This window comes from Suncus etruscus, chromosome 4 (genome assembly GCF_024139225.1).
Source record: "Suncus etruscus isolate mSunEtr1 chromosome 4, mSunEtr1.pri.cur, whole genome shotgun sequence".
NCBI classification, from domain to species: domain Eukaryota; kingdom Metazoa; phylum Chordata; class Mammalia; order Eulipotyphla; family Soricidae; genus Suncus; species Suncus etruscus.
Window position 1 is genome coordinate 45,001,067 of NC_064851.1, and position 131,326 is coordinate 45,132,392.

At 37.6% G+C, this 131,326-nt stretch overlaps 1 protein-coding gene and 1 non-coding gene across 2 annotated transcripts; both read left to right on the forward strand.

Moving 5' to 3' along the window:
* The first annotated feature begins 789 nt into the window (after positions 1 to 789).
* Positions 790 to 100,731, forward strand: BTBD8 (BTB domain containing 8). Its single transcript, XM_049772306.1, has 18 exons — positions 790 to 1,052; positions 6,851 to 7,048; positions 23,997 to 24,202; positions 41,518 to 41,632; positions 54,552 to 54,641; positions 66,229 to 66,309; positions 70,480 to 70,576; positions 75,282 to 75,367; positions 75,791 to 75,893; positions 79,801 to 79,983; positions 80,556 to 80,693; positions 81,692 to 81,821; positions 85,362 to 85,423; positions 92,440 to 93,151; positions 93,375 to 93,462; positions 94,357 to 94,493; positions 96,364 to 98,670; positions 99,891 to 100,731. The coding sequence occupies exons 1-18, from the start codon at positions 904 to 906 to the stop codon at positions 100,358 to 100,360; spliced, it is 5,352 nt and encodes a 1,783-aa protein (XP_049628263.1). The 5' UTR covers positions 790 to 903; the 3' UTR covers positions 100,361 to 100,731.
* LOC126008312 (U6 spliceosomal RNA) lies at positions 23,198 to 23,304 on the forward strand. The gene has a single exon (XR_007495649.1). It is a non-coding gene; the product is annotated as a U6 spliceosomal RNA (small nuclear RNA).
* Positions 100,732 to 131,326: the final 30,595 nt, after the last annotated feature.

The window sequence follows — 131,326 nt, forward strand, 5'->3', positions numbered from 1 at the left end:
GAACTTCTCACAGACCAACCAGTTCCCCTTCAATGGCCTAGCAGACAATGTGGGATGCTCAGGGCCTCAGATAGGGGCCCAACCCAGGCTCTTGAAACTCTCTATGAATGTCCTCAACATTAATGTTAGTTTTGTTTGCAAAGTGTTGGAATACTCTTGGGATAGAAGGGCACGGGTTCTTTTTAAATACCTCTCACACCCTTCCTAGGGAACTTCGGAGGGTTCAGAGATCAGCCAATATTTCAGATTTTCTATTATTTCCATGCCACACCTTAATCACAGGCGTGGTGCTCAAGGTGGGGTCAACCAGGGGAACCCAATCCCATGTTCCTGCAGGCTACAGGCCTTGGTACCTTCTCTCCAACCTTAATACTTGCTGATTTTTAACATCACACCACCACCATTTCTAATCCAAAGCATTTACCATCACACCACCAATATTTCTAACCCAAAGCATTTATCCAAAAACGGCGCCTTTTAATAATAAAAAAAAAATAACAGAGTGTGTGTGTGTGTGTGTGTGTGTGTGTGTGTGTGTGTGTGTGTGTGTGTGTGTGTGTGTGTGTGTGTGTGTGACTGGAACAAACCTAAGTAAAGAAATAAATGAGAGGCCAAGGCAAGGAGAGCTCTAGGCAGCGGCCGCTCCCTGGGGGCACCTGATGCTCCGCAGGCAGAGGCGGGGCTGGGTACCCGCGGCGTTGTCAACAGCGCTCCTGCGCCTGCGCACATCCTCCCGAGTCACGTGGCCGTCTCCGGGCGCGCCGTTAGGGACCGTCTGCAAAGAGACTGACACCGGTCGCCCGGCCCCACGGGGCGGTGTCGGCGGGAACGCCCCCTTCCTGGGCGCGCGGGGAGGCCGAGCCCCGGGCCTGCAGCCGGGGTTGCAGCCGACCCTGGTGGGACATGGCCCGCTGCGGGGAGGGCGGCGCGGACTCCGGGGCACTCCTGGAGCCCCCAGGAGCCGGCACTAAGGGTTTGCACAGGAAGGGGCCCTGTGAGCGGCGCCGGCTGAAGGCTCTGCTGTCGGAGCAGCTGCGCCAGGATCTCCTCAGGTAGGAGGCGGCGGCACCCCGGCCGCTTCTGGTCACCTGGGACCCCGGATCTGGGGCGATCTGGGGCTTCCCGCCGCCGTCTGCTCCCTGCTCCGGGTGCTCTTCGCCCGGCGCCTCCTTCCAGCAGAGCCGGAGCAGGTTCACAAGTAACCCCCACCCCCCAATCCGTAGTTGCATCGTTGAGTGGAGTGTCTGCCAGTGGTGACCCCAATGCTCCAGGTGCACAGGCTTTGTGCTGAGGGGCTTTAGACGGGGTAAATCCAGAATCATTGGCCCTGGCACACATTTTTTTATTTCTAAATACGCTTTCAGAGCAATCATACACACGAAGATTCTGAATTAGGAAAAAGAAGAAAAAAAGGACAAGTGACTGGAGAGCTAGGGTGTCTTCTGAGTTCTCTTTCAAGATGTGCCAGAAGATTTTTCTGGCTCTCCCCCCACCACCACTACCACCACCTAACTCCCCTAGAAAACTTGAAGGTTCCCAGAGATTGTTCAGCAAGGATTGCTGCTTGCTCTGCAGCTTGACTCCAGGCTCTGGGGAATATAGCTGACTTCAATCTCAATTTATACTGAAAAGTGAAGCTTAGAGATAGACTCTAGGTAATTGTTATTGGCACAAAAGGTCTTTTTGTTTATATAAACATATACATATGTATGTATATGTATATATTGGTGGTGGCATAGAGGAGCTAAGGGCTTCTTCACCCTTGAAAGGCAAGTGCTGTACTGCTGTCCTACATCCCAGATCCCCAAACATTCATCCCCAAACTAGTGAAGATTCGTTAGAACCACTTACAGATCCTGTTAAATTAGATTTGCCCTGTCTCAGGCCACGGTTTGAGCTCACCTATTTTGGAATGGGTCATGTTAAGTTTCCAGGTTTAACAAAGTTGCCTGGTGATGTTGGTTGAGTCTCCCACCAAGAGGTGAAATAGGTTAAACATAGTTACTAACATTTGTTCAGCATTCTACATTAAAAAGCTTTGTGTCCCACAAAGCAATTAATTTTATAAATAAAAAAAAAGCCACCACCCAAATCTTTCCTGTTTTGAGTCTATCAGAAATACTACTTTGTTTTAGTAGGGGAGGTGGGTTTCATGAAGAAAGGTGAAAAACTGACTGTTTTGTTCCTAGGAGAGTTGTTAAGGGTGAAATGTTCTCTTTTGTGAACTTTAAAGCGAATTTACATAAACTACAAATTTAAGGAAGATAGCACAAACACACACACACACACACACACACATATATAATGAGGTTAAATGATTTATTCATCCTACCAATAATTAAGGCTAGGGGTCTTGAACTCTTGAGTTCTTATTTAGGGACTTAAGTCCTCATTATTCTGAACAAACAAAAAATAAGCATAACAAACTTTAAAAATATGCTAAATTAATACCCTTAAATATATCAATTATCTTTTACTTATTCTACAAGTGCCTGTAAAGTATGTAGTACTTACCATGTACCTGTATTCACTTATCACTTGGTCCCTGTTTATCACAGAACATTTCTTCAAGAACTCACTTGGTTTTGTTTTGGGGATGGTGGTACTGAGTTACTTTGGAGTCTTTGAACAAACAATGCAAGGGCCTGAGGGCATGGTGATATTTGAGAGGGTTGAATGGGATTCCTTGGGTTACCCCCACTGATAGTGCTACAGAGTGGGAGAAAGCAGCTTCAAAGACAGCGCCAAGTAGTGTTCCTGGGGCCATGTGGTACTTGGGGATTGGGATTATATCCTGGTGGGCCACATGCAGAGCAAGGGGCCTTATCCCCTGTACTGTTTCTTCTGAATTCACTTACTTTAACTGCCATGTTGTCAAGTTACTACGCTTGGCTCAGTCCATTTTACCTTCAGATGCCAAAAAGGGGATTAAAGAAATAATAAATGAATTTGATAGATTATTTTGGGAGGGGATTTTGAGTTTGGCAAGCAATCAAAGTGAAAGCAGATAAGGATGAACATGTCATCTAACACTAAATCATGAAGGATGTCTGCAGCGAATAGTTAGTGAGTGTTCTGCAGACAGTGAAGGGGGCACCCATGATCTAGTCAGGATGAATGAACATATATGGATCTTAATTTGAGGAGCAAGAAATTAGAAATAAGGAAACCAATTAGGAGATTTTATAACAGTCAGGGAACACATGATGACATTGAAAGTTTAAAGGTTAAAGGAATTCACAGAATTTATAGGCCTGATGATTACGTGCATATGAAGAACAGGGAAAGGGAAGTATAAAAATGGTGTCAAATTCTGTGGTGAATGTTTGAAAGCTATTGCCAGGAAGCAACTGGACATTTGAATTTGAGGGGAGAAATCATGGTAGTAAATTCAAGGTAGGCAACATTTCAGCATCCAGTTGTGTGTATGAGAATGATTGTAGGTTGTTTCCTTCCTGTAGTCTTAATTATTAAGACCATGACTCCTGCCAGTTTTATTATCTGAATATATTTTATCTATTTTTTTGGTTTGGGGGCACTTAGGTTATGCATGACTCTGATCTCAGAAATCCCTCCTGGCAGGCTCATATGGGATGTTGGATCCAACCAAACCAGGGCCAGTTTTGAGTTGACGCACGCAAGGCAAATTCCCTACCCACTGTGCTATTGCTCTGGTTCCATTATCTGAATATATTTTAATTCTTTCTTCTCTTTTTTTGTCATCACCCTCTTCTCTCATACCTGCTTTTCGCCACTCATCTGTGCTGGTGCAATAGTTTTCTCATCTTCATTCTCTGATATACAATTTTCAGATGATATTTTAGACATTAAACTCAAACTGTCTTTTTTTGTTTTTGTTTGTTTTTTTGTTTTGTTTTGTTTTGGGTCACACCCGGTGGTGCTCAGGGGTCACTCCTGGCTGTTTGCTCAGAAATAGCTCCTGGCAGGCACGGGGGACCATATGGGACCCCGGGATTCGAACCAACCACCTTTGGTCCTGGATCGGCTGCTTGCAAGCCAAATGCCGCTGTGCTATCTCTCCGGGCCCAAACTGTCTTAAACTGGTGTAATTTACATTTCAACTAACTAGAATATAGTCTACATTTCTTACGTCTTTTATCATCTTTATCTCTGCTATTTTTCACTTTTTACTCAGAAACCCATTTGTATGTTTATACTCACACATACTTTTGTCCTACTTTGCTTTACTTCTCTAACCAACTCATATTAATTTGTTAAAATTCCATTTTATTTCCACCTTCTCTGTAAGATTATTTTCTTGTGTTTACTTTCCACTACAATAAAAATTATGCAAGAACTTATTCTATTGCCTATATCACATTCCTGGCTATGTACAATTTTTTATGCTTGAACTTCCTGCTATACTGTAACTTTTTAAGGAAGATACTGTCTTCATGTCACCAATGATTAATATATGGTAGGTGCTCAAATTTTTTATAACTGGGTTTTGTCATTAGTCCCAAGTGCTTTAGATAGTTTAATATGGTAGTTGGTAGATATATAAGCTGAAATGACCTGGGGCTTGATATTATTAAACCTTTGTTCCAAACTGTCTTCTCTGGACATTAGATGAGGTAACAAATCCTACTTAAGGTTTAAGCTAAAGTCAGACATTCTTTTACTGGTAATGAATAAAGTCACTTGTAATTACAAGTGGATTTATCAATTTAAAATTTTCAGTGTTGGGGGCCGGAGAGATAGCATGGAGGTGGAGCGTTAGCCTTGCATGCAGAAGGACGGTGGTTCGAATCCTGGCATCCCATATAGTCCCCTGAGCTTGCCAGGAGCAATTTCTGAGCACAGAGCCAGGAGTAACCCCTGAGCGCTGCCGGGTGTGACCCAAAAACTAAAAAAAAAAAAAAAAAATTTTCAGTGTTAACAATTTTTTGTTTTTGTTTTTGGGTCACACCCGGCATTGCTCAGGGGTTACTCCTGGCTGTCTGCTCAGAAATAGCTCCTGGCAGGCACAGGGGACCATATGGGACACCGGGATTCAAACCAACCACCTTTGGTCCTGGATCGGCTGCTTGCAAGGCAAACACCGCTGTTCTATCTCTCCGGGCCCAATACAACAGTGTTAACAATTTTTAAACAATAACTTAAAAATATTTAACTCCTGAGTATCTCTGATAAACCAGGTGGATTCCCTAGTGATGGTTGTCAGATATAAGACTTCCTTAGTCACTAGGGAGGTGTGAGGGACAGGGAAAAGATAGGTAGGAGGAATAAATACATTAAGTATTTATATAGATTGAGTTTCTGTAACACACGGGAGCCCAAGGATCTGAAAGCTTTGTGCTCTTAAACATTTCTGTTTGGGGTAAAACACAACAGAACTCGCCAGATATTGAAGTCTTGATGAACACAGGAGAAGCAGTTTTTACCTTTGGGAGAGAATTCATTGGCAAAAGATGCTATCATAGTAATGATACAATGACAGAAGTTTTGTAAGAGAGCTATGTACTGAGTATGATGGAATCAGAGAAAGGAGCCATTAACTTGGTCTTGGGGGAATGTTTGTGTCAGTGGCAACATTCTATGGTTTCACTGTAATGGATATCTTTATCCATTACTTGTACCTCCTGCAAGGTTGCCAATTATATCCTGAAAATGCACAAGTCCTCTGAGAATACATAGCTTGCTGAAAATGTTATATGAAATGAAGTATTATTTGGGGAATAGAAAGAATTTTATTCACCCTGTTTTGATAAATACAAAGGATATAACAATTTCTAATATGACTTTGTTCTTTCATCACTTTCCTTGTAATCAATGGTTTTACCACAACTGTATATTTGTAAAGAGATTGGAATGGATAGGTCCACGAATCTTTAGTTTTTATAATAGAGTGTGGCTCTGTTTGTGAAGAAAACAATGTAAAAGGGCTTAAAAGTCACATTCTTGACAACCAAGTCTAGTTTTCAGACTTGACATTTACCAAGTCAGCACAAAGCATACCAGTTTCCAATCTCAATTGTGCATTGTTTATGTCCAGTTTGGTGTTGTTGATGATTTACTTTTTGTTTTAATTCTAAGTCAGTACTTTAAAATTGACATTTTAGTATTCAGTGGTCATTACTTTGTGCTCCTATCCCCATTAAATAAAAAGTAGATACATTGATTTATTTTTTAAAGTTTTTTTAAAATTGCCATTCATCATTCCAATAATGTTAATGTTCATGATTTTGATGAACAAAGGTACTGCACTGCACTTTACCACCAAGTGCCTCAAACCCCCCCCCCCTTTGGATATACTCTGTATATCCAAAGTAGCCAATTTTTTTTTCCAGGAGGTGTGACATGTCCACTGGTGAAAGCCAACTGCCAGTGTAGTGTAAGAGCCTCAGGATGCCACACTGCTTAAAACCTGTAGTTCCAAGCTAGGGATACCAGAGTTACCCCTGGCAGTACTTGGGGCCCTTCAGATCCACACCTAGGAGTGCTCCTGGGACCTTGTGGTGGCTATAATTGAACCCAGGTCTGGCTCCTGTTCCTTCACCAACTATATCTTCCAGCTCCATTAGATACTTTTAAAAGGAAATAAGTATTAGTAGTAAATAAATTTTATTTTTGGAATTAAAACAAACTAAAAAACATACTTTGTACTTTTTTAATGAAATCACTACTTTCATTATGACATTTAGAAAATTGAATTCTAAGTATAAAATGGTGTTCTTTGAAATAAACTCATTTTTTTTGCATGATTTTATTTTGGTTTATTATCTGGTTTTAAGTTTGGGTTATTTTGAAAATATGTTTTATAAAAATGGGTATGTTATGTTTCTAAGCATCCCTAAATTATGATTTCTTTTCTATTTATCTCTTACAGGCTTCTAAGAGAAGAAATTCATACAGATACTACGTTCTCTATAGGTTGTACTTTGTTCAAAGCACACAAAGCAGTCCTTTTAGCAAGGATTCCTGACTTCTATTTTTATACAGTTGAACAGATATCAAATAATCAAGCAAATCATGATCCTGTTGTTATAGAGAATTTTGAAGTTTCAGAATTTAGAACATTTTTACAGTAAGTGTTTTGTACTCATATGTGTTTCTCTTCATCTTAAATGTATTTAATTTTAAAACATTTTAATTTATAACTTCTAAGATTTTGTTTATTTCAAATTCCAAACTATTATATAACTAGAATTAATAGAGGCTAATTTAATTGGTCTAGAGCAGTGGTCCTCAAACTATGGCTTGCGGGCCACATATTGTATTTGTATCTGTTTTGTTTCTTCATTGTAAAATAAGATATATGCAGTGTGCATAAGAATTCGTTCGTAAGTTTTGTTTTTACTATAGTCAGACCCTCCAAAGGTCTGAGGAACAGTGAACTGGCCCCCTGTTTAAAAAGTTTGAGGAGCCCTGGTCTAGAGCTTGATCTGAAAGAAGAGAAATGAGTAGTGTGATTGGGTGAATTGTTCTATGCCATGATTTCTCAAAAATGACATTATTATTTTGGGTTATCTAATTAAAAAAATTAGGGATGGGGTCTTATTAGGCTACACCTGGCAGTATTGGGGCCTACTTCCAGCTTAGTGCTTAATAGTTGCTCCCTGTGATACTCTGGGAAATATGTGGTACAAGAGACTGAAGGTTATTTAGCTATATCCACACCCCACACACACACACTTACACATGTCTCAGTATCCAAACAGTTGTAGTCATCAGAACACTCTGCCAAATATCCTCTGGGATGTACAGTTATCCTTTATTGAGAACAGTTACTCTATACTGACCTCTATATCATAGCAATGAAGAGCTTTAAATATTTGAACTATTTATTTTTTTGGTTTATTGGGTCACACCAATTTGACGCTCAGGGGTTACTCCTGGCTATGCGCTCAGAAATCACTCCTGGCTTGGGGGGACCATGTAGGATGCCGGGGATCGAACCGCGGTCCGTCCTATGCTAGCGCTTGCAAGGCAAACACCTTACCTCTAGCACCACCTCTCCGGCTCCAACTATTTATGTTTATAAGATATAAGATCTTATATTCATTATGATCTTCTATTCCTTTTTTTTTTTTTTTTTTTGGTTTTTGGGCCACACCCGGCGATGCTCAGGGGTTACTCCTGGCTGTCTGCTCAGAAATAGCTCCTGGCAGGCACGGGGGACCATATGGGACACTGGGATTTGAACCAACCACCTTTGGTCCTGGATCGGCTGCTTGCAAGGCAAACGCCGCTGTGCTATCTCTCCGGCCCCAATCTTCTATTCTTGTGGCTTATATGTGGTCAAATATTGAAACTAGAACATTTGTTGAAATGATAATTGAGGTGTTTATTTCATAGACTTACAAAGTTGTCATCAGATAAATAAGAGAAATTAAGTTAACCATTTAAATTGAATTGAGTTCCATTTCTTTTATTACTATTTGGGCTTTGTGAATAATTATTTGATACTTTTTGATAAATGCATGCAGGAAGTACTTTTTAGTACATTTCTTCAAAATTATATATACATTTTTTTAAATAAATTGGGGCCAAATGATAACTTACTGATAGAGTGACATGCTAAAGCATCAGGCCTTGAGTTTGAGCTTTTTATTTTTTCTTTACCCCTTGAGTTTAAGCTTTGCTAGCCCCTACTGGGTCTGTTTTTATGGCTCTGCTATTTGGAATCCCTTGCACTATAGTGAAAGTATGTGACCTCTGGAGAAGACCACAACCAGATCTGTGAGTGCTAAAAGCAAGCTTGTGATCTAGGAACTGATGGAGCGATTGGTATATTGTTCTCTATCCTTTTTATCCAGGTCCCTTCTCATCTATCTCCTTTCCTCTCTCCTTTCTACACCCACTTGGTAAACTTAATTCTGTGATCAAAGTCTAAGAGTTAAGTTTTTATTAGCCACTGCCTATTTCTCTTTATTTCTTTATATCCCACTATGAATAATATCATTGGGAATTTTTTTTTTCTGATTTATTTTCTAAAAGTGACATTCTGTGTCAGGAGGTCCAGCCCAGGTAGGGAGCTCACCACAAAGAACGGTGAGTGCAGTTAGAATAGAGAAGGGTCTGCTAGGGTCTGCTTAAACTGCTCTGGACAAAAATTCACTGCTGAAATGGGAAAAAGTGACACGCAAGGCACCCTTCCATTGACAGTAGTGCAGACCACAGTGTCAAAAGTCGGGGGGAGGGGGCTGGGCAGTGGCGCTAGAGGTAAGGTGCCTGCCTTGCCTGCGCTAGCCTTGGATGGACCGCGGTTCGATCCCCCGGTGTCCCATATGGTCCCCCAAGCCAGGAGCGACTTCTGAGTGCATAGCCAGGAGTAACCCCTGAGCATCACCGGGTGTGGCCCAAAAACCTATTAAAAAAAAAGTCGGGGGAGACAGAGAGAGGGAGAGGGAGAGATAAAGAAGCAAACAGGCAAGGGGACGTAGGGAATAGAATAAAAACAGGACATCGGTGGCAGGATGAAGGATGGTAAAGGATGTACATTGTATGTTTGAAAGCCAACAATGAACAATTTTGTACATTTTCTAGTTCCATCCAAATTGTAACAAAAGGCAAGGTTTTATCTTTCCTTATGACTGAACAGATATGTTGTGTTATGTGTTTGCATGTATATATGTGTGTGTGTGTGTTTATATACACACATCCTAAGTGTGTGTGTTGTGCCAGATATCAAAACCAAGGTCTCGGGGTCAGAGAGATAGCATGGAGGTAAGGCATTTGCGTTTCGTGCAGAAGGTCATTGGTTCGAATGCCGGCATCCCATATGGTCCCCCGAGCCTGTCAGGAGTAACCCCTGAGCGCTGCCGGGTGTGAAGTAAATATTTAAAAAAAAAAAACCAGGGTCTCACACACACAAGGGAAGAACTTTACTGCTGAACTGCATGTGTGAAGTAGCTTTGCATGTGCAAACATAAATGTTCATTGTTATTAACTATGTTAATTAAAAGGAAAACTGGAAATTGACAAATTTGTAGTATTACTCAATGGTATAATTGCCAGTATTAGCTTCAAAATTTTATTATATATTTACTTTTATGAAGAAATTCAAGAATTACTAAACAATCTAAATCCTTAACACGGGACTTTCCTATAATAAGGCCCCCAAAATATTCAAAGTTGTGAAATGTTATCTTCTGTGGTTCTCATTTGCATTTATTGATGACTAATGGTGTTGACATACTTAAAGTGCATTTTTTGTGTTTTGGGGCCACACCTGTTGGTGTTGAAGGCTTGGTCTTGGTTCTATACTTAGTAATCACTTTTGGTGGGGGTTCCAGGGACTATATGAGGTGCTAGGGATTGAATATGGGTCAGCTGTGTGCAAGTCTAGTTCCCTATTCATCTTACTATCTTACTAGCCCCCATGTGCCTATTTAATCAATATATCTTTTTTTAAAAGATAGTGTTATTATTTTCTGTTTTCATATTTCAATTATTTAGCTTGATATTATAATAAGATCTCATTATATATTTTTAATACTGGATTCTTATGAGACATAGCAAATAAACACTCTGAGGTTTTCGGTTTTTCAATTAAAATAACATTGATGTACTATATAGATTTGATATTATAACCTTCTAGTTCAATAACTTTATGCTATGTTGTGTTCACTTTCATTGTTTTTCACCACATCATCTTTTTCTAGTCATATGTTCCAACTTAGGAACAGTGACTAATGCTGCAGTGAACAGTGAATATAGGTTTGCTTGTTAACTTTCTAATTTAGTCTTGATATTTCTTACATAAATATTGAGAAGGGGAATAGTTAGATGTAATTATGCATTTTTATTTTGGGGGCCTACCAAATGATACTCAATAGCCTTAAACGTCTTTTTCTGGGGCCTCCCAAATGCTACTCAATAGCATTAAACCTCTTTCCTATCAATCTTGGTCCACTGGGTGGTGGATCAATGCAAGGGCCATAGGATGTCATACTATTTGCGCTGCTGGGCATTACCCTGCCACTAGGTAGTTGCTAAGGTCTCTAGGGCTGTACCTGATGATTCTTGAGGGACCCATGTACTAGGGGATAAAACCAGGGCATGTACCTTAATTAAACTCCTATCTCTTCAGTCCTTTCTGTTCTTTTATTTAAAAGGAAGCTACATATAGTTTTCACAGTAGTTTCATCAGTTTACAGCCCCACCAACAGTAAGGCAGGATTGCCTTTTTTCCACATTCTCAACAACACTTGTCTTTGTGGTAGTAGTCTTTCTCAGGGTATGAGGCAAAGTAGGCGCTTTGGAATGCAGCAAAGGTATTATTAAGAGGGAAGTTTATCACAATACAGGAAGCAGATCATTAAAGAAGGAAAATCTCCTAACCTTACACTTAAGGAAAATAGAAAAGGAAAAACAAAAATAAAGTAAGTAACCTGAGAAAAAGGAATACTAAAAATTAGAGAAAAGAGAGAGAAAATCCAAAAAGACAATATCAAAACTTAGTGAAACTAAGAGCTGGTTCTTTGAAGGTTTTCATAAAAATTGCTAAGTACCTCACTAGGGACAGAGGGAGGGAAGAAAAGAGGAGAGGGGGGGAGGGAGAGAGAGAGAGAGAGGGGACAGAGAGGGGAGAGAGAGAGAGAGAGAGAGAGAGAGGGGACAGAGAGGGGAGAGAGAGAGAGAGAGAGAGAGAGAGAGAGAGAGAGAGAGAGAGAGAGAGAGAGAGAGAGAGAGAGAGAGAGAAAGAAACTGATTAAAAGAATAAAAAATAAGGGCATGGATGATAGTACAGCACGTGAGGTGATTACCTGGCATGTGGCTTCCAGGGTTTGATCTCCGGCACATCTTCTGGTCTTCTGAGCCCCACTAGGAATGATTCTTGAGCAATGTTGGGTGTGGTCTCAAAACCAAAAAATAAAAAATGAAAGTTACAACTGACAATAAAGTGATGCAGGGGATTGTAAGAAACTACTAAGAGCAAGCAATAGGACAATTTGAAAGAAAGAGACAGATTTTAGAATTTTACATCCTCTTAAGACTGAACCATGAATAAATAGAAAGCTTAAACAGACCAATCAGAAATATTGAAATTGAAAGAGTAATCAACATTTTTCTAGCCCCTTCCTTTCTTCTTTCCTCCCCTATGGAAAGAACAGTGTAAACTATGAAGAGCGTTCTCTTGAGAATGAAAACATAGTGACACCCAGATCTTTGATTTGTAGGTTCTAGAACTAGTAGAAGTACATTTCTGTTGTTGAAATCACCAGTCTAACTTTGTATGGCTGCCCTAGCTAATACACACATAATTGTTGGATTTATTTTTCTATCTCCCTCCTCCCTCACCCCCAGCCTGTATTTACGACAGGCATTCTATTTCTTCACTCACTATCATTGTCATGATAGTTGTTAGTGTACTTATTTCTCTAACTGCACTCCCCACTCTTTGTGGTAAGCTAAACAGAAACATTAAATGGCATTTAAAAATATTATCATTATCATTAAGTTCTTGCTATCAATTAAATGTATACTTTCTCCCCTAGTGATTGGTATTGTGAGAGTAGCCTCGATAGTCAAGCTAGAATCACCACTTTGAACCCTGTAGTATTGGTCTAGCAACTCACCATTAATTTCCTTATCTGAGGGGGCCGGAGCGGTGGCGCTAGAGGTAAGGTGTCTGCCTTGTCAGCGCTAGCTTAGGATGGGCCACGGTTCGATCCCCCGGCGTCCCATGTGGTCCCCCAAGCTGGAGGGACTTCAGAGCACATAGCCAAGAGTAACTCCTGGCATCACCAGGTGTGGCCCAAAACAAACAAACAAAAATTCCTTATCTGAAAAATAGAAATAATAACATTTTGCCTCATAGTGTTGCTTATGGGCTATTTAAAAAAGCACTTAACAAAGTGACCTGGCATATAGTAAACCTCAGATAAATTTTTAATAAAATTATATTTATTATATGTTATATAATAACATTATATAATAAAATTATACTTGAGGGATAGTTTAGTAAAAAGATGCTTGGGGAGCTAAGCGATAGCACAGCGGTAGGGTGTTTGCTTTGCACACAGCTGATCCAGGTTTGACCTTGATTCGATCCCCAGCATCCCTTATGGTTCTCCAAGTCAGGAGTGATTTCTGAGCACATAGCCAGGAGTAACCCCTGAGCGTCACTGGGTGTGGCCCCCCTAAAAAAGAACAAAAAAAAAAAGATGCTTGGGATAGATACAGTTATGACTAAATCCGTTATATCTATTTTATTGAGATAGTATTGCATTAAGCAGGTTTGTGGCACATATTTTAATAAACTTATGTAAATTCTATATTAAATTAACTCCTAAAGTCCAGTTTTGGTTACCATATAATTGAGAATTAGTCAAATTTTCATACTTCAGAATAAAGACAACATTGCATCAATGTTATCCTTTATCATCATTAAGAATGATAGAAGAATACTTCAAGGGTGGAGAAACCCTGTATCTCTTAGGCAAAGGAAATTCCTTTCGAATGACCCCAATATTTACTGTGCATCAGCAGGAGGGGAAAAAAAAAGCACAAAAAAATTTTTATTATTATTTACTTATCTATTTTTTGTTGATTTTATTGTTGTGGTTTGGCTATTGAAGTGGATGTCTCCATTTATATTTATTTATTTATTTTCTTCTTCTTTTTTTTTTTTTTTTGGTTTTGGTTTTTGGTTTTTGGGCCACACCCGGCGATGCTCAGGGGTTACTCCTGGCTGTCTGCTCAGAAATAGCTCCTGGCAGGCACGGGGGACCATATGGGACACCGGGATTAGAACCAACCACCTTTGGTCCTGGATCGCCGGCTTGCAAGGCAAACGCCGCTGAGCAATCTCTCCGGGCCCTTATTTTCTTCTTTTCTTTTCTTATGTGCTCTGCCACATTTTTTATCTCAATACCATGTCTTTTATATGGTGCTTACCCTTTTTATTTTGTTTGTTTGGTTTGGTTTGGTTTTTTTGGAATGCTCACTGGATATTTTTTTTGACCGTTCTTTATGTACTGTTTTGGTGTTTCACCTTCTTTTTCCCCTTCGTCTCTCAAACCAAGGATGAAAGCCTCCAGAAGGACTCTGCCCATTTCCGGAGTATCTGATTCTTTTTTTCTTTTTTTTTTTTTCCTCCAGGTTATTACTTTTCTCTTCTTCAAACAAAACCGCATAACTTGAACTATCTAGTCCCGCCTCCCAATTGTGTGGGGGAATAAGGGAGGTACCAAGACCAAATAGGTGTAAGGCCACTAAGTAGTAAGCTAGGCACAGAGGGGACCACTTGTTCTAGCAGCCCCGGGGGTAAGGGAAGAGGATATGGGAAGAAGGACGCGAACGGAGGTGGAGGGAGGACAATTTGGTGATGGGAATTCCCCTGATTTTATGTGAATATGTGCCTAAAATATTATTGTCAACGATATGTAAACCACTATGATTAAAATAAAAATTATATTTAAAAAAAGAATGATAGAAGAAAAGAATGAATTAGAGACACAGTGTAGGAATCACTGGGTTTAACAGCGAGGTATATTTACCTTTTTGTTGTATATTATTTTGTTTTATGTTTTGCCTGGGTTTTCTTAAGTTTAGAACAAGGGAGTTCAAGTTTTTGACTTTGTGCTTCATAGCACTTCAGTCTTTTATTGTAAGCACTAATCATGTTGTATTTTGTAATAGGTTAGTCGTGTATGTCTATTATATAAGCCCTTTGAGATTAGACCATTTCATCAACGTGAACATTGGTATCTAATAAAAAGTCTTGAAATGGTGTTTGTGGTTATACCCCTCCTGTTTTTGGTGCAAGTGGAATTAAAATATCTCTATTAAAAGATAAGGGGCCCGAGCGGTGGTTCAAGTAGTAAGGTGTTTGCCTTGTGCATGCTAGCCTAGGATGGACCACGGTTCTAATCCCCATATGGTCCCCCAAACCAGGAACAATTTCTTTTTTTTTTTTTTTTTATTTAAACACCTTGATTACATACATGATTGTGTTTGGGTTTCAGTCATAAAAGGAACACCACCCATCACCAGTGCAACATTCCCATCACCCAAGTCCCAAATCTCCCTCCTCCCCACCCAACCCCCGCCTGTACCCTAAACAGGCTCTACATTTCCCTCATACATTCTCAATATTAGGACAGTTCAAAATGTAGTTATTTCTCTAACTAAACTCATCACTCTTTGTGGTGAGCTTCCTGAGGTGAGCTGGAACTTCCAGCTCTTTTCTCTTTTGTGTCTGAAATTTATTATTGCAAGAATGTCTTTCATTTTTCTTAAAACCCATAGATGAGTGAGACCATTCTGCGTTTTTCTCTCTCTCTCTGACTTATTTCACTCAGCATAATAGATTCTGTGTACATCCATGTATAGGAAAATTTCATGACTTCATCCCTCCTGACAGCTGCATAATATTCCATTGTGTATATGTACCACAGTTTCTGGGACAGGGTATCAGAAGCTGAGCATAGACTTGGTGCTGTGGAAGATGAGATACATAACAATTCCATACAACAGGAGAGATTGGAAAAAAAAACTTAAAACAAATGAACAGACAATGGAAAAATTAGTCAAAGAATGGGAACAGATGAAAATAGAGGTCTATGATAAGATCAACAGAAACAACTTAAGAATCATTGGAGTCCCAGAGACCCAGGAAGAAAATTTCCAGGAAGAATCAACGGTCAAGAACATCATTAAAGAGAAACTCCCAGAGCTAAAGAATATATGTGATCAAATCCTGCATGCTCGAAGAGTACCAACCAAAAGAGACCCAAGAAAAACCACCCCAAGACACATCCTAGTCACAATGACAAATCCCACAGATAGAGACAGAATTCTGAAAACAGCAAGATCAAAAGGGGAAATTACATTCAAGCAAGCATCCTTGAGATTTACAGCAGACCTGTCACCAGAAACACTAAATGCCAGAAAGCAGTGGTGGGATATTTTGACAAGACTGAATGAAATGAATGCTTCACCTAGAATACTGTACCCAGCAAAACTCACTTTCCGGTTTGACGGAAGAATACATGGTTTCACAGACAAAAAACAGCTCAGAAACTTTACAGACTCAAAACCAGTCTTAAGAGAAAAACTGAAAGACCTAATCTAAGACAAGACTGACCAAAAGACACAACAAATTTCGATATAAAGATGGCATTAAATCCCAGGACAATTCTTTCTCTCAATGTCAATGGACTAAATGCACCAGTTAAGAGACACAGAGTGGCTAAATGGATCAAAAAACTCAATCCAACCTTCTGCTGCCTACAAGAAACGCACCTGAATAGTCAGAACAAACATAGACTCAAAATAAAAGGCTGGAGAAAAGTTATCCAAGCAAACAACACCCATAAAAAAGCTGGAGTGGCCATACTAATATCAGATAATGCAAACTTTATACTCAGGAAGGTTGTAAGGGACAAAGATGGACATTTTATATTAATCAAGGGGTATGTAGAGCAGGAAGAAATAACTCTCCTAAACATATATGCACCAAATGAGGGGCCAGCAAAATATTTAAAACAACTGTTGACAAATCTGAAAAACAATATCAATAACAACACAATAATTGTGGGGGACCTCAACACTGCTTTGTCAACACTGGATAGGTCAACCAGACTGAAACCCAACAAGAATATACTAGACCTGAGGAGAGAAATGGAAGAAAGAGGCCTAGTGGATATATATAGGACACTCCATCCCCAGAAACCTGGATACACATTCTTCTCCAATGTACATGGGACATTCTCCAGGATAGACTACATGCTGGCACCTAAAACATACCTCCATAATATCAAGAGGATAGAAATTTTGCAGACTACCTTCGCTGACCACAAAGCTCTGAAATTATTTGTGAATTCCAAAGGGACTCAGAAGAAAAACTTTAACACCTGGAAGTTAAACAGCCTCATACTCAATAACCAGTGGGTCCGAGATGAAATCAAGAAGGAAATCAAAAGGTTCCTGGAAACAAATGACAATAAAGACACAAACTATCAGGAACAATTTCTGAGCGCATAGCCAGGAGTGTCACTGGGTGTGGCCAAAAAAAAAAGATGCACTTAAATGTGGATTATGGTGTAAAACTACTGTACTTTTAAAATTTTTAACAAAATCTGATCAAATAGATTAAAAAATTGTCTATACGAAACTCAGTTCTTATAAAGTATTTCAAGGCACATATTTTTATTTTTATTTTAACCAGTAAAGATTTTTAAATATTACTTTTTTGTTGATTTTTGTAATATAAGTGCACTTCCTTGGTTTACACTTGTATTAGAGTAAGAAATATAGTCTTTAAAATATTTGAGTAGGAAGTAGTCTCTGAAAATTTTATTTTATGTAGAGTCTTAAATTGTGGCTCAGATTATTGGCAGTAGAAAGTTGTGCTTATATTATGACTCATAATTAAAATTTAACTCAAGACCATAAAAATCTTTAGTGGGCAAACAGTGCAGCAGATAAGGTGCTTGCATTTCACATGTTTCACACAGGTTCTATCCCTAGGATATATTCCATATGGTCCCCTGCACCCTAGAGTAATCCCTGATCACTACCAGTTGCAGTTTCCAAAACAACAACAAAAAGTCTAGGCTTTTCCTGGTACCTGGGAGAGGCTGTATATATAAATATATGTATATATATTTATTTATGAAGGGAGCTTTAAATTTTCAACTATTTAAAAATGAATATTCTAGGATAAAGTCAATAAGCAAAATACAGAATAGCACAGAATAAAGGTGTCTATTACCTGCAACTCTGCAGCTTTCTCGGATGGTGGATTTTTTTTTCACATCCCTGCTAGTGATGCTTAAAGAGTGGAATAATATTACATTAATGTTATTTAAATATATTACTTACATTTTATTTCTTATTTTCTTATCCTTGGTGTGCTATTTGATTTCTCACTAACAGAGATTGCCTTCCCATTTACCTAGGATCATGCTGTTCATATGTAGATAAATCTCCATTTTATGCTCATACCTTCTCTAGCTGATACTTATCAATTATTTATTAAACTTATCAAGTACCAAACAATTGGAAGACTTCTCTCATGCACCTAAAAATTATTCATATTATCCCATTCTAAGAATCTTCAGCTCTTTATCTTGCTGTACCCATTTCCTCATATAAGGACCACTGTAAAGCTGGTGTACTTGAAGTTTGATCAGATTGGTGTCCCTGAAGAGAATCATAGACAGGTGGTGAGTCAGAGCCATTGGCAAAAAATGGTGATTTTGGGGGATGGATGCAGCAGGCATGGCTTCACCAGGATGTGTATTTGGCCCACCCCCAACTCCCAAGATTTCCAGCACTCTGCTGTGTGGCATGTATACCTATGATTTGTCTAAATTGGTTTAAATCACTTTTGAGAAAAGAGTCTGTGGAGTTGGTAGGATGCAACATGGTGACTGTGTATATCTTAGTCTATACTTTTTCTTGAAAAAAAAATTCTTTGTGTTGTTTCTGGACCATTCTTGGTGCATTTAGGTTATTTCTAGTTTTGCTCAGAAGTCACTCCTGGTAGACTCAGGTAACCATATGGGGTACTGGAGATAAACTTGGGTTGGCTGCTGTAAGATAACACCCAAACGAAGGTGTTTCCATTCTTCCTCCTTCCTTAAACTTAAAAGTCCACTAGATAGGTACTTTTGTCTCAATCTAGACCTTCCCTCTTCTAGTGCATAGGTATTGGTATAATAAAGAAAAGTCAGTTCTGGCTTGGCATTCGGAGATATACCAACCAGGCGCAGACTGGTTTCATGGCTCTCTCCTGACTGGCTTAGCTTATTATTTCTTCCCCACTACCCTGCTTCTTTAGACCCATATGCCTAAGGGGTTAGAAACATAGCATATGGGATGATCTCACAACTATAGGTTTTATTATACAGATCGCATGCAAGGTAAACATCCTACCTACTGTGATATTGCTTCCAGGGCCTTTGAAAATATATTTAAACATTGTGGTTTACTAGATGTTCATAATACCATCATCGTTTTTTGAACATTTAGTGTTACAACATCAATCCCACCAGTGTATCTTTCCCTCCACCATTGCCCCCAGTTTCTTACCCATCCACTAAAGCCTGTCCTCATAGCAAGCACAACATAATTTATTTTATGTTGCTTGTTATAACAAAATGGCTAACAAATTATTGATAAATAATTTGTGAAAATTGTTATATCTCACAATGGGGTCATTAAGCATTGAGGGTTTACTAAGCTGTTTGCTGTTAGTTGAGCATTCTCTGGGGTGTGGGAGGGTTGCTTATTTTGACTAGTTGGCATCTATGCTACTTTTCCCATCTACTATCATGTGCTCCTACTGAGCTGTCAGTATTGGAGGTGTTGCATGGTGTGTAAATGACTGCATACTACAAAACTCTAGACTTTGTATAATTGAATATATGAGTTTTGTATAAACTCATTATACAGTGAGTTTTAGTAGCTTGTCTTATAATCTCTTCCAAGATTAGTCATTAAGCTGAAAAGCTGAGCCACTGTTTACATGGTGGTGGCTATAAGATGTGGGTAAAGCTGCTAGGGCTTCCAACAGTGGGAGATAGTTGGTGGGTATAGGGTTCTGCCTGATTCTACTCCAGGAGTTTTAGTCTGAAGACTGGGGTACCTGGTTGGCTTGGTGTCTCTATGGAGGTTAGTTGGGAAACAGTGATATTGGGCCATTTACATGGCTGGCTGTGGGGTGTGGGTGTGCTGCCTACTCTGGAGAGTTCCCTGGAATTTTCAGCCCAAAGACTGGTATACCCCTGAGTTTTAGCAGCTTGGCTTGCATCTCTTCTGAGATTAGTCATGAAACTGTAGAGGTGGGCCATTGTTCACATGGTGGCAGCTGTGGGATGTCCTTTATAAGTTTTGCATTTTTGTATTCAATATCTTTCTAAGTACTACTGATCTTGTAAATTAAATCTTTAAATCTCATTATATATTATACTTGCTGGTATCTAGAAATGCAATTAATTTTTCTTACATTGATTTTATATTTGCAACATTGCAGAGCTTATTTAACAGATGAATAATTTTGGGTAGATTTTCAAGGAATTTCTGTATATACGTTTGTCATTTGTATATAGAGACTACTACTTTTTCCAGTTCAGATGCCTTTTTGTTATTGTTGTTGTCTACTTGTATATTGCTTCCAGTTTTGTGTTGGTGTGTAGGCAACCTTCTGATCCTTAGAGGAAAGCTTTCAGCATTTTAAAATATGAGGTTTGCTATGGGGTGCTAGAAAAATTTTTTTCCTTTCTTGTTTGTCGAATGTTTATCATAGCAATGTGTAGGACTTTGTCAAATTCTTTTTATGATATTTTTTGTTATGTTGATATTGAGTCTTAGTAAAGTAACATAGTTTGAGTTACTTATAAAGAATAGTGATTATGTCTTACAATTTTGGAGGCTCGAAGTCCAGGATTAGTGTACCAGCCAGTAAAGTTTCTGATGATGACACTATTTAGAGTTTTATACTGCTGATTTTTTTTTGTTTGTTTTGTTTTTAGGGCCACACCCAGCAGTGCTCAGGGGTTACTCCTGGCTGTCTGCTCAGAAATAGTTCCTGGCAGGCACAGGGGACCATATGGGACGCCGGGATTCTAACCAACCACCTTAGGTCCTGGGTCGGCTGCTTGCAAGGCAAACTTTGTTGTGCTATCTCTCCGGTCCCTATACTACTGATTCTTTTTTTTTTTTTAATATATTTTTTATTTAAGTAACCTGATCATATTTGGGTTACAGTCATAACCAGAACACCCCTTCACCAGTGTAACATTATCTCCTCCCCCCTTCCCATCCCCTGCCTGTATTCGAGACAGGCATTCTACTACAGTTATTTGTTTTTAAGTTCAGTAAGTTGTATTTTTTTTTTCTTAAAGGGTAAGAGTAAAAAAATATAGTAAAGGTGTGATAGTGGCAATCTTCGTTGTTATAGGTCCAGAAAAATGGAAAAATGGAGAAAAACTCCTTGACCTGATTACAAAAAGGCCTCACCCTAGAAGTTTATTGGCATAAGACAGACTCTGGGTTCCAGGCATACCAGTCCATCCAACTCCAGTCATTCTCAAGGTCCTGGTGAAACTTTCTCACACTTTAGCTATTGTTGGTATCAGATTCTTATATTTAAAGACTCTGGATTCTGTGCATTTCTTTCATCGATGTCAGGCTGATGTGGAGCATCCTCTAGTTCAATGGTCCTCAAACTACGGCCCGCGGGCCACATATTGTATTTATTCCCATTTTATTTCTTCACTTCTAAATAAGATATATGCAGTGTGCACAGAAATTTGTTCATAATCTTTGTTTTTTTACTATCATCTGGCCTTCCAACAGTCTGAAGGATAGTGAACTGGCCCCCTGTTTAAAAAGTTTGTAGTTTCAGCATACCATTAAATGTGGAGTGATCTGCCCTGCATGCAGACTGTTGCTGAGTCGTCTGGGTGTTGGGAGCACTCTTTGGAGTAAGTCAATGCCAAAGCAGTGGTAGGTCTTCCCTGGTAGAAGCTTGGATCCTGGTAATGTTAAAGACAATTGTGGTTGTTTCCATAGATGGTATCCATTGTTCAGGTGTGTGTGGGCGATGCCCATTCTTCTGAGGCCTGAGCCAAATCATTATGCCAATGTTCAGGGTAAAAGGCCTAATTACATTACCAAATTTGTGTTCCCATCTCTATTAGATAAGAACTTGTTTTCATATGTATTATTTTCCCATTTTAATGTGCCTATGCAAAAGGGAAGCAATGCTACATGATATTGTTGGTGCATCTGGGGGCCGACGAATAAAGTCCAACACTCCCCATTACTTGGTACAAACATGAAATCTATACAGAGATACTCTTCTACCAGTATTGCTTATAAAACAGATATCAAAGGGGGAAAATCAAACAATCAAATAACAAATCCAGTGGGCAAAATTGTCACTATATGAGGATATTTGAAAAGAGTAATATGTTAAGGAAATACATCTGAGATATACAAAGGAGATATACGTGACCCTTTTATGTTTCAGAAATAGTCAAGAGGGAGGGGGGTGTTTCCAAGACACTACTTTGGTCTGTGATTGGACAAGCAAAGAGAGCATGGAGCCATGTCCTCCCCTTGTTGCCTGCTAAAGCTTCCGACTCCCCAAGAGGCTTTTGCTTCCTAATTGCTGGAAGTTGGAAGTTTACCAGTCCCCTCCCAGCCCCTTGCAGGAACAAGGAAGCCTGGAGTCTCTTTTAAATTGTACTTCACTGGAACCCACTTGCTGGGACCCTGAGCAGGTGTCCAGGAATAACCCTGGGGACCAGGAGGAAGGAGAGAGAAGGCTGTGGGGGGCAGCCGAGGCTGCATCTTCCCCTTATCTTGGCCAAAAAGCCTACAGCATGGAACCTTGCTGTGATGAGTTGCCTGCTAAAGCTTCAGACTCCACCCAAAAATTACTCTGAAAGATATGTAATCCACCTTGGCCAAAACAAAAATCATTAGTACAGAAAATGGTTAAATGTGGGGTAACAAGAGATGGGAATGAGGGAGTAAAGGAATAAAACAAGCGCCTGGACAGCGTTCAGATAATGACAAGCAGATGAAACACAATGATATCCATATATTTCTTATAATGTTCTGTGGTTTCACAATGGACAGGTTAAATAAGGAAACTTCCCTGATTAGTCCTAATGCCAGAACCTATTGTGACCCATGTCCTGCACCCCTTCCTATGCCTGGTTAAAGCAGCCTTTGGCTTGGCGGAGGGCTGCCAAACGCCATGCTGGCAGGAAAGAGATCCTTCCCAAGCCAGAAGGTCGGAAGGTCATAGCCCCCACCCCCAGACCCTCCCTTTGGAGCCGGGAGGGAAATGGGGAAAGCCTAGGAAAACCAATAAACTCTAAGGGACCCTATACTACTGATTCTTACTGTCTCTTCTTGCATGGTGGAAAGAAGGAAAGGATTTCTTTGAAATCTCTTATTATTTTATTGTTTTTGGTGTTTAGGCCACACCCAGCTATGATCAGGCCTATGCCTGACTCTGCTCAGGGATCACTCCTAGCAGTGCTTATTGGAATACATGTGATGCTGGGAATCGTGCCCAGGTCAGCTGTGTGCAAGGCATGCACCCTATTCCGCTTTACTGTAGCTCTTGTCCCTGATCACTAATACCATTTATGAGAAAAAAGCTTCTTGAAGGTCTCATCTTTCTAATACCATCACATTGGATATTTGATTCCATAGATTATGATGTGATGCATTGATTTTTTGTTAAAATATTTTTGAATTGGTGCTTGCTTCGGCAGCACATATACTAAAATTGGAACGATACAGAGAAGATTAGCATGGCCCCTGCGCAAGGATGACATGCAAATTCGTGAAGCGTTCCATATTTAAAAAAAATATTCTTTAAAATTGCTGAGAAATATCCCAGTTATTCATAGAATATGATCTTACATATTACTAGATATACTTTGCTATTAATTTTTTTAGGAATTAAACATAGATTCAATAAGGAATATTGATATATGCCTTGTTTGTTGTGGTGCTTTTGTCTGCTTTTATATTAGGATAAATACTGGTCTTACAGTTGGGATGTGTTCTTATATTTTTTTGGCAAATATATTATGAAAGGTTGGTGTTAAATATTTAAACATTTGGTATAGTTTAGCACTAAATTTATCTGGCCCAGACTTTTCCTTTGTGTGAAGTTTGTTGTTAATACAGTATCACTAAGGTCTTAGATATTATATTTTTCATAGCAGGCGTGGTGGTGTAAGTTTTTCTAGAAATTGTTCACCTATCTTATCTAATTTGGTGTTATTATTCCTTTTTGGGGTGAGTGTGGGGCTGTGACATTGATTAAACCCAGGCAGGGCTTCAAACATACAAAACTACATCCCTGGTTTGTGTCCCTGGTTTGTTCTATATTGTCCTCTAACAATTGAAACTTTTATAGATGAAATTTTTACTATTTTAGATGGAATTTTCTCTTGTTAATCCAGATTTAGGTTTTAAAATGAAAGTAGCACACTGAAATTAATTTTTCATAATCACATGTGTTATTTTCTTTTATATTTGTCTTTCAGGGTTGTATATTCATCAAACAGAAGCATAAAGAGCTATGAAGAGGAAATTCTTAGGAAAAAGATTTTAGATAGTGGGGAACCACAAAAGAAACCAGAATTCAGTTTTCAAAAGTTTATGGATAATAATGAAAGATCATCATTAGAGTTCTTAGATAAACAATCACCTGACGATATCAGCGATAGTGAGAACAGTGTAATTTCCACTGGTAAGATAATTTTTGTGTTTTTATAAAATATTTGAGTCATGAAAATAATTATATTCTAGTACAGTTGGAGAGAAGCACAATTTGAAATTTAGATCTACTGACACTTTAAAATAAATAAAAGTAAATGTAATAAGTAAAATAATTTTTAGGGCAAATGAAAATATTAGTATGGTTAATTCTTTTCTCAAATGGAGATGGGTTATTATGCATATACATAATTCACAATTCTCCTTTAATGCTTCTACAGCATATTTTAAAAATAATTTTAAGTTAATGTTCTCAGCTGTATGCAGGGCTATACCATAATGAAAATTCACAAACTAAAGTCAGTTTTGTTATACAACACTTGTGTTCATTTCTTTAAAAAGGCCACATGATATGGAGATTGCTATTACAAGAAAACTTTGTCATTGTATATTTAAAAATATAGGACTAATAAAAATGACAGTATATGTGCTAATGGTTGAGATATATAAATATCATAACAAATATGATTATGATCTTGGAAAAAAATACCTGAAAAGTTTTCACAAGTGTTGTCAGAATGGTTACAGATATTTGAATGAGAAGGATGTTAAAGATACAGATTGAATGAAAGCAAATATTCTGGCAATGTCTAGTCAGAGAGCAGTGTTTGTTTGCCCATAGGGCATTGTAGCAACAGTTTCCAACCCCCATATTTGTAAGAAGGGCTTAAGGTTACCTGCTTGTGCTAATGTAGTGGAATTGTACCAAAGGAGAGGAACACAGGAATGAGACTATCAGAGGCAGATCTGTCTCTCTTCTTCTGAGGAGAATAGAGAGAACACTGGGGTGGGAGAACAGGCTACCTTCACTATTCTGGAGTGTAAGAAAATGGTTTAGAGGAGGAAAATCTCTATGGGTTTTTTTTTTTTTTTGGGTGGGGGGGACCACACCCAGTGACGTTAAGGGGTTACTCCTGGCTATGCGCTCAGAAATCGCTCCTGGCTTAGGGGATCATATGGGACATGGGACGCCAGGGGATCGAACTGTGTCTGTCCTATATTAGCGCATGCAAGACAAAAGCCCTACCACTTGCACCACCATTCTAACCCTTAGAAGGCTCTACATTTGCTTATCTCTAGATTCTAAGCTTATTTGCTGTTTAATCAGCCTCTGTAAAGATTGGCCAAATTCTTTCCTCAGAAATGTCAGACTATACAGAAAGTTTAAAACATTCCTAGAAAGAGGTCTCCCAACATTTATACTAAATGAGATGGAAACTAGTAACACCATCTTCCATATCTCAAAATGTAACTGTCCTAAGTATTCACCTGCTTTCTTTCTTTTTTTGTTTTTGTTTTTGTTTTTTGATTTTTGGGTCACACCCGGCAGTGCTCAGGGGTTACTCCTGGCTGTCTGCTCAGAAATAGCTCCTGGCAGGCATGGGGGACCATATGGGACACCGGGATTCGAACCAACCACCTTTGGTCCTGGATCGGCTGCTTGCAAGGCAAATGCCGCTGTGCTATCTCTCTGGGCTCTGCTTTCTTTAATATTATTCTTTTTTCCTTTTTTCCTTAAAGTTAACACTTCATATCAGCCTCTTTGTTTACTAAATTATAAATTCTTTATCAGTGTAAAGTATGTCATTGTCTTCATTTCACTCTCTTACCCTTCATTAAGTTTATGGTCATGTCTGTTGGTATATATCCTAAATCTTCTCTAGTACTTTTTTTTTTTTTTTTACTATATCCACTTTCCATTTTTTTATTTGAGGGCCTTGCTATTTTCCTTGAAAATTTGCTTCCTAGCCAATTCCTAGGGTCTAATGTGCCACCCTACATTTTTATCTATAAGACAGTATTAATTGCAAGTTATAGTACTTATTAAAATTAATTTCCCAGGGCCTTAATAAAAATCTCATATTCTTTGCTGTGGCATAGGGGATTTTGTGGACTGTCTCCTTCACAAAACTGCAAAATTCTCTTTTTAATATGTCTCAGACCTCCAGAGCTGTAATTTTACTAAAATGCTTTGATATTTCCTCTATCCTCCCCAGAGAGCTATATTTTTTTAACTCTGTATTTTCACACTTGCCATTTGTTCCTGAATGCCATTTTAATCACCACATTTTTAATTGAGTATCGATTTTGTGCTAGGGAGATCTCAGAGTAAATAATAGAGATAGTATTCTTGTCCCCAGGTTACTAGGAGATAAAGTCAGGAGTTATGTACAAAGCATTTTTTTTTTTTTTGGTTTTTGAGCCACACCCAGCAGTGTTCAGGGGTTATTCCTGACTCTGCTCAGAAATCACTCCAGGCAGGTTCGAGGAACTATATGGGATACCAGGGATCAAAACCATCCCTGGTTGGCCAGGTGCAAGACAAATGCCCTGTCGCTGTGCTGTCACACTGGCCTACATCCTGTGTAGTTTCCTCTGGAAAACCAAGCTATATGGGGATAGTGAATCTAAGTTGAATATGAAGGAAAATTGGGAGATAAACAGGTAAAAAGACTTTAGGAGAAAAAAGTATTTCATGTAAAAAAATATATATTCCAATTCCTGGAAGCAAAGAGAAACAGGCACACATCAAAATGGAAAAAAGTGGGGAAAATGGGTTATTATGGTAGTGGGGTAGATCAGGGGATATGAATGGTCAGAATAAAACCTGAATCTGAGGTAAAAGTAGAAACATCATGAAATAGGAGCCTTATATAAATAAGCTAATTGTGTTTAGTGATCCAAACTAGAATTTTTTTTTATAATTTTTATTGAGACCACTTTGAATTACAATTCTTTCACAGTTATATTTAAGGAACATAGTGACGGCGCATTAAACGGTGCATTAGGGGAATTCCCACCACCAGTGTTGACCTCCCTCCACCACTGTTCCCAGCATGCATCCTATCCTCCCTCTTAGCCCCCTGGAATGCTGCTGTAACAGTCCCTTTTGTGTATAGCTTGTTGTAGTTTGGGTCTCTTGATTATATTGTCGTTGACTTCAGGTTAAGTATGTAGGTCTGATCATTTTTTATTTCCACTCAGTGTTCATGAGACTGCTTTGTCCCTGGGACTATCCACTTTTTTTTCTCAATTTATAGGAAGACATAGAAATCTGAGGCAGTACAAGATAATTCCTGTTCTATGGTTCTGTTTAAAAAAAAAAAAGTGGGCAGGAGTTCCTTTATAACCTCTAGGAGCTATAAATATTAATTTAGGAGAAGAAAAAAGAAAAATAAAGAAAAATAAAATAAAAGGGAGAGAGGGTGCTGGTATGGCAAGGTTTTTTTGTTTTGTTTTGCATAGGCACAGTAAGTATTGGGGAAATTAGAAAGGAAATTCTCTTAGCTTAAGAGATACAGAGTGTCTCTATCCTTGAAGCATACTATCACGGGGTCAGCTACAGGCTCTGGATAATGTCGAACCGCAAGGTTGTGTTTTTGTTGGCAGGAAATGTTCTGTTCAGTTGTGGTTGTCAAAGTCAGTCCTCTGTAATTAGAGATCTTGGGTTTTGCACAGATCCTAGGACAAAGCCTAGAATAGAGTCTTTCTTTATGGTTCTAGAAGTTCTGCTCAATCAAGGTTGTTATAGTCAGTCTTTTGTAATTAGTGATTTTGGTTTTTGCACAGATCAAAGGACAGTGTCTTCTGATTTCATCTCACTGTTAGGTGGTGAGATAGGACAACCTGCCCTTAGATCTTTTTGTTGCTGTTTCCTTATCATCAGGATGTCGTAGGAACCTACTCTGGCACAAGTTGGTACCAGAGCAGTATTGGGGATTCCCTTAGGCGAGGGTTTGATTTCTGGTACTGTTGCAGGGAACTGTGTCAGTTCTAGGTTGGGATCCGGGGTTCAGGGTTGGACAGTTGATATCCAATCACATGAGTTCTAAGTTGAGTCCCCATAACAAATGTTCAGGGTGGGAGGTGTCCCTGTATTAAAAAATTTATGCTTTCTTATCCCTAGTAGATAAGAACTTGTTTTCTACATATGATTTCCTCATTTTAGTGTGCCTTTTGCAAAAAGGAATGATGCCATATTGTTGGTGCATTTGGGAGTAAAAATGACAGGCTATACAATCTCTATGTCCTGGTTTTGACATGAACTTTTATCCCAAGCAAGACTTTTCTACTATAATTTCTTACTAAGCAGAACCAAAACAAGCACAAAAAAAATTGGAGGAGGCTATCTTTATATTTGGAACTAAACACACTAAGAAGTATAACTATTAAGGAATTAAACATACAAAGAAAATATAGATACCCCAGGGGTCTGAGCAATAATACAGCAGTAGGGCATTTACCTTGCACACAGCCAACCCCAACAGACTCCGGTTCTGTTTCCCAGCATCCTATATGGTTCCCCCAAAGACTGTCTTTGTTCCATTTCAAATTTTTGGCTCCTTTGTCACATATTAGTTGACAGTATATTTGGGGGTATGTCACTGGATATTCTATTCTGATACTTTGCTACTCTGTCTTTGTTCCAGTACCAAGTTGTTTTGATCTCCATAGCTTTATAGTAAATCTTCAAGTTAGGTAAAGAAATGCCACCCAGTTTCTTGTTTTTCAATATGGATTTGGCTAACCTAGGTCTTTTGTGGTTCCACACAAACTTTATAATTGATTGTTCTAAGTCCTTAAAAATTATGTCTGTGGGCCTGGAGAGATAGCACAGCGGCGTTTGCCTTGCAAGTAGCCGATCCAGGACCAAAGGTGATTGGTTCGAATCCCGGTGTCCCATATGGTCCCTCGTGCCTGCCAGGAGCTGTTTCTGAGCAAACAGCCAGAAGTAACCCCTGAGCACCGCCGGGTGTGACCCAAAAACCAAAAAAAAAAAAAAAATTATGTCTGAATTTGGATAGGGATTGCATTTAATATATATAGTAGTTTAGGTAAAATGGTCATTTTGATGATGTTGATTCTTCCTACCTATGAGCATGGAATATTCTTTCAGTTCCTTAGGTCCTCTTCAATCTCTTACTGAAGCATTTTGAGGTTTTCATGGTATAGGTCTTTCTACTCTTTTGTTAGATTGATTCCTAGGTACTTGACATTTTTAGGTACTATTTAGAGGAAAATAATATATAATTATTAGTTTTAGGTTTTTTTTTTGCCATTTGGATTACTATATGTCTTAGTGTTGATATATTAGGGTCTATATTATTCGAAACTCTTTTAACTTCTCAGATTTGTATAGGTGTCTCTTTCTAGAGTGGGAAAATTCTCTGCTATTATTTCCCTCACTACTTGTTTTTCCCCATTTCCCTTTTTCCTCTCCTTCTGGTCTATAAATCGTAGATTATTTCTTTTGTCTTTGTTCATAAGTACTTTACATTTTCTTCCAGTGTTTTGTCTCTCATTTCCTTATTGACTCCTAGGTTGTTGCTGGCTTGGATTTTGTCTTCAAGTTCATCCATGCGATTCTTTGTAGTTCTGCCACTGTGGTTTGCTAGCATATATTTTAGTTTCCTTAGTTCCATTTGTATGGACTCTCTCATCTGATAGAATTCTTTTTTGAAGTGGATGAATTATTCATCTATGGATTTCTTAATTGCTTTGGTTAGTGACTCTTTGAATTCCATTGCTAAGACATTAAATGCTGATTTTATTTTTAGTTCCTCATCTATGAAGTTTGTGCATTTTGGAGGACTTGGAAATCTGCTAGGATTTCTCTTCATATCTCCAGCTGCTGGTGTTTTCTTTAGTTTCCCCATTGTTCTTTGCATAGGTTAGATTGGGGTGCTGGAGTTTCAGGGTTTGTTTGCTTTTTAAAAGTGGTCTGGGGTGCAGAGTAGTAGGGCATTTGCCTTGCAAGTGACCGACCCAGGACCAATATTGATTCGAATACCATATGGTCCTCTGTGCCTCTCAGGAGCGATCTCTGAGCGTAGATCCAGGAGTAACCCCTGAGCACTGTCGAGTGTGGCCCAAAAACAAAAACAAAACAAAACAAAACAAAAAGTGGTCTGTTTAATTGTGGAGGATGTAGTTGGAGGTAGATTTGTTTTAAGGTTTATTCTAGGTAGGTGAGGTTACACAAGTATGGTAGAGATGTTGCAGTTTAGTTTGTTGGGTTTTTCCTTTGGTTTAGGGGCTATATATTTTCAAAGAAGTTGGAATTGATTTGCCTAGAACTGTCTGGTGCAGTCTGAACTGTCAGCAGGGTTTGTGGGACAGCACAACTGTGGCCAGAGTTTGTATGTACAGATCCCACTGAACTCTCCTGATCAGGATGGGCTTCTGACTGCAGAGGCTGGAGGCTCCGTGGGGGAGGCACTGTTTACATATGGTCCGGTTTTAAAATCTGTTTTTTGGTTCCCTGTGTCTCAATCCCACTAAAAAATAGGGTCTGTAAAGTTGGGGGTGATGAGGGCTTATGGGGGGTCTTTTCTGGCTTACTCTTGCCAGAGGGGAAAGGGCTTCTGATAACTAGGGCTTGCTCTTTTTTCTCTCCCCAAACTAGAACATTTTTAAGGGAGTTCAAGATGAAGATTTATTATTTCTATTAAAAGTAATGCTACAGGCATTAATTGGGACTGTCCCAGACAAATACATGGGTCACTTTATTCAATCAATTTTAAGGAGTTTAATAACTATTTTGCAGAAATAGAGAATATAAGCAGAACAATATCATGATACAGTGAAATGATTCCTTTGGTTGAGAAACACTGAGATTTGGATTTTTTTTTTTATTTGCTGCATTTATTGACTAGCACTACTTCTGAATCCAGTTATATGTTCTCTCTTTTTTTTTAATTGAATCTATTTTATTTTTTGGTTTTGGGTCACACCCAGGGCTTACTCCTGGCTCTGCACTCAGAAATCGCTTCTGGCAGGCTCAGGGAACATTTGGATGCTGGGAATCGAACCACCATCAGTCCTGGGTCAGCCGCATGCTAGACAAATGCCCCCTACATTTGTGCTATCTCTCTGACCCCCGTCTTTATTTTTTTAATTAATATCTTTATTTAAGCATCATGATTACAAACATGTTTCTAGTTCGGTTCAGTTATAAGAAAAGAACACCCCTTCTCTAGTGCAGCCTTCACACCACCAGTGTCCTCCATCTCCCTCCTCACCTACCCCTTGCCTGCATTCAAGACAGGCCTGTTTTTGAGAAGGCATTCTATTTCTCTCACTACCATTGTCATGATAGTTGTCAGTGTAGTTATTTCTCTAACTGAACTCATCACTTTGTGTGGTAAGCTTCAGACCATGGGCTGGTCCCTACAGCCCTCATCTCTATTGTCTCTGGGTATTATTACAGTAATGTCTTTTATTTTTCTTAAATTTCATATATGAATGAGACTATTCTGTGTCTATCTCTTTCCCTCTGACTTATTTCTCTCAGCATAATAGTTTTCATGTCCATTCATGCATAGGAAAATTTCATGACTTCATTTTTTTCTAATGGCTGCATAGTATTCCATTGTGTATATGTACCACAGTTCCTAGTCAGTTATCTGTTGTTGGGCATCTGGATTGTTTTCAGATTCTGGCTATTGTAAATACTGCTGCCATGAATATACATGTACAAAGGCATTTTTGTATTGTGTTTTTGTGTTCCTAGGGTTTATCCCTAGGAGTGGTATAGCTGGATAATATGGGAGCTCAATATCCAGGATTTTGAGGAATATCCATATTGTTTTCCATAAAGACTGGACTAGATGGCATTCCCACCAGCAGTGAATAAGAGTTCTTTTCTTCCCACATCCCCAACAGCACTGATTTTTCTTATACTTTGTGATGTATGCCAGTCTCTGTGGCATGAGACTATATCTCATTGTTGCTTTTGATTTGCATCTCCATGATGATTAGTAATGTGGACAATTTTTCATGTGTCTTTTAGCCATTTGTAGTTACTCTTTGAGGAATTTTCTATTCATTTCTTCTCCCCATATTTTGATGGGGTTAGATGTTTTCTATCTTAAGTTCTGTCAGTACTGTGAATATCTTAGATATTAGCCTCTTATCTCATGGGTATTGGGTGAATAGCTTCTCCCATTCTGTGGGTGGCCTTTGTATCCTCATCACTATTTCCTTTGAGGTGCAGAAGCTTCTGAGCTTAATATAGTCCCATCTGTTTATCTCTGCTTCCACTTGTTTGGAGAGTGATGTTTCCTCCTTGAAGATGCCTTTGGTCTCAATGTCATGGAGTATTTATCTTGACATTCTTCTATATATCTTATGGTTCTGGGTCTCATATCAAGGTCTTTAATCCATTTGGATTTGACCTTTGTGCATGGTGTTAGATGGAGGTCCAAATTTGTTTTTTTGCATGTGGCTGACCAGTTGTCCCAGCCATACTTGTTGAATACTCCTTGCTCCATTTTGCGTTTTTTTTTCTGTGTGTGTGTGTGTGGGTTTTTTGTTGGTTTTTTTTTTTTTTTTGCCCCTTTATCAAAGATTAATTGATTGTATGTCTGGGGAACATTCTCTGAATACTCAAGTCTGTTCCACTGATCTGAGGGTCTGTCTTTATTCTAATACCATGCTGTTTTAATGGCTATTGCTTTGTATTACAATTTAAAGTTGGAGAAGGTGATGCCTCCTATCTTCTTTTTCATTAAGATTGCTTTAGCTATTAAGGGTGTTACAATGAATTTCAGGAGTATTTGATCCACTTATTTGAAAAATGTCATGGGTATCCTTAAAGGAATTGCATTAAATCTGTACAGTGCTTTGGGGAGTATTGCCATTTTAATGATGTTAATCCTCTCAATTCATGAGAGTGTATGTGTGTCATTTTCTTGTGTCCTCTTTTATTTTCTGAAGCAGTGCTTTGTAGTTTTCTTTGTATAGGTCCTTCACCTCTTTCTTTAAGTTTACTTCAAGTTATTTGAGTTTCTGTGGCACTAATATGAATGGAATTGCTTTTTTAATGTTCATTTCTTCTCTATCATTTTTGGTGTATAAGAAGGCCATTGATTTTTACGCATTAATTTTGTAGCCTGCCACATTTCTATATTAATCTATTGTTTCTAGAACCTTTTGGTAGAGTCTTTAGGGTTTTCTAAATATAGTATCATCATCTGCAAACAAAGCTTGGTTTCTTTCTTTTCTATCTGGATGCTCTTGATATATTTTTATTGCCTAATTGCTATGGCAAGTACTTCCAGTATTATGTTGAATGATATGTTGAATGATAAGAGGGTGAAGCCTAGTCTTGTATTATATTTTAGAGGGAAAGCTTTTCATTTATCTCCATTGAGAATATTTGCCATGGGCTTGTGATAGATGGAAGAAAAGTTTCTTCCTTCTATTCCAATCTTGTTTTTTTTTTTATCATGAATGAGTGTTGGACATTATTGATTGCATTTTCTGCATCTATTAATATGATCATATAGTTTTTATTTTTATTTTGTTGATATGTTGTATTAAGTTTATTTATTTATGTTTGTTAAACCATCCTTGCATTACTGGCATGAAACCTACTTGGTCATGGTGTATGTTCTTCTTGATGAGGTTTTGGATCCTATTTGCCAGAATTTTGTTGAGGATCTTTTTGCATCTGTGTTCATCAGGGATATTGGTTTATAGATTATTTTTTCAGCATCTCTATCTGGTTTTGGTATCAGGGTGATGTTAACTTCATAAAAACTATTTGGTAGTTTTTCTGTTTCTTCTTTTGAAAGAGCCTGAAAAGGATTGGTAGTAGTTCCTCTTGAAAGACTTGAAAGAATTCATTAGTGAACCCATCTGGGCCTTGGTTTTTGTTTTGGGGAAGACATTTGGTTACCATTTTAATTTCCTCAATAGTGATGGATCTGGTTAGATATTTTATATTATTTTGATTCAACCATGGAAGATTATGTGTCCAAGAAATTATCCATTTCTTCCAGGTTCTCATATTTTGTGGCATAGAGTTTCTAAAAGCAGTCTCTGATTGTCCTTTGAATCTCTGTATTATCTATAGTGATTTCCTGCTTTTAATATATAATCCAGTTTTTTTTGTTTTGTTTTTTTGGGTCACACCTGGCGGTGCTCAGGGGTTACTCCTGGTTGTCTGCTCAGAAATAGCTCCTGGCAGGCACGGGGGACCATATGGGACACCGGGATTCGAACCAACCACCTTTGGTCCTGGATTAGCTGTTTGCAAGGCAAACGCCGCTGTGCTATCTCTCCGGGCCCTATAATCCAGTTTTTAAGTTTCTCTCCTTTCTTTTTGATTTTTGCTAGTGGTTTATCAATCTTGTTTTTTTATTTTTTTTTTCAAAGAACCCACTTTTTCTTTTGTTGATTTTTCAGTTTGTTTTTTTGGATTTACACTTCATTGATTTCTGCTCTAAGCTCTGTTATTTCCTTCTGCTTACCTACTTTTGGTTCATTTTGTTGATCATTTTCTAATTTTATAAGCCGCTTCATTAAGCTATTTATGTATGCCTCTTCTTGATGTGTGCTTGCAAAGCTATAAATTTACTCTTAGTACTGCTTTTTCTGTGTCCCACAAATTCAGATATTTTGTGTCTTCATTTGCATTTGTTTTCAGGAATTTTTTGATTTTCTCTTTGATTTCATCTCTGACCCACTGGTTATTCAGTAGAGAGCTGTTTAGTTTCTAGGTGTTAAAGTTTTTCTTCTGAGTCCCTTTGTAGTTGACTTCTAATTTCAGTGCATTGTGATTTGAGAAAGTAGTCTGTTCGATTTCTGTCCTCTTGATTTTAAGGAGGTATGTTTTATGGACCAGCATGTGGTCTATTCTGGAGAATGACCCATGTGCATTGGAGAAGAATGTGTATCTAGATTTCTGGGGATGGTGCCATCTTCAATCTCTATGCATGGTATTGGCCTGCGTTGTTTCCCCATTGTCACATCTATAGTGTGATTTTTTTTTTTTCTGCATTTTGTTCTAGGCTTCATTGAGTAGTAGATATGCATGGCCTGGAGCAAAGCGGTGTTGTCTAGCTCCTCTGGCTTTACCCTTCTTGGTGGTGCCAGCTGCCTTTTGATCATGTGGCTTCCCAAGATGCTTCTGGGCAGAGTTGGCACCAAAACCCACAGCTGCGGGTTCAGACAGCAGCAGCTTGAAAGGCATTCAGTTGTGGTCAGACTCCACTCTTCTTGGTGGGTGTCAGTTCACCTCTGATCACGAGGCTTCCACAGATGCTTCTGGGTGGGGTTGGCCCCAAATTCCACAGCCACTGGTTAAGCAGCAGTGGCTTGCATTTGTGTTTTCTCTTTAAAAACCAACAGGATATCTAACAATTCAGTTCTTGTATTAATGGTGCATAGCCATGATTTCTAGGTGAAATATGAGTTAGTCTTGCAAACGTATTTCTATTGTAGATACAGTCACAAATGGAGTGCCTAGGATACTGTTGGTGAAATGTTGTGTAACAAAGGTAAACCGTTTAGTTTGCTGAGGCTCTTTGGTGGTTGTTTGTTTTTGGAAAAATTTGGTGGTATTTTGAATATACTCACTGCTCTGTGCTGGGGGTTGCTCCTGGTGGTGGCAGGCCAGGGAACAATGTAGTACTGGGAATTGAACCTGAATCTTCAGCATGCAAATCATGAACTCTAGCTTAGTGATGGGTCTCTCTAGCCCTAGTCTGATGTACTTTATTCAAGGGAAAGTATTGTAAAGAGTTAGTATCTCACAATTAGTAATGTTTCTGAAGAATTACAAAGTCATTATAGGGCATTAGAAATAGCCACAAGGAAGCAGGAAATGATTGGTAGGATTGTAAATCTGATTTTATTTATAAAGAGAAGGATCACAAAGTAAGTATACAACCCAGAGTTGACTTAATGCTTGGGAATAGGCTGAAAAACTGCTTTCTTTATCAAGCAGAGGACTTACAGGAACATGAATATTTAGTTTGCTGATATGACACCCTGATCAGGAGTTGCTTCAGGTCCTAGAAATTAATTTCAACAGTAGGAATAAACTCTTAGATTCCTTAGTTAGCCCAAGAATTAAACTTAACTAAAAAGTAGCAGAAGTATTGTCAGTGAGATAAGTAGACCAGAATGGTAAAGTCTGCACAAACTTATGCATGGCAAGGGCATTAATGTCCTGCCAGCCTGATGACAGCTAGGAAATTGCACTTTTGACCCAGCTAGGAAACTGCACTTTTGACCCACTTGATCATCATGGTTGAGGCCTTTACATCCTGGATTTTCTAGGTGCTCTGGTTCTCCAGGCTGAAGTTAAGAGTATGTGTGTCATTGGAAAAGAAGTCATCCCAGCCTCCACGAAATGTCTTTCATTCAGGAAAAAATTTCTAGAGAAAATGATAGAAATCAAAGTAACTTTATTAAGGGAGAATACTCATTATAAGAAGAATGTGGGCTTCTTCAGAGAACAAGAGTACAACAACCCCAAATTAAAGGAAATGTCTCACTAGTTTGGAAAATCAAGGCAACCCTTGAGGTGTTGTTTGGAGACCCCAGAATTGATGGTTCTGAGCTGCTTTGGGAAGCTCATTATTTATGCTCTTTCCACTCCTCCAAGTTTTCTCAGCTTAGATTAAGCCTCTTTTCTTGAGAGTTGTCAAGAATAATATTGATGTTCTCTTCCAGAGACAAGTTCTAGCCTTCACCCCAAGTTTGAAGCAGGAAGACTCCCTTTTACCATGAGTCTTTTTTTTTTTCCAAACATTTAATTTAATTTTTTTTTTAGGTTTTGAGTCTGCATCAGAAGTGCTCAGAGCTCACTCCTGGCTCTGTGCTCAGGGATGACTTTTGGCAGCACTCAGAGAACTGTATTTGGTATAGGGATCAAGTCTACATTTTGGCTGTATAAAAGGCCTTAACTACTGTATTATTTCTCCAGTTCCAATTTTTTTTGAGTTTATAGCTCTTTGTTACTACAAACATTTCTTGGTATTATGACATCTTAAAATGTATTACCCTGGGGCCTACTTTCTTAAAAAGGGAGGAAAAGATTTTGTTTTGTTTTGTTTTGTTTTGGGCCATACCCATTTGATGCTCAGGGGTTACTCCTGGCTTGGGGGGACCATATGGGATGCCAGAGGATGGAACTGCAGTCCTTCCTTGGCTAGCACATGCAAGGCAGACACCTTACCTCTAGCGCCACCTCACCAGCCCCAAAGATTTTTTTAATTTACTTTCTGCATCAATAATTTTGTTTTGTTGTGTTTTGTTTTGGGTCACACCTGGCAATGCTCAGGGGTTACTCCTGGCTCTATGCTCAGAAATTGCTTCTGAAAGGCTCGGGGGACTATATCGGATGCTGGGATTCGAACCACCATCCTTTTGCTTGCAAGTCAAAAGCCCTACCTCCATGCTAACTCTATGGCCCCTGCATCAATAATTTTAACAAAGAAAGGAGATTCAATAGGGGACACTGGTAATTGAGGCCTAATTTGTCTTAGATCATTTGGGGAATGGATGGGGCTCCTGGAAACTGGAGGACAAGGTAGGGAGAAGTTCAAGGAGAAAATAGATAGAAAATAGAGGTTGTTTTACTGTACAAATGAGTGGTTAGTGATAAAAGCATCTTCTTCCTGGTAAGAAGATCTACCTTTACAAATGGAAATTTCCCTCATAAAAGGAGAAATCCATACTTTGTTTTTAGGCAGTTGGGGGAGGTAAAAGCTTTTCCTCCATCTGTTAGTTCTCAGTTGTCTTTAGCTAAAAATAATTCATTTGCCAAAGTAGCATGTTTTGGGGGTAACCTATTCTAGTCCCCTGTACTACCCACACTGTGCCAGCTGCATACAAATCCGGAATTCCTGCAGTAACCATCAGCCAAGATTCAGTAATTTGTTAAAACGATTCACAGAACTCAGGAAAACATTTTACCTTCATTTACGGGTCATTATATAACTCTGGGGTCTGCATTGTAGCTCAGTGGATTGTAAAGCACATATTTTGCATGTGTAAGGTCTTAGGATTGATCCTGGTACCAAGAGCAAGAAAGTCAAGCTAATATTTACAAAAATAAATGGTTATCCCAAAGGTACTTTAAAAAAATGACAAAAGAGGGCCAGAGTGATAGTACAGAGGTGGGACATTTTCCTTGCATGCAGCCGAACTGGGACAGATGCACGTTTGATTCCAGGCATCTCATATGGTCTCCCAAGTCTGCCAGGAGTGATTTCTGAGCACAGAGTCAGGCGTAACCACTGAACACCACCAAGAGTGGCCCAAAAGCCAACAAAGAAGTGGTAAAAGAATCTAGAAATTCTCTAGAGAGAATCTAGGATTAATACTTTGTTTGCAAATGGGCCCAGATCCATCCCTGGCACCTCATATGCTGCCTTAAGCAGTGCCAGGAGTAACCCTTGACCAAAAAGCTTGGGTAGCCTCTTGTCACCGCCAATTGTGGTCCAACTCTTTTGCCCTCAAAAAATATTGACGAACAAACCACACCTCTGAAATATCTAAAATGAAAAAGTTGTAGAGGGCCTAAGTCTGGAGGCCAAGAAGGAGTAATGTACAGAGCATGTCCTTATTCTTCCAAGGGCCACTTCTGTTCCAGTACATCAGAGTGCTAGCTCCCTGAAGCTCATTATTGAATTTGTAGTCCCTCTTCCTGTCCAGAAAGAATGAGAATGGATCTTCATGGTCTCATTCTCTAATCTGTTTAGTCTTTCTGGGGTCAGTCTCCATTATGACATTAGCTAGGAGCCATATTCCAAATCTCAGTAGCATAAACTTGAAGTGAAAAAAGGGACTTATGGGGGCCAGAGAGATAGCACAGCGGTAGGGTGTTTACCTTGCAAGTGCTGACCCAGGACCAACAGTGGTTCAAATCCCAGCATCCCATATGGTCCCCCATGCCTGCCAGGAGTGATTTCTGAGCACAGAGCCAGGAGTAACCCCTGAGTGCTGCCAGGTATGGCCCAAAAACAAAAACAAAAACAAAAACAAAAGGGAAGGAAGAAAGAAAAAAGGGACTTACAATAAAAAGATATTTCTATAACTTGGGAAATTTAATAATTTAAAAATCTGGCAGGAACATACATTATATTGTATATTGTTGTATTAAGTTCAGCCTGCTATTTGACTACATAGATGGGAGTTGAGACACTATACACCAGTAACTTTCAGCTATCAAATTGTCTTTTTAAAAAATTTTCTGTGGGGGCCAGAGCAATAGCACAGTGGTAGGGTGTTCACCTTACACGTGGCAGATGCAGGATGGACCTTGGCTTGATCCCCAGCATCCCATATGGTCTCCCGAGCCAGGAACAATTTCTTAGTGCATAGCCAGGAGTAACCCCTACGTATCACTGGGTGTGGCCCAAAAAAGCAAAAATAATAATAAAAATAATAATGATATTATATCAAACACCAGGTTTTAATTTTTTGAGTAATCAAATTGAAGACTATTTCTCTTGGAAATCTTCCATTAATTCATATGCTTTTTGTTTTTGTTGTTTGTTTTGGGACCACAGCCATTTTTAGCAATTATTTCTGTCTCTGTACTCAGGAATCATTCCTGGTGTCTCATATGGGAAACAGGGGATTAAATCTGGGTCAGCCCATATGCAAGGCAAGCACTTTACCCTCTGTACTATCACTCTGGCCCCTAATTTATATGCTTTAAGCCCTGTGTAGGCTTTCCCTTCTTCCCTCACCTAGTACCAATTGGAGTTTTGTTTTTGCATTCAAAAACCTTTATTTTGCAGGGAGTAGAGCATATGCGTTGCCTGCACGAGGCTTGGATTCAATTTCTATTAATGCAAAATCACAAAACAGAAGAAAACCCAACTTCGTTATATGGTATTTGATATATTTAGTATTTTGTTTATTCCAAAAATTTACATAGAAATCTATTCTGTCATTCACTATTCTAGGTCAGAGAAATGATTGATTACTAAACTGAACTGTAGCCCTTTTGGAATTTACATTCTAGTTAGAGAAGGTATGGCAGGGATAAGTGTAAATAGCATAGTATAAAAGTAACAAAGTAAGTATAGGCTGGATATCTGATTCAGCACTAGGACATTTGCCTTGCATATATGAAAGGCATATACCATATACTATACAATCTTTACCATACATACACACACAAGTTAAAAAATGTAATGCTATAGAAAAAGATAGACACAGCTGGGTTGTGGAGGGGACTGAGAAGGAGGGGATTTGGGTCTTTTGGAGAGAAATGGGTATACTGCTGATGTGAGTACTATTGGAATTATGCTCATGAGAAATTATTATTGTAAACAAAAATTCATGTCAAAAAATTGGATTGAGAATGCTAATAACTGGATTTACGATTTTAAGTAGGTGCTTAGGGTCAGCTTCAGTCACCTAAAAAGTTGACTTTTAAGCAAAGACAATAAGGATAGATTAGCTAAGTGACTTTCTGAGAAGGGTGTTGAAGACAGGAATGGTAGTACAAATATTTTAATATTTGGAGTATTAATGCTTGAAGAAATGAGTGGAAAAAAGAATAGTCAGTGAGATTAGACAGGTAATAAAGAGGCAGATGTAGGTCCTGGTAAGCCATCTTTTCACAAGGAAATGGAGAGTCTCTTCTGGGTTTTGGATTGGGATGGGCTATGATCTGACCCACATTTTAGAAACATACCTCTGAATATTTTATTAAAAATAGTCCGGGTGAACAGAAGGAGTGAGCCACAGTGGAAACAATTGTTAGGAGAAGTTACTGTAAAAAAAAATAGATTAGAAACTATGGTGGCTTAGATGAATGTGGTAGCAGTGGAGATAATGACTAGTGGTTGGATTCTGGCACTCTTGAAAGTAAAGCCAGTATTGACATTTTTTCAGTCCAGTTATGATTCTTACCAAATATACTAGCATGTTTCAGCACTAACAGAGCTCTACTGTCTAGTATTTTTAGTTTTATACAGGTATGTATGTCTTATATTTAACTTACCACTACTTACATTAAAAACCTTTTGAAGTAGATATACTCTGTATGATATATTGTATTAATATTAAATTCACATTCTATAATCTATAAATTAATTTCACATGAATTTCTTTTTGTTTACAGCTTTACTCATAAGAAGGAATAGGAGTCAGATAGAATTAAGTACTATTGAAAAGCAGTATCAAAACTGGGAAATTTTTTAATTTCCTAAGTCAGATGTCTTTGAGGTATTTTAAGTTTGATGTGTGGCTTTGTGATATGATATATATATTTAATGTGTATCTATATTTAAAAGTATGCCTATATTTAAATATAAGTGAAAATACACGTTTCAAGGCAGAAAGTGTGAGTGATTTTTTTTATTTGTATTTTATGTTGAATTTACCATTTAAACAGTCTAGTCATTGTCACTCTTAGTAACAAATTGAAATAAATGTGTCAAAAAACCTTTGGTGAGATAGAATTCTAATCTTTTAAATATTCAGAGTAATAAAGAAACTGTCCTTTAGTCTTGTTTTTTCTTATTTCCTTTAAAGATAAAGACTTGGAAGCGGCATCAGAATTAGGAGAAGACTTATTGAAACTGTACGTCAAACAGTGTTGTCCAGATATTAATATTTCTGTTGACGGAAAACATTTTAAAGCTCACAGGTAAATGGGCATGTGATTGATTTGGGGTCATAATTGTGAAAATAGTATTAAAGGGTGATTGTCCTTTTTTAACGATAGTTTTCAAGCTCTGACTCCCACAGTCCCAAGAGGTCTCTAAAGGGTTAGCTACCGGGCGTAATGTTCTGCCTGGAGGTTCACATGTGGCACACTTCCTCTACTAAAACACTTACACATGCTTCAGCCTGAGCCTCTCCCCTCTCATCTTTGCTTGCTTTGCACAGGGCATGATTCTGATACTTCATTAGAAGAAAATATTGTGTTGCCTAAAATAATTTTGAAAACCGCTGTCATAGGAAATGAAATTAAATATAGTTTCCAATTTCACGGGCTTTATTATTTCTACATGAATGGCATGTATTTTCTCTGAATGCATTTGACTCAGTCTTTGATTCACAGTAGATGATTATTATGAATGGCATTGATTAGGAGGTTTAATATTTCAATGTACTTTAAAAAAAATCATCATTTTACTCTAGAATTGGGTGGCTTAGGCATTCCAGGCTTTCAGATTTCACAGTAAAGCCCGCTGCCTGTTTTTTGGTCATAATCTTTTTTTTTTTTTTTTTGGAAAGTCACTAAAATTTGTTTAAAGATGGAAAAAAACTAATGAGAAATACAGATATTTATTTGGAGCTTAAAGGAAAAAAGTATAGCTAGTCCTGGCAGTCTACTAAAATTGAAGCCACAAAAGTAAGAAGCCAGACTTCTCTTTCTTTGGGTTGAATTCACGGTAAATTATTCCAGTACTTCTTAAATGGAGAGTAAGACATTTGCAGTAGCTAGAAACATTCTCATTAATGCCTGGATATATATCTCATAGTGAAACTGGTAGTTTACATTACAGTGTTTACATTACAGGAGTATACCAAACAGTGATATTTTTGCTCTGAAATGATCATACCAGTTTGCCAGTTAATTGGCAGCAGTACATTGCTGAACTCGTGGACTTTCGGTTTCAGACAGACTCTTTACCATTCAAAATTTCAACTTTGCTCACTGGGAAGATGATTATTTCATTATAATTATTATCATTCTAATTGCTGTTTGTAATATTCAGTCTTGATCTTAATTCTTAAACCAATGAATATTTCGAGTCTGTTACATGCTTCAACAGAATCTGATCCAAGTGGCTTGCTTATAGTGACACAAGCCAAAGGTTTTCAAAATAAAATAATTTTTAAAAATCTAAAACAAAAAAAAAAGTGAGTAGGTACTATTTGCCTGAGGTTGGATACTTACTTTTTAGCTAAAATTCTAAATTTCTAAAATTCTAAAAAATTCTAGCTCTGCCATATGTAGCTTTGTGAAACTAGGCAAATCATGTAATCATTCTAAGCTTTAGTTACTTTAAAAGGTGGAATCATCATGAAAGTGATAATAGGAGCAGAATGTATGCCCTTCCTTACATAAGGCAAATAGAGGTCACAGTTTGATTTACTTAATTCAGTTTGATTCACTTGCATATTTGCCTAACCCCAGGGGTGGAATAGTAGCAGTCTTCCAGAAAAGTCATATTTACTATATACCCTTTCCCCTCTGTACAGATTTTTTTTCTTCAAAGCATGACTTCTCCACTCCATCTTACATCTTTGTCCTTGTTTATCTTCTATATTCTCATAGGAGATTGCTCAAAGGGTTGAACATATGTTTGCATTCAGGAAGTCCAGATTCAATCCCTGGCAACATCTGATCCCTGAGAACTGCCAGGAATAACCCTTGAATAGCTGAGACTAACTCCTGAACATGACTGGATGTAGCCCAAAAATGTAAAAACCAAGAATAATTTTGAAAAATTCCTTCCTTAGAGCTTTTCTGAGTAATCCAGGTCATTATTCTTCCTGGAATGGTAAATCTGGTTCACTTAACATTAGGAGTTCTAAAGAAACAGTGTACTAAAAACAAGAGAAATTAAGGTATGTCTCAACATAGCCAAGAGCTGCTTTGTCCATTGAAATTAAATTTAATCAAAAGAAAAAATAGGGAGCTGGGACAGTAGCATAGAAGGTAGGGTGCTTGCCTTGCACATGGCCAACCCAGGTTCGATCCCCAGCATCTCATGTAGTCCCCTAAGCCCACCAGGAATGATTCCTCAGTGCAGAGCCTGAGTATTGCTGGGTGTGCCCCCCGCCCCCCCAAAAAAACCTTGTCTTAAGATCAAGGTAACTTTTTTTAAGCCTTAGATGCTTTTACTAATTTTTTCTTAGATGGAATGGTTGGCATGCTTTGTTAGTTCACATATTCTGAAAATATTTTACAAAGATCATATTAGATTTTCAGCCAGAAGTCACGTTCGGGGGACCATGTGGGAGGTCGGGATTCGAACTGCGGTTTGTCCAGGGTTAACAGCATTTAAAGCAGTCGCTGTATCCGTTACAGTATACTCACTCTCTCATATTAGATTTTCAAGAATTTTATTAGGGTAAATGCATGTGAGAGAACTTGAAGAGGATCCAGAGATAACTTGCAGAGATGATCTGAACTGAATGAAAAAGACAAGAAAAGAGGGAATCGTGGGTAGAGCTTCTATGCAAGTCTATGACAAGTTAAGCAGGCTATTGGAAGTCCCAAAGTCCAGTTTGAACAAACTAAAGCCCTTTTTTCACAGGCATAGGTTACCTTAAAAAAGTGACCATGAAGCCAGTGTAGTAGAAACTTTAGTGACATGGTGTGACCAGGTCAGTTATGTGGTCCACTTGCAGCCTCTTGCCTACCATACCTCTATACTTTAAAACTTGATATAAGTTGGGGGTGGGAGAAAAAATTGATATAAGTTTATGTCACTTTCTCATGAGGCATGGTGAGATAAAGTAAGCAGAAAATTGGAATTTGAGTAGTGTGTTTCATTAAGAATTATTTAGAGAGGGCCCGGAGATATAGCACAGCGGCGTTTGCCTTGCAAGCAGCCGATCCAGGACCAAAGGTGGTTGGTTCGAATCCCGGTGTCCCATATGGTCCCCACATGCCTGCCAGGAGCTATTTCTGAGCAGACAGCCAGGAGTAACCCCTGAGCATCACCGGGTGTGGCCCAAAAACCAAAAAAAAAAAATTATTTAGAGAGATAGCATGGAGGTAAGGCATTTACCTTTCATGCAGAAGGTCATCGGTTCGAATCCCGGCGTCCCATATGGTCCCCTATGCCTGCCAGGAGCAATTTCTGAGCACGGAGCCAGGAAAAAACCCTGAGCACTGCCGGGTGTGACCCAAAAACCACAACAATAATAATAATAATAATAATTATTTAGTGAACACTTATTGTCAGATATCATATTTTGTTAGAGAAGCCTCTAGAAAACAGTATGGAGACTTCTCAGAAAATTAAAGATAGAACCACTTTATGATCTACAGTTTGACATTATTTAACAATGGGGATATATTCTGAAAAATTAACTGTTAGACAACTTTATTATTGTGTGAATATCATAGAATCAAAGTTTGGAAACATGACAACATGATTGTGACTTGAAAGTATTATGCTAAGTGAATAATTCAGATAAAAACAAGTACTGCATCATTTCACTGATAATTCTATATGAATAAGCAAAGAAAATGAATAAAACAACTAGAAAAACTTGGGTATAGAAAGAAAATTGGGAGTTATCTGAGAAGAAGGGGGTTAAGGGTAGATAAGAGAGCATCTTTCATTTTTAACACTAGTATCTTTTAGGTTGTTGTTATTTGGGTTTATTTTATATGAGACTAGGCCTTTTTTTATTCATTCATTTTCTTCTTTTTTGTGTGTGTGATGCTGGTTACTGAACCCATGGCCTCACACATGTTTCTACCACTTATCCACTTCATAGTTCCTAATCTAACAATAACTATCTGAGGGGCCGGAGAGGTGGCGCTAGAAGTAAGGTGTCTGCCTTGCAAGCACTAGCCAAGGAAGGACCGCAGTTCAATCCCCCAGCGCCCCATATGGTCCCCCCAAGCCAGGGGCAATTTCTGAGCGCTTAGCCAGTAGTAACCCCTGAGCATCAAATAGGTGTGGCTCAAAAACAAACAAACAAAAAAATCAATAACTATCTGAATACTAGCTTTACTTGTCTTATTTCTTTTAAGTCCTCTTAGCTGACAGAGAAAGTAAATATATGTGTATATATCAACATGCATATATTCACACCTGAAATGTTTCTATTATATTAAGCTAAGCACAAATTCATACTCAATATCTCTAATATTATTCCCACATGGATCATCTTAGTCTTCCTTTCTTATTATAGTCTTCTATTACAGTAAGATTAGAAATCGGACTTTTTCACCTGCTACCTAGTACTTGTTTAATGACATTCCTGTGAAGTGGCTCAGACAGAGTGGGTTCAGGATTGTTCACTTGTGCCTCTGTGGCAAACAATTTTATCAGCCATAGTTCAGTGCTGTGGTTTCTTTGCTTTTATTCTTATTGACCATTCATTTTCAAAGTTATTTGTGTCCTCACTTTCTTCCTTTGTAATGTGGTTAGATTCTTTTATAACAGTCTGCATAATATCCTTGTATTCCCTGATCTCTTAGGTGGTTCTTGTTTTAATTTGTGTATAATAAAATTCACTTTTGATGTTGAGTTAAATGTATTTTTATAAATAAAACTTCTGTATCTACCATTATAGGATCATACAGAATAGCTTAAACAAAATGATGCCTTGTGCCCAACTTACTGAATCCCTCCCTATAGTTTTCTCACTTTCTCTCCCACTACTCTACTGACTCCATATTTTTGCTTTTCCTGTACATCGTATAAGTAGAATCATATAGTAATATTTTCATACCCATTTCTTTCTTTTAGTAGTAAATATTTTATTTGTCTATGTTTTTGTGGACTTGATATTTAACTGTCACTGAGTAGTTTTTTATAATTAATTGTACTATGCTTCTTTACCTACTAAAAATCATTATGAATGCCTTGGTTTGGGTAATAATGAATAAGGATGTTATAAATATTTGTATGCTCTTTGTGGACAATAGATTTTCAGATCATTTAGACAAATAATAGAATGTGATTGTTAGACCACGCTGTAAGACTTTATTTAACTTTTTAATAGCTTGCCAATTGTATTCTTTTATTAAAGCACCATGATTCACAAAGCTATTTATAGTTGAGTTTAAGACATACAATGTTCTAGCACTGATCCCACCACCATGTAACTTCCCTCCATCAGTGTTTCCAGGTTCCCTTCCCTACCACCACCATTGTAGTTCCTTTTTAAGTTCAATTGTTAAAGTTTGGATCTCATGATTTCAGTAATGTTGGCTTTGTGGTTTGGATATTAGCTCTTTCCTTCCTTAACCCTGCCAATGTAACTGAATCCCCTTGCCCATTTCCTTTATTGATGGACCTTCTCCCACTCCCTAGCAACGTTTATAGGATGCTCCTGAGTGCTCAGGAATGACTCCTGGTCAGGCTCAGTAGACTAGATGGGATGCTGGGGATCAAACCCAGGTCAGTTGCACAGGCAAATACCTTATCCACACTACTTTTGCTCCAGCCCATTCACTCTGTTTCTTTCCTTCTGTTCTAGGTACTCTGGGTGATTTAGGCATTCCCTTTTAAACTATTAAATTCCCTCATCCATTTATTTTTAGTACCTTATATAAGTGATATAACCCTGTGATTATTCTTATTTTGACTTACTTAATTTAACATGGTATCTTACAGTTCCATCCATGTTGCTATGGATTGCATGTTTTCATCATTTCTTTTTTTTTGGTGGGGGGGGGGCACACCCAGCGGTGCTCAGGGGTTACTCCTGGCTGTCTGCTCAGAAATAGCTCCTGGCAGGCATGGGGGACCATATGGGACGCCAGGATTCGAACCAACCACCTTAGGTCCTGGATCGGCTGCTTGCAAGGCAAACGCCGCTGTGCTATCTCTCCGGACCCGATTTCATCATTTCTTACATTCCATTATGTATATAGGCCGCATAGTCATGATCCACTTAACTGTCATTGGACATCTAGGTTGATTCCAAATCAAACAGTTGATTCCATACTATTTTCCATAGGGATTGGACCAGACAACATTCTCACTAGCAGTGAAGAAAATTCCTTTTTCACTACATTCCACCAATATATATTGTCCAGTTTCACTGTTGTTTGTTTGTTTGGGGGCCACACTCAGTGATGCTCAGGGGTTACTCCTGACTCTGCAATCAGGAATTATTTCTGGTGTTGCTCAGGGGACCAGATGGAATTCTGAGATTGTCTGTGTGCAAGACAAGCACCCTACACTATACCATCTTTTCAGCTCCTGTTTCCAGGATTTTTGATATGTGCCATTTTTTACTGATATAAGATATCTCATTGTTGTCTTGACTTGGATTTCTCTAATATTAATTATGAGCATTTTTTAATGTGTCTGTTGGCCATCCTGTTGGTCTCAGAGAAGTGTCTGTGTATTTCTTCTCCCTATTTTTATGGAGTTTATATATTTTTTGTTGTTGATCTTCATGAGTACTTATATAACCTGCATATCAACTCTTTTTTGGATCACACCTGGCAGTTCTCAGGAGTTACTCCTGGCTCTGAGCTCAGAAATCACTCCAGGCTTAGGGAGACTATATGGGATGCTGGGGATCAAACCTGTGTTCGTCCTGGATCAGCTGCATGCAAGGCAAATGCCCTACTGCTGTGCTATCATCCTGGCCCTGGATATCAACTCTTTATCTTATGTATTGAGTGCAAAATGTTTCCCTCTCAGCTGTCTTTTCATTTTAGCTTAGGCTTCTTTTGCCATAAAGAATCTTTTTAATTTCATGTAGTCCAGTCAAAGTCCCCAGGCTAGCAGGCGTGTAACTACATGGTGTTTTAGGATGGGGAATGCCAGTTGTTTTTCAAAGTAGGAGTAACATTCCCACCAGCAATATATGGTTCCTTTTTTTTTTTTTTTATCTTCATCAGCAGTTTATATATTTAGGTTTCTTTTATTTGATATCTCATTGTTTTAGTTTTTATTTTAGTTGGTTTGTTTTTGTTTTCATTTTTTGTTTTGTTTTGGGGCCACACCCGGTGACACTCAGGGTTACTCCTGGCTATGTACTCAGAAATTGCTCCTGGCTTAGGGGACCATATGGGATGCTGTGGAATTGAACCACGTTCCGTCCTGGGTCAGCCACATGCAAGGCAAATGCCCTATCTTTGTGCCACTGTTTCGGCCCTATTTTATTTTATTTTTTATAGGGAATCTTTGTATTTATTTACTTATTTTAAGCCACAGTATGGTCACGAGTGCTTACTCCTGACTCTGAACTCCTGGTGGACTCAGGGGATCTTATGGCAAGCCAAGGATTGAACCTAGGTTGATTATATGTAAGGCAAGCACTCTACCCACTATGCTTTTTCTTTGGCTATTGGAATCTTATTATATTCTTATTTTCTATTTGAACTTTTTTGGTGAGTTTTTGTGAACATGTTTGTTCACTTTTAAATTGGGTTGTTTTGGTAGCACTGCCAAAAATGGGGAGAGGAGATGAACAGACACTTCTTTAAAAAGGACAGGTCAGTGAGTATGCATATGAAATAGTGTCATCACTTGTTATCAGAAAATGCAAATAAAAGTGACAATGATATATCATCTTATACCAGTGAGAATGGCATATATCAAAACAACTGAAAACAACCAATGTTGGTGGAGATTTGGTTAAAAATAGAACCCTCTTTCTCTAGTAGCTGGGAATGTCTGCTTCAGCTCTATGGAAAATAATGTGGACAGTTCTCTTCAAACAATAGAGCTTTCCTATGATCCAGCAAGATAGCCTGTAATGTATTCCATTTCTTGGCATGCATCCTAAGAACACAAAAATCATTCATTCAAAAAGATATATATGTGCCTATGTTCAATTCAGCACTAGTACAACAGTCTATGTTGTATAATGATATCCTAATAGCATTATTATCCTAATATTTTCTTAATTATTGTCCTAATAATATCCTGATATCGATATCTTGATATCGAAACCACCTAAATATTCAGCGACAGATAAACACAGAAAAGATGAAATACTGCAGTTTGCAACAAAATTTCCAACTTTGTTGGAACTGGAAGTTGATATATTAAGTGGAATAAATTCTAGGAAGCAGAACAAATTTCAAATGGACTCATTTATTTGTGCTTTGCAGTGCAATAGATTTCAAATGAGGAGAAATCTTTGACCTCTGCAAATCTGAGCCAAGCAGTTTAGGAGGTAATGATTAGATACGTGTAGAAGAGATAGACTAGAAGTGACAGTGACAAAGGGTCTTGGACACCTTGACAATGAATGTACAGTAAATTTGTACAACGAAACAAAGAAACTTAACACTATTTTAACTATTTTGACCATTTAAACTGTAATGATAGAGCTGTCTTATTGTTGCACTTTAAAATTTGTTGTTAAGTTTTGAATAGTTCTTTAACTGCTATGTAATTTGCAAACACTTTCTCCTTATAGGCACCTTGTTTTTACATTCTGTTTTCTTGTTAAAGGTTTTTTGCCTAGCTGATCTAAATAGCAGTGGTAGAAGAGAGTTGAAGTTTCCTACTAGTATTGCTTTTAGTATCTTTATGTCTGTTAGCAATTTGAAATATTTTGATGATCCATCATTATGTACATATATGTGTGAGTCTTCACACTTTTTTTTTTTTTTTTGGTTTTTGGGTTCTTCCTACTTTTTCGTCATTAAGTATTGCTCCTTTAATCACTAAGAAGAGACTTATCCTTATTCCTCAACACCTATTTAAATTTGAAGACTATATTGTCTGATCCAGATAAAGTCACCTCAGTCTATTTAAGGAGATTGTTTGCCTGTAAGGTTGTTTTCCAGCCTTTGATTTTGAAACTTTATTTACCCTGACTATTCAGGTATAGCTCTTGTATGCTTCAGAAAGTTGGATTTAATTTTATATTTTCCTCTGCTACTCTGTGTCTCTTGATTGTTGAATGCAGGCTATTATATTGAGTGAGATTATTGAGTTGAAGAAATTGCCATCATTTTGTAAAAGTTTTGTTCCATTGGTAAAAAAAAAAGAAAAGAAAAGAAAAGAAAAGAAAAGCTTCTTTAATACTTCTTGAAAAACTGGTTTCCAAGCTATGAATTTCCTAAGCTGTTACTTGTCAGTGAAGTAATTTGTATTATTCCTTTAAATTCAAATGGTAAACTAGCTTGATAGATATATTATTACTTGTTACTTGTATCTTTTCCTTAAATACAAATGGTAATCTTATTTAATAGAATATTCACAGTGAGGAGTTCATGTCATTGAGGTGTTTTTTTCTTTGTTTTTGTTTTGTTTTTGTTTTTACCATATCCCACCCATTCTCTTCTGGCTGATAGCCTCACTTGACAGAGGCACACTGTGACCTTATCTTGTTGCTTTTAATATTCTGTTCTTTTCTTTGGCTGTGGCCATTCTGCTTAATATGTCTTAGAGTTTTACTATTTGTAATTTTTTAATCCAAAAGGATCCTCCTTCTGTCCAAAGGAGGCCTCTTCAAACAGAGGACATGTGTTGCCAGCTCTGGTAAATTCTTATCTATGTTTTCCTTTGACTAGTGTTTACCAAATTCACCTTCATATTTCTCGGGAACTCGTGATTCTTACATCTTTTCTCTTGGACTCATCTCATAATTCTCTTGTGTGCTGTTCTTTTCTTTTTTTTTTTTCAGATTTTTTCCTATCTTTTATTATTGTCTAGGCAGTGGTCCTCAAACTATGGCCCATGGGCCACATATTGTATTTGTATCTGTTTTGTTTCTTCATTGCAAAATAAGATATATGCAGTGTGCATAAGAATTCGTTCATAAGTTTTGTTTTTACTATAGTCAGACCCTCCAATGGTCTGAGGGACAGTGAACTGGCCCCCTGTTTAAAAAGTTTGAGGACCCTTGGCAGAGGTTTCAATCATCTCACCCTGAGATCACTTTCTTTCTTTTTTTTTTTTTTTTTTTTTTTTTTTCTGATGAGGCCTTTTATTGAGATTTTATTTTTTTTTGATTCACCTACTGTGTTCTTCAGTTCCATAATACCATCTGCTTATTATTTTTGCATATTTTCTTTTATTCTTGCTTATGTTTTATTGACTATCTGTACTATTATTTCTTTGTTCTCATTAAGCATCTTCATCATATGTCTTTAAAGTCTTTATCTGAGAGACTCTAGAGATGGTTGGCACTGGTAGAACCTTCCATACTTTGTCTTCCTCATTGAGTTTGGTGGATTCCTTGTGGATCCCCTTTGCATCTATTGTGCTCTGAGGATGAATTTTTGTAATATGCTTCTGTAGGAGCACTCTGACTGAGGTTGAGTGTTGCTCTTTTTCTTTCCCAGTAGCATTTTGCTCTTTCTGATTTGTGGTTTTGAAGAGTGGTATGGATTTCAGGGCTACTTTCAATGTCATCTTGACCTTGCTTTATCTCTTAGCTAACTACTACTTAAGGCTCTGATTTCTGGGTCTGGAGCTAAAGGTACCTAAGTAGGTAAGGTACTTGTTGGGCACAAGGTTGACCCAGGTTTGATCCCTGTCATCTCATGGTCTCCTGAGCACCACTAGGACTGTTTCCTGAATGCAGAGCCAGGAAATACCTTTGAGCACCACCAGATGTGACCCAAAAATAAACTAACAAAAGCAATGCTGATTCCTTACTGCCTTGTGAGATTTTCCATAAAGAGGGGACAAGACTAAAAATAAGGAATTAATAGCATGAGGTCCTTGGGGACAAGCCAACTGAGTCATTGATTCACTGCAGGAGGTTTAAGTGAATGCAGTATGAGTTGTGACTTGTGCTGTCTTACAGCTATCTGAGTTCTTAAGAGTCACCCAGCTCAGAGTATAAGCAGCAGTATGTGCAGATAAGCATGGGGAACAGTTATGGACCTGGGAAATAAGCAAGCAGAGAGTCTGGGGTCTGGATGTGGGCCTGTAGAAATGACAGAGAGTGTAGCTGTTGGTAGGGGGGACTGGAGCCTGCTTGCTTCCTGTTCCAAAAAGACCCCAGAGATATAAGCAGGGAGATCATTTGCATGTGGAAATTGAATGAGCACTCAGAAGGACTGCAGTGTGGATGTGGACCTGCAGATAATGCAGACATTTTAAGAGACTTGGATGTAACAAAAACTCTTATTCTTATATGGGTTGAGATTCGATGGTATTTAAAAAATTATTGTTAAGGTAACAGATTTGTTTTTTTGAGAAGTTAATGGTTGTGTATTTTTCATGTAGACTTAAGGTCCATTTTGAATTAACTTTTTACCCAAGCATTTATTTTTCATCAGGTTAATTATTGCCGAACTTCTCTACCTAGATTTGTTTCATTTTACATTTGGATTTTTCATTGTTTCAGAATTATTTGTGAGAAAAAGCATACTTTTCTGTTGAACTGCCATAATGATTTTCCCACTCTCTATCCCCCACATAATTCCCTCCTCCACTTCATTGGTGCTTCTCTCCCTCTTTTGTTATTGAATGACAGGAATTGTTGCATGCTTTAGTTGCAGTGCTCACATCCTTTAGTTCTGGTGCCAATAGGCTTGGTTTTGAGGCACCCCAGGGAGTCAGATACTTAGTTGAGCTACTCACTGGAGGTCACACACTTGTGCCATCATGCTTTTGTTACCAGTCAGTTGTCATTTTTGTGTAGGTCTATTTCTGATCCCTCTATACTCTTCTTGATCTATTTATGTCTCTTCACCTATACCATGTTGCACTGTGCTCTCTTGAAATCTGTAACTATAGTAACTCTGGGAATTGACAAGTTCTGTTCTTTTTCATAATTGTGTTAACTATTTTAGGTTCTTTACTTTTCATATACATTTAAAAATTATCGCATCAGTAGGTACACAGTAACTTTATGGAACTTTGAAGTTACCAAACTTTAAAAAAATCTAAAATGGGTATATTTTTAAAACCTGCTAGTCTATTTTGATGACCATTTGATTTTTTATTGTTGTTGTTTTGGGGCCATGCCTATTCATACTCTGGGATTACTCCTAGCTCCAGAACTCAGAAATTATTCCTGATGGGCACTTGGTACCATATGGGGTGATAGAGATCAAACCCAGGTCAGCAGCATGCAAGGCAAGTGCCTAGCTACTGTACTATTGCTTCAGCCCATCCATATGTATTTGATTTAATATGCTCTTACTCATGAAATAATTATTAGAATTAAAGAACTTTCAAAGGAAATTTTTTGGAAAATAAATTGACATTAAAATTGGTATTTGAGGGGCCAGAGTGGTAGCACAGCGGTAGGGCTTTTGCCTTGCATGCTGCTGACCCAGGATGGACCCGGGTTCAATTCCCGACACCCCATATGGTCCCCCAACCCTGCCAGGAGCAATTTCTGAACACTGAGCCAGGAGTAACCCCTGAGCACCACCAGGCGTGGCCCAAAAAACAAAATAAATAAAGTAAAATAAAATAAAACCTTATTAAAATTGGTATTTTAGCAAGAAGTAAACATACTTAAGCATATATATGTTTATATTTTTCTTTTTAGTTTGGTTTATCTATATTTAATCCTACCAACAATAACAAGACAATTGGGCTATCATGTTTTATGAGTTAAAATGAATATTCTGTAAAAAAAAATTGCTAGAAGGAGAACATTGATAGAGAGATGATACAGTGAGTAAAGCTCTTGGCCTTGTACCTAGCTCACCTAAATTTAATCTCTGGTATCATTTATGTTCCACTGAGCACTACCAGGCGTGATCCCTGAGCACCACTGAGTGTGACCCCAAACAGCAACAGGAAACAGAATCTGCTGGAGAATTTTAGGCACTGTGGTGGTGACGGTGCAGTAACTTTCAGCCCAAGCCATGAATGTTCACACTATTGTAATTGTGTTACCTAACCTGCAATAAAAATTTTTATGTTTTATATAGTACATAAATGTTTACCTGTATTTTTTTCCCACCCTCTTCCCTCTAGGGCCATCCTAAGTGCCAGATCTCGTTATTTTGCTGCAATGCTGAGTGGTTGTTGGGCTGAAAGCTCCCAAGAGTACATTGCTCTTCAAGGGTAAGAATAATTTTTACAAGACAGCTTGACTATAAATGATTGCAAACAATACTTCCTACAAAGCACAATTTTATTTCCCTGTAATTCAAATAAAATGTTTTGTATGCTTTATTAACATTTAAAAAGGTATATTTTTTGAAATAAGGCAGGAAGAAACATTTAGTATGAAATATCTATAATAGCAATAGAATGAATCTTCTTAGATTGGTACAACACACACCAAGACTGACTTATTAAACAACAGAAATACTTTTTCTCATAATTTTGAATGGTTTCAGTAAAGACAGTATCCAGAGACAGTGGTCTCCTTGGATGTGAGGCTTGCAGACATTTATTAGGTGCTCATAGAACCTTTCCTCATTATTTGAAAAAGCCAAGATGAAGATGGTTTATTGTTTGTTTTGCTTTTTTATAAAACTTCCTATTACAGCAGGACAAGGGTTTAGAGCAGGACAAGTGGCAGAACATGCTTATTTCTTTATTTATCCATAATTACTACTATCTCAGCCCTATTTCCAAATATAGTCACACTGGGATTTAGGTATGGATTTGGTTTGGGTAAGATGGCACAGATAGAGTACACGGGGTGTTTCTTATTTTAAGAATACTTTAGACAGGCATGGATTTCAACGATCCATAGTAATACAGTGTTTAGTCTATGTGGTTGTTGACAATTGAAATTGCCAAAACAACCATTAAGAGATAAGCTTAAATAAATATTTTAAATGATGAAATGGAGATACAAGCTTTCTCAGTAGGAAAATTACCTGGTGTTCAGAGGGAGTTTTTTTCCTCCGTGGATGTTTCCTATGTACTAATCTTGGCCAGCAACTTGGGTGTGGAATAGCAAAAGTGGTGATGCCATAACAGTGGGTGCATGGGAAAAAATTGATAAATTATTATTCATCACTTATTTGTCACATGTCTCATTATCTTGAGCTCTCTGTTATAACCATCTGGTTCCCTTACTAATTAAAAGGGATGCCCAAATGCCTTTCACATTTTGATTTCTCTATAAAATTAGAATTCTGGGGTATGAGATATGACTCAGAGGGGTAAGCACCCTTGCCTGGCATGCGTGAAATGCTGAATTCTATTTCCAGCACCAGATGGCCCTCTGAGCACCAAGAATGTAACTTGTGGAGCCCGAGGGATGGTGCAGTGGTAGGGTGTTTTTCTTGCACACAGCTGACCCAGAACAGACCATGGTTCAATCCCCTAGCGTCACATATCGTCCCCCAAACCAGGAGCGATTTCTGAGCGCATAGCCAGGAGTAGCCCCTGAGCATCACCAGGTGTGGCCCAAAATTAAAAAAAAAAATAGAATATAACCTGTGGTGGTGTCTGAGCACTCCTGAGATGACCCCACTAGCCCCTGGAACTGCCAGGCTCTGAACACACAATACCAGGCCTGAACACCAAACCATCAGGCTAGTGACTAAGTAAGTATCTTGTGGGTTGGTTCTCAGACCTCTGGGTTTGACCCTTATAAAACTAAATTTTGAAAACATTGTAAGGAAGTATATAATGTGGGGCCGGAGAGATAGCACAGCGGCGTTTGCCTTGCAAGCAGCCGATCCAGGACCTAAGGTGGTTGGTTCGAATCCTGGCGTCCCATATGGTCCCCCATGCCTGCCAGGAGCTATTTCTGAGCAGATAGCCAGGAGTAACCCCTGAGCACCACCGGGTGTGGCCCAAAAAAAAAAAAAGTATATAATGTGTTTCCCCACCTCCTATTTTTTCTTTGCACTCCAGGATCACTCCTAGAGATGCTCAAAGGACCATATAGGGTACGGGGGATTGAACCTGGATCAGCTCTGTGTGTCAGGCAAGCACCCTAGCTGCAGTACCATTGCTCTAGCCACCCCCCTTCCCTTTGTGGCTTTTTTTGCTTTGGTGACAGGAGGTCACATACATTTGGTTGTAGTGTTCACATACTTGTCCTGGGGCTTACTAGGCAAAGCTCAATTTTAGATATAATGCTGCTCATATGTAGCCAAACTGTTATAAATGCTGCAGTGATATATGTAATCCCTCCATTGTTAGTCACTAAACCTTCTACTGTAAGATTGCATTTTTCTTTCTTTTGCTTTATTTTGGGGCCACATCCAGCATACCTGGGCAACTACTGGCCTCTGTGCTCTGGGATCACTTCTTTCCTGTATACAAACCATGTGCTCCAGCCTAGCCTTTGTAAGTTTCTAACTTTCATGATGGTGTTAGTGGAAATATCTTACCTCTTATAAAGTGATTTGACTATTAGCATGTTCAGGAAAGGCCACTGAGTGTGCCCCCCCCCAAAAAAAAATAAAATAAAAAGGAAAGGAAAGGCCAAACTGGTTTCAAAGTCTCAATAAGTTGTCTGTGGGAGGAAGATACAGCTCGATAACCTGGAGCATTTGCTTTGTGTGCAAAAGCTCTGTTCAGTCTATGGCACAACATGGTATCATGAGCCACCAGGAATGATCCTTCCAAGCTCAAAGTCAGGAGTAGTTTCTCACACCAGTGTGTGTATGACACAAAACCCTCTAAAAAAGTATCCTGTACTTTGTGGTGCCAGCAGCATATTGCCAAATTTGCTCCTCTTCACAGCATTTCCCCTTGGCTCAGTCTTTGCTTTTTATTCACTCTTCTTATGCCACAGTGCAGGACTAGCAGTAGTGGCCCACTGCTAAGTGGTCTCATTCTAGTGCCTTTGAATTAACAAAGAGGAGACTTTTATTGGTTCAACTATTTTACTTGATAAAACAAAAAGTTTTCTATTACTAAGTGAAAACAGGAAATGTCTCCTGACAGATACTTTACCCTTCTTTTGTAATCATACAGTGTTTTTTGCTTTTTTCACTTGTATATAATGTCAAAGCAGTGGTTTCAAATTATAACTTTATATATCTCTAGTACCAAAATATGTAAATAATGGCTAAATAACTTAAAGTGTTCACTCTGAAAAGATCACATCTTTGAGGCCAGAGCTGTAGAATAGAAAAGTATGCCTTGCATGTGGCCCATCAGGTTTGAGACCTAACATGCCACCTGGTTCTCCTGAGCCCCACCAGAAGTAATTTCTGAGTGCAAAGCCAGAAGTAACCCTTGATCATTCCAGGTATTATCAAAAAAAAAAATCAATTAATTTTGAATTGGGAGGGAGCTGGGTAGTACAGGGGTCAAGGTGCTTGCCTGCATGTGTCCAGCCCATTGCAGTTCCGTACACTTTATGGTCCCCAAGCACTGTCATGTTGATTTAGGTAACCTCCAACATTGCAAGGTCCAAGCAGCACTGAATCCTCAGTCATCTAGCATTAGTGACTGAGAAGCAACAAGAGTGGATCCTGGACCTCCCAGGAAGTAGGCCCTCTCTGCCAAATTTCACATTTCTTTGGACAAACTTTTGGGGTACACTCAGCTGTGTATTTTATCCTGGCTCTTTACTCAGGGATCACTCCTAGTGGGGCTAGAAGGTCTGTGTGCCATGCCAGGGATCAAACCTGAGTTGGCTGCATGCAGAATAAGAACCTTACCTGCTGTGCTTGTACTGTCTTTATGGCTCAAATTTTTAATAATTTTAATTCTTTGGTAATATTTAAATAATATTTAAATTAAATGAAATTTCAATCCAATATACTGTGAAATATTTCTGTAGCAGTGATACTGTATGCTCTTACTTGTTATAATTGGGATGGACAGGTATATCACTTCCTTTTCTTGAGCTTTCAGAGGTTTTTGAGAGTATATAGTAAAATACTGTACAGAGAGACTCAAGGAATAGAATTTATCTTTTCCTTATTTCCCTCAGTTAGATTAATTTCCCTGCTCTAGAGAGAAATGCATTCAAGTAAGGGCCATCCCCAGTTCCAGAACATCAATGCCTGTCTGTGTGTGGTCATAGTCCCTCCTTGAACCTGTCCACTATTGCATGTCTATAAGATATTTTCTACTGTAGATTAGAATGAAATCCTAACTGGGTTGACAGAAAAAAACCAATGTGGTTTTAATGAGTTGGTTACTGTACAATATAATGAAGATATTTTTCCAGAGGGACAATTTTTAACAAATTGAGATTAGTGGCTTGCTATAATCTTGGGTCCTAGCCTTGCCCTAGAAAGGAAGGTAAAAAGTGGAAGGGTATAGAGTTAATTCTTATGTTAGAGAAGGAAAGTTTTCCACATCTTGTGATGGGAATTGAATTACAGCCAACATTTCTGCAAAGATCCCAGTGTATTTCCATCTTACATAAATAGAAGCCTTCCACTGGCAACTTGGAGTTTAAAAGCATAAATTTAGATTTTTTCCATCTCCCTTGAGAGATTCTTGGGAATACTTTGAACCTTCAGAATGATATTTTTTTAATTTAGTTCAGATCATTTTTATTTTGTCCAAAATTTTTCTATGCTTTTCTTATAACAAATAGAATTAAACCCACTGTTTACCATACCTATAAGATCTTGCATAAGCTTTTTGCAGCCTTCTGCAGCTGAAGTTGCAGTAGCCTCTGCTCTGCAGTCACCATCCTCTTATCATTTTGTATTGTAGTTACACACTTTTGCCATTAAAATTATCTTTTTTTCCATTTTATTTACATATTTACTATTCATTTCACTCTCAAAAATGCAAGTTTCTTCTAGTCCCAAGGTCTATTATAGAGTCTGTCCTTTAATAATGTGAATGAATGAGACCCTATGTTACATGTCACACATACATAGGAATCTAAAACTTCAGGAAACACACATACAGCACAGATTTTAGTAGATTCAACACATAGTGTCTGATCTTAGCACTCTGTCCTCCATGTTTTTCCTGCCTCTGAGTATCTGTGATATTTTAATCTCATACAAGCTCTCCTTCCAGTGGGAATGGTGCTTCAAATCTTTCCATCAGAGGTTCCAGAGAGTTAGTATAGGGATTAATATGCATAGTCTGCACTCAGATCATCCCAGTTCAATTCCTGGTACCATGTGGACCCTGGAGCACTTCTGGATTTGGCCCTGGAGGTATCTAAGCACTGGAGTGGCTGTGGTAATTCTTGGCACCATAGCACCAAATCCTCGGGCTCTACTGAATCTCTAGGAGGACAAGTGTGTGGAATACTTACATTCTAGAAATTATGCTAATGTTGTAGAAAAATTATAGATAATATGATAAAGTCTGTGCTTATATATTAAATTATGGTATATAAAAATGAACATTGAAAAATTGAACATTTTTTAAATATTAAAGTTATGGTGTGGAGTGCAGTTAGGGCAAAAAAGATACCATATAGCAATGATAGTTGGAAATTATCACTCTAGACAAGAACTGGGTGCTGAAGAGAGATAAAGTGATATGTATGGTATCCTTCAATAACAATATTGCAAACCACAGTGTCTAAAAAGAAAAAAGGAAGAGAAAAATGGGAGAGTAAGAAGAAAAATGTCTGCCATAATGGCAAGGAAGGGAGAGGCAAAGGGTAGGTGGGAAGGAAATGGACGCCATGGTGGTAAGATATGTGTACTGATGAAGGGATGGGTGTTAGACACTGTGTGAGTGAAACTCAATCTTGAGCAACTTTATAACTGTATATCTCACAGTGATTTAATTAAATCATTTATTTTATTTAAAAAAATTAAACTTCAAGGGCCAGAGCGGTGGCGCCAGAGGTAAGGCATCTGCCTTGCAAGCTCTAGCCTAGGACGGATTGTGGTTTGATCCCTTGGCATCCCATATGGTCCCCTCAAACCAGGAGCGATTTGTGAGTCCATAGTCAGGAATAACCCCTGAGCATCAAAACAGATGTGGCCAAAACACCAAGACAAAAAAATTAAACTTCATACAAAAATACTAAATATGTGTAATTTGGAATCAGCATAAACCTGTTCTTAACTATAGTGGAAGTCAGTAAAAATTTATTAAATTAATTGAATAATGTTTATATTCATTAAATTCCAGTTTTTCTCTGAAGATTTCTCAATTTTTCTCTGAAGATTTAAGAAGGTGCTCTAAGTACTCTAGCCATTCATTAAATATTCTTTTTTTTTTTTTTTTTTTTTTTTGGTTTTTGGGCCACACCCAGCATTGCTCAGGGGTTACTCCTGGCTGTCTGCTCAGAAATAGCTCCTGGCAGGCATGGGGGACCATATGGGACACCGGGATTCGAACCAACCACCTTAGGTCCTAGATCGGCTGCTTGGAAGGCAAATGCCGCTGTGCTATCTCTCTGGGCCCTCATTAAATATTCATCAGATATGCACATAATGTGTATTATAAAAGGCAGTCCTACCCTATTGGACACATAATAATTTCTTATCTTCTACTTGTCCTCCCCTTTATTCTCAGTAGTTATTGATACTATGTTTAACAATCAATTGGGGTCATTAGCACTGTTCCTATCCCAATTATTACTGCAGAATTACTCCAATATTTTATGGATAAATTAAATTCTTTGGATTTCCTGGAGTAGGAATGGGTAGTGTGAATCATTGCTACTAGCAATACAGAGTAAATAAGATACAAACTCTTATCTTGCTTAGCTGTCTAGAAAAAGAAACAAATATATAAACAATGATATTACATATCCAGTTTGCTAAGTGTCATAATGGAAATAGAGTTGAAAAGTCCAGACTTCAATTACTCTACCCAAATTTAAATTGCAATGCTGCAATAGCTGTTTGACCTTGAACACATTACTTAATTTCAGTTCATCTGTAAAATGAGACTAATAATAGCATCTACTTTTGAGTTGTTAGGATGATTAAATGAGCAAACAGCTTTCAAAAATGCTTACTAGATCTGTGATGGGCTCATAGTAAGTGCTCAGATTAGTTATTGTTGTTTTATAACATTCACTGATTTCTACTTTTTGGTTATGGGAAAATTTAAGAAACAATCAGGTAAAAGACTACATGTTTTTTGTCTGAAAGATGAACTAAGTAGAACAAAGCATATTAAGCAGTGAATGAGCAATGTGCTAAAGCATGGATGCATAAGGAATTATAAGTAGTTCAAGTATAGAAAATGTGTATGTCATTTATCTTGCATCAGCTGCTAGAGAAGGAGAAGCAGAGGTTAGGTGATAAAGAATATTGTACATCAAGCTAAAGAACTTGGTTTTTTATATCGGGGCTATGTAGAATTGTTGAAGGGTTTTCAAAATGGGGAACTGCATCATATTTGCATTTTAGCAAAGTCACTCTAATAGCATTGCGGCAAATGGGATTCAAGAAGATTATTATTGTGGCCAGGAAATCTACACAAGAGGACGTTGTCCTAATACAGAGAAAATGAGATGCTAAACCAAGGCAGTGGGAAAGGAAAATGACAGCAGAAACTGAACTCAAGAAAAATTTGAAGGTGTATATATAATGGTGTATAATAAGAGAGATGATTCAAATGAACCCTGGGCTTTGGTTTAGACATTTATCTAGATGCTCTGGAAGTTTTGAGGGGGGCAATAAACAATGCATTTTCTCCTTAATAGCCCCAAATCATTAATAAAGCAAAAATATTTTTCTTTCATTACTGATTTAAAAACAGCTAAAGCAGTAAAATGCTTTAATGTAAAAACCAAAGTTGACTTGCTTGTTAAGTCCCCTCTGAGACAGCCTCCTTGAGAAAGTCTAAACCTGGAATGCAGGTACAGTTCTCGCCATATCATATCCTCTTCCCATTGATTTGGTGCAAGAATGGGAAGAATGGGGAGACATAGAATGACTTCGTGTCTTCAGTTCCTCCTTAACAACAGTGATTCGCCCACTAACCTGACAATTCAGTTCCCTCTTTCCAGAGAAGTAGAAGGTGGACAAGATTCAAGAAATCCTGTAACAATGCTGTGAACAAAGCAGTCATAAAAGAAAGTAGACCAATTTTTGGGTTTGGATAAACATAGTCGAGAGAAAAAGTCATTAATTCAGAGTTCATGATTTGAGTCAGCAAGACATAAAAATTATTTTCCCCAACTACTTCTTGAGTGATACTTTTACTCTTTACAAGATACAATAAGTATCTTATACAAAAAGGACATTGACCAAGTGAGAGCCACTGATTAAATAGTACAGAATAAGGAATTTGTATAGCATTACAAAACCTTTGTTGTAATGATAGTCTCAGAGGTCTGACATGTAATGAGACTGCACACTTGGTTGTAGTGCTCACACACTTGACTGTATTACACATGGGTTCACATACTTGGTCTCTCAGGATTTGCACATTTGTTTGCAATATGTCATAGTACAGCAGGGATCATACACTGCGATGCTGGAGATCACACTTAGCAATGCAGGGGGATGCCAGGGATTGAACCTGCATCTTCATGATTTCAAGGCTGACACTGTTTGGCAAAAGAAAGATCATTTGTCAAAGCTGTGAGGAGAGGATTTCTCTGTGACCTAGAGGTTGGATTGTTGTCTCTAAAATCCTATCTGTAAATATATATTACAGAAGATGCATAATAATGTCTTGATAGCATACCAATAACATAATTCATTGCATTTACACATCGTTTAAATTAATGGAATTCCTGCATAGATATTGTGTTAAAAGTGGCAAGGATGGGGAGTCTAGCAGGAGGAGGTTTGGCAGGCCCACGCCATGCCGGAGGCCTGCTTGGCCAGGCCTAGGGGGGGTGCGGGATTTGGGTAACCCCAGCACCCCTCTGCCACCTTGCTCCAGATCTCCAGGGCTTCCCCGGGCCACACCCCTGGGCAAGCCGGTGAGTTGGGTTCCTTGGTGGAGCTTGAAGGTACCCTAGGCCTTCCCCCACTATCCATGCGGCTCCTTAGGGAGGGTCCGGGTGGGGCTCTGAACTTCTGTTCTCCCAGCTTCTTGAAGGATCTCTCCTTCCTGGGAGCCGGGAGTCTAGCAGGAGGAGGTTTGGCTGGCACTGGTAATTTCTGTCCAGTCTACATTTTCAAAATCGCGCGGGGGCGATAGCCCCCGCGCGCACAAGAAACATTAATAGTACCCTCACAAGAAACATTAATAGTACTCACTATCATTGAATTATGTTTTTATGTATGCAGAATGTCCATTTTGTAATCTGCCCTTTTGCATACCCCTTCATAAGTTCATATTTCTCTTTAACTTCTTTAACTCCTATCATCATTACTCCTTTTTTACCCTTTCTAACTTAAGTACTGTTGAGTCCTAATTCACAGACCAAAGTGGTGCCCTAGAGTTAACACCCACCCAACTATTTTAAAAGGCATAAAAAGGACACATATCTTTTCAACATTTTATGGGTGTTTTCTTTGACGGCTATAACTTTTGCTAAATACTTTCTTATACAGTGATGATCCCCCCCCATGTTTTTTATCTTCTCTTTGTGAACTGCTCAATATGGAATTTGGTGTGAAAGAATCCCTCAGTTTAATACTTATGTTTGAACCAAGTCATGGGTCTTGTTGGAAATGTTCTTATGCCCCCATATATCTGATAGCACCACGTGGCTTTATATCTTGTTTGCGTAGGCACACTAACATGGGAAAATACTATACATACCAATAAGTTCTTATCTAATAGAAATGGGAACACACAAATCTTGTAGTGCAATGAGACCTTACACCCTGAACATTGACATAAAGACCTGGCACAGGCCTCAGAAGAATGGGCATTCTCCATTTACCCCTTGATCTACAGAAGACATTTACAAAACATCCAAGGTTGTATATAACATCACCCGGAGGCATTCCTGTACCAGGGATGACCCTACAGCTGCTCTGACATCGATCTACTCAAAAGAGACATCCCTTAACACTGAGAAGACAACAAGAACAATGACCTGTTTACTGGACAGGGCTTGCTGTATTGCCCCTTTATGGTGAGGTTTGTCTATAACATCACCTGGAAGCAATCCTCTACCATGGAAGATCCTACCACTGCTCAGACATCATCCTGCTCAAAAGAGACTTCCCTTAACACTGAGAAGACTTAACAACAACAACCTGCTTACAGGACAGGGCTTCCTGCATTCCCCTTTCATGGTGAGGTGAAACGAGAAGGCACTCCACATCATGACTTCAATGTAGGACATGCAGATTCCAGAATCTTTAATACAGAAACATGAGACCAACAACAGAGACTGTGTGATAAGTGTGTTGGCGCTACGGACAATGTCTTGGAGCGAACGATAACTTTCCTGAGGCCTAGAGCTGGTCTTATGCCAGGAAACTTCAGGGGTAGGATCTCTTTGTATTTAGGCCAAGGCTATTCCTTTCCATGCCTCTCATATTTTGGTGGGCCTATGCAAACAACAATTGCCACTCTAACACCGTTTTTACTGTGCTCCTTTGACTCTAATCCTTAAAACACACCCACTTAAAATTTGAGGTTAACTTAAGCTAATATGCATGTACATGGAAATGTAAAAAATACTATGCCTCTAATGTTTAAGGAGTTACGTAAGTTTGATGGCTTTAGATTGCCTTGTGTGCTGTTAAGAAATATTATAATGTGCTACAATCTGGGGACTTGAGGGAAAAAGTAATTGCACATGGATTCTGTTTTATTTATCTTAACTTTCTTTGGTGAAAATTCAAAGTTAAGATATCAGCAAGGGGACTTCTGAAAATTATGTTATGGGTGATTGTCCTTCCACTGTAACTTTACCTTATCCTCTTTCTTTGCATCTTTTGTTCTCATAATTCATAATAAAAAATTATTAAAAAAATATTTTATAGAAGCAAAAAATAAATATTTTATCAAATAAACTAAAATATTAATCTTAAAATGCTGGTATATTAGCAAACTAAAATGACACATTTCTTGGCAATTTATACTCTTTTATTTATTTATATAAAATAATTTATACAAAATCTATTCTGTAGATTTTTATCATAGAAATTATTTTGATCAGATTTTCATCTCATATATTCACTCATCTTAAAATGTAATTTTTCCTGCACTTATAATAATAGTAGACTGGTATGCTTCATATAGTTTGATTAAATATATAAAAGTACACTATTCAAAGAAGCTGAGCAGATAATTGGGGATCCTCTTTCGTTTGGCCTTAATCTTCAGCAATGATTTCCAGTACTGCAGGAATTATTACATAAGAAAAATGTATGACATACAAATTTACAATAAATTTACTCCAAGAAAAAAAAAAGTGGCAAGGATATAATACTGAGCAAGGGGTCAGAGTGGTGGCAATAGTGGTAGGGTGTTTGCCTTGCATGCACTAACCTAGGATGGACTGCAGTTCAATCCCCCAGTGTCCCATATGGCCCCCCAAGCCACAAAGCCAGGAGCGATTTCTCAGCACCTAGCCAGGAGTAACCCCTGAGCTTCTCCGAGTGTGGCCCAAAGACCAAAATAATAATAATAATAATAATAATAATAATAATAATAATACAGGGCATAAGGCACTTACATTGCTTGCAGTCAACCCCAGTTTGATCCCAGGCACCACCTATGATTTCCTGAGCACCTCCAAGAGTGATCACTGAGCACAAAGCCAGGAGTAAGCTCTGAAACCAGAACAAAAAAAGTAAGTTCTTTAATTAAACACTTAGAATTTTTCATTGCTAAATGTTTATGGGAAAATATAATGTCTCATTGATAACAAGTAAATTTCAATCGTTTCCTGACTTGAGTTTAGTTCTCTTTTATTTTTTAGTATAAACCATGTAGAAATGGATGTTATGATGCAGTTTTTATATGGAGGAACTTTGGACTTGCCAGACAAAGTTAATGTTGGGTATGTACTATAATTTATTGGTTTTAAATATAAAAGTACTGATATTTTTGTGAAAATTAAAAAATTTTAACAAATTATTTAAAAGACCGTGTTTCTTAATTCAAGATTCAAGACCATGGCGTGATTTTTGTTTGTTTGTTTTAGTTTTTTTTTTTTTTAGTTTGTTTGTTTTGTCTGTTCTTTGAGGTGCTTATCGATATAGCTGGAGCCCTCAATTCATGGGAGGACTGCCCTGGTTTGTCTCTAAGGAGGTGAGATTGGGGAACAGGTGACTGGGCTGCTAGAGCAGTTCACATGATCTGTGGTGGTTATTCATTGAAAATGTACCTCATTATATCTGCTTTTGCTTTTCTTGGGCAGCCCTGTTAGCCAACCCACCAGCTTTTAAGCAGTTTACAAGTAAATGTAATTTTTTTTTGTTGTGGGGTTTTGGTTTTTTTTATATTTTATATTACATTTTGTTTTAAGTCCTATGAATGTATATGTGTGATTAAATGGCTTTTTCTGTTTGAAAAAATAAATAAATAAAAACCATTACAAAAAAAAAAAAGACCATGTTTCACATAGTTGACATAGTCGATTATAATACATTTATTTCTAGTTTAGTGAGAGCAAAATTATTTTTAAAAAAAGTGAAAATTATTGTATTTCACAATGAGGTCATTAAGTCATTATCAGAAGGGTTATAAGCTCGTATTGTTAGTTGATGAGTTTATTACTTCTTTTGTTTCTGAACAATAGGTGGCTGCAGATACACATTGGTGTCTAAATTGGCGAGTTCCTACCAGGATATTTTTGTGAATTTTTTGTATAGCTATAGATTTTCTTTTGTGGAGTAGAGTTGTGGTTTTTGTGTGATTTTTATTGTTGTTGTTTTTGATTTGGGAATGCACTCTGTGGTACTGAAAGCTTTTTCCTGGCTTTGTGCTCAGAGATTTCCTCCTGGTAGTGCTGGGGATTGAACCAAGTTGGCTGCATATAAGCAGATATCTTAGGTGCTATACATCTCTCCAGTCTGTTTAGCTGTGTTTTAAAATGTTAGTAGAAACTTGCTTTTTGTGTCTGTTATTCCATATCTTGTGTTTTCATTTAATTAAATCTTTATCACCATTTTTAGATAAAATGTTGCAGCTCATAATAAGACTTAGCAAAACTTTTTTTTTTTTTTGATTTTTGGTTTTTGGGCCACACTGGACACTCAGGGGTTACTCCTGGCTATGTGCTCAGAAATCGCCCCTGGCTTGGGATACCATATGGGCTGCGGGGGATCTGCCGTCCTTCCTAGGTTAGCGTGTACAAGGCAAACGCCCTACCCCTGCACCACAACTCCAGTCCCTAGCAGAATCCTTTTATGAGATTTGAATTATATTTAGAAATGCCTTATATGGTTCAATGAGGTAAATAACATGTTTTTATAAAATAAAAGTGAACTTATCAAATTTTGAGCAATTGTTTTACTACCTTTTTAGTTTTAGGAGATCCTTTTTAAATAAGATATTATATAAATCTATTATGGTATAGGTATCTATTATTTATGGTAACTATACTTTAAATAGTGAAAAAAAAAAGAAACCAAAGGAAAATTCTTCAAATCAGTTTAAAAATATATGGGCTGAGTACATGTTTTGCATTAGGGAGCCCTAGTTTCTATCAGCAGCACTGTATAATTCCCTGAAGCACTACTGATAGCCCCCAGGCACCAAGCTGGAAGTCACCCCCAAAAGAAAACAGAACAAATTAATTGGAGAATTAATTCTAGGCTAATTCTTACAACCTGCAATGTGTACTTCCTCTCTGATTCTCCTTACATTTTTCTAAATAAAACTATTTACTTAAAAAATTATATATTTACTCTATAGATTAATAATTTGTGATTCTTAAGTGATCTGCAGTAAAATGTCATTTAAGCTACTAGAATCCCATTGGAAATGAAAATATGTCTTGCTCTTTCAATTTTCTGGATATTTTCATTTTTATTGCTATTATAATATCAGAAAAGTGAAAATTTTTATAACTTTAAATATTCACTCCTTTAATTATATATAGAGTAAATGTGATTTACAGAGAAAAAGTAACATGAGTCATAGGGATTAAGTTCTAAATCCCCCCCCTCCCAGGAACCTATATAATATTTGATCATGTTCTCAAGTTCTGTGTATGTGTGGGAGCTCAGAAATACTAGCCAAATGAAAGCAGTAACAGAATCATATGAGCCATTGGATTTTGGGGTCACTTATAGGCATATTCAATATTGTAAGTCTCAATTAAATGCCATCTCCTAAGATTTTATTATACAAATATGTTAGTTTTATGCTTTTTATTTAATTTTAGAAGGAATTTCTTGGGCTTTGCTGTATACGTCCCCAAGACTAGGAATTTGATTGTGATCTTCCAGTGTACTTCTTGCTAATCTCTATTCAAATTATGTGACTATGCTTTTAACATTTAACTTAAATCTTTTTTATACTTCACAAAGAATATCATTTATGTAAGACAGAAAGCTAAAGTTAAAATAATTCTTTTTGTTTTTCTTTTCCTTTTCCTCTCTCTCCTTTTCCTTTAAGGATGCTGTTTTTATAGCCAAAGATTGCACAGGGCATGACTGTGTTGCTCACATATTCTTAGCTGTGGGTCACACATGAGGTTGTGGCAGTCACATATATAGCCATGGTGCTCATTGCAGTTGCCTCTCCTTGAGGTGCTGTGCTCATTACATGTGTTTGCCTGGGCACACAGGTTTTGGACAAGGTGTTTGGACATCTTTTTTTTGTTATGGTGCTTACTTGGGGCGGTCCCACCCCCTTTTTTTGTGGTGCATTGAACACATCTCACTGTGGTGTAACTAGGAATTGTTTGAAGCTCTAGGAATCACAGACAAAAGATGGGCCGAAGTGGTGGTGCAACGGTAGGGAATTTGCCTTGCATGTGGCTGACCCAGGACTGATTGTGGTTCGATCCCCCAGAGTCCCATATGGTCCCCAAGCCAGGAGGGATTTCTGAGCACATAGCCAGGAGTAACCCCTAAATTTCACCGGGTGTGGCCCGAAAAAACAAATAACAAAAAAAAAAAAAACACAAACACAACAGAGTTGCAAGTTAAAACATCCAAGCTGCCAGGATTATTGTTGGTGCATGTGGGACACTGCAGATTTCACATTTTTATCATATGCTTTTAAGACAGGTACTCCGAATATCTGTGCTATTCTCCTAGGCCCAGATTATTTGCTATCAAAAATATTTTTATCGAGGTAAAGTTGGCATGTAACATTAATTTTAGGTTTGCAACACAATTTCTTATTTGTATACATTAACATGACCACTGCTGTAGTTCTAGTTATTATAGAGCAACATAAAGTTTTACAGATTTGGGGGGACAAAGAGATAGTACAATGGATGGTCCTCTTCTTGCATGTGGCTGACCCAGGTTTGATCCCTGGTACCACATATGGTCCCTCAAACGCCACCAGGAGTAAGCACTTAGAACCACCTGGTGTTGTCTAAAAACCAAAACACCAACAACAAAACCAATGTTAAAGGAATTTTGAGAATGACTTTGTTGGAAACTTTTTTTTTTTTTTTGGTTTTTGGGCCACACCCGGCGGTGCTCAGGGGTTACTCCTGGCTGTCTGCTCAGAAATAGCTCCTGGCAGGCACGGGGGACCATATGGGACACCGGGATTCGAACCAACCACCTTTGGTTCTGGATCGGCTGCTTGCAAGGCAAACGCCGCTGTGCTATCTCTCCGGGCCCTGTTGGTAACTTTTAATATACAATGCAATACTATTGATTATAGTCTTCATGCTGTGCTTTATGTACTTTATTTGTTACATATTTGGAAATTTTTACTTCTTAAAACTTTTTATATAAAAATATTATTTTTGTGGGGCTGGAGAGGTAGCATGGAGTAGCTCTTTTGCCTTGCATGCAGAAGAATGGTGGTTCGAATCCCAGTATCCCATATGGTGCCCTGAGCCTGCCAGAAGCGATTTCTGAGCATAGAGCCAGGAGTAACCCCTGAGCGCTGCTGGGTGTGACCTCCCAAAAAAAGCAAAACGAAACAACAACAAAAATATTATTTACTTCTAAACAGACTATTATTAGGAAAGTATTTTGTATTGTGTATTTGTATTTAAATTGGAGAATTAACAGTTTATCTGCTTTTATTTTAGTTGCATACTCAGTATGGCTGATATGTTTGGAATAGATGGATTAAAAGAAGTAGCAGTCTATATTTTAAGAAGAGATTACTGTAATTTCTTTCAGAAGGTAATTATTAAGTCTGAGAAATCTTCCTTAATGCCTAAGGTTACCCATTATTACCTACTAGATTCTTAATGTGGATAGTAATAATGCTTTTAAATCTTAAAAGTAGGGTTAAGAGATAATATAGTATGAGGGCTAAAATGTATGCCTTACATGTGCCTGATCCTGGTTCAATTCGTCGCACCACTTGGCTCCTGAACATTGCTGGACACAGCACTAGAGAGACAGACAAGCACAGGCAGTTGTAGCCCTGGAGATCTAACAGCGTTATCCTTGAGCCACACATTGAACCACCAGTTCAATTGGCTGGTAATTGCCAAGAGACTAAGGCTTCCTAAGCACTGCTTGTAAATACTCCCCTACCCTCCTACATATCTCTCTCTCTCTCTCTCTCTCTCTCTCTCTCTCTCTCTCTCTCTCTCTCTCTCTCTCTCTCTCTCTCTCTCTCTCTCTCTCTCTCTTTCTCTCTTTCTCTCTCTCTCTCATACACACACATATACACATACACATATTTCTTAATTATTAAGTTAATTTAAGTAATGAGAGCTCCAGTTGAAAAGTAACTCAGAGAATGCATAAAACAAACAGATCGTTTTAAGTAAATTGAGATGGGAATTTATTGCACAACAGTAGGGCATTTGCCTTGCACGTGGATTACCTGGAACAGATGCAGGTTGGTCCCTGGTATAAATCCTATTTGGGGGTCCAGAGTGATAGCACAACAGTAGGGCATTTGCCTTGCAGGCAGCTTACCCAGGACAGACGTGGGTTGATCCCCAGCATCCCATATGGCAGTGTTTTTTCAAAGTTTTTGTGCAAAGGCACACTTTTTTCATGAAAAAAAATCACGAGGCACACCACCACTAGAAAATGTTAAAAAAAAATTTAACTCTGTGACTATGTTGACTATATATATAAAGTAATTCTCTTGTATAGGAATCAAATAAACACAAAGAAATTATTTTATAATCACTTTATTATTAAATAATAAAGTATTTTATTATGATTGGTCTATTTGTGAGCCGAAGCCACATGTTACAGATGAAATTGGAATTTTTTCGTATGGCACACCAGACAATATTTCATGGTACACAAGTGTGCCACAGCAGAGTGGTTGAAAAACCCTGCCATATGGTCCCCTGAGACAGGAGTGATTTCCGAGCGCAGAACCTATATAATCCCTGAGCGCCTCCAGGTATGACCCAAAAACCAAAAAAAAAAAAAAAAAAAAAAAAAAAACCTTTACTTGGGCATGCTGTATGATCCTTTATTTAACAGTTAAAATTTATATTTATTGATTTTAAATAAATTCTTTTTTTTTTTTAACAAGCAAACCCTTCAGGCCACAGGAAGTCAGCAGGGATTAGGATGGACCTTTTTATTCTTTAGGATGGGCCTTTTAAATAAATTCTTTAATACAGTAGCAGTGATATTCACTGTTACCAGGTTGTTCATGCGTTTCAGTTTTGATGAACCGTTGGATTAGTTTACTAAGATTTTTTAGTGACTTTATATGTAGCTTCATCGGATCCAGAGTTTTCTATTTTAGTGATATGTATATCTTCTTTTGGAGTCAGCCTCTTAGAAACTCTTTGAGAGGGAAGTTTTCTGTTTCTTCAGCTTTCTGGAAGAGCTTGACAAAGGATTTGAAGAACTTACTAATAAACCCATTTGTGTCTGGGCTTTTATTTTTTAGGGGAGATTCTTGATTACCTTTCAATTTTCTTGATAGTTAATGGATCTGTTAGGTGCTAATTCTACTTGATTAACCTTGGAAGATTATAGGAGTACAAAAATTTATCCTTTTTTTTTTCTAGATTCTCCAGTTTCATGGTATAATGTTTTTAATAATGATCTCTGACTATCCTTTGAATTTCTGTGTATTTGTAGTGGTATATTCTCATTTCTGCTTCTATTTATTAAGGTATTCTCTTCTTTGTGATTCTAGCTAATGGTTTGTCAATCTTCTTTATCCTTTCAAAGAACCAGCTCTTTTATGTATCTTTAGAATCATTTTTTTTTTAATTCCATTTCACTGATGTCTTCTGTAAGTCCTGTTATTTTCTTCATTCTGCTTTCTGTAAATTCCCTTTGTTGGTCTTTTTCTAGTTGCTTATGCTGTGTTATTAGGTTACATGTTTTAGCCCTTCTTGCTTTCTGATGAATGCTTACATTTCTGTGAACTACCTTCTTAATACAGCTTTTGATGTGTCCATATATTCCAGTAACATATTATTCAGGGTTTTTGCAATAGTACAGCGGGCAAGATGTTTGCCTTGCAAGTACATGACTGAGGTTCAATTCCCTGCACACTAATTCCTGAGCACAGTCAGGAATGATCCCTGAATGCACAGCCAGGAACAGTCCCTGAGCACTGCTGGGTGTGACCCTCAAATAAAAAAGAAACTAAAATAATAAACCTTATATCATCAATCTCGTTGGTTTCCAGGAATCTTTGGTTTTTGATTCCCTCTTTGGCTTTTTAATATTGAGTTGTTTCATTCCAAGTGTTTGAGTCTTTTCTCTATTCCCTTGTTCATTAGGCAATGACCATCCCTATACTTTATCACCTTTTTACTTCATAGTCTATGCTTTCTGGTATAAATATAGTCATCTTGACCTAATTTTTTAATCTTTCATACTTTCTTTCCATTACTTTATTATTTTTTAAAAAATTATTAGGAACTGTGGTTTACAAACTGTTACTGGTAGGGTTTCATGTTTCTAACATCCTAGCACTACACACACCACACACACACACACACACACACACACACACACACACACACACACACACACACACACACACACCCCTTGGTAAGCTTCCTATTAAAGATCAGTTCTCAGTCATTTGCCATTCTCCCACTATGTTTCTCACCTTAACCTCTTCTAAAGAAAGTGCTATACACACACACACACACACACACACACACACACACACACACACACACCTCCGTTGGTAAACTTTCTATTGAAGATCAGTTTTCAGTTTCTGTTGTTTTGGCCATTTGTCATTCCCCCCTATGTTTCTCACCTTAACCTCTTTTTTGTTTTTGGTTTGTTTGTTTGTTTTTGGTTTGTTTGGTTTTGGTTTTTGGGTCTCACCTGGCATCGTTCCAGGGTTACTCCTGGCTCTATGCTCAGAAATTGCTCCTGGCAGGCTCGGGGGACCATATGGGATGTCAGAATTCGAGCCACTGTCCTTCTGCATCAAGGCAAACGCCCTACCTCCATGCTATCTCTCTGGCCCCAGCTTAACCTCTTCTAAGGAAAGTGCTTGTAATATTGCTTTCCAGCCTTTGACTTTGATCCAGTGTTTACTATGATTGTTCAGATGTCTCTTGCAAGTAGCAAAAAGTGGGGTCAGTTTTCTAATTCATCTTGCCATTATGTGTCTCTTAATTTGGAGAGTTTAAGCCATTGACACCAAATGAAATTATTGACATAAAGGAGTTTTTTTTGGACATTTTTATGTAGAAGTTAGACGTGTTTGTGAAAGTTGTCTTAAGTTTTTTTTTTTGTTTTGTTTTTTTTGCCTCAGAGAATTCCTTCAGTGCTTCTTGCAAAGTTGTTTTCAAGGCTATGAATTCCTGAGCTGTTGCTTATCCGTAATGATGTTTTGTTCCTTAAGATATAATCTAGCTTTGTATTCTTGGTGAGGTATAAATATCATTGAAGGTTTTTTATTTTAAATATCCCACCATTTAAATAGAAATAGAAATATTTCTTCTAGTCTATAGTGTCTCACTTGCTAAGCCTGAAAATCTTATGTTTCGTTGTGTGTAATTTCTTAATTGAGGATGAGGGTGAATAATACCTTGTGGTGCTCAGGGTTTACTCCTGGTTCTATGCTCAGGAATCATTCCTGAAAGGGCTCCAGGCAACACAAATGGTACCAGGGATCAAATTCAGTCTTCCACATTCAAGGCAAGTACCACACCTGCTATACTATTCATCCAACCCCTATATTCAGTTCCTTAAATATAATGTAATTAGATAACAATTCATTCCTTTAAAAGTTGGTGATAGCCTGATCTTATTATAAAGTAAAACTGTGCTTGGGTCATTTCTATAGAAGCTTTTGTACTTCTCTGAATCAGGAGATCTTCTGAAGTACACATTTAGAGATAATTTGACTGATTGTTAGTCGTTATAAGTATATAAACCCCAAATTATACAAAAAGAACTTGAACTCTGTTCACCCTAATAGATGTGCTTTGAAACATAACTCCAAAACTGCAATTATGTGACATGAGCAATATGTAGCACAGAGACAATACCAGGAAAAGACTGATTTCCATTACTGTATTTATATTTTATCTGATGTTTATTATTTTGTGTCTGTGCTTTTAAGAAAGTATGTATTTGTGATATAATAAATTCTATCATTTTATCTGGAATCAATGTAGAAGTATCCAGTAAAGGTTATATATACCACATGGTTTACTATAATGAACTATAATGAAATAAAATTTATTATACTGCTTTTACTTTAAAATTTTGAGTTAAAATTAGAATTTAAATTGTATCCATTCTGATACCTAAGTTTTCAAATGCCACTATAAAATAAGGCATTAATAATGCTTGGTTTAAAAGAATAAATTATATCATAAATTTTTAGTTTAAGAATAAAAATCACTTTGTTAACAAAGTATTTTTAGCTTCTGTATATTCAAAAGATAAATGTAGTATTTTCTATCAATTTTAGCCTCTTAGAAAGTTGGAGCCTATACTAGAATGCTTGATTATTGCACATTCATTTGGAGTGGAAGGTCTTTTTGATGACTGCATGAAGTAAGTGATTTGAAAGTAGTGCTGTACTTTCATAATAATAAAGAGATTTTCTCCTTCTATTCGTCTTTCTTTTGGGGAAATGTTTGGATCTATTTTATTGGTCATGATATATTTATTACCTTAATGCTTAACTCAGTTTCAATAGTAGAAGATAACATATTGATTTAAGTATTATTTTGTGCTTATTATCAGTTTTCTTTTAGTTGGACCTTCATTAGTTTATTTATGTTAAAATTCATATACATAACCAAAAGTTTATTTAAAATATATATTTACAAAAAGAGGCAAAGTCAATTCCATCTTAAGAGTACACAGAGCTAACTGTAATGGTTAGCCAAAATATATATGTGTGTATAATATAGCTCATTAAAAGCAAGGTTTTATTTAATTTGATGAAAATATTTTTATATATTATTTTTACAGGTGGATTATAAAGCATTTTGTAAGATTTTGGTCTGAGAGAAGCTTTGCAAACATACCTCCTGATATTCAGAAAATTTGTCTTAGTACTTTGATTCAGTCTTTGGTAAGTAAGTATAACCTGAATCCCATCAAAGTTTATTCATTTTATTATGGATACTTAAAATGATTTGATAACAACTTTACCTCATATTTGTATTTTTAAAAATCCTGATTATCAGTCACATACATTATATATGTAGTAAGTATTAGGTAGATATCCAAGTATATTTGTGTGCCCTATATTTGATCAGTTTGACAGTATTTCAAATTGGGCATCAAGCCCATATCAATTGCATGGTTGCTCAAGAAATTATTGGAGAAATAAGGGTTGATGATAGTAACAACAAACAAAACACTTCAATCATAGCAAATTCTGGAGTTTTTTTTTTACTCTGAAAGTAAGGAAAGTATACTTTTAAAACAATTTGTGGTAGATGGCTGAAATTTTAAGAGCTTTTGATATTTAAAGATTAAATTTCATTTTACTTAGAAATTCACCTGTTGAACACAAAAAACTACAACACAAAAATGCCTTGTGCATGCCTATATTCATTGTAACACTATTTACAATAGCCAGAATCTGGAAATAATCTAGATGCCTGACAACAGGTGAGTGGCTAAAGAAACTGTGGTACATATATGCAATGGAATACTATGTAGCCGTCAGAAGAGATGAGTTCATAAAATTTTCCTATACATGAATGGACATGTAATTTATTATGCTGAGACTCAGAATAGTCTCTCTCATCCATGGGTTTTAAGTAAAGTAAAAAAAAAAACATTTTAATAATACACAGAAACACTAGAGATGAAGGTTGAAGGTCCAACCCTCAACCAGTGGTAAGTTCATTTGTAAAAATGACTACATTGACAACTACCATGACAATAATAGTGAGTAAGAGAAATAGAACTTGTAATTACATTTCAGTTTTCTTGATAGTGATAGGTCTGTTCAAGTATTCCAAATCATATTGGTTCAACCTGGGCATCATTGGGTGTTTTCCTGGAAGCACCCCAGCTATTTTGTGATGGTTCTCTTTTAGACCCTGGCATCACAGGACCTAAGCAGCCCTGTATCCTCAGGCTCTTGAACTGAACTGCTGGTTCTTTCATCTTATTATTATTGAGAATAGCCACTAAGTTTCCTGAGCACTGCTTGGGAGCCCCCTTTCACCCCTGGAAGTGAAATTATTATTCTTGAATCCATAAAGTATATTAATAAAGATAAAGGCAGAAATATCAAATATCTTCAGTGAAAAGAAATATATTAAATATATATATTATCAAACTATAAAGCTTCTGTACTATAAAGAAATCACAACTAAACATATTTTATATCAGGTATTTGACATATAAATACATAAACTTTGTGATTAATATATTTCAGAGATATATATTTCCTATATCTTTCAGAGATAGATTTCTATCAAAGATATATAAAACACCTAAAATTCAACAATAAAGTAAACCCCATCAAAAACTGAGAAAGACCTGGCTAGTTGCTTTTTTAGAGAAAACATACAGTTAATTAACAGGCAAGTAAAAACATGTTCACCATCATTGATCATTAGAGACATGCACTTTTGAACCACAGCAAGATGTCACCTCACACTTCTGAGAATGGCCATATCAAAAAGGCATGTAAAAACCAATGCTATTGGGGATAAGATAGAAACTAAGAAATATCTTTGTTAATGGAGAGGTAATTGGGATAAGCCTAAATAAAAAGAAGCAGGGAGACATCTTTAAAATTTTAAAATAGAAGGGCCCGAGAGATAGCATGGAGGTAAGTCATTTGCCTTGCATGCAGAAGAATGGTGGTTCGAATCCTGGCATCCCATGTGGTCCCCGAGCCTGCTGGGGGCAATTTCTGAGCGTAGAACTAGGAGTAGCCCCTGAGTGCTGCCGGGTGTGACCCAAAAACAAACAAAAAAAGTTGAAAATAGAGCTACCACATAACCCATTACTTCTACTCAACATCCCCCAAAACACAAAATCATTAATTCAATATAAATACATGTACACACACTATATATATATATTGCTACACTATTTACAATATGAAAGATCTGGAAACAGACCAAATGCCTAGTTGAATGGATAAAGAAATTGGTGTATATATACACAATGGGATATTACTTGACTATTAGAAAATATTAAATCTCGGGCCCGGAGAGATAGCACAGCGGCGTTTGCCTTGCAAGCAGCCGATCCAGGACCAAAGGTGGTTGGTTCGAATCCCGGTGTCCCATATGGTCCCCCGTGCCTGCCAGGAGCTGCTTTTTCTGAGCAGACAGCCAGGAGTAACTCCTGAGCACTGCCAGGTGTGGCCCAAAAAACAAAAAAACAAAAAACAAACAAACAAACAAAAAAAGAAAGAAAATATTAAATCTCTTTTGCTACAACGTGGATGATACTAGAATGTATCATTTTACTGTGTGAAGTAGAAATAAAGGAAATACAGTGATCTTTTCTTGAGTCTAAAGCTGTTAATTTGTGGGGTGGTAATTTTTTTTGGGGGGGGCCACACCTGGCGGTGCTCAGGGGTTACTCCTGGCTGTCTGCTCAGAAATAGCTCCTGGCAGGCACGGGGGACCATATGGGACACCGAAATTTGAACCAACCACCTTTGGTCCTGGATTGGCTGCTTGCAAGGCAAACGCCACAGTGCTATCTCTCCGGGCCTGTGGGGTGGTAATTTTAGGGGAAGGGGTAGTGGCAGATGAGATGAGACAGTGGTGGAAGGATATTGTCACTTCGATGAGTGTTGTATAGTTAATGATGATTGTCTAAAACAAATATTAATATTACTTTTTTGGGTCACAACTGGTGGCTTACTTCTGGTTCTGTACTGAGGAATTATCACTGGTGATGCTTGGAGATACTGGGGATTGAACTCCACTGGCCATGTGCAAGCCACATGCCCTACTTGCTGTATTCTCACTCTGGCTTTAAATACTATTTTAAATCATGACATTTTTTTATAATAAGTAGAAATATAGCACAAATAAGGCATAATAATTTATAAGTTGTAATTTTGCTGTGATATTTCACATTTCTTCACATGACATTTATTTTATTTATTTTTGCTTTTTGAGCCACACCCAGTGACACTCAGGGATTACACCTGGTTATTCATTCAGAAATCGCTCCTGGCTTGGGAGACCATATGGGACGTCGGGGAATCGAACCGGGGTTTGTCTGCATTAGAGAGTGCAAGGCAAACGCCCTACCGCTTGCGCCCCACATGATATTTTTTTTAACTTCGTCTTTAAGAGAGTTCAGTATTCATGAACATTTTTCCTCTGTATGAAAATGAATCATTAAATGAATAAAAAAGGAATCTTTAATTAGAGAGTAGGAAGAAAATTGCTGGAGATTTGAAGTAATTTTTAGCTTTTCTAAATTTGTAACAAAGAATACATTTTTTAGACATAAAAGTATTAAGGCTATGTCAGTGAAGTTATGTAGTTATGAATGATATCTATAAGTATAAAAATTGATTCAGTAGTGAAAATAAGAGGAAAGTCAAATTTTTTCTTTATAATTTTTATTTTTACTCCAAAGTTTATTGTAATTATCTTTTAATGTAATTCACTCCTAGCTCAGAGTTTACCATTTGGGATATTTCTGAATGAAAAAATAAGTACAGGGGCCAGAGTGATAATACAGGGCATAGGCATTTGCCTTGCATGTGGCCAACCCAGGTTCAATCTCTGTCATCCCATTTGGTCCTCCAAGCTTGCCAGGAATGATTCCTGAATGTGGACCAGTAGTAATGCCTGAGCACTGCCTATATAAAAATTAGTGACAAAAGTAGCTAAAAGTAATATTGAAGGAGGTTGTGGATATAGGGACCGCAGGGGATAAATGTTAAAAGAAAACATCACAGGAAAATGAAAATGTTTTCTTAGATATTATGATCTATAATAATAATAATCTAACTGTCCCAATACTTTTTAAATTCTAAGACTGATAAGAATGCAGCTTTTCTTCTGATGGAAAGTGAGAAGCTAGTCATCAGTTTACCCAGAGTGAAATGGACAGAAGCAGCACTAACTATGGCATCTCAGCTTCAAGAAGAGTGCATTGCATTTATCATAGCAAACTTTTCCAAGATCATTCAAAGTGAACATTTTGATCTGTTCTTACAGGTAATATCTCTAAAATTAAATCTTATATTTAATTGTACCTTTTTCCTGGCTTTAATTATGTAAAAGAAATTAAAATTCAGGTTGCCTTTCATTAAATTAATATGGCTTAAATTCCATAGTAGCTGGCATGCTTGTATGGGATTTTAAACTGTGAAAGACAGAATTTGAAGACAGGCAAAAGCAGGCTTGAGAATAACTCTGGCCTCAATACCACTCAATTAACCTAAGCCATATTTTAGCGACTAAAGTAATAAAGATACTGTTTTGGTCAGTAGTGCAATTATGGTTTAGGCAAGATATCTTACTAGGAACCAATTTTCTCTAAAGTCATTAAAAAATGTCTATTATTGATTTCTAGATTCTGTTTTCAGGATTGTCTTGGCAATTAAGAACATGTATGTGTTTAAAAGGAAAGAGATTGTTATAATTATGTAATAGACTAATAATATTAATAACAAAGAAAATAAGATTTCTATTTGATATCATAAAATCAGACCCAATGCTGGTCTACTGTTATTCAGACCTTCATATATATTTTATATATCTATTAATGTCAATTTCTGTGTTTGTAGTCGCAAGCAATGAGCAGCACAGCTGATCTACTGGTCAAGATTTTAAAAGCAATTGAAGAAAACATTACCACTGAGAATAGTTGCTCTTTCCTTATGGCTCTGGACATATTACTGAACTCTGATAATACAAAGGAAATGGTATTGAATGCAGTAAAGTTTATTAAAATAAAATGTTGAAATGGTTTAAAATTGACATGCACATTTTAATTGTTGTATGACTCAGTGAAATGAGGTAATGGATATCTTGGGGTTTGGTTATAGTCTTCACTTTTTGAACACTGAGAATTTTTTATAGTACAAACTTCTTTAAAATTTTATTTACCTTGTAGTGGGATTTATAGTTTAGACTTTTGGCTAAAGCAACAGTTCATTGGGTAGGGTGCTTACCTTGCACATGACTGACCCAGATTTGATCCCTGACATCCCAAATGGTGCCTTGAGCACTGCCATAACTATTATTTATGTAGGACCAAGAGTAGTCCCTTAATATTGCCAGTTGTGGCCCCAAAACAAAAATAAAAGAATAAATAAATGAAAGTTAGTTTTTTTTCATTTTTTAATTCATACAGCATAGCAGTATCAATCAATAGAAAAGCATAACTCAAATATTGCTCCCAAGTTGCTATTTCTATTCCCTAAATATGAAATTTACATCAGTTTTTATCGGTGTCTTATTTTTATAATATCTAAATTCCTTTTATCCTTAGAAAAAATAATTTATATTGGGTTAAAATATTGCTTTTTTACATTCAATTAATAATATAATTGTAAATCATTTATATTTGTGTTAATTCAAGAATGATTTAAAATGTTCATCATATTTATTACTATTGCATAGAGTATGACCTTGTAATGTCATAGTTTATATGAAGACTATGGAAGGTATTCATGTAAGAGCTACTGATAGCTTAAAATAATGTCTGGTTGAAAGATAAGTAAGGTTTAGCTTCGTTTTCTCCATACAATTCTGTAATTGAAGGGTTAAATCCTCATAAATAACATATACCCGAGATTGTTAAAAACCTAAGTGATGACATCATTGATCTAGCTCAGGAGTAAGTAGGTTCAGAAAGGAATAATGACTGGTTGCTATGACAATGTAGCTCACCAGCTGCTGATTTGTTGCTTGAACACAGGGTTTTACGTGTAAGATCCAGGCTCTGCGTGATAAGCTCTGGATCTTCCTGGTTCAGTCTTTCTATGCTGTTCGTCACACAGAAAGCTGGAAGCTAATGAGCACAGATGATCAACAGAAAATCCAAGCAGGTTTGTTATTGATGAGATTTTTTATTCTAGATCTTTGTTAAGAGCTGTTTTGAAGAGATTCTAATAAGTGATCGAATGTTAGCTTCAAAAATAGCTTGCTAATTGAAAACAGTGGTAATATGTTTAAGCAGTTTTAATGCATCATGATATTTTTTTGCTATTCTTAGAAAATGAAATTCATTTCACTTATATGTATGAATAATGTACATATATATAAATTTGTAATCCTACTCTGTATTTGCAACAATGTTTGTAGCCAGATTTGTTTAAAGGAATTCTTGTAAAGAGATTAGAAGTAAAAAATAAATAAATAACATAAGTCACGTAGAACAAATGACCAAACATACTTCTCTCCCTTTAAAAATATATTTTGCCATAAAGGTTTTCTGCCTTTTGCATAAAGTGTTCTTGCTTCTGGTTTTGCTAAGATTAGATGGCTTTATTTCAAAATTGATCTGTTCAGTGATACGGCATGTGCTTTTGCAGACTGTCCCTCAGGAACTGCATAGTAGTCTCTGACATTGAATAGGTACTATTTGAAACATTAGCATTAAGCAGTAAATGTGTATTCCTCATAATGTATGTTTGTTTCAGAAAAAGTGAAATAGAATTTTGAGGGTGTGGAACTGAAAATGGCTTCAAGACTATTTTTGGGTTGAAGCAGGTACCTAAGAAAAAATATTGGCAGATTCAGCAAGAATACTTTTTAAAACATTTTAAATTGATGCTGTATTTTATGAAAGTTTTACTATATATAAAATCTATGATTGAAACAACATATTCTATAAATATGTGTTAAATTCTTTAACAGTATCACTAGAATATTATTTGCTCTATCATACATTGTGAGCCTAATATATTAGTGTAGCTAGATACAATATGGAGAGCACTTTTCAAAGATATTCCAGCAAAATAAATCATATGACAACAAAATACATCGTTAGAAACTAGATGATTTTTCTTGTGACCACTTCTGAACTGAATTTTTGATGACCATGTACACTTACCACAAAATATATACAGTGTGAAAAATAAGATCAGAGTGTCATTCAACTTTCTTCTGATTGGTAGTAAACTTTATTTTCTCCTTTTCAGGGTTATGTTTTTTCATGTTTATTATCATAGTTCTTTAAGTGCTAAGTAAGAAATATGAATATGAATAAAGTAAGAATATGAATATTCATGTGTATTCTTCTATATATACATATATCAAAACCAAAATGCCATTGATAGTTGTCGAAAAGAATTTTTCAATCTATTTTATTATATAATAATTTTTACTTACAGTTTTATTATATTTACTTATACATAATTACTGCATCTGAAAAATCCCAGAGAAAGAATTGTTCTTGGGTAATCTTTGTCATAACATTTTGTATGTTTTATTTGAGTTACTGACCTTTAGGAAAGATCTTGTATTAATTTCTTCTTATGTATTACTGTGCAAAATCACTTATCTACTATAAAACCCATCCTTATAATGTCATCTCTAGGATCCTGCTTATCACAGATTTTAGAGAATCGAGGTAATAGAAGATTATGCTAGATGTAGAGTCTATTAATGTATTTTTAGCATTTAAACTTTTTATCTAAAACTCGAATTATCAGATTATTTCTTCAAAATATATTTAAGCCTTGTTGCTTTTAAAAGAAGTATTAGCTATAGGTATACATTACACTTACAGTTATAAAACCTTTATTCATATTCCTGATACCATTCAATTTTTACTTGAAGGATATAAGCATGAGTCCTCTGATAATATTCATATAACACTAATTTATAAAATGCTTTTTAGGTAATTCTTAAAAAAGGGCTTGAAGACTTTTATTTTCAACGAATATTTTCTTCTCTTTTTACTTTACAATATACTTAAAATATCAGAAGATACAACTATTACAACAAAATGCTTTTCACCTTTTTTTATTTTTTTGGCGGGGGGGGGGGGTGTCACACCCGGCAGTGCTCAGGGGTTATTCCTGGCTCCAGGCTCAGAAATTGCTCCTGGCAGGCACGGGGGACCATATGGGACACCGGGATTCGAACCGATGACCTCCTGCATGAAAGGCAAATGCCTTACCTCCATGCTATCTCTCCGGCCCCTGCTTTTCACCTTCTTAAGATAGACACTTTCTCATATTTACTAGCTTATGGAGTATTCCATTTACTACTACCTATGAATTTTTGAAATTTATAAAACCAAAATCATTTATTTCTAAAATTTCTAAAGTTTGAGGAATTTCTTGGGTTTTTTTTTTTTTTTTTTTTGGTAAAAGTATGATTCTTTACAGCTTGCTCTTCAAGCCCGTTCAAAGGGATTGCTCTTTAATACCCCTTGAACACGTATCTCTCTTGCTTTTGTCTCTTTTTTTTTTTTTTTTTTTTTTTTTGGTGCCTATGTTCTTTCTTGAGCACATTTTCCCCTTTCTCATCTCACATCTTTTTAAGTAAAAATTTTAATTTAAACGATCTTGCTTTACTAACAAAGTATGAATCTTTTCAAAATTGTATGCTCCATAGTTTAAGTAATAAAATGTAAGGGCAGAAAAGAATATGGACATTCCTCCAAAAACTAGAAATTGAGATTCACACATAAAATCAGCAAGACTATTCCTGAAAATATACTCTGGGAGCCCCAGAACACAATGCAGAAAAGATATCTGCACTCCTACGTTCATTGCATCAGTATTCAAATAGTCAGAATCTGGAAACAACTCAAGTACCCAATATCAGATAAGTGGATAAGAAATTATGATGCATCTGATCAATGGAATACTATGCAGCTATATGGAAAAGTGAAGTCATAAAATTTGCTATATATGGATGGACACGGAGAGTATATACTGAAAAAAAATCATAGGTAGATGGACAGACACAAGGATCACTCTTATTTGTGGGACTTAAAAAACACAGTTTGAGAATAATACCCAAAGACAATAAAAACAAAGTCCAGGAGGACTAACTCATGGGTAGAAAGCTTGTCACAAAGCGGATGAAGGAGGGGATGCAGTTATGACAGAGAAGTGAACACTATGCCAGTGATAGTTGAAATGATCACTGGATAAAAATAGGCTACTGAAAGGAGGTAAAGTGATATGCATGATACTCCTACAGTACAGCATTTCAAACCAGAATGCCTAAAAGGATAAAAAGGAAAAAAAAAAAAAAAAAGAAAACAAAGAGAAGAAGAAAGTGTCTTCCATAGAGGCAGGTTGTGGGGAAGGGATAGGGAAAGAAACTGGGAGCACAGGTGAAGAGATGGATATTGGAACATTGTATAACTGAAATCCAACCATCAACAACTTTATGCTCATGGTGATTCAACTAAAAAAATAACATGAGGATGTATAAGAAAACAAGACTGAAAATTAGGTTCTTTCAAAACAATTCTAAAACAAAAGGAATTATGAGTACTAAATTGATATCAGCTTCTACTTTTATCAAACTATTTCCTTCTCTGCTACCATCCTATATTATGTCTATTTATATAGTAATAATAGTGATTCTGGTTTTGAAACTTAATCGCTTTTATTTTTCTGCAGCTGCATTTGACAAAGGTGATGATCGAAAACTTGGCAAAAAACCCATATTCAGTAGCTCTAAGGTAAATCTTTAAAACTACATGGGTCCAATAAAATACATAATTTAAATTTCATTATTTTATGTGTCAGAATAATTTTTAAGATTTTACTTTTCATTAAATTTTTTCTCAATGAAAATCATTTGTAGTCTCTTTTTAATTAGGTAATTTCATAAATTTTCCAGAGATAGGCATTTTTATTTCAGCTGGTGTCGGAAGTGAAATATTGTCCACCCTTTTATTTCCTTGAAAGCCTTTTTGGCAACTAAATATTGGAGCTATTCCAGCAGGTCAGAAATTGCCTAGAATTCTAAACTTAATTTGATGCTTATTTTTCTAATTAACCTATTTCTTAAAAGTAAGATTTTAGCTGTCCCAGTTTTTCTGTACTAAGGTTTTAATTCACATAACATTTTTCACATAAAAAAATGTGATAAATACCAAGAGTGCAATTGTGTTTTACTTAAAAAAGAAATTAGTTTATGAGTTCAGGAGGTAGCTTCAGTGACAGAACACATGCCTAGCCTAGATATATACTTTCTGAGCTCATCCTCTAACATTACACAACTCCCCAGCACTACTGTGTGTGACCCACAGTCTGCACTGTCAGGGCAGCATCACTAGAAGTTGCTCTTTGACCCTTGAGAACTACTGTGGGTGGCCCTTATAAAAACAAAGTTACTTGGTGTTCTTCTGTGTGTTGCCTAAATAGTCTTAAGTAGTAAAATGTCTTAAAGTAGTAGAATGGTACAGAGAAATGGCTTCAAGGATAGAATTCATGCTTTGCATGGGGAGTTATAGGTTATTCAAGTATCGCCAGGAATCACTGAATATAGATGCCCCCTAAGATAATTTAATAAAGACAACAACTGAAAAGTAGAATGGTAGTTTCCATAGACTGGAAGGCAAGAAAGACTATTAATCAATAGTGGATATGGGGTTTCTCAGCATGAAAACATTCCAGGGTTACATTGCACAATAATGTAATATAGCTAATGGTGACCTATTGGCCATTAAAAATAACAAAGATAAATGGGGGGAGGATATGACAGTAGTATAGTACATACCTTGCATGTGTGAGAACCTGGGTTTGATCCCTGTCCTAGGGGGAAAATAAGAATAATATGGTTAATATTTTTACCACAGGTGTATATACACACATATATATTGGTAAAAATAATAAAATAATTCTAGAACTCATATAAATATATTTAGTTAAAACAAACCAGCATTTCTAATTGGGTCATATGGTTCCTTGTGGATCTCCAGATATGAAGATCATGCAAGGATCCAAGACACAAGACTAGGGGCCAACTAGCAAGCATTAAGTAGAACAGAGGGGCCATCGGAAGAAAACATATTCTGTAGGCAAAAAGGTTGAGAACCATTTATACGAATAGTACATTTTTATTCCCCAATTGTCACTAATGATTTTAGAGATAGCTCAAAAATTATTACTTAATATCTGTTAATTATCTGTTACATTCTTAATTTATATATTTTTGTTATAATTATATGATTATACATAATTATGCATATACAGCTATATAAAAGTTGTATTTCTATGATTTTATATACTTAATTGTGCATTACAAATCTATACTAAATTAGAGGACCCAAAGATGGCTTAAGGGGCTAAAACACGCTATTTGCAAGTGGGATACAGGGTTGGGGTTCCGGTTCTGTTTTTAGCTCACTAGGAGCTCTGCCACGACCAGAAGTGGCCTCCCAGAAAATTATAAAGACATAGTACATGCAGGCAATGAGATGGAAACAATCGTTGTGAGCTCAAATTTGGAATGAAAAATAACACTTGCAGAATTATATAGGGCATCTTATTTCTCAACAGCCAACAGGAATTTATACAACTGTGTACAGAAAGCTCTTATGAAGTGGGGCAGAGGTCCAGCTCCAGATCCGGGTGATTACAAAAAATATGGGTCATTGGAACCGTTTGCCAGTAAACTTCCTAGAATTACACCACTAAGTATATTCTACCAAACACAAGCTCTTTCATATATTCCACAAGAAGAAGTAGTTGTCAACCAAATTTGAGAATTTTAATTCACAGTTGTTTCCTGTAGAGACTGATTGAGGGTATACATGAGCACCTGTAAGAATTTCTGGGGGAGGGGGGGAGGAACAATAGTAGATGAGATAAGGTGCTTGCCTTGCATGTGGCCAACCCACGTTTGATTCCCGGCATCTCATATAGTCCCCTGAGTCTGCCAGGAGTGATTCCTGAGCACTGGTTGTGCCTCTCCCCTCCAAAAAAAAGCCTCCTGAGGAATACAGCAACAAAGAACATTTTTTTATCCCAAATTTTATAACCAGGGAACTCCACAAGATTCTGCCTCAGACCCTTTAAGGACTTGATATTCCACAGAACGTACTCTAGGAAAAGGAACTTTAGGGCAGGTTCCATACCCTACCCCCACCCCAACTATGTACCAGTTCCCTCTTATCCTGAGTGGTAGTCGTACATGTGCCTGCTTTAATGCCTCCAGAAAAAAACACTTCACTGCCTTTCTTTCCAGTGCTTTTCGCCTTTGTTGCCTTCTAGAAAAATAGAACAGTTTCTTCCTTATCTTCCTAATAACTTGTCCAAGACAAACTATCCACAGTGGGATGGAAACAGTGTAATACATTTCTCTCAGAAGGGCAGTGCAACTGGCAGAGTATGACTTCACATGTTTTTTGACGTACAACCATTTTTATTTAAATAAATTTATTTAGAGAAATGAGAGGAGAAAGAAAAATACATGTTTAAGAGTGAATGCAGTCTTTAGGGGCAGAGAGGACCTGACTTTACATACTCACAATGTATGTCATTGTGAATTTTAGTTTGCCTGTATGAAAACTAGAATGGTCAACCTAGCAGAATTGTCGTGAAAATTGAGCATGATGATTTATATGCAAGTATCCACTGGGTAGTAAGTGCAGAATAAGTAAATGAATGTTCCAAAAAGAGGTGAGGTCTTCTAGTAGTGGGAGAAAGTGAGATAAGACAGAAGAAGGTTTAAAAGAAGGTTTAAAAGAGCTACTTCTGAGCCCAGAGAGATAGCACAGTGGCGTTTGCCTTGCAAGCAGCCGATCCAGGACCAAAGGTGGTTGGTTCGAATCCCGGTATCCCATATGGTCCCCTGTGCCTGCCAGGAGCTATTTCTGAGCAGATAGCCAGGAGTAACCCCTGAGCACCGCCGGGTGTGGCCCAAAGACCAAAAAAAAAAAAAGAAGAACTACTTCTGAAGTAGTTAAAAGATTAAAAAAAATCTATTATGCTGAGTGAAATAAGTCAGAGAGAGAGAGAAAAACGCAGAATGGTCTCACTCATCTATGGGTTTTAAGAAAAATGAAAGACACCCTTGTAATAATAATTTTCAGACACAAAAGAGAAAAGAGTTGGAAGTTCCAGCTCACCTCAGGAAGCTCACCACAAAGAGTGATGAGTTTAGTTAGAGAAATAACTACATTTTGAACTGTCCTAATATTGAGAATGTACGAGGGAAATGTAGAGCCTGTTTAGGGTACAGGCAGGGGTTGGGTGGGGAGGAGGGAGATTTGGGACTTGGGTGATGGGAATGTTGCACTGGTGATGGGTGGTGTTCCTTTTATGACTGAAACCCAAACACAATCATGTATGTAATCAAGGTGTTTAAATAAAAAAAATATGCAAAAAAAAAAAAGATATTTGTAACTAATAAAATCTAGTGGTATATTTCACCCTAGCAAATTGTGATTAGAAACAAATTAGTTGAATTATTAAATATCTTTAAAAATAAAAAAATAAAAAAAAATCTATGGTATTTGCTTCAAAATAAAATGGGGTAGATATATATGAAACAAAATTAGAACAGTTGATGATTGTTAAAGTTGGGCAATAGGCACATCAGAATTTTTTTTTTTTTAAACAGAGGCCATAATGACACTTTGCTTTATTTAAGCATAGGACGCATGATCCAATTTTGCCCCTGAAAGTGTTTTCACCCACTGCTCTGCTTGGCTGCCAGTCTTTTGTCTCTCTCTTCAGCAATGGTCAGGCGGATGCCTTTTCCTCGGGGAAGAGAAATCCATGATTTGTTGCCCTTGCCAATCACAAAAATGTTGGATAGGCGGGTGGCAAAGCTATTGCCATTGGCATCTTTCACATGGACGACATCAAAAGAACCAGGATGCCTCTCTCTGTTGGTGATCACGCCAATTCTTCCCAGATTAGCACCCCCAGTCACCATGCACAAGTTACCAGTGTCAAATTTGATGAAATCAGTAATCTTGCCAGTTTCCAAGTCAATCTGAATGGTGTCATTCACCTTAATGAGGGGATCTGGGTAGCGAATGGGCACATCAGAATTTATTATACTCTAGTCTTTTGATTAAATTTTCTATATTAAAAATTTAAGATACAGTACTAGAAGCAAATGGGTGTCTAAAGATCACATTCTTTTCCTTCATTTTCATTAGTAGTATGTGCCACATAGTTCCAGTTGGTCATTTGTATATAAGAAATAAACATAAATGGTGCAGGTGTACATTTATGTTTTAGCCAGAGTGATTGAAAATCTAGGGCCGGTGAGGTGGCGCTAAAGGTAAGGTGTCTTCTGCCTTGCAAGCGCTAGCCAAGGAATGACCGCGGTTCAATCCGCCGGCATCTCATATGATCCCCCAAGCCAGGGGCAATTTCTGAGCGCTTAGCCAGGAGTAACCCCTGAGCATCAAATGGGTGTGGCCCCAAAAACCAAAAAATAGAAAAAAGAAAATCTATATATCTGAAATCTTCATCATGCATTATTTTGTTAATGTGAAATTTCTAAAGGATTGTAGTAGTTACCCCATGATTTACACAGAAATGAATATATTCAATGATGGCGTAATTTAAATAGGGTCAATTTTAAGGGAGAAAGCAATCTGAACTTAGAAATCTATCTAGTTTTAGATATTAAAAATAAATAGGGATTCGGGCCGGAGAGTTAGCATGGAGGTAAGGCGTTTGCCTTTCACGCAGAAGGTCATCGGTTCTAATCCCGGCATCCCGTATGGTCCCCTGTGCCTGCCAGGAGCAATTTCTGAGCATGGAGCCAGGAGTAACCCCTGAGCACTGCCTGGTGTGGCCCAAAATAAATAAATAAATAGGGATTGGAGTACATTCCTTACATGCACCTGATCTCATTTTGATCGTGACTTCTCAGAAATCTGAGGATTGGGGCTGGAACAGTGTAACACAGCAATAGGGCATTTGCCTTGCACACAGCCAACCCAGGACAGATAGTGGTTTGATTCCTGGCATGGCATCCCATATGGTCCCTTGAGCCTGCCAGAAGTGATTTCTGAGTGCAGAGCCAGGAGTAACCTTGGAGAATTGCTGGGTGTGACCCAAAAACAAAGAAACAAACAAAAAGAAAGAAACCTGAGTATCACCAGCTACAACTCTGGATGCTAGTCACTTCCCTGTGATGTCACAGCAGGACCTGAGTAGCACTGCATTCTCAGAGCCTCACACTAAAATAACAGCCTATTGGCCAAATATTGACTGAGAAGCCTCCAGAGTCAGAGAATTTCTTGAGAACCAAACACACACACACACACACACACACACACACACACACACGATTGCTCACCATTACAAAATTGAGGAACAAACTTGTTTGAATTTTATAAATATTACTTTGGTCTTAGAATACTACTTTGAAATGAGCTAGTCTCCATCCCTTTGCTTTGAGTAATATGAGATTTGCGAATGTTAATGATTTCTTTGTGTGTGTGTGTGTGATTTCTTAAGTATCCTAAATAAATTAGAAGTAAAGCTTTCACAAGAATCTAATAGTTATTAAAGAGCCACTACCCCTTTTTCAGAAAAAAAAAAAAACTTATTACTGCCATAGAATATTACCTTAATTTAGATAAATGGTAGGTGATCCCACAGTTTTCTCCAAACTGTTAGAAGCAAGCTAGGTTATTATGTATACATGAAAATATGAATGTGTCTGGTTTTTTGCTATTGGTTTTTGAGCACACCCTTTGAGGCTATTCCTTGCTCTGTGTTCAAAAGTTGCTTTTGGTTACACTCAGAGGACTATGCAGCCTGGGATCAAATTCCTGGCTTCCCACATGCAAAAGTTTGAGCTCAATTCATTGAACCCCTTATGATATTTTTATCTTATACAAAATTTTTTGTTTTTGTTTTTGGGTCATACCCATTAACGCTCAGAGATTACTCCTGGCTATGTGCTCAGAAATCGCTCCTGGCATGGGGGGGGGGAACCATATGGGACACCAGGGGATTGAACTGCAGTTCGTCCTAGACTAATAAAAATACCTTACCTCTAGTACTACCACCCCGGCCCCTTGGACAAAATTTTAATGTAATTAGTAGCTTTCTGAAATATTTAGAAATGATTAGACCTGGAATTGTACATCAGGATGTATTCAAGTTTAACAGCATTCAGCACATGTTTTGAGTAATGGATACAAAGAAAAATTACCACAGAGATCAACTTTGTGTTATTTTAATATATAGAAACAGTTCATTTGTGTTGGTAAGGGAATGGTAAGGCCTTTCTCAGCTCGGCCTGGCTCCTGCAGCCCCTACAGCCTGGCAGGTCTGAAGGTTGCAGGGTGACGGTAGAGAAATTCACAAAGCCGTCAGATGAAGTTCCAGGAGGGAACACAAGGCCTAGTTCCATTCCTTACCATCATGTGACCCTCTTTATATTCCACACCTCTTTTAGTTTCTAGTCTGTTTTCAAGGAAATGGAGAGCAACAAGGTCTATGAAAGGGCTTTTTAACACATAACCTGGAAATGAGTCCTTTAAAAGCATTGGCTATCCTTATCATTCAGCTAAGGTATGCTGACACCTGTAGGTAAGTCTGACCAATACATTCAGCCTGTACATCAAAATGATCAAAGATAGTTCAAGACTTGAGTGATGTTCAGTGATACTATGCACTTTGTTCTTTCTCCCTCTTTAAGAAACTGGCTTGTTGAAGCAAAGTTTCAGACATCAGTCAAGTTACAAATTGCTTTTATTTTCTTTATTTGTAGCAAAGGAAACAAATTTCTGACTCTGGTGTAATAAAAAATACATCTCAAAGAGAAAATAACAAGAAAGAGTGTTGGCGTTCCCCCTCCACTAATCGAAAGATGAAATCCGATGGACCACTAGCATCTGGACATTCATCAAGTACTAATAGAAATACTATAAGTAAAATTTTGAAGCATGATGATACAAAGGAAAAAGATAGTGGGAAATCAGCATCAAAGATAACCAAAGAATTAAAAACTGGGGGTATAAATGTTTCTGGAAACCCCAAATCTATTGTAAAGCCCAAAATAGAAAACAATAATGTGAAGTCAGCAAACATGCCACCTAAACAGGCTATGGAAAGATCAGCAATAGCAGCAGCAGCAGCAAATGGTCGGCAGAAAATTTTGCTAAACGGAAAAGGAGTGAGAAATCAGGAAATGCAGGTAACAGGTGCCAGACCCAAGGTCCAAGGCACAGGGAACCTAACTATACATGCCCATGCAAAGCCTTTGAAGAGAGGAAAGGACTCTCCATGCCCTGGAATCACAGAAACCACCAGCAGATCTACAAATGCAAGTTCGGAATTCTTGGTTTCCACGGAGAGTTTGGATGAGCCAAAAGAAACTGAATCAGTAGGAGAGAAGCCATCTGTCCATAAACAGTTCTTTTGTGACCCTCCAGGACAGACAGTGAAAAACAATTTAGAAAGCCTCAAAACTTCCACAATAGGTGGGTCTTTTTCATTTTTAATAACTCCTGATAAATTTGCTAAAAATTATGAAATTGATTTTGAGCTTTTATTTTTAATGCCAAAAATATTGACGTTTCCTTGCAAAGTGAGAGGAAACACACTTCTTCCTATGTTAAGGTTTTTCTATGTATCTTGTTAGTGAATTTATATATATTTATTACTAACGCTCTGTCTTATGACTCACTTATTCTTAATCTACAGCAGTAAAATCTCGACCTGTTTCCAAAATTGCCAGTGGAACACCTAATAAAAGAAACATTCATGAACAAGAAACTAATTTAAATAATGGGTAAATCTTCATTTATTTTTCTACATATATATTATTGACTGCTGAAAATTAAATTCTCATTTCTAGATAGTAATTTTATGTATTTTTATTATATTTAATGTTCACACAATCATTTTAAAACTTAAAAGAAGTTAGTATATTCTGGGGCCCGAGTGATAGCACAGCAGGGAGGGCATTTGCCTTGCACTCTGCAAACCCAGGTTTCAACCCCAGCATCTCATATGGTCCCCCAAGCCTGCCAGAAGCAATTTCTGAGCTCAAAGCCAGGAATAACTCCTGACCACCAACAGGTGTGGCCCAAAAACCAAAAAGAAAAAAAAAATAGTATATTCTACTCAAAAGAAGTAGAAGAGGGGCCGGAGAGATAGCATGGAGGTAAGTCTCTTGCCTTTCATGCAGGACAGTGGTTCGAATCCTGGTATCCCATATGGTCCCCTGTGCCTGCCAGGAGCGATTTCTAAGCATAGAGCCAGGAGTAACCCCTGAGCGCTGCCAGGTGTGAACCAAAAACCAAAAAAAAAAAAAAAAAAAGTAGAAGAATTCTCAAAAGTTCACACAGTATTTAAGTGAAAAAAAACATATAAACCTCAGGTGATTTTTATTTTCAGAAAAAGAATATCTTTAATGATTTTTGGTTTGGAGGCCACAGCCTGCAGTGCTTAGGACTTACTTCTGGCTCTGCACTCAAGTATCATTCCTTGTGGGCTTGAAGATCTATATGTCCCCAGGTATTGAATTCAGGTTGGCAGTATGCAAAGCAGGCTGTACTATCTTTCACTTGAGCCCCAGGAATACTTTTTATTTACATGAGAAAAAAGATGTCCTGGTATGAGTGCTGTAAAGTTCATATTTTGTAATCTCAGTTTGCTAATGAATGCAAATCATTTTTCTTAGTGTACTAAAGAAGATCATCAAAGGACACAGTGATCCAGTACCACATGCAATTTTAAAGAAAAGAGGAACTGGCAAAGGATATGCTGTAACTCAGCCCAGGACAAAGAATGGCCCATCCAACCTTGTTAAAACTCAGGGTAAGGGTAAAATATAAAATAGTCCTGTTACATTTCCGCCTGTTTTAAATTGGTTAAGCAAAACACCCATTTGGAATTTTAGCTGGAAATAAGCAAATTATAACTGATTTCACTAACTTTGTATTCGTTTTATTCTATAGAGTTAAGATTTTATTCATTTACTTTCAGACATGGATGTCAAGTGAGGTTTTTTCCTTTATGAAATAATTTAGGAATTCATTCGTTTTTGTTTTTCTGGTTCTTTTGTGTATTATACCCACATTTCTTCAAAGTTTCATTGATAGCTTTAGAAATACTCTGCTGCTAAAGAGCTCTTAAAAATAATATAGTCTAGAAAGCAATAATACATAGGAAGAACTTTCTGGAACTTGGATCATTCCTGATATTCTTCCATATCTAAGGAATTTACTATATGTATTAAGCATTCACATAGATGAGCTGTTATAAAACTAAACTACTTAAATAATAATTTGAGTAAAATAAAAAGCAAAATTATTCTTGTTCTAGCAATAGCTAATAGTATAACATTTTAGATACTTAGATATAAATGTTCAAAATCTAGTCATCTCAAAGACTTGAACTTATAAACAGATCTGCTTTCCCTCTTGTCATCAGTTTTCATTTCTGCTAAATATCTGTTGTTAAAAATAATGAGCTATCAAGAACCTAGTAAAAAGAAATGAATTCTTTGTTTTTCATGTTTGAGAAAAACATGCAATAATTTCAGTACTTCATTTTAGTGGTGTGTAGGGAGAGGTTTGGGCCACACCTGGTGGACTTAATCCTAGGATATTCGTTTTGGTGTTCAGGAGACAATATATGTGCTAGAGAGAAAATCTGGGTCATCTGTGTGCAAGGCTAGTGCCTTAATCTATTTACTGTCACTCCAGCCTTTAATATGAATTTTTTTCTTTTGGGGCCACACCCAGTGATGCTCAGGTGTTACTCCTGGCTCTGCGCTCAGAAATCACTCCTGGCTTGGGGGTCCATATGGGATTCCAGGGAACCGAACTGCGGTCCTTAGCGCACGCAAGGCAAACTCCCTACCACTTGTGCCACCACTCCGGCCCCTAATACATATTTTTATCTCCAGCTTTAGTTTCCACTCTAGCTAGATGTAAGTCATTTTTCCCTCCTAAATGCTAAGACTCTACCTGCTCTTTTTCTTATAAGAAAATTATCTTTATTCGGGTATGTGTATATATACATATTTATACAAACCCAGTCAGCCTTGATAAACATCAGGCTTGTAATTGTTTTTTGTCTGGGCCCACCTGTAGTGGTGCTTTTTCACTCAGGGATCACTCCTGGCAATGCCTGGATAACCATATGAGGTACTGAAGATCAAATCTAGGTAAGCTGCATGCAAAGCAAGTGCCTTGCATGTGGTCTATCTCTCCAGCTCCCATCACACCTTTTCCTTAAGGAATGAAGATGTATTACAATAGAGTAGTCCTTTTATAGTTGTAATAGAAAAATATTTTTGCTTATTTTATAATGTCACTTAGTTGTAATCTATGATTGATTCTTTGTCCCTAGATTTGTTATCATTAAAATATTTTACTCCAACATTCAATCAAATCGTTTAATTGAATTTTAGTCAAGAAATGTAAAGTAGGGCCCAGAGAGATAGCACAGCGGCGTTTGCCTTGCAAGCAGCCGATCCAGGACCAAAGGTGGTTGGTTTGAATCCCGGTGTCCCATATGGTCCCCCGTGCCTGCCAGGAGCTGCTGTTTCTGAGCAGACAGCCAGGAGTAACCCCTGGGCAGCGCCGGGTGTGGCCCAAAAAACAACAACAAAAAAAAAAAACAAAAACAAACAAAAAAAAGAAATGTAAAATATGTTTTTTTTTCAATTTTCTTTTCTTAGGATCCCAAGGGGAATCATTCAGTTCAGTAAAATCTTCGATCTCTTCAAGGCAGTGTGATGAAAATGTGACAAAATTGGACCACAGTCGAACTACAGATAAACAAACACCCAAAAGAAAAACTGTCAAGCAAGAACATACAACTTTGCCTAAGGCTAATGCAAAATTAGTTGTAATGTCTAAAAATCTAAGTCAATCCAAAAAAAGTGAAACTTTGAATAATAAAGATTCAAAACAGAAAATGCTTCCTGGACAGGCAAAAACTCACATTTCTTCTCAAAGACGTTTAAAAGGTGAAACATCTGTTTCTCAGAGAAATATGCTTCAAGAGATACATAATAATAATAATAAAAACAATACTTCTGAACAGAAGCCTCACAAACCTTCAGTGAGTCTCACTTCTGGAACCAGTGGTACAGAAACATTTCTGCAGTCAGGCAGGCCAGACCCACAAATGCCATTAAATAATCAAAAGAAAGAGAAATTAGTGTTAGAAAGTCAAAATATTCCAAATCTGGATAAATCAATAAAGTCTGAATTAAAATCGAAACAGATTTGTTTAGATAAGAGTGAGCCAAAAATTTCTAATCACCTTATAGAAGATCCTTGTGATACCACTAACAAAGGAACACATTATCATTCTGATAGGAGTGGTAATGTAGATTCAAATTTTTCTAGCACCACCTCACTAAAAGCCATAGTTTCAAGTCCAATTGAAAACTCCTGGAACTCTAATCTAGTTTTTGGTTTAGATTCAACAAATGCAGAACAAATATATTCGATATCAGACAGGGAGAAACAAGTGGGGAAGAAAGATATAAATCAAAAATCAAGCATTAAGTGTGTAAAAAATGTATCATCATATATTCCTGAGAGGACAAATGGTATCTTAAGTTCTGTTCAAGACAACAGAAAAACTGTAATTCATGTAAAAGAACAAAGAATTTCTAATCACTTGTCTGATAACTCTGCTCTAAAGGACAATAAATATATTACAGCAGGTACTAATATTTCTTCCAAGTGTTCTTCTGAACAAATATCAGGGGAAAATTCTCCTAAAGACATGGAAACAACAGAGACTCCAGAGAGCCATGACCCTCCATTCATGAGTCACTGGAATGTGAGTGCCAATGTTCTACATCAGGGAGAAAGCCCTGAATCTGACACTGGCAGTGCTACAACATCTTCGGATGATATAAAGCCCAGGTCAGAAGACTATGATGCTGGAGGTTCTCAGGATGATGATGGATCAAATGACAGAGGTGTTTCTAAATGTGGCACCATGTTGTGCCATGATTTTCTTGGAAGAAGTAGCAGTGACACTAGTACTCCTGAAGAGTTAAAAGCATATGATAGTAATTTAAGAATTGAAGTGAAAATGAAAAAACAAAGTAGCAATGACCTCTTCCAAGTTAATTCAACAAGTGATGAGGAGCTTCCTCGGAAAAGGCCAGATGTTTGGTCTCGACCAACACTGTTCCATCCTAGAGAAAAAGAAAGTCTTCCACGAGGTAGTGTTCAGTTTGCTCAGGAAGTAGATCAGATTTCTTCTTCAGCAGATGAGACAGAAGATGAAAGGTCTGAAGCAGAAAACATTACAGAACATTTTTCTACATCTCATCATGTTCCTCAGCAATTTCAGGGAATAATTAATTTAGCCTTTGAAGATGCAGCGGAAAATGAAAGTCGTGAATTTTCTGCAACTAAAATTTTTAAAAGGTCAGTTTTACTTTCAGTGGATGAATGTGAAGAATTAGGATCTGATGAAGGGGAAGTTCAGACTCCTTCTCAACCTCCTGTAGATTGTCTTTCACCGTCTGATGTTTTTGACAACTTTGTCCATGAGACTCATGAAAGGACCAGATATTCGAAAGAAAAAGAAGTTGCTGACTTAGAATGTAAACAAGATAAAAGCAATAGTGAAAGCACATTCTGGGATCACTCTAACACTGACCCTTCAAGAAAAGAAAGGCAAAGTACGTTAGCCATAGAAAAAAAGAATGCAGTGGATGCCCTATCCAAAGAAGGCAGACTATTTCTTCCAGAAGATAAGAAAGTAGTGGAAATCGGTGGAAATGAAGTGAATAATGACACTCAACAATGTAACAAGCTCTTAGACGGTGACATAAAATCTCAAGAAAGACCATGTCATTTGGAGCTTCATCAAAAAGAACCAAATTCTGGCATACCAAAGAACAACTCTACAAAATCAATAGACTCCTGCCAGAGTCATAATCTGCCTCAGGAAACCCAAGTGAAAGAGAGCCATTCAACAGCTACCGAAAAAGCTAATACTGCTTTATCTGCAGGTAATGCACAGAAATAGAAATTCTAAACCCATAAAAAATGAATTTAGAGAATCTTAAAGTTTTGTGTCTCTAAATATTATATTTTAAAAAAATAAGTATCAGAATCCAATTTAAGTGATATAGTTAAAATTTCTAATTGTTATGAAAATTATATACTCTAGTTCATTAAAATTATAGTGAAGACTCAATCTCTAGTAAACAGTTTGGCTAGCCTAAGAAATCCTAAATGAAAGATTTAAGAGAAAAACTTAGATTCTTTAGTTGCTTATGTCTGATATAGGAATTCTTATCTATTAGAATTTTTATTATACATTATATATGATTTATGGATTTGCTAGTATATATCTAAGAGGGCTATGCAATAAACTATAGTAATAACTAAAATAACTGAAATATTTTAACTATATTATAATTTATATACATTTTGCAGAGATTAAGACTTTCAGGATAACAAATTCTATTCTAAAGTTTTCAATGAAAGATGAATTTCCTAAAAGAGATTATATTTAAAAATGTTGAGGCTATATGGGGGAAAGTCTAGGCTTATTTTCACATGGTTTCCTGTCTGTTTTGTGTTTGTCTTCTTTATAATAGGAATTTAAACTAATGACTTACAATATACAGTAGTTACTGATTGAGCTATTGTCTATCAGAAATAAGAAAAATCCTGAAAAGTATGGATTAAATGGTCCTTGTTAAACAAAATGACAAGAATAGGGAACTCTTCAAAGCTGTATTATTTTTTTTTGTTTGTCTTTGCTTGCATCCTCCTGTGCATGTGCAATAAATACAAAGAATAAATGCTTTATGTAGAATGTATTTATTCCCCTTTGGAATTGACTTACCATAAAATCACTATCAAATAGCCTTTTTTTTTTCTCTTTAAGTTTCTATTATAGTGAATTAGGTATATGTGCATATTCATGTTCACGTTTAAATTATATTTTTCCTGTATCATAAGTTTTCAAATTAAAGTTTGTGGAATTGTTAGTTGCCTATGTGGTTTTTGGTACTGAACATCTCTCCAGAGCTTTCTTTTAAATTCAGTAACAGGAATGCCTCAAAAATGTTGTCAAGTTTGTACAATATTATTTTGCTGATTCTATGTGAGGTTTTTTATTTTAGCTATAACTATTACATTGAGTTAATATTGTTCTACAAGACGGAGGGGCACCAACATGTGCAATTTTCACATTGTGTAGTGTTATGAATTATTTCAGGAGACATAGATGATCGTGACACACTGGCACAATCCTGCATATATGGCCATCGTCCTTCAAAGACCCTGTCTCCAATTTATGAGATGGATGTGATTGAAGCATTTGAGCAGAAAATGGAATCAGAAACACACGTGACAGACATGGATTTTGAAGATGATCAACATTTTGCAAAGCAAGATTGGACACTGCTAAAGCAGCTACTTTCTGAACAGAATTCTAACTTAAATATTACAAATTCTGTTCCTGAAGACTTAAATTTAGCACAGTATCTAATCAATCAGACACTACTTTTAGCACGTGACAACTCAAAACCTCAGGGTAAAGCACATATTGACACTTTGAGCAAATGGAATGAACTAACATCTCCACTTGATGATTCCCCAGCAAGCATCACCATGGCGAGTTTTTCCTCCGAAGATTGTTCACCCCAAGGGGAATGGACAATTCTGGAACTGGAAACTCAGCATTAAAAGTATTAACACTGGAAAATTGTGAACTATGACGCCCATTATTTTTTAATAATCATATCAAAATAATTGCATTAGAGATAAACTGTCCTGAGGCAGTCTTTATAATTTATTAAATAAACATAGCTCATTAACATATTACATGTAGAATAAAATTTTTCTAAAAATTTTGAGCATGTTTTCTATAATTATTAGCATAATTAGACAATTTGTAAAATAAACCTTGTTTAAGTTTTTCTTTCCTAGATAGCCATTTATTCACTTTTCATTCAAGAACTTAAAATGTGAATGCACAAATAGGTCAGTTCCTTTGTTTTTGTTCTGCATATGGTAAGATAGTAATATGATAATAAAAAAAACCTTCTTTGCTTGTGTCCCTTTATGTAGAGTTAATCTGTGAAAAACATTCAAGCTCAGGCTGGTATGGTTGAGGTTGATATTGAGCATTGGAAAACACTTTACCAACTAGTCAGAAAATTGTGAAATAAATGCATCTGGAATTTCAGTCACTTTTCTACAGATACAGAAATGAAACTCCCTGTAATACTCTTTTGGAGATACATCCAGAGAGAAACATCTGCCCTTATTCAAGAGAAGTAGAAAACTTTCCATATACCTTATTTCATGTCAGACTGGTTTGAAACTACTTTGCAGTAAGCCTGTACTAAACAGTAACTTGAAAAGGGTGGATGTAGATGAGTAAATTAGGTAAACTGCATGGGTGTATAATTATTTGCATGATTTATTTATGTATCTGTATACTCCCTTATTTCCTTTTTCAGATTGTCTTTTAATACATAATTGTGGTGGCAAGGCATCAAAAAAGATCTTTGTTACTAAATGCCGCAAAAGAATGTACTCCTAGATACCACCCATTATGGGGAAATATTGCCCTTAAGATGAGTTTTAATAGAATCCATTTAGTTTTTTTCAAAGCTTTATAACTAATATTTTTTCTTAAATATGTCACAAGGAAATCTTTTCTAGATTAATAACAGTCTCAAGAAATGATCAACATTACAGAGAAACTGTATATTAAATGTTAATGATTATATTATTGCACAGTCATTTGTTTTAAATAGGAACAAGTCGTGTCAACATTAGCAATAACTGTAACATCATAGATTTTCTTTACTCTTTTGGACTAGAAATTCTACACGTAGCACTTCTTTCTTCAAGACACAGGCACTGGTTCTAGGTAGGGGCTTAAGTACAATTGGTTCCCACCTGTCTGCCCCACCAACAAAACTTCACTTCTTAATGAGAGAGAAAACCATGTAAGAAAGGGTTCAGATTATACATGTTTTTAGGACTTCATATGCTACTGATGAGGAGAGTTTGGAGATTAAGTGAATCCCTTTAAATTCCAAAGATGGACTCTAAAGCTCAGAGAAATAGACTGCTCAAAGTCCTGCACCAATTTGAGGGCTTGAATTTTATAGTTTGATGTCATTTCTACCACCTAACACATTTCATTTAATCTTTATCATAAAAGCTAAGAACAAATATATTTATAGATGTTTGTGGTGCAGAAAAGTAATATATGATAGGAACAGCACAGATTTCCCCCAAGACGCTTTCCAAATGTGAAATTGTTTTGTGTTATTTTTAATAAACTACCTCATAAATCTACAAATTTATTATTGGAATTTTGTTTCTTTTCAATTTTAGGTTCTCAGAAACAGTAGCCATTTCAAATCTATCCTGTTTTATATTATGTATTATATATTATACTATCTTATAATACTGTATGTAATTTAGTATAATATATTTATTATATAGATAATAAGGGAGACATTTTGCTTAGGAAATGACTATTTAGGTAATTTTAAGATATATGTATTTTCTCATCACATTCTCGTGAACTTCTCATCTATGAATCTTTTCTGTGGCATTATTTCAGCTAGTGTTTCATTCGACCAGTATACTGTAAAATAATTGTTAATATTTGTTCAGCATTTATACATTAGACACTATGTAAGTGCTTTAAATAGACATTTGTTGTGTTAAATAATTAACGATGGGGCTGGATGGCGATGGATGGAGGCCTTTGTGCTTAGGCCCCAGCCACGTGGCTTCATCCCCATCCAGCTGGCGAATTCCAGGCCCAGGTGATCGGTGTAATCAAGACTCACTTACATGCAGGCTTTAGGAAGAATCATCTTTATTCAGGCCCTATTCACCACATGTGTGTGGCCTATCTCATAACCTTTTAAGCAATAGTTATTCTTGGCCCTGCATCTAAACTCCTTTCAGCCATCTTTCCTTTGGGCTCCATGCGGCCCCATGATCCAAAAGCCAGGGAGCCGAGCCGGGCCAAGAAAGGAACGGCCAAAAGGGCCGAATTCCCTTGGTCCATGCCTTATCTAACCTTTTCCAGACCCCTCCCAGGAATGGGAGGGGCTCGCAGGTAAGGTTACGCCTACTATCCGGTTCCCAAGACCCCTCCCCAAAATGGGTGGGTCTAGGGTCTCAAATGGGTACACCCACAGACATTAATATTTAATTTCCACAATTTTGTGAGATACTTTTGATATTATTATAATCATGAGTAAATTGATTTAGAATCCTTTGAAACTACTCTAGTGGAGAAAGTAAAAGAAAAAAAAATGACATTTTTTTTTTGGAGTGGGCCGGTGAGGTGGCACTAGAGGTAAGGTGTCTTGCCTTGCAAGTGCTAGCCAAGGAAAGGACCATGGTTTGATCCCCCGGCATCCCATATGGTCCCCCCAAGCGAGGGGCAATTTCTAAGCACTTAGCCAGGAGTAACCCCTGAGCATCAAATGGGTGTGGCCCAAAACAAACAAACAAAAAAAAAAATGACACTTATACTACTGTTTAGTTAGATAACAGTTGCATGTGGTCATAATTGTGGAAACCCAGAGGGAAAAGCTACAGATTCCTTGTAAGAAGAAAGCACTAGAGAAAGGGAAAATAATATCCAGTACTGATTCAGAATTTCTAAAGAATGTGCATAAAGAAGGTTGGGAATGTGGTTCAGTGATAAAATATTTTGTGTGTATATATGAAACTCTGGATTTGATGCCTGGCATTGCTAAAAAGGGAAAGAAGGGGGGAAAATGCTTCAGAGATGCAAACTAATAGAAGTGTTGACCTTGAAGATGCACTTTTACTTAGAGTTATAATCAATAAAAATGGAAATGTTTTAATAGATTTTTTCAGAGATAGTTTATAAAAGAGTATTAAAACTAATTTCCATACCCTAAAATCTTAAAAGTTTTGATTTTAAGTGAAAACTGATAAAGATTATGGAGATATTCTAAAATACTTTTATTCTATCACTTGAAGCATCCTTTAATTGTGACTTTCAGGACTGAGGAGGGATTTAGTTTGTTCAGGAATTCTAGACAGCATGTTAAAGTGATAACCAGAACATACATTGAGGCTGGAAAGAGTATTAGGAGATAATACTAAAGAGATGAGCTAGAGTAGGATTCTGAAAGTTATATATTTGCCTAAGTGTTTAAAAAATTAAAGCCCTAGATTGTTATGTATTTGTTTGGTTTTGGGGCCCAAACCAGAGATTATCAGGGGTTACTTCTGGTTACTCAGGAATCACTCCTGGCAGGCTCCAGACCATACTGGAAGCCAAGGATCAAACCCAGGTTGGACACCCTGCCCACTGTACAATAGTTCCAACCCCACATTCATTTATTCTTAACTCTTGTGTATGTATTAAAACAAGTAAATAAACCCAAATAAAGGTTAGAATATCAATCTTCATATTCTGGAAAAATATTCACCTAATAGTCATCATAGGTAATGAAAAAATTGTTTTGTATGTAGTCTGTTTACATAAGCAAGGTGTATTTTCAGAAGACAAGTGTTTGATGACTATCTAAACTAGCTACATATTACTGTCATTAAAAATGATGAAATCGTGTCACTTTGAACAAAATGGATGGGATGATTGGTTGTTTTTTGTTTTTTTGTTTTTGTTTTTGTTTTTTGTATGGGGCCACACTTAGTGATGTTCAGGTGTTACTTCTGGCTCTGCATTCAAGAATCACTCCTGGCAGGCTCAAAGGACCATATGGGATGCTGGGAGTCATTCTTGGGCCGGCCACATACAAGTTGGCAATCATACAGCACCAATTGCTAGATGGTTTTTCTCAAATGTGAGATATAAAGCAAACTGGAAAAGAAAAGAAAGCTCCTCCTGGACAGGAGCAATAGCATAGTGGGTAGGACATTTCCCTTTCATGTGGCTGATCCAGGTTTAAACATCCCTGACATCTCATATACCCCTCAACCCCTGAGCCTGCCAGGAATGTTTTCTGAGCTCAGAGCCATGAGTAATGCTTGTGTACTGCCAGGTGTAGCAAAAAAGAAAAAACAAAAACATGTTAGAAATTGGAGTTCCCAGGGGGAGAGGAGAGAGAATGGTATGGATGAGCAGAAGGATCTTGTTTTGCTGATATGTTACCACTGAAACTTGTGGAGGGTGTGGTGAATTAGAGTTCAGACATTCAGAGAGCTGTTGCCCTGACATGCTGTAATTCTCGAGCTAATGATAACTTTTTAAAGGTGGGGTATAGAACAAAACAAAAGTTAGAAGTCTGCAACTGGAAGAGGGGCTTTATCACAATTTGCACTGTCACCCTGATCTCAGACTTGGATCTCCAAACTTGTGGAACAGAGACTTTATGCCAATGATTAAAATAGGCTGTCAGTTTGTTCAGAGATAGTTTAATGGGTGGGAGCATATACTTTGTTTTGTTTTTTAATGAGTTTTATTTTGTTGGAACAATTGTGATTTACAAAGTCCTTCGTAGTTGGGCTTCAGACATACAATTAATCAGGGCCAATCCCACCACCAGTGTCAATGTTCCCAGAGTGTATCCCAACCTGCAAGTAAGACAGGTCCATTTAAAGTTTAGATTGTTAGAGTTTGGGTCTCTTGATTCCATTGTTGTTGCTTTGGCTTGGATATTTAGTTCTGTCCTTTTTATCTCCATCAATGCAACTGAGACCGCTTGGCCCCTGGCCTCTATCCTTTCATATTCGTGTTTCTTCTTTTCTACTCGCTTTTCTTCTCTTCACTATATTCTGGGGCCAAGGGTGTTCGGGACATCTCCTATTTAGACAATTGAATTTCTTCATGCAGTTATTCTAAATTGCACATATAAGTGACATCATTCTGTATTTATCCTTTTTCTGCTTTACTACATACATTTAACATAGTGCCATCCATGTTACTGCAAACTACATGATTGCATCATTCCTTACAGCTATGTAATATATGTATATACTAAATATACATACTAAATATATATACATACTTTATGTGTACATATATATATATATGCCACATCTTTATGGTCCACTCACTCCTCTTGTTGGACATCTAGTGGGAGCATATACTTTGTATATAGGAGCCCAGGCTTGATCCTCAGCAATGCATGTTACCCTGGGCACCATTGCAGGCAAACCCTGAATACCACTTTGTATAGCCCCCAAATAAAAATAATAACTATAAATAATAATGAAGATAGTGTGCTTGGGAAGTTTCCATAGTTTAGTGTGCAACTATAGTATTTTGGTCAACTTTAGAAATGGGGAGTGAAGGCAGATTTGATAACAAACATTAGATAGATTGAAATTATAGAATCTAGTTGAAGATAGAAGAGATCTTTTTCCAATATGATAAAAAAATACTTCACACACTTCAGGATAATTATATTCCCCAAACTATGTTAGTACTGGAAATAAAAAGATGGATGGTATCTGCCCTAGAATATCTCAGAGAGAATATCAAAAATTGCGAGATTTTGGTGCTTAATGTCATGATGAAGCAATCTCTATAATCAGTGCATAGAGAAGAAAGTTATGGAATAAGATTCGTATAGACCCTTTACTATTTAAGGATAAATTAGAGTATACATGACCAAAGAAGCATCACACTGTTGGCAGAAAAGGAGTTTATATGTAATGGGAAGTTCTGGTTCCACATGGTTAGAAAGGAGACAGAAGTAAATGGGAAGGACAAGAGATGAAGCTGGGTAGAGACAGACTTCTGAGAGTACTGTGATTAGATTGACATTTTAGAAAGATCACTCCGGAAATAGTTTGTATGATGGAATGAATCAGGGTTACAGCAAAACAAGTGATGAATGTTATAACAAAATAAATACTTTTACTTGGGCACTTTGTGGCCATCAAAAAAAGAGGTATGACTATATGTGAGATATTTTAAAAGTGATATTACTTAGCTGGATGTAAGAATGAGAGAAAGGACTCATGTTAAAGGTTTCCATGTGCAGTTGACCTGGATTCTGAGCACCACATATGTATTCCTGAGCACTATCACCAGTGACCCTTGAGTACAGAGCCAAGAGAAAGCCCTTAACACACCTGGATGTGACCCAAAACCAAAATATTAAATCCTTTATTTCTGGAACTAGGCCGAAGAATGCCTGTTTTGTATGCAGGAGCTCTGAGCTCAGTATCTGGCACTGTAGGATCCTTTGAATAGCACCCCTGAGTATGTCAGGTGATGATGTCACTAGCAAAAAATTGAAGGAGGCTTGGGTATGAAGAACAATTTAATTGAGTACATAATGACCTAAATGTCCTCTGTGGGACATTCAAGGGGCTGTAGACAAAACTGGGATAATTAGAAAAAGAAAAACCTAAGCAGGGAACTGAAAAGGGACTATGATAAGGGAAATGGGAAATCAAAATAATGAAATTGGATAACTATATAAGTTTTACTACTAGTCAGAGAAGGTCAAAGCAAAGCTGAGTACTTTTACTTTCTTCCGTCAAGTGGGCAAAAATTGTAGAGGATATTTTAGAAATTCAATGTTCAATACATTTTGGAAACTCATACATGGCTATGAGAGTGTAAATTGCCTTCTTAGAAGGTAAACAATATCAATATTTATACCTCCCAAACTTAATTCTTTCTTACCCCTCACCTTCTACCCCCTGCTTTATTTCCCAAGACATAAAGAACTTAAACAATGATTTGTCTATGAGAGCTAGATATACTTGTGAAAATTAAAAACTAGCTAAATGTCAACAGTAGGAGAAAAACTAAATGAGTTATGGTACTTCTGTTCATACATTATACAATGATTAAAAATATTTCTTTTTTTTTTGTTTTTTTGTTTTGTTTTGTTTTTTGGGCCACACCCGGTAACGCTCAGGGGTTACTCCTGGCTATGTGCTCAGAAGTTGCTCCTGGCTTGGGGGACCATATGGGACACCGGGGGATCGAACCGCGGTCCGTCCAAGGCTAGCGCAGGCAAGGCAGGCACCTTACCTTTAGCGCCATGCCCGGCCCCGATTAAAAATATTTCTAAAAATTCTCTTTAAAGTTAAGGAAAGATGTTTATAAGGAAAAAGTCAGAACATTTACAAGTATAATATCCTAGTATTATTCAAATACCCTTACATAGAGAAAGGCACTTGAAGGAAATAAGTTAAAATGTTGGGACCATTACATGCAGAAGAATGGTGGTTCGAATCCCAGCAACCCATATGGTCCCCTGAGCCTGCCAGGAGCTATTTCTGAGCGTAGAGCCAGGAGTAACCCCTGAGCACTGCCAGGTGTCTCACACACACACACACACACACACACACACACACACACACACACACACACACACACACACACACACACAATGTTAGGGCTGAATCTGAGCTAGGAGCCCACCAACAATAATCCTGACAAAAGAGCTAGGAATAAGCACTGAGCATGACCAGGTGTGACCTTATTTTCCCCACCCCAAATGTTAAGGTACTCACCTAGACTAGACCTTTGGACTTGGACATTAGTATTTTATTGGTAGTTTTTGTCAATTACTATTCTTTGAAATGGTGAGGATTGAACTCTACATTCAAAGTTTGTGATCTAGCATTAAGCCACATCTATGGTCAATTTTTTTTTTTTTTTGGTGGTTTTTGGGTCCCACCTGGCAGTGCTCAGGGGTTATTCCTGGCTCCAGGCTCAGAAATTGCTCCTGGCAGGCACAGGGACCATATGGGATGCCGGGATTTGAACTGATGACCTCCTGCATGAAAGGCAAATGCCTTACCTCCATGCTATCTCTCCGGCCCCTAATTTTTTTTTTCAATAGAGTAGTATTAATAGCAGAAATAAATGACAGTGAAAGATGTGTGGGAAATAAAGAACTGGAGCTTAGTCTTTCAAAGCATTTGTCTGAAAATTATACTGCAGTAGCTTGAAGAACTTTTTCATGATAAATAATTTTATGCTTAGAAATATGTCTAACAGCCTTATAAAATGTGTCCTTTTACTTAATCTCATACAACTTTAATGCACAATTTATGTTTAAAGTCAAGTAAATAAAATGTTTTCCTACAACTTTCTGAGTTAGAGTAAATTACAGAGAGCACTTAAATTCAAAAAGTTAGAAAAATAGCAGCAACTGAATTAAAGGAAAGTGGAAGAAAGAAATTTATAGACAATTGTGGTATGTAATTATAGTGCAAGAAAATGGTGGAATGAATAAATCTACTAACTGGTCCTAAAAACAAAAAAACCCACATACTACCATAATGGAGATAAAAGCTTAAGTGTACAGTGTAAGAACAGAAATATGAAGTAAGACAAAAATAGTCCAGATGCAATTTTAAAAAACATCATAATGTAATCACAAAAATATAAATACAGCATAAAACATTTTGTTATGGATGATAATATTTAAAATAATATAGAATACCATTACTTATAATCATTGAAAAATTCCTTAAAACACACATGCATATTAAAATAATATGTGTCAATGTTAGGAATGCAAAAACAATTTAATATTGATAAATTTATTATAAAACATCCATATTATAAAATCAAATTAAAAATTATCTTCTCCAGAAATAACAAATTTTAATTTGACACAAAGCCAATAGCACTGTAAAATAAAACCCATGGTTTGTGAAATTACTTATTCTCAAATTATGTCTGCAGAAATGTTTTGTCCACAGAAGTTGATGGAAGAGGAACTTGGATAGACTCTAATTACAGTTCTCATTATAAGAATGTTTTAGAAAATTTATTTTCAAAGTGTTTATATATCTGTTCTTGTGTTCTTGTGATTTTGTATTGAGAAGTTTATGAAAAGGAATTCAGATGTTCTAGATTCGTATTACAGTGCTTGATGTAAAAATGTTTAAGAATTTTCATAAGTGTATCTACAGATTCTAATGTTTATGTTCATAGAAGTCTATGAAAAAAATTTTGTGATATGTATAAGACAAAAATTGGAAAAAACTGATTGTTTCGAGAATGTGTATGCACAATCTGACCTTTGATGCTTTTACTTTTATAAATTCTGATCTGGGCTTCCTGCCTCTGGTGGAGAAAAGTAGAACAAAACTTTTATAGCTTTTCTCATTTTTTTTGTTTTGTTTTAAACAGAAAGGGTGTAATTGTAAGATGACACCCAACTATTAACCCAAAATAAAGGCGTTTACCAGCTTCCTCTTTTTTTTTGGTTTTTGGTTTTTGGGCCACCCCCGGCTGTGCTCAGGAGTTACTCCTGGCTATCTGCTCAGAAACAGCTCCTGGCAGGCTCGGGGGACCATATGGGACACCGGAATTCGAACCAACCACCTTACGTCCTGGATCGGCTGCTTGCAAGGCAAATGCCCCCCCCCCCCCCCGCTGTGCTATCTCTGGGGGGGGGGGGTGCCTAGCTTCCTCTTTCTGTTAAATCTCTTTTGATATGTAAAAGCTCACCTGGATTACTGGACCTCTCCCTTCCTGGGGTATGGGTATTGGTTTAATAAAGAAAGAGGCAGTCTGGCTTTTGGCTCAGAAAGACTACAAATCGAAGATTGCTCCTGACTTAGTTGGCTTATTAGTCTTTCTCTGCTACCCTGCTCCTTCAGTAAGGTCTGCGTGGGGGTTAGAGATACGGTGCATGGGGTCATCTCACAAACTGTGTGGCTTTATTTTACAGAGCACTATAAGAAAACCTGATTAATATTTTAGTAGAAGCTATAGTAAGAAAGCATATGAATCCCAGGGGAAAAGGAACATTGAAATCACAAAATAAAAGATAATTTAACTATTTAAAATTTAGAACTAATTTTGGCCAAAGCAATAATACAGCAGGAAGCGAGCTCTTGCCTTTCATGCAGCCAGCACAAGTTGGCACCCCAGGTGGTCCCTTGATCACAGGAATGATCACCAAGCACAGAGTCAAGATAAGCCTAAGCACTACTGGGTGTGACCCTAAAAACAAAAACAAAAACAAAAAAAAAAATAGAACTAATATGTGGTCAAAAATATAACCATGGGCCCGGAGAGATAGCACAGCGACGTTTGCCTTGCAAGCAGCAGATCCAGAACCAAAGGTGGTTGGTTCGAATCCCGGTGTCCCATATGGTCCCCCGTGCCTGCCAGGTTATATATATATAACCATAATGAAAAGGCAAAAGATAAATTTTGGGTTTTTGTTTTGTTTTGTTTTGGCTTTTGGGGTACACCCAGCGGTGCTCAGGGGTTATTCCTGGCTCTGTGCTCAGAAATCGTTCCTGGCAGGCATGGGGAACCATATGGGATACCCGGATTCGAATCACCGTCTGTCCTGGATCCGCTGCATGCAAGGTATATGCCCTACCATTGTGCTGTCTCTCCGGTCCTGGCAAAAGATAAATTTTATAATCTATAAAGTTTGAAAAAGCTGACAATGGAAATGTATTTAACATAATTAGAGTTGTTAAAGAGTTTAAAAATATGAATAGATTATTTCCATTATATTAGTTACAGATGTAATAATATATAAAATAACCTATTAGTAGGGGCTGAAGAGATAGCACAGCGGCGCTTTCCTTGCAAGCAGCTGATCCAGGACCAAAGGTGGTTGGTTTGAATTCTGGTGTCCCATATGGTGGCCCTTTCCTGCCAGGAGCGATTTCTGAGCAGATACCAGGAGTAACCCCTGAGCACTGCATAATGTGGCTCAAAAACCAAAAAGAAAAAAATAATAACCTATTAGTAATAGCGGATGTTAAGTGAATTAGCAAATATGACTAATTTTTAATTACTTAGAAATTACATTTGAAAAATTGGATACTTCAACAAAAATTATTGGAACTAATCAACAAATGCAGCTAAGCAATTGATATATATTAAAGAAAACGTGAAGTATTACAATACCATATTAATTTAAATTATGGTTAAATTAGATAATATTTTGGAAATTCTATTTCAATCATAATATTTTGGGGAGAGCACACCCGGTGACGCTCAGGGGTTACTCCTGGCTATGCATTCAGAAATCACTCCTGGCTTGGGAGATCATATTTGACGTGGGGATCGAACCGCAGTCCGTCCTAGGTTAGCGCACACAAGGCAAACGCCCTACTGTTTACTCCACCGCTCTGGCCCATTCAATCATAATTTTTTAAATCAAGCTAAAATTCAGTGTAAATGGCATTAAAACTCAATCCAAGAACAGTGTGTGGGATGGTTGTGCTTTCCATAATCAATGAGATAAGAAAATTAAAAATTCCTAAAAAAGAAATGAAATACTTTTAAGCTATCATACATGACACATAATACCTCAGTTTATTACCACACAGATATATTTGCAGAATGGCATGAAGTTTATACAGTCATCACAGATTTAACATTTACATTTGCAGTTCTATAATTTTAAATTTTTTCTTTAAAAATAGGAAAGAAAACAAAGCACTTTAGTTCATTCACCTATCAGTTTTTCCTTTAAAAGTTATTCATCTAGGGATATACCCTATGAACACAAAAACACAATACAAAAAATGCCATCTCTGCACCTATATTCATTGCAGCACTATTTACAATAGCCAGAATCTGGAAACAACCCAGATTCCCAGCAACACAGTTGCCTGACAACCCAGATGAGTGGCTAAAGAAATTGTGGTACATATACACAATGGAATATTATGCAGTTGTCAGAAAAAATGAAGTCATTACATTTTCCTATACATGGATGGACCTGGAAACTATTTTGTTGAGAGAAATGAGTCAGAGAGAGAGAGAGAGAGAGAGAGAGAGAGAGAGAGAGAGAGAGAGAGAGAGAGAGAGAGAAAGTTAGGCACAGAATAGTCTCACTATTTAAGAAAAATAATAGATAGTATGGTGTGGTGTACCCCAAGACCCACCCATATCTGGGAGGAGTTTTGGGAACCCGATAATAGGTGTGACCCTACCTGCAAGACCTCCCATTCCTGGGAGGGGTTTGGAAAAAGGTAGATAAGGCTGGGACCAAGGGAATTCGGCCCTTTTGGCTCTTTGCCCTTTTGCCGTTTCTCTCTTGGCCCGGCTTGGCTTCCTGGCTTTTGAATCTTTGGGCCGCATGGAGCCCAAAGGGAAGATGGCTAACAGGAGATAAGATGCAGGGCTAGCAAAATATAGCTGGATGCTTAAAAGGTTGACATAGGCCACACACCTGTGGTGGCTAGGGCATGAATAAAGATGATTCTTCCTGAAGCCTGCGTGTGAGTGAGTGATTTCACCTGGGCCTGGAACTCGCCGGCTGCATGGAGGTTGCAGAGCCATGTGGGCTGGATGGTATCCTCCACCATCCAGCCTCATCGTTAATTATTTCATGCTACAGTATGGTAATAATACCCAGAGACAATAGAGATGAGGATTGAAAGGAACAGCCCATGATATGAAGGTTACCACAAAGAGTGATGAGTGCAGTTAGAGAAATAACTACACTGACAACTATCATGACAACGGTGGTGAGTAAGAGAGACAGGCAGGCAGGTGGTAGGGGAGGAAGGAGCTGGGGGAGCATTGGTAGTGGGAATGAAGGGGTGAAGGGTTGTTCTTTTTTATAACTGAAACCCAACTACAAATATGTTGGTAATCATGGTGCTTAAATAAAGATATTACTAAAAAAAAAAAAAGTTATTCATCTAGGAATCAGCACAAAGTTCGGGATTAAAGGGAGTTATTTAGGGCCTGGAGAGATAGCACAGCGGTGTTTGCCTTGCAAGCAGCCGATCCAGAACCTAAGGTGGTTGGTTCGAATCCCGGTGTCCCATATGGTCCCCTGTGCCTGCCAGGAGCTATTTCTGAGCAGACAGCCAGGAGTAACCCCTGAGCATCGCCGGGTGTGGCCCAAAAACCAAAAACCAAAAAAAAGGGAGTAATTTAGCATGCAACCCAATCCAATTTAATCCCCAGTACCACATGTCTTCTGAATACTGCTAGCAGTAACCCCTGAGCATAGAATCAGTAATTAGACCTGAGTACTACTGGTGTGTCCCCCACAAACAAAAGCAAAATATGATCCATTAGGGCCAGGAAGCACTAAAGACTAGTGTATTATGGAGGGGCTCCAAGTTCCATCCCTTGGTACCACATGGTCCTCAAACACTGTCAGGTATGGTTCCAAAAAGAAAAGAATAACATAAAACATTATTTTAACCATGGGCTGGAGTGATAGCACAGCAATAGGGGGTTCACCATGCATGCAGCCAACCCAGGACAGAGCCTGACTTGATTCCTGGCATCCCATATGGTCCCCAAGTCAGCCAGGAGAAACTCTTTTTTGTGGTCCAAAAAGATAGAAGAAAAAAAAAAAAAAGAAAAAATGTATTTGAACATTATGTTGACTTGACCTCCTATTGACAATAACATCGTTCCTTGACTCTACAGTTATTAATACCACTGTAAAGAGAGACATCTTAGATAAAAACATTTATTGCGCTTTCTCAAGTATTTTTTTTGGGGGGAAAGCTATGATTAGTTACCTGAGTCATCTGGGGGAGTGATGCTTTGTTGCTGTATGAAAATGCTGTTTCGTGTTTCAGTTCACTTTATTTTAGTCACCAATAATATGATTATATATTTATTAATTTCATTGTTTTTCTAAGTGAAAAGTTAAAGTATATATATTTTACATACATATATAAAATTAAATATAATTTATGTATATAAGTATGTATATACAAAGTTAAAGTATATAGAATATTTATTTCTTTTTTTTGGGGGGGGTCACACCCGGCAGCGCTCAGGGGTTACTCCTGGCTCTATGCTCACAAATCGCTCCTGGCAGGCTCAGGGGACCATATGGGATGCCGGGATTCGAACCATCATCTCTGCATGCAAGGCAAATACCTTACCTCCATGCTATCTCTCCAGCCCCAGAATATATATTTCTTAAGGTACTTTACATTTTAAAAAGCTTTTAAAAAAATTTTTTTTGGGTCACACCCGGCAGCACTCAAGGTTACTCCTGGCTCTACGCTCAGAAATCGCTCCTGGCTGGTTTGGGGGACCATATGGGATGCAGGGATTCAAATCACCATTTTCTGCATGCAAGGCAAATGCCCTACCTCCATGCTATCTCTCTGGCCCCTAAAAATTGTTTTTGATTGGAGAAACACTTGGCCTTGCTCGGCAGCTGTTTCTTAGGGTTGGCCACATGCAAGTCAAGTGCTTTATTCCTTCCCTATACTTTATCTCCAGCTAGACTCTGACTCCAAATGACTAAGAAGCAGAGTCTTCATAAGAAGACTTCTTAGTCATTGCCAAAGAGTCATTCCTCTATACCTCTTCTTTCTCTATCATCCCACCCTTAAATTATATTTTAGAGGGCCCGGAGAGATAGCACAGTGGTGTTTGCCTTGCAAGCAGCCGATCCAGGACCAAAGGTGGTTGGTTCGAATCCCGGTGTCCCATATGGTCCCCTGTGCCTGCCAGGAGCTATTTCTGAGCAGACAGCCAGGAGTAACTAACCCCTGAGCACCGCCAGGTGTGGCCCAAAAACCAAAAAAAAAAAAAGTTATATTTTAGAGCTGGATTTTGCAGCTATATATTTTATTGTTTCGGTGTCACTGTCAGTGATGCTCAGGGCTCACTCCTGGATCCCAAAAATTTTTAAGGAAAAAAAAAACAGGAAAGAAAACTAGTAATTTATTTATAATAAATAGTAAAAAGACATTCATAAAACTTTATATATTTATTAGAAAACTGCTAATAAAAAAAGAAAACTGCTAATAGTATGGTTAAAAATAAGACCAGGGCCAGAAGGATACAAGGGTTCAGCACTTACCTTGTACAGAGCCCACCTACTTGACCCCAGGCATCACACATGCACCCAAGCATTGCCAAAAGTGATGACACCTGTGTATGTGTATGTGTATGGGATGCAAGAAAATGGTGGATGGGCGGTTTGGAGGAAAGACTAGGTAAAAAAAAAGATAAAATTAAAAGAAGAAATAACTGCCAATAAAAATACAGTAAATGATAGTTCGTTTTTATGTATTATAAACAAAAAACAATGTATTTCCTTGTTGATAACATTATGAAACCTAGTGATGCTGAGTTGCTTTTTTGTTTGTTTGTTTGTTTTGTTTTTGTTGTTTGTGGAAAAGAACCCAAATTTTTTCTCTAAACCACATGGCCTCTCTCTGCACCATGGGAAGACCTTAATATGCCCCTATCCCATTTCTGCATTGCTGGACCAGGGCAGCTTCCACTTGGCCAACACACACTGGACTATCAACTCACTCTGGTGTTTTGTTTTGGTTTTTTTTTTGTTTTGGGGGGGGTTGTTGGTGGAGAGGTGTTTGGACCACAGATTGCTGTGTTCAGGGCTTACTCCTATCTCTGCACCTAGGGATCATTACTGGTAGGCTCAGAACACCGTATTTAAAAGGGAAGTAGAATAATAAAAACATTGCCATGTCCAGATGTAAGACTTACAATCAAAAGTCATTGATTTTTGTATGGTTACTCCTACAGAACATTCTCTTTCTATGTGGGATATAAAGACATACAGTACAAAAAAAAACAAAAAACAAAAAAAACAAGTGGCCAAAGGTAACAGAACCTTAGGGCTGGTCTACATAACTGAGTTTACCATGGCATGGGGGTATAACAGGTGGTGGAGTGATGGGGACACTGAGACAGTGGACACTGATACTCTGATGGAGAGTGTGGGTTTGGATATTGTACGCATATTCTATAATTAACAGTATTTTAAATCGTGGTTCCTCAAAAAATTATAAAGGATATTCCTCTCTGTCTCCACAAATCATTTTTAAATATTTTTCTCATCAGGAAATGACCCTAACACAGATTTGATTTTCTCTCATCTGTTTGATCTCTTTTTCATGGTGCCAATTATATTTTCTCTTTCTTCTTACTTCTGTCCATACCACCTACCTCTGACCTTTATCTCTTAATCCCAGAGTGAGTAATGTCAAGCAGTCTTCATTATTTATTTAATATACCTCCAGAATTAAGTCTTGCTTTATTACCAATGTGGATTTTAAAACTGTATGGCAATATTTTGCAATCATTCCAGTCTTTTCTTATTTCACTTATAACATCCATTCACTTTTCATTTCAGGCTGTTCTCTCATATCTTTCTTCTTACATGTTTAGAATACTATTAAGGATGCAAATTGTCTCTTGAAGTTTTCTTTTGGATCTTTCATTGAACCATCTTTATGTATTGCTTTTAGTGAATGATATCTTTTCTGTTCCTATATCCTCACATATTTTTATAGGCTCTATGTTGACATTTTTCTCCCCTTTTCATAGGTAAGAGATCTCCAAAGATATGGGATATATAAAAGGAAATTGCATGTCTCTCTTGATTCTGTTATATACCTGCTGTATTTATTCAATTTTTATTTCAATTTCAATTTTTATTAGACATTGACCAACTATACTGCTATAAAGAGTTTTCATACATCATTGTCTGGTCATCTGTTATTTAGAAATATGGTACACAAAAATACTGACAAAGTTCTCAGTCCATTCTGCTCACAGGTTCTCCTCTCTTTTTCTATGTACAATGCTACACACAGAGACCTTTCTTTCCTTTACGAGTAGCTCCTTACATTCTAGTCAACTGTCTTCTTGAAATTCTTCTCTATATAAAATGACAGGAGATAATGGCAGTAAAGGAAAGGCAAGAAAGAATGAATGATTAATATAATTTATCTGCCTCAAAAAGTAGAACCTACCTGGTAAAGTATCATAAAACTTCTATTGGTACAGAATCTTGATCTGTGATAAGGGTAAAGGAATAGATTTGTATACATCTTTTATCTTCTTTCAGATGAGGCCTGATAAGTTCATGAAATTTATTTAAAAAAATAACAAAATACTAGGCTTTGAGGGGAAGTGTAAGCAAAAATATATTTCTCCTGCTTAATTTATTATAAATTTAGGAATTCTATGTTACTCATGTTATATGTATTGTTTGCATGTATATTGAATTTTAAATTTAATTGTTTTCACATTATGATGGAAAACTAAAGGCAATTTCTCCTGCCCAAATCAGGAATCTCTAAAATTTCAATTGTTCATTACTGAAAAATAACTGATCAATAATCATGTGAAGTCTACCTTTGCTGTAGCATAAGAGATTGGGCTGAGACCCAATGGGCAAATTTTTTTTTCAGTAAAGGAGTGCACAAATATCTTCTTAGTGCAGAAGAACAATGCATTCTGCTTTACCTAAGTCCTATATTCATATATACCCAACCCTTTTAGAAATAGAAAAGTTTGGAGACAGGAGATGGTACCAGGCAAGGCACTTGCCTTGCATAAATCCTGCCTGGGTTCATTCTCTGGCATTGCATATAATTCAGTGAGCACTGCCAGAGTGATCCTTGAGCAGAGGACCAGGAGTAAACCCTGAACACAGCTTGATGTGATCCAAAAACAAATAAACAGAAAAAAAAATAGAAAGGTACTTGAAGTCACACCACCAGATATTTTTTAAAACTGCCTAGGACTAAAGGAGATAAGATGGTTCAATTGTGGGGGGATCTAAAAAAAATTGTTTAATGGCTAGAGTGCATGCTTTGCATGCAGGACTAGGTTCAATTGCTAGCACTACTAAGGAGCACAGCCAGAAGTAAACCCAAGTGCCAATCCTGGTGTGGTTCAAAACCAAAATAAAAAAGGAACCAACAAAAGACAGTCCACACCTTCATTAAATTGAGTTTATTGCTTTCAAAACAATTGTTTTAATCCATTCATTTTAAATATATGTATATATATATATATATATATATATATATATATATATATATATATGGTTGGAACCTAAGAACATAATATTGGTATCAAACAAACCTACTGAAAGGCTAGGCTTGGAAACAGGAATAATAATTTCCTTACAGTTCCCTTTTACTATGTGTGCCTGTGTCTGTACAAGTGTGTGATTCATTTTGACAGTTACAAAACAACATTAAGGTCAGAACATCAAAGATGAGGCAGTCACAAAATATTCATGCAGTGGAACCTCAACATAAAACACTCCTTCAATATTTGCAACTGACTAAAAGGGGAAAACACTGGAGTGCATTCATTTTCATAGATTTATCAAACCATTCAAAACATTAAGTAGACTAGAGGGTTGGCTGGGACTGAGACTTCTCACAAAAATCATAAAGCAATTCTTTACAGTCTCTTAACAGCTTGTCATTCTTTAATGAGAAATATGGTGTTGCAAAGCTTATGAAATATATATTGTTTATTGATCCTATGCTTTTAAGTTGAAGTTTACATTTTAAATTCAGAAATTAATAATTAATGAAATTAATTTTTCATTATAGCTTTCTTATAGCTACTAGTCAGGGAAATCCTGACCCTAGCAGAAATATATATGAAATATGTTTTTTTTTTTGTTTTTGTTTTTGTTTTTGTTTTTGTTTTTGGGCCACACCCTGTGACGCTCAGGGGTTACTCCTGGCTATGCGCTCAGAAGTTGCTCCTGGCTTCTTGGGGGACCATATGGGGCACCGGGGGATCGAACTGCGGTCCGTCCTAGGCTAGCGCAGGCAAGGCAGGCACCTTACCTCCAGCGCCACCGCCCGGCCCCTATGAAATATGTTTTAATGTAGAAATTCTAGGGGTCACTGAAATCAGAAAGCTGAGTTCTTCAAGAAATCAGAATATTTTTGTGTATTCAATTTCAATGTATTTGGGCTTAAATCATGTTAGACATATTAAAGTACAACTTAAATAATCTTATTGGTTCTACTAATGAAAGAACTTAGGTAATACAATTTATTCTCCCAAATGAAAACTAGTTAACATAATTAGTTGTTAAGCATTTGTTTATAGCAAAGACCTATCAGACAAGTTATTTATCCTTGACACCAAAGAGTAAAGATTAAGATAAATTAGTGCTAGATTAAAAGTATTAAGACTAAGGGGCCAGAGCAACAGCAATTCGGTAGGGCTTGCACACATCTTGCACACGGCTAATCTAGGAAGGACCTTGGTTCAATCCTCCAGTGTCCCATTCGGTCCCCCGAGCCAGGAGTGATTTCTGAGTGCATAGCCAGGAGTAACCCCTGAGCATCACAGAGCGTGACTCAATAAAGCAAAAAAAAAGAGAGAGAGAGAGAGAGAGAGAGAGAGAGATTAAGAAAAGTAATAGGGCCCGGAGAGATAGCACAGCGGTGTTTGCCTTGCAAGCAGCTGATCCAGGACCAAAGGTGGTTGGTTCAAATCCAGGTGTCCCATATGGTCCCCCGTACCTGCTAGGAGCTATTTCTGAGCAGACAGCCAGGAGTAGCCCCTGAGCAATGCCGGGTGTGGCCCAAAAAAAAAAAAAAAAAAAAAAAAAAAAAAAAAAAAAAAAAACAGAAAAGAAAAGAAAAGTAATAAAGCAAAGCAATAATACTAAAAGCAAAAGCCTCATTGGTGCTATTCATCACATCATTGAGTCACAAATAAAAGGATTTATAGAAGAAGGTGAGTGATACTTAAACATTTGACTTTATTTACTAGTGATTAGTAGTACCAGATAGTTTTAGTGCTAAAAATTAACCAGAAAGCAAGAGACAGAATTCCTGCTTTTGGTAGTTAGCACTACAAGAGGAGCCTACCCCATGTAGACCTTGTCTTATGCATTCAGGTTCCTTTCCTGAAAGGAAACTGACAGCATGGACATTATGATATAATAATAACAGCTCGAATTGAAAAAGAAAAAGATATACTCAATGAACGGGGCCTGCAACAAAAGTCTCTATGGTGTGCTGTTGCCTATTTCAGTGGTCTCTATGGACATAAGCATTAGATCATAATGGCAGATGTAATCAAAAGAAAATGCATAAATTGGATATTTTGTCAAGACATTGTCATAATGAACACTTTGTTTGGAGTCTAATATGATAGAGGGATGAAATGCAAAATTAGAGGAACCAACCTCTATCAAAGTCAATGACAATAGAATCAAGAGAACCAAACTATAACAAGCTAAACACAGAATGGACCTGTTACACTAGTAGTCCAGGGGGCAAAACAGGGAGATTTGGGTTGCATGCAGAGAACTATGGTGGAGGGAGGTCAACACTGGTGGTGGGAATGGCCCTAATTCACTATCCCTAAATACCTAAAATACAAAAGTGAAAGACTTGTAATTCACAATGCTCTCAATAAAATTTTTTAAATTAAAAAAAAAAAAGAATTCCTGGTTTTTTTTTTTTTTTTTTTTTTTTGCTTTTACAGTCTGGTAAGTAGGAAAAGGATAGAAAGATAGTAATATGTATATTACATAGTAGTAGTCTGAAAGGTGACAAGTACTACTGAAAGAAAAAGAACACTGTATCCTAGGAAACATCAAGAGAAGTTTCCAGGAACCAGAGTGACAAATCAGCGGATAGTGTACTTGTCTTGCACACAGCTGATCCATTCAGGTTCAATTCCCAGCATCCTATTTGTTCCTCTGTGCCTTGAGCACAGAGACAGGAATAAGTCCTGAGCACCTCTGGATATGACTCAAAACAAAAGAATAAGAGTGAGAGAGAAGCTCTCGTTTTAAGTGAGAAAGTTGGGGTGCACTCCATTGGGAAGATGATATATCCAAGCTATGATTTGAACTGGAGAGAACTATAATATATCTGTGAGAAGCACTTTTCTGGAAAAGTTGGTGCAGAAGAATGAGCATTTATGAAAAGCAGAGAGGAACCCAAAATTGCTCTATTAGGAGCAAGTGGCATAATAGTGGGAGTGGTTTGTTTGATAAATAATAGAACTAGATCACATAGGACATTATTGGAGAGTTGAGAATCATTGGAAGATTTTAAACAGGTATACATAAATATGACTTGTGATTTCAGTAGGATTACCCTGGTTGCTATGTTAAAAATAGATTTTAAGGACCAAAAAAATAGTATGTATGGTAGGTAGGGCATATGACCTTGCAGACCAGCCCAGATCTGATCCCTAGCAACTCATATAATCCCTCAGCTCTGCCAAGAGTGAATAATAAGCTCAGAGCTAGGAGTAAGTCCTCTACACCGCTAAATGTGGACCCAAAATGAAACAAATAAGCAAATAAACTGAAAAACAATCCTCCCTGAAAATGAACTTTAAGGGGCAATGCATAAATAGGGAAAGTAGTAAAAAATAGGATAATTAGGGCCAGAACAATAGCACAGTAGGGAGGGTGCTTGCCTTGCATGTGGCCAACCTGGGTTCAATCCCCAGCATCCCATGTGGTCCCTGAGCCTGCTGGGACTAATTCCTGAGCACAGAGTCAGACATACCCCTGAGCACCATCAGGTGTAGCCCAAACCAAAAAGGAAAAAAGGGGGGATGATTAGCAAAAGTATGAAGTAGAATCAAGAGATTATTAAGATAAGAAAAATAACAGTGTATTAATGTGTTCATTATATTTTTAATTTTATTTTATTGAAACACTTGTGATCTACAGAGTCCTTCATAGTTGAATTTTAGATAAACAATGAGTCAGGGTCATTCCCACCACCAGTGTCTCCCTCCCTCTACCAATGAACCCAGAATGTATGCTATACCATTCACCCTTTGCCCCCTGGCCTACCAATATAACAGGCTCATTTAAGTTTAGATTGTTGTCATTGACTTTCGCTTGGATTTAGTTCTGCCCTTATTTTTTTCCTACCAATGTATCTGAGATTACTTGGTCTCTGGTTCCCAGCTTTTCTTTATTCCTTTCTTCTTAGTTTATTTAACAAAAATGCAGAAATATGTGGTAAAACAAAGTAATTTGTTTCCCAAGGTTCCATGAAAAAGGCAAGAGCCCCCAATTAAAAAAAAATAAAAAAAAAAAGAAAGAAAATGAAGGGTTTTGTGTGGCAGTTTGCTTTTTGTTTTGTTTTGTGTTTTTGTTTTTGTTTTTTGTTTTTGCATAGGCACAGCAAAAGATGGGGGAAATAGAAAGGAAAAATCTTTGGCCTAAAAACAGGGAGACCCTACCATGAAGCATCCTGCCATAAGACCAACAACTACAGGCTCTGGGCATACTAAGTTGTCTAATTCCTAGTGGTCCCAGTAAAAGTTCTAAGTCATGGTTAATAATCTTACATGTTGAAACAAGTTCTTATCTAATAGAACACATAAAATTTATATAGCACTCGGGCCTTACACCCTGAACATTTGTCATAGTGACTTGGTTTAGGCTTCAGAAAATCATGCATTGGACATTTACCTCTGAACCTTTGGTCCCATCTATGGAACAAGCCTGGTTTTCTGCACCAGCACCAAAAATCAGACATAATGTATTCATTATGATTTTTTTTTACTGGAGAGGAGAAAATTTATAATGAAGTGATAAAAGATAATAGCCAAAATTAAATAAGTTCTTGAGTAATCTTGAGTTCATCTTCCATATGAACATGCACAGTTAAATGACTATAATTGTATAAAATTCAAAATTTGTAGGTACAGTTGATGGTATAGCACTAGATGTGCTTGTAGACCACTGTGAAATATTACTTTGAAATGTTTTTTGGGGGGGTCCACACCCAAAAAACGCTCAGGGGTTACTCCTGGCTATGCACTCAAACATCGCCCCTGACTTGGGAGATCATATGAGACACAGAGGGATTGAACTCCAGTCCATCCTGGATCAGCAGCATGCAAGGCAAATGCCCCACCGCTGTGCCATCACTCTGGCCCCTTTGGAATGTTTTTTTATCTCGTTTAAGTAAGAAGATCATTTGCTATGTGTGGGAAAGAGGTGATGGAGATTTGGAAAGAAGAGAATGTATGAATCAGTTATCTGAGAGAGCAAATATGTGTAAACTGGGAAAAATGAATACAGTGCAAATGTCTGAAGTATTAAGTGAGCATTTGAATAACAGAAAATATCCATAATAAGTGCATAATAAGGGATGGCTCAGTGGTAAAATACCTGCCTTGGTGATGAAACTGTGAGTTCCATACTCAGCACTACCACACATCAAGTGATACTTGTGACTCTGCCATTTGCAATTGTTTCTGCCAAAGTGTATGATGTTTAGCACACTGCAACCAATAGTGTGAGAGCACCAAAATTGCTGGTGGTGACTGCTAGTGGGCATCACAACCAAGTAAGTGTATGATCTGGTTATAGGGACAACAAAAGGAAGGGCAAAAAATAAATAAATAAATAAATAAATAAATAAATAAATAAATAAATAAATAAATAGGAGAGCCAAAGAATCATCACTTATTTGGGTAGTTCTCTCTCTCCCTCCCCTCCCCCTCCCCGTCCCCCTCCCTCCCTCCCTCCCTCTCTCCCTCTCTCTCTCTCTCTCTTTCTCTCTCTCTCTCTCTCTCTCTCTCTCTCTCTCTCTCTCTCATTTTTCCATTTTTCCTCCCCTCCTTTTCTCTCCTCTCTTCTCCAACTTTTTCAACTCTACCTTTCCCAGAGATATGTAGTACTGGTAAACACTATCAGAAATATCTTGAATTTACTGTACATTTGATTTCTAATTTTTGTCCATATGTATTCTGAAATCTTTTACTGTCACCAGTTTTGTTTTGGGGCCATAGAGGGCATTGTTCAAGGTTTTCTCTTGGCTCATGTATCAGGGGACTGACTATATGTGTCAGCCATGAGCAAGATAAGTGCTCTATTTGAATACAGTTGTTCTGGTCCTATTGGCAATTTCTTTTACAACCCCCACATTTATTTACCTGGGGTAACGATCCATGATTTAAGAAACTGGATAGGTTTGACTCTCAGGTTTTTCCTCAATGGCTAACTTGCCTTGGCCAAGTATCTAATCTCTCTGAGCCTATTTCCTCACCTTTATTTCTATTACAGGTTCGGGGGCTTTTTGCTATTGTTCAAGAGATATAGGGTCCTCTTCCAGAAACTCTGGGCCACCTGGCAGTGCTGGACTTTCAGAACTGTGCCCAGCAATGATTTGAGGACCATTGTACAGCTGGGGATTAAGCTGGCAGCTGCATGTAAGGCAAGCACTGTAGCCCTTGTGCTGTCTTTGCCCAGTTTCCACATCTTTAAAATGAGAATATACTTTACAGCATCTTTAGAAAAGATGAATAAAATTATGTGTGCAAGCACATGACATGGTGACTGATACAAGATATCAGATTAGTTTTCTTCCCTTCCCTATTCTGATGAGTTGCCCAAAACTTCAGTGGCATTCCTAAAATAAACCTTTTCTTGCATGTTCCAATTTCAATCCCAGAACTGGAGCCCTTTGCTCTTCATCCAGGTAAGCGTCTTTGAAATATTATGGTGTTCTACTTAATCATACTCATTATTTCAATCTTGGAGGCCTCCTGTTCCTTTGCTATACTTAGCCAGTTCTGAAAGGTGAGGAAACCTAAGGAATGTCTTTAGACAAAAACACACTCACCTTTTCCCAAATTTTTGTTGGGAGGTGTGCATATTACTAACACCAACTGTCCAACAGGGACAGCAAAATGATATGAAGAATTTTTATATTATTAGTTCTAGGAAAAGCCAAATGTACAAAGTGATAACTCTGGGAATAATTGACCCACATGTCAAGTGTTTTCTTGGAGTATTCTTTCCTTCACCTACATACACATTTATAAATTAAGACATAGGGGCTGCAAAAATAATACAGAGGTAAAGTGCTTCTCCCAGGGGGCCAGAGCGATAGCAAAGAGGTAGGGCTTTTGTCTTGCAACTATCTGATCCAAGACAGATGGTGGTTTGAATCCCAGCATCCTCTATGATTCCCCGAACCTGCCAAGAGGGATTACTTTTCTTTTCTTTTCTTTTCTTTTCTTTTCTTTTTTGTTTGTTTTGTTTTGTTTTGTTTTTGGCCCACACCTGGTGATGCTTCAGGTGTTACTCCTGGTTATGTGCTCAGAAATCGCTCCTGGCTTGGGGAACCATATGGGATGCTACGGATTGATCTCAGGTCTGTCCCAGGTCAGCCACATGCAAGGCAAACGCCCTACCACTGTGCTATCACTTGGGCCCCAGGAGCAATTTCTAAGCGCAGAGCCAGGAGTAACGCCTGAGCGCTGCTGGGTGTGAACCAAAATCCAAAAACCAAAGAAAAACAAAACAAAATGAATCTCCTAGGCACCACGTGGGGTCTGTAACCCTAGAAACCCCTCACCATCCTGCAGTTCCAGAACTGCATTATGTGACCCTGAAGGCCCCAGAGATCTCCTGGAAGGTGGGCTGCAAGCAAGACAAGGCCCTGTCACAGCACAACATCCACAGGCACTACCACTAAACAACAGAGCTGGTTAAACAGCAACTGCAGAAGGGCCACAGACCCCCTACCCACAAATAAATACAAATTCAAATATAAAGATATATATCAAAGCATTGGGCTCTGAGAATAGTAATTTAACTTTTTCTTTTTTCTTTTTTCTCAGAACTTTGATTCTACTTCCTAATAACTCTCAGGGATCCCAGGAAACATTGGGATCCTACTAAATAAACAAACACGTAGATCTGTATATGTTATGTTCCTGGCCGCTGTAAAACTAATTTTTTAAATGATTTGGATAAATAACAATGTGAGTGCATGAGGGAAGTAGAAAACCTGTCTGGAGTACAGGTGGGGGGGGGGGTGAGAGGTGGGGAAGAGAAAGATTTGGGACATAGCTGATGGGAATGTTGAACTGTTGAAGGAGGGGGATTTCTTTATATGACTGAAACCCAATTACAATCATATTTGTAATCAAGGTAGTTTAAATAAATATATTAAAAAATAATTTGGATAAAGAGGCTGTGTGGCTTTATGTTGTAAATAACAGTATCAGCAAGAACTGAGTGTATGTTTTATCAAGCAATGAAAAAAAAAAAATCAATGCCAGGCGATGACATCTAAACATACAAAACCATTAAAACATTGAGAAGAACTTACTGAAGTTTCTGCTGGTGCTTCAGTGAATTCATTGTGAGCCAATCGTTTTTCAAAAATATTCTTTCCTTTCTCTTCCATCTCTTTAGTTTTTCTTTCAACTTTCTATTTTTTTTTAAAAAAAAGTATGTTGCTTTTGGTCTTCCTAAAAATGTATTATTAAAAAAATGTCAGAGGGAGAGAGAAAGACGCAGAATGGTTTCACTCATCTATGGGCTTTAAGAAAAATGAAGGACATTTTTAACAGTATCTCAGAGACAAGAGAGATGAGGGCTGGTAGGTGCAGCTCAGGACATGCAGCTCATCACATAGAGTGATGAGTCTCGAGTACAGGTACAGGTGTAGGGGGGTGGGGAGGAGGGAGATCTGGGAAATTGGTGGTGGGAATGTTGCACCGGTGAAGGGGGGTGCTCTTTACATGACTGTAATCATTCAACTATAATCATGTTTGTAATCACGGTGTTTAAATAAAGATAAAGGAAAAAAATGTATTATTATCAGTTATGTCAACTATGTAATGTGTTTTCTTTGATTAAATAAAAAATTTAAAATTAAAATTAAAACAAAAACAAAACCCAAAAAACATAAGCAACCCCACCAGGCTGCTGAAAGGCCTGGCCTCAAAGCGACTGACTGGCTGATTCGACTGCACGTTGGAAGCCGGCGGGGCCAGGATTAGCGCGTTTGCGGCTGCGCAGAAGGCCAGACGTGCATGCACGCATGCGCACGCACGCGTTGTGCGTAGGATCCGGGTGTCAGAGGCGGCGCTGCTGGAAGGAACCTTCTGGAACCTGCTGGTCGCTTCCTCACTTGGAAGCATCTGCGGGTCGGGTACGTTTGTATCGCAGAAAGCTGAGGCTGTTGAGAAGGTACCTTGCAAGAGTTTTGGATTCATATTTCCTCCCTCCTCCCCGCGGGGGGCACCCCGTCAGCTTGCTCTTCTCCTCCCAGGGTGTTTCCCACCTCAACTCGAGGCCCCAAGTCTTACCCACAGAGCTAGCTGTGGTGCGACCTAGAGGAGCCCCGAGACCCTTCCCTGTGTTGGGGGGTGGAAAAAGGTCTTTTCCTTTGCGTCAGGCTTCTCAGGAGCCGGCCACCAACCAACTGGACTGGGGCACCCCATTTGGATGCTTTTGGGGGGCTCAGCCCTCAGGGGTCAGGGAGGGAGCTCACAGCTCCCATTTTTTCGGGTTCCTTCTTCTTCCTGGGGTCACTCTCTGGAGAATCTTTCATCTCCACATCTTGCCCACTTGCTGGTGCACCAAAGTGGTAGTGCAAACAGGAGTGTGTTTTTGCCTTGCATGCGGCTGGCCCAGGACAGACCTGGGTTCGATTCCCAGCGTCCTATATGGTTCCCCCCCCCAAGTCAGGAGCGATTTCTGAGTGCATAGCCAGGAGTAACCCCTGAGCGTCACCGGGTGTGGCCCCCCCAAAAAATAAACTAGCAAATCACTTCCCTTCTGGGAGCTGGAAGTCCCTTGAAAATGCTTCCAAGAGGGGGAGTGGATGAGGCTCTTTTCTTGCATCTGTGCAACCCAGATTGGATCGTTGGCATCTCTCGGATGGCCTCAAGCCCGCCCAGCGTGACCCCTGAGCACAGTCTGATTTGGACCCAACTGGCTATGAAGTGTCCGTGCAGGGGCTGGAGGATATGCACAACCGGTAGGGCGGTTGCTTTGCACGCGGCCTACCCGGTTCTGAGCGCAGAGCCAGGAGTAACGTCTGACCGCTGCTGGGTGTGACCCCAAAACAAAAACAAACAAAATTCATACTACGTGGGACCAGAGAGCTATTATAGCTGTAGGGTGTTTTGCCTTGCATGCACCCCACCTGGGTTAACTTCCCAGGGTCCCATAAGGTCCCTGGAGCCTGCCCGGAGCGAGCTTATAGCCAGGAGTAATCCCTGAGCACCGCTGCGTGTGGCCAAAAACTAAATAAATAAACTAGGGCATAGTGGGGAGGTCGTTTGACTTGCACAAGGCTGACCCAGGTTTGATCCCCAGCATCCCATATGGTCCCCTGAGCCTGCCAGGAGTGATTTCTGAGCGCAGAGCTTGGAATAACCCCTGAGCATCACTGATGTGGCCCCAAAATATACAAGAACCCCAAAACCTACATTCAGGGTATGAAGTTTAAATAACCAGCTATAAGTGTTATGTGAGTGTGTTTGTAGAGTGTATTTTCATTAGCTGAAAAGGAATTTCTGGGGAGGAACAAAAAATGGTGCCCCCCCCATTTGACTCTTTCAAAATCTTTGATTTGCAATGTCTGTGTTGCAAAGATTCGTGAAAGATTCGATAAAACTAAGGTGTCTTAGCTCCCCTGGATCTAGTTAACTTGTCATTCATTCATTTGTTTATGCAGTAAATGAGAAAATTAGAGAGCAGCTGGTTCCAGCCCAGTAGGAAGAAGGTCCTAATTATTAGAGTCGTTCAGAAGGAAAATTCAGTCGCCTCGGGAGAGAGTATCTCAGCGTCAGTGACAGTGGCTTACATTCGAGTTCCTTGGTTTCTAAAGTTTGCTTTATGATTTTTGCATGAACATAGAAAGTGACTTTGGCATCGAGAACCTTATGGCTTGGTAGGGAAATGAAATGTATTTACAACTAGTATTTCCGGACAAAATAGTCAACAGAAATGTAAGAGTTGCTGAAGAAGAAGAGGTTTCGTTCGTTTGAGAGGATAAGGGATCTTTTTTTTTTTTTTTTTGCAGGAAGCAGGATTTTTAATGAGTCTTGAGGGAGAGGCTATCATCAGGGGACTAGTCTCTCAGAGGATAAACAAAGACGTGCTTGCGAATTTCACAGTCTTAAAGTCTTACTCATGAAAACCTAATCATAGGACAAGACTGTGTCCCATCCCCACACACCTTACCAACATGTCCTTACAATTTACCAGCATTCCTTTTATACACTATATCATGTTTGACCTTCGACAAAAAATTACAAGGATGCTATTTTAGGCAAGTGAGACAAATCAAGACTGAACACATGCTTTGGATGTGGGAGACCTGGATGCAATCATAGACACCGCATGATCCTCTAAGCAATACTAGGAGTGAAATGCTCCCTGAGCACAGAGCTGGAAGTAGACCTCTAGGTATGCATCTCTGTAGGTGAACCCTTCCCCCAATTTTCTTGTTCTGTAACCTCTTCTTTGGATATGTAAAAGCCTACCGAATTACAGGACTTTCCCCCACCCTGGTGGGTAGGGTTCTGGATAATAAAGAAAGGACTGTGACTTTGGGCTCTGGAGAATGAGACATGGCAGATAGGCCGCACATGGCAGAGAGAGGCCCTGAAGCAAAGAGCAGACTGACTCCACTTAATCTTTTTCTCACTGCTTGGTGTATTATTTTTTCCATGCTACGCTGCTTCATCAGACCCATCTGTCTGCCTGAAGGATTGGAAACAGGTTGCCTGGAGTGGATTTACCCAACTCGTGGAATTTGTATTTTTATTTTATACCTCCCCAACACCCCACTTCCCAAGAACCAAAACATAGTACTCTACTTAAAACCAAAATTCATACCGCTTATTTATCTTAATCTTTTTTTTTTTTTTTATTTTGTTTGGGGGCTATACCCAGGAGTGCGCAGGAGCTACTCTAGCTAGTATTTGGCCCGCTACTGCTGGCAACGCTAGGGATTGAATGCAGGCCTCCCACATACAAAACATGTACTCCAACCCATTGAGCTGACTCCCTGGCCCTCTTATTTTTAATAAAGTGAACAGATATTTTTCAAATAACATTATGCTCTTTGATTTTAAATTATGTAAATAATAAAAAATGGCAGCAATGACTAAAGAGATGGGAGGGAGGAATTAGGGATATTTTTTATTATGAGGTATTCATACTGTCCATAAAGTGGTATAGTGGTATTTAAAAGTAGAATTGAATTAGTTGTATATTGAAAACTCTAGGGCAAGGACTTAAAAAGTTTAAATGCATGCTTTGCATGTTTGAAGTCCTGGCTCAGTTCTGAGCATGACATGGTTCTAAGAGTACTGCCAGGAACAACCCCTAGCATCTCTCAGTGTGCCCCCACTTCAAAAAAATAACCCAAAAAGTTTAAAAATGATCCCTTAAAGACTAGATATATTTATAGGAGGGAAGGTGCTTGTGTTGTATCTGTTTGGTCCCTGCCACAAGTGGTTCTTCAAGCACAGGCAGGGATCACTTATATGTGCAGATCCAGGAATAAGCCCTGAACATCACAGTATGTGGCCCAGATCTCCTTCCCCTCTTCCTGCCATACATTCCTTGAGTTAGCTAGGGTAGAGAACTGAGAGTATAGCTCAGAGATAGAGCATATGCTTTATGCTTTGTTTATAAGACCTTAGGTTCAACTCAGCATAAAACAAACCAATTGGAGCTAGAGAGATAGTACAGTGGGCAAGGCACTTGTCTTTCATGCAGCTATCCTAGGTTTGATCCCTAGCACATCATATGGTTCCTTGAGCACCATCAGGAATGATCCCCAATCATTCATAGCACATAGCCAAGAGTAAACTCAGAACACCTCTAGAAGTGTTCTCCCTCAAAAAACAACAACAACATACAAATAAAACAGTAACAAAAGTACCCCACTAATAGTAGTTGCAAAAAATTAGTAATAATAGGAACATTAAATATTCTAAAATATTTTCCTAGATTGAATATTCTGAAGATCCATGTTGAAAAAGGCCTACTGAGTACTCAACATGATGTAGGTTTACTCAAAATATATTATGAAATTTTAGAACAACAGAGTTTAAGAAAAAGTACCAAATGTTAAGGTACCCAAAAAGAAGAAAGTAATGAAAAAAGATCATTTACACAGAAATAGGAATCAATATGTCAGCAGCTACAATGGTAGACTAGATGACAAGAGTACAATTAT

Coding starts and splice junctions, on each gene's coding strand:
- BTBD8 (XM_049772306.1), top strand. CDS start 904: ATGGCCCGCTGCGGGGAGGGCGGCGCGGACTCCGGGGCACTCCTGGAG. Junction 54,642..66,228: donor GAGTACATTGCTCTTCAAGG/GTAAGAATAATT, acceptor TTTATTTTTTAG/TATAAACCATGTAGAAATGG. Junction 94,494..96,363: donor CAACCTTGTTAAAACTCAGG/GTAAGGGTAAAA, acceptor TTCTTTTCTTAG/GATCCCAAGGGGAATCATTC.